General features: G+C 46.3%; 2 long non-coding RNA genes across 2 annotated transcripts; both read left to right on the top strand.

Moving 5' to 3' along the window:
* Positions 1-945: 945 nt before the first annotated feature.
* On the top strand, positions 946-42,778 carry LOC142589067 (uncharacterized). The gene is made up of 5 exons (XR_012829811.1): positions 946-1,163; positions 13,775-13,926; positions 22,583-22,656; positions 36,884-36,961; positions 42,520-42,778. It is a non-coding gene; the product is annotated as an uncharacterized LOC142589067 (long non-coding RNA).
* A 5,512-nt stretch (positions 42,779-48,290) lies between these two features.
* Positions 48,291-70,102, top strand: LOC142589068 (uncharacterized). Its single transcript, XR_012829812.1, has 4 exons — positions 48,291-48,509; positions 60,311-60,462; positions 63,184-63,257; positions 70,015-70,102. It is a non-coding gene; the product is annotated as an uncharacterized LOC142589068 (long non-coding RNA).
* The last annotated feature ends 36,354 nt before the right edge of the window (positions 70,103-106,456 follow it).

Raw genomic sequence — 106,456 nt, forward strand, 5'->3', positions numbered from 1 at the left:
TCCACCCTTGAATTTTACGATGAGTTGTTGGAGTGGCGGAATACTCCGAGTGACAAACAGTTGTGGTGGCCCGCTCAAAGGCTCATGGGAAGTCGCACCAGAAGCCAACTCCTGGTTCTCAACTGTCACCTGGAGCCCCAGACGATACCCACGGAAGCAGTTCGTCAGCGACTACAATAAATACGACATAACAGCGTTCCTACTACAACAGAACGACACCGGCTTTGCCAGACCTTCATAGCGGAAACGGAGCGTCCGTATACGACACACACAGCAGAACGTGGGCCTCGGCCATGGTAATTGGTTCTGCAGGGCCACCGCGATCCTACGTAGTGGCTACACACAGTGCACAGCAGTTAAGGCGTACGAGAGAGCCTCTCGGGGCCACAGATGCTGCTCATCCTGCTAAGTCACAAGCAGAAACCCGAAGACAGGCTGCGTCAAGTACCCCAGCAAACGCAATTCAAGCCCCACTTCAAAGAAGTGAACGGGTACGCCAAAAGCCGCAACGTTATCCACTTTCAGAACGTAAATAGCAAAGCAATCCTTGTTTGCAAATGAAAATGTTGATCAATGTTTCTTCTTTTTCTTTTTTCCCAAAGAAGAGAGGATGTACAGGAGCGCAATATCATGCCTGGAAGTCAACCAGTGCGCATGTGCAACACGCCCACTACTTATCGCAGTGCTGCTTATGCACTCGGCTGCGTTTCGGAATAAAGTGCTTTTTGTTACCTGCTACTCGTCTCGCTTGCAAGCATACCTGAATCTTATAGGAGACCCTGTGCCGTTTATGTTTCAGGTAGTTGCTGTGGGCAAGCCACCTGCTGGCTGTACCCTATTGTCACGAATGTATTTCACAATCCAGTTCTGTTCGTTTCAGTAGGAAAATAATAGCTTCTGCAGAGCAGAGACTTGGATACTTTGCACATGTCTTCATAAAACTGGGGGGACACAAAAGAACCCTGATACGCAGCGCTGATTGTAATATGTGTAAAAAAGAACGTGGAATAACAATGCTTGCTCTGTAAGAATTCAAACGTGGTCAACTTTCACGCTCTAAGTTCTGCAAGCAGCCTGGTCAGATGATGTGGCTTTTAAAGCTTACCCTGTGGATTCGTATGGTTGTTGGAATGAATGAGGTCACTATGGCTGATCTCAAAAGTGTGAGTCCTTCAAAACTTAAATTGCACATTTCAGTGTATTTTGATAAACTCAATATCACAAATTGTTGATAATATTTAAAGGCATGCAAATACTATTTTGTGTATTTAAATGCAATGACTGAAGTGACCCGCCTAAGTAATAACGAAGAATACAAATGCATCGTTCATGACAGAATAATAAAATCTTAATTAAAACAGTATTATGCGGCGATTCTTTTTGAGATCAATCAGATCATTATCGCGACCAACCGACATTTTATAAGACATGCGTGTATATAGATCATGAACTGTTGGCGCCATTTCGATGCCTCGAGTTAAAAGAACCTCGTGTTTTTTGAATCATGCAAATGTTCTTTTTATTCAACATAAGACAACCTATTCCGCAATTTACTCCTCTAAGCACCTCTTTCAACTGCTGCAAGTTCTGCACCAGTTAGGACAAACCGAGGCAACCACACCGGTAGCACATATCGATCTGCTTGCGATACAGCGAACACTCCACCAGCAGGTTTCCGTATCTGATGTAGTTCGGGACCTTGTCCATGTCGAATTCGATGACAACCGTCGTCGTCTTGCCGATGCGGCTGGCTTGCATAGCAGTGGGAATAAACTCTTGAACGATGTAGTCGTTGATTTCTTGAATAGTGTCCGTCATCGGAACACCCCTGATGACGCCCTTAATGGTGTCGTGGGGGCGGTCTCGTAGCCGCTGACTTCGTGTGCCATGCCGTTGATAGTCTTCAGACTGGCGAGTAGCGGTCTGCGTTCTCTCGTTTAGGCGTACTGATAACGACTATGTTTTGCTGTTTGTTCGGGCAGACAAGATCTTGCGTCACCTCCTCGACACTCAGGTTCGCAGCTGTGACGATGGCTCGGCTGATCTCGAATCTAGATACTTCACCAATGTTCAGACCTCCCCTGGGATGCATGATGATCTTGATATCTTGCCTCGGCCACACAGGCATTCTCACTGCCTTGAGTAGCTTGCTCTGAATATTTTTCCGCTGCGGGCGACGATGCCCGGCAGAGACCAGCCCCCCGTTGACCGCCGTTAGACTTAGCTTGCTCTCTTGCTCCAGGGTCGTCTTCTCTCCGGCGACGCGCTCGCCAAACTTCTCGGAAACTTCCTCCGGCATTATTTCTTCACCCTCCACTTGTACACGCATAGCGGACGCCATTTTCTTGAAGCACTTCGCCTCTAGGTCCCCGGCAAGGTCTATGGCAACCACAGAGCACGCCTAAGCACGGTCGCTAGGCCCTGCTTTTCTCAGGCTGAGCTCGCAATGACACTATGCTCGTAAAAAAATCCTCCTAAATCGGAGAAAGATGGCTTCCCACCTCAAATTTTGGTTTCCACACGGCCATTGTAACTTCACGGATGCCTTTGTGTGAGAACTTGCATGAGCTGGGGTGAATTACCGGGCCTTTTGCCGAAAAATTGAGGAGCACATGTGAGACACGTCAGCACCATACAATGGCTCATACCCACTTCCTATACTATGGCGTATGAACCGCTTGTCCCTCTAGCATGAGGCTCTATTTTTTCTAGCGGAGTTGAAAGGCATGCTGGCCCCCATATCGTGCATTATGTGTATTTTGCAGAAATTACATTCTTTTAACCCACAGAATAAATCTGACAGGGCTGCGAGGCTGTGCGCTGCATTCATTCCTTTCCGCACTGCTAGAGTCTTCAAATCAGGTTGTGATTTAAATGTCCGCCGACATGGAGACTTTATCTGAGTGGCATCGAAAATCTACTCTCTTACAGTGACATTATGTTAGTTTTCTGGCTGATACACAGAAACAAAGCAGTATCTGGAGCTCCTTGTTGGTGATGACATCTGGCGGCAGATCTACCCCCCCCCCCTTCCCCGGACTTTGCGTTACTCTCTGGCGCATCGATGTAACTTTATCGAAATTTAAGGCTTCCTAGACGTTACTACAATAATTAGGTTCTGTTGGTAGCGAATTGTATTTGTACTATAACCAAGCAATTCCTTGCGAGTTCCTTTTTGACGGAGTCCCACAGAGCCTACATCACAACAAAGCATGTCCACGTTAACAGGTAGTGACGTGAAGGCCGTTTAGCTTATATTACCAACCCATTGGGGGCTCAGTTTCGGATCGAAACAGTATAGCGGATTTGCTGCCTCTATAGCCTTGCTATCTGCGGAATAAGCTTGTAGGCAAAAAAGCGAAGCGGGTTGTTCTTTCAGCCCCCCTCCCCTCCGCTGTTAGATAGACACTCAATTCTTTTTTTTTTCACAAAAACAGGTATTCACAACGGTAAGCTAAAGCTTGACATCTGCTACGGTTCTTCAATGGCAGGGGGTGCTAATTTCTTTACAGTATTTGATTCAAACGCAAAAGCCATATTTGTTTGCTGCAATTGCAATGGCAATTGCACTGGGATTTCCCACGGACTGATTTCGCACTTTATTCGCAACGCATAGAATTCACGTTTTTCACTTATCTCGCGCATCGCATTATCGAGTTTAGAATGCTTGTGTAACTTATTAGGCTTTCCAGCAGCTGTTTCTCCACATGAAACACGTCACACACCCAGAGACTGATGTTTTGTTGTAGTCAGGGCCAGTAGGAAAGAGCTGGCTGCTGTCTCGCCAAGCAGACCACTTGGGGCGCTGGGCTTGTGCCCAATGACTAACTTGCTACCGGCTGCTGTCTGGCTCAGTGTAGAAAGTTGCGTCACAGGGTATGTGGCCCGACAGAAAGCTCCACCACGGCGCAGTTGAAATTGCTATGTACCCGTGCCTGGTACCCGTGCCCTAGAATGGATTTGCCAGGGTGACAGCGCTATGCAGCACTGAATAAGGTAAAGCGATAGTGTCCCACCCGCGTCGAGTGCGACCGCTTAACGGAGAGCCACTGCAAACAAGCAATGACTAACCTTCGCAGCACCGTAATTAAATGGCAGATGGTCTTGAGAGCAAGGCACGGTGAAGAATCCCGTCTGCAGTGCACAGCGCTCACAATACGCCGTTGGACGTATCTCTTTCCGTGGGCCCTTGTACCATATCCACGCCCCAACGAGATAATCGCCCTACCACTTGTGAGTCTGAAGAACGCAAGCGCCGTCACACCGAAGCCGCTATGCAGTTGAGCCACAACAGATCCGCGCCGCTCGCTCGAAGCAAATACTTGCAACAAACAGGCAACGTCTCTGCCTGTGAAACAACTAAAGAAACATCATAATGATAATCACTGGACGTAAAACACATTCTAAAAAAATCACGTTCGTCGTAAGAATGCCAGCTAATCACAATAGATCGCCAATAATCTGTAAAGTATAGATAATCCGCGAATTTTTCCCGTACTCAAGCTTCTCGTGCCCACCATACGCGCCGACTATGGGGGGGGGGGGGGGGGGGGGCTCAGGTGCTGAAGCCCCCTCCGGAGTTTTCCGTAGGGGGCAGAACCTTTATTCTGGCGGTTCCGAAGCGTACCCCCCACCCCCCTAACACACACACACCTAAAATGTCATTACCAGAGTGTCGTCCCCCCTCCCCCTGTCATTTGATATTTGTTTTGATTTGCGTCTAATCTTCATTTAAAATTTTATTGTGGCTAATTGCTTACACATCATTATAGGAGGGCACATGCACAGCTTTTAATTCCTGATTTCGCTTTATTTCTGCAAATCTTGAGCATAGAGGACAAGCGGATTAAAAGCACCATCGGCGGCTGCCTCAATCGTATTTTTTAACTTCAACATTTTTTTCAATTTACTGTAAACACCATGCACACAGACTATATTGAAGTATACACACAGGAGAACATGTCTTATATTGCCGAAAGGGAAAGAGGTAGCCAAATAAAAAAAAATATTTCTAAACGTACCGATATAGCTCTATAGAATGAACATGTTGCTGTATCTTCCCCCCACTTAAAATTGCTTCGTCTGCTTCTTTGACTCGGAGAAAAATCTGCAGACTTCAGTGATCCCTTCGGCAGCGTCTTTTATCAACAGTGCGTGAAATGCAGGTGAATGATATATGTCTCGGTATTGTTTATCTTTCCAGTGAGCAATGCTAAAGACCCATGAAAATAAATACCCTTCTATTATTCTACATTTATTAAATATGTAAACGCCGTCACATGTACACAGCGGTCATTATTATATACGGGGTGTCCCGTCCCCATAAGCCATCATGTACCCAGATTTAAGAAAACAAAGATTGTGTTACCTCAAGAAAACCAAGTTCACTTTCTTTCCAGTACAGTGGAGTAGCTGCCAGTAATTTCGTTTTTAAACAGTGAAATTTAATTAAGTAATTGTAGTCGATTATCTAACGCGAGACGTATTATCCTAATTATAAAAGTGTCAATGAGGCATGTGTAGGCACAATCAAGGGACATATGATTGCAGTATTCTCAGCCACGTACTAATTAAGGACCAATTTTTCCGACTGAGAAATAAACCTCGCGAAAAATGAAAAATACCCTGTGACTGCGCTCCCCTCCAAATCAAAAAGCAGCATCCTCGAATAAGCTCCCTCTGAGTTAGCCAGTATGAAATTAAGGAAATAAAGAAAAACATCGTGATCGACCTAGTTCCTTATCTGCGGTGCTCCGGCTTAAGTAACATGCCGCGGTTAGTGCTAGTTTGAAACAAGCCGTGATAGCTGTTTCCTTAGCGTAAAGTGAACAGATGGTTTTTGTTTTTTCGCCACGATATATATCACCACACAAGAGAACTGACGTCAGTGCAACGGTTAAATGGTGCGTTTTCTTTCGTCCCAGTCGCCATGTCACTCTCTAATGAGCTCAAGAAAACCGTGATCCTTGCCTTGGGAGCTGCAAATACGAATAGCAGGAAGGCCGCAAATATACAGTGTGTTTCAGCGAACACTTTCCAAAATCTTTAAAAGTTGCCTGTGACAGATATCACAATTCTAGTTCATTGTGAACTAGAATTGTCCGCTACTGGGAGCAGCGGACAATACTTGCACAATAAAGTGAGACGCAAAATCGGCTAAATAACTAAAGTTCAGTAATTATGTTTTTAACCAATTACGTTATGGCCCATATTGCAATTTACAAATATTTGCCGGGGAGTTCACAAGGCGGATCCACTTGGTGGAAATTTTCAAGGTGATGCCAGTTTCGAGATATAAATTCCCTAACATTGCGGAGAAATACATTGGCGTTCCAGTTAATTTGTTAACAAAACGTCGTTTCATGCGCGGAAGCTCACAAGTAACTGGAACGCCAATATATTTCTCCGCAGAGATCGGGAATTTATATCTCGAAAGTGGTATCGTCCTGACAATTCGTTCCAAGTGGATACGCCTTGCGAAGTCCACTGCAAGAATTTGTAAATTGCAATATGGGTTATACCTAGCTAAAGAGTGAATTAGTGGATTCTGGTTAATTAGCCGGTTTTGCATTTCAATTTTTTGTGGCAGTAGTGTGCGCCGCTTCGAGTAGACCGGCAAATAAACTAGATTCGAGCTATCTGCCACAGGCAACCTTTGAAAAAATGTTTGAAAGTTTTCGCTGAAACACCCTGTATATCAGTCAGGGAAGTCTGGCGATAGACTGAACGCATCGACTATAATCACAAATTAAGCAAACTTGGGACAAACCAGCGGCTTCCAGAAAAAGCAGTCAAGGACTCCAGCTTTGACTTCTATAGCTTACGCACGTATGTTCTGGAATTTATTGCTTCAAACGCCCATGCAAGTTTGCGAGACGCGGTCGCCCTGGTACCAATTTCCAAGTGATTAGTTTTGATGAATCTGAATGACTCGGGCTTTCACCCATACCACTTTTAGCTACACCAATGCTTGGAAGTTTCGGGCCTTCAGAATCCGCTTCATTTTTCTAATTGGGTCCTCATGAAAGCCAATGAGTCACCAAACTTTTCGAGCAAGATCATGGGCACAATTGAAGGCAATTTTTGCTGAAACAGCCAGGTAAATTTGCATTGGAATGACTCCAATTCACACTGTGTGAAGCGCAATGGTCACCAGTGCCAGTGGTCGTTCAATGTGTGGTTCGTAATTTGGGCCGGTGGTATCTCTCCCGTCTTCTTCTATCGCGCGCAGACTGAACAGCGTTACGTGTACGAAATCCGTGAACGAGTTGTGGATGAGATTTTTTTAGCCAACTCCCGCTGTCGCGCCTTACACTTCTGTGGCATCAGCAAGACGGGGCGCCATCATGCAGTAGCAGCCAAGCGCGAAACAGGCTAAATGCGGCTTTTCATGCGCAATACATTGGTAGGCAAGAGCCTTCGAATTGATCCGTTAGGTCACTTGACCTCTCTCCACTCGATTCATTTATTTTTTTGGGGGGGGGGTTATATGAAAGATCGTATTTTCTTGATTGACACGGATGACAGATGAGCTCAAGGGAAGGACAACGGATGTGCGCCGTAGAATTCTTGGGCCAGCCATCAGGAAAGCCACAGAAGATGTGATAAAGCGGACTCAGTACTGCATAACTGCGGAAGGATAGCTATCCGAGCACATCATCGAGGCTGCAGCTGGTGTTCAACGGTGCTTGCGAAATCATAAATAATAAGGGCACAGTGAAATATGATGGTTCTAAATGCGTAGTCATTTCTATCCTCAACCAAGGGAAAAACCATTACTCCTTCCATCCCTTACGAGGAAGCTTTAGCTCGGGTGCTCCTATCTAAATACATGTAAAAGCAGAATTCGTTTTTCTCGCCAACCATTGCACCAAATTTGACGAGGTTTGTTGCAATTAAAAGAAAGATTTTAAATCTAGTGACTGCTGGTTTCGAATTTAGGAGTTAGGTCGTAAATTTTTTAGTAAATATTAGCAAAGATTGAAAATTTTCAACAACGAAACTATCAAGCTTACAACTCCGTAACTCCACTACAAAGAATGATAATACAATTCCCTGAATTGCATCTAATAGCACATCTAAAGCGGACAAAATTAATATGTTACACATGAATATAGAAAAATTTACTAATATGGAAATACAGCTTTCGCAGAACCCTTGTAAACAACGTAACAAATTCACGTAACATGTAAAATGACATATCGAATTTGTCCGCTTTGAATGATCTAATGGATGCCGTTTACAGAACCGCGGTATCTGTGCCTGACGATGAGCTATCGATTTGTAAACTTGGTGCTTCCATATTTTTCAAACTCTCGATTATTTGAAAATCTTTTTAAGAAAATTCAAGCCATAAATCGAAATTCCGCTTCAAACAGTCACTAGAATTTAACTTTCTCTCTCAAATACAACAAATTTTATCAAAAGCGGTCCAGGGGTTATCTCAGAAGAACTTTTTTGCCTTTGAAATGTATTTGAATAAGGCCGCGTCAGAGTTGGGCCTGAGCTAAAGCTTCCTCTTAAGAGGAAGCTTTAGTTCGTGCCCAACTCCGACGCGGCCTATTCAAATACATGTAAAACGCAAAAACGTTTTTATGAGATAACCCCTGGACCACTTTTGATGAAATTTGTTGCATTTGAAAGAGAAAGTTAAATTCTAGTGACTGTTGGAAGCGGAATTTCGATTTATGGCTTGAATTTTGTTAAAACGATTTTCAAATATTTGAACGTTTGAAAAAAATAGAAGCACGAAGTTTACAAATTCATATCTCTGCATCAAGAACTGATATCGCGGTTCTGTAAAGGGCATCCATTAGATCATTCAAAGCGGACAAATTCATTATGTCATTTTACATCTTATGTGAATTTGTTACGTTGGTTAGAACGGTTTTGCAAAAGTTATATTTCCCTATGATTAATCTTTTTATATTCATGTGTAACATATCAATTTTGTCCGCTTTAGATGTACTATTATATGGAATTCACAGAATTGTATCATCATTTTTAGTGGTTGAGTTACAGAGTTGTAAACCTAATAGTTCCGTTTTTTGAAAATATTCGATTTTTACCAATTTTTAATAAAAAATTGATGACCTGACTCGGAAATTCGAAACCAACAGTCACTAGATTTTAAGTTTGTCTTTTAAATTCAACAAACCTTGTCAAACTTGGTGCAGTGGTTGCCGAGAAAAACGAATTCTCCTTTTACATGTATTTAGATAGGAGCACTCGAGCTAAAGCTTCCTCTTTAGGCGATCGCGTTAATCTTAGCGCCCGCACCAGCGGGCAAATTCACCTGCATGCTCCCTTTCGCCTTAAAGGGAAGCTGAAACACTTTTCGAAAAAAATGAGTTCTCTGCGGCATTCTACAGTTTTGAGTCCCCTGAACACGAATATCTGGTTCAAAAAGGGCGGAAACAAACGCAAGTGGCTGTTTTTTCAAGAAAACGCGCGCCAGCGCCTCAGGGCATCGCGCGAACGCCGCTGTTGCCCGTGATTGGTCGGGGCCGCTGTGACGTCATTCGCGGCAGTCGCCAGCAGGCGCCGCCGCATGCCGCCGTTTCAGAGCGTAGCACGCTGTGCTGTTCTGGCTTCATAGCTGAGTTGTAAGCATTATGGAACGTTCTCGCTGTCTCGGACAGCATGTATTTTCGCCTTACATGTTCGAACCGACAGCCGATACGGAAAACGATGGCGGCAATGGCGGTAACGGCGGCAACGACGATGTTGAGTGTGCCAACAGCGAGAGCTATTTGTGCACCTTCTCGCGCGTTGGAAATCTTAGCTGGTACGTATGTCTTTTTTTTTTCATGTAGCTGCACGTTCCAATGACGGGAGAAAGAATGCGCTAAAGTGTCACTGGGAACTTGCTGCTGGAAGAATGTCGAAGCACTAACTTCTCATTAGATTGTAAACACGGGTGCAATTCCGCGATGTCAAGCACCTTGCCGCTGCTTGTCTAAAGTCCCGTGGTTTTTTCAGCGTTGATACACGATTGCGAACATAAGTGCCGCGTTTCAAAGCGCGCACATGCAGTGCTGCGAGGTACAGTTACGGAAGTTCTTATCATACACATCCAGAGATGGCCAGAGGTAGTATATGTGCAATATTCATACTATGGTTCGACGACTTTGCGATTGTGGCTCGATCAAGAATCGGTATGCGTGCTCCATGCTAGTGTTGACATAAAGATATTAGGCAGTTTTAGCACGCCGCGTGGTAAACACGATAACTGCAACCGTACCTTGAATGTCACTAGGCAAGCCTATACTCCATTTCATACCTCAGGTGCAACGCTGTGGAAGCTACGCACGAAGTCCGGTCACAAAAATTTATTACTGCGCGCGTTTCCGTCTATGCTTCGCAGCGTGCCAGCGGCGTTTGCTCGCGCGAACATGCACGTGAACCTGCCGGGACGGGCAGCTTCACGAAAGAACATTTTACGAAAATCGCAAAAGAAAGCAAATGTGAGCGGCGGCGGCGGCAGATCTCTCGTAGTGTCGTTCAGTAAAGCACAGGACGGAAAGAGGCATGCCAGTACATGCCAACACGCTGGTCCGGCCGCTCGGTCGCCGCGAATGACGTCACTCTCGCCGGTTCTCTCCTCTGGCAACCACCTCACCCGGCGCTCCTGGAAGCGATGGGGGCGTGTCCGCGCGAGTGATTTAGAAAGCGATTTCCGCCCCTTATATTAGCAAAACGAAGAAAAAAATTCGGAACCGTAAATTATTTGGTCTGTTCTTCCCAATCCCAGCAATTCATAGAAATCGAAAACCGTTTCAGCTTCCCTTTAACGCCAACGAAGCGGCGAGAACACAGCCGTCAAGATACGGGCCACGCAGCCGGCGGCAAACTTAGCAGCCGCCGCAGCACAGTTGATCGCGGTTCGTAATGGTTGAGTGCAGCTAATAAATGTGGCATACTACTTCTTTTGCTACATATCCTTGGTCCTTTCATGCCCCGTCCACATCCGCTGCGGGCTATCTATAGCACCTACGAACCTTGCTTACAGGTCTTACTTGCAGGTCTTACTTGACAGTGCAGTGTGCCAACTGCGCTGCTCAGTTTCACAGCTCTTTCGCGGTTGTTCTCATAATTAGACGAAGCAGACCAGCACACTACAAGAAAACACAACGTCAGTAATACGAAATGCCTACGGCATCATTCAGATAAATGTCAGAGAAGCATCAGCGTGTATTTTTTCTTTCTTATTTTTTTTCTTCAGATGTCCCGATTGCCAATTCGGCTCATTTATAAAGGGTACATTTACTTTCTTGAAAGCATCGGTTTTGCCTTTTCTGTACATGTGAGCGGCTTTCCTGTCTGTGTATTTCACTTTAATTTTGCGCCACGAACCTGGTTTTTTTTTTCAGAACGTACACACTTTAACGAAAAATAAAACCATCATTTTAATTTGGCTTTGTTCCGAAGCAAGTTCCTGCCGTGAAATGTAGCTTCGCGCGCAGTGTTTCGATGCGGTGCGAGCAGAGCCGGGAGTTTGAAACATTGTAGGCCTAGTCCATTGCATTTCACGTTTGGGGCGTGGTCAGAGCGGCGCTTCGGCCACGTTATCAAGGGGCTTTTGTTATCAATGTGATCAGTTAGCCTTGGGATAACGATAATAAGTGTGACGTAGAAATGAGAGGAAGTAATAGCTGCCAAGCCGACAAACCTGCTGTTATTCTTAACTTAATATTAGAAGTTGGGTCACACTACAAGTGTTTAGTGTACAGAAGGCAGTTCTATAGTAAAAGACTGTGCGGGACCTTTTATTGTTTTCTATCAGCTTATTTGAGGGCGCTGTTTTATGATCCGTGTGGGAGCGCAGTCACGTAGTATTTTTCACTTTTCGGGGGTGTCTTTCCAAGAAGTAAAAAAATTTGTACACAGTTAGTATTTCACTCAAAATACCGCAGTTAGATATCACTGGGGAGTGCCTACAAAAGCTTCATTGACAATTTCATAATTAAGCCAGTACTTGTCGAGTTCAATATATCAATATATTTACCTCATTATATCTCAGTAACGAAAAAATTACTGCTGGCTGCTCCACAATATGCACTTGGTTTTCTTGGAATAACTCAAACGCATTTTTTTAACTATTGGTGCATGATAGTTGAAACACCATGTATACACCATGGACACCAAAAGCCAAGCCGGATTCGTTCAAAATCAGTATCAACAGCAATCATGCGCAACAGCACTTATACTTGGACTCACAGAAGAAAGAGAGAGATTCTGCAGTTCATGCGGAAAGGTGAAGCAGTATTACCGATAGCGAATTATAAAAGAAGTTCACGAAGGCTGGTTATATTCCGCACATCAGGTGATAGAGAAATGTGCGGAATATAACCAACCCTTATATATCGCTTTCATTGATTACGAGAAAGCGTTTGATTCTGTCGAAACCTCAGCAGTCATGGAGGCATTACGGAATCACGGTCTAGACAAACCGTATGTAAAAATACTCAAAGATATCTATGGCAGCTCCACAGCCACCGTAGTCCTCCATAAAGAAAGCAACAAAATCGCAATAAAGAAAGGAGTCAGGCAGGTACATACGATCTCTCCAATGCTATTCACAGCGTGTCTACAGGAGGTATTCCGAGACCGGGATTGGGAAGAATCGGGGATAAAATGTAATGGAGAATACCTTAGTAACTTGCGATTCGCTGATGATATTGCCTTGCTTAGTAACTCAGGGGACCAATTGCAATGCATGATCACTGACCTGCAGAGGCAAAGCAGAAGAGTGGGTCTAAAAATTAATCTGCAGAAAACTAAAGTAATGTTTAACAGTCTCGGAAGAGAACAGCAATTTGCAATAGGTAGCGAGGCACTGGAAGAAGTAAGGGAATACATCTACTTAGGGCAGGTAGTGGCGGCGGATCCGGATCATGAGACGGAAATAATCAGAAGAATTAGAATGGGCTGCGGTGCGTTTGGCAGGCATTCTCAGATCATGAACAGCAGGTAGCCATTATCCCTCAAAAGAAAAGTGTATAATAGCTGTCTCTTACCAGTACTCACCTACGGGGCAGAAACCTGGAGGCTTAAAGAAAGGGTTCTACCTAAATTAGGACGAAGCAACGAGCTATGGAAAAAAGAATGATGAGTGTAACGTGAAGGGATAAGAAAAGAGCAGATTGGGTGAGGGAACAAACGCAGCTTAATGATATCTTAGTTGAAATCAAGAAAAAGAAGCGGGCATGGGCAGGACATGTAATGAGGAGGGAAGATAACCGATGGTCACTAAGGGTTACGGACTGGATACCAAGGGAAGGGAAGCGTAGCAGCGGGTGGCAGAAAGTTAGGTGGGCGGATGAGATTAAGAAGTTTGTAGGGACGACATGGCCACAATTAGTACATGACCGGGGTTGTTGGAGAAGTATGGGAGAGGCCTTTGCACTGCAGTGGGCTTAACCAGGCTGATTATGATGATGATGATGATGATGATGATGATGATATCACGAAGAAAGATTGCACCACTGAGAGACGCCAGATTCTTGGCGCTGCTAGAGTACTGAGGCTGTGAATCGAGGCTGTCTCCAACTGCGAGGTCTCGTATACACTCATATAGTGTGGTACCTTCAGAGAAATGTTTTTTGAGGTAAAACGGAGTTTCAAATGCAACGCATATATATGTATATATATATATATATATATATATATATATATATATATATATATATATATATATATATATAATTTGTTCCTGAATGTTTTGAAGTTTTATTTGGTATAACGAGATTATGTCTACATTTATCCGTTACAGCATTTGGCAACGGGACAGAAAATTTGGATCCAGCACAGCAGTCTCAAAAAGGCCACTTACACCCAAAGGCACATGTGCATATATTTTGTAGTAACACCGCAGGTGCAAGGACATTATTTATTTTCCGAACATTTCCAGGTTCAAAGCCGACGGCAAGTATTTTCGTACTGTTCTCTTTGTGCGACGTACAGAAAACAAATTACCTTCAGCTTCATTAACTCGTTGAGTTAGTTTTTTTAGAAGTATATACTATATAATATGTGTACATGATGCAAACTCCAATAATTGATTCTGAGGTTATGAGTAACAACCAAAGTGGGTGCGTTGGAAAGACTTCTTGAACTATGGTTTTGAACAAATATGCAATATCGTGCCTAAACCATTATCTCTTGCGTAGACCACCGCGAGTTACTGATTCATCGTTATCCCTGCTTCTCCTAGGCGTGCGAAGGTAAATTTCAATGGTGACATTGCCATTTCTGAGAATGTGCGGTTAAATTCTTAGACTACCTTCTTTTCCCTCAGTGCCCGATATTTGGGTGTTGTGTTCTCGGTTACATTTTCCTTGTTTCCACATCTGCAGACGTAACGTTTCTCTAGCATGAATGGCTATCAACTAGAACAAATCTGCGTGGTTGTATTAGGTTGATGTGTTTCCGGAAATTTAAGATACAAGCAATTGAACCGGGCGAATTGGTGCAAATCGATGATTCTACGCAATGCAAAGACTTACAGGGACTTGTATTTTGCATACAATGGCTTATATGTATAGATTTTCTGCAATAAATGTCAGTTAAAGCTGGCCCTTGTGGTGTTTGGTTCTTTGTTTAGTGTCCCTGTAAGTGGTTGTACATTCCTGACCACCGCCCGCTCTGCTAATACTGCGGAGAAACGGTCCACGTCTGCCTGCGATGCCCGTACAACGACTTGTGTCTACGAGGGTTCACCATGAAGGAGCCACGACCAAAGCAAGCAGACCGGTCCCGTGACATCGCCCACTAACTCGCCGCGTCGCAATGGAAATTCCTAGAACCTTCCCATTCGCCTTTACTAGCAGCAACCGATGCAGGTGCGGTTACTGTTCGTCGAAATGCCGAAGATCTGCCACCGCTTACGACGACGTTGCAACAAGGAACTCGATGACTCCGCTACAAAACGCCACGACCCAGACGACGCATTGAAACCAAGGAGGCGCTGGCTCAATAAGGCCGAACGACGCGACGTCCCACCAACAAGACAACACGATGCAGCCCTGATCAGCGCCACTCTCTAGCCTCAACGCAAGGCGAAGAACCACCGACCTCGGGAGGTATTCTGTAAGAGTCCACCAATATACATGCCCATTTCGTCTACTGCTGAATTTCTGATTAGCTTGGCTGGGCGGCGCATCCACGGCAACCAGGCGTCACACCCAATCAACACAACAGCAGCAGATGAAATGCACGTGTCTACTTGGTTCACTCTTACCGAATACTTCCCCTGGACGTGCTTCTGGACGGCTTCGAAACCACCGCTTCAGTGGACACAGGATCCAACTATTCCGTCGCAAGGTCATCATTTGCCTCCTGACGGAAGCCAAGAATTAATGGGACGGTCCGCAAATTCGGAGAGCTGGCGCGATACTGGCGGATACCAGAAACAGCACGGAAAGAATTACGTTTCGTGACCGTACTTAGCCGGTGGCGTTCGCGGTGCTCCAACAGTGTAATGCGTAATTCTCTATATGGATTTCTGAATATCACACGACGGAATCATGCACTTGTCCAAGTAGATAACGCTACCCAAAAATCATGTGATACTGCCGGAGAGCTCTCTAAGTCACCATGCTTTGGTGGTGCTTGAAAGCCAAGTCTTTATTCTGCCTCACCCAGTATCATGATTTCCGTTGGCATCAAATTACTGCTACATGGTCGCCTAAAGTCACCAATATCTACTGCAAGACGGCAAAATTAGCGTCACGAGAGGAATCGCTAGACTTCACGGAGGGCAAAGGGAAGTGAAACTGGCAAACTTCCCTCAGCAATACAAACACCAAAGCAACGATACGACAATCGCATACATTGAGGGAATTGTGGAAGCCATCGATGCCTTGGTCATCTCAGGTTCTACCGCATCTACTTCGACCGCCGTGGTTCCCACCAGCCTTCGACATCAATTAAAGTCTCCCCGTGAGTAAGCAGCAACAGTTCAAAAGTATTTTCTCTCGATACAAAGACTGCTTTTCGCTGTCGTTGTCGTTGAGGAGTCGACAAGCATCTGTTGGTAAGCTTCGCAGAATAACAAGAGAATGCACTCGGCTACTCCGTCAGAGTCTTTACAGTGTTTCGACGCGGGAACGAGAAGCCATGAAGCAACATGCCGATGAAATGCCATGCGACTAACTCATCGAGCCTTCAAAGAGGCCGTGTGGTTCTCCTGTTGCCTCGGGGAAGGAAAATGAGGGAAACCTGCGTGTCTATGGAGACTATCGTGAGCGGAACAAGACCAAAAGCAGGATATATTTCCGCTCCTACCCGCCACCGCAAGACGACGAGGATGACAACGCTTCATCGTCCTCATGCGCTGGCCTATGGCCTTGCCGAGGGCCTGAGTAAGACCCTCGCCGACGTCTTATCTATGCACGTCGACGTTGATGACAAGAGCTCGGATACGCTTCTGCCCTACGTAAAGTTCGCTTACAATACGATGGTGGAAGAATCAAGAATAGCCCACACCGTTCAAGCTGGTTTGCGTAGGAAATCTGACGACAACTCTTTACGCCATGCTGCCACGTATTACGCCTATCTGCATTTTTTAGCTTGTAGCGCAGCTCAGAACGAGCAAAAAAAGGAACGTGGAAGGAGTAATGAAAAGAAAGAACAGGGTAGGCGCTCACCCTGTTCTGCGTTCCTTCTCATTATCCTTTCCACCTTCCTTTTTTGCTCGTTCTCAGCTGCCCTGCAAGCCTAAAAAACTAATGACATACCAGCTCGCCCAAACTGACACACTTTCCCCTATCTGCAGCGCGCCGAAGAAGCCCGACAACTCGCCTGCCTACGCATGAAGCACGGGTAGTTGACAATAGAATCTTCGAAAAATTCACGTGGAATACCAGCCCGGCGAACATGCTTGGGGTTGCACCCCGATACGTCGACGAGAACTTAGAAACTTTTGCAACGATATTTCGCACCGTAGAACATCACCCAACGTATTGACGCCAGGTGCGACCTGAAGTCGTCCAGGTTATGCGCCCTTAGCCCATCTATTCCCGTGGACAGACTTTTGAACTTTGTTCCTTTGCTACTCATTTAACGCGGTAGCGGTAATGGCTCCGTGTCACAGAAATCCAGGCATTGGCGTCGTCCACCGACCGTCATTTCGCGAACCACACATACTCAACCACGCGTGCCCTCAGTGTAGCGCAGAGAGGTTACTGAACTAATTAAATTTCTCAAAGTAAAATGCGTCATACACAACCTACAGACATGGTAGCGTTGCATTGTGATTTGACTATACGATACATCATAATTCATTTGCGCTCAAACTGCAACACAAACTCTTCTACAGCGTTTCCAACATTCATAGAATGGCGCGCCCCCTACCTCACAACACCTCCACATGGCGGACTCGACTTCGCGCATTGTGGCCCATGCCAAGAGGCACCGTTTCTACGAGAAAGCTTTCCTCCGTAGATAACGTTTGCCGCCAGAGTTTCCGGATAAACGTTACGGTTAGGTAAGCTGAAGTTGCCGGGAAGCATGAAAAGGAGCCAGCAATTTTTGAATTCTATCGCGTTCCACCCCTTAAGAGAAGCTTACGTGTCCTCCAAATTTTTTCTTTACCACGAGTGTTTTTGTTTCTCGCTTTCTGTTCCTGTTTCTAGCAACGGGCAAGCCTTCAGGGATCGTCTATCTAGCTTTTTACCCATACCTCGGTACTCCGGTCAAGCAGCTGAAGGAAAGCAGAACAACTAAAAATGTCAAGCAGGGAGCAAGAACCCACTCCATAAGAATGCTTATTTTTTACTCAAATAGAGTATCATTTGCAACATTCAGGTATAACTCTTCTGATTACAGAGAAACTGCAACGGCTAACAGTAACTTTATTTAATCAACTGATGACCACTGATTTGTTTATTTGAAAAAAACGGATTCTTATCGTTAATCTACAGTAGCTACATTCTGTATTTCTGTTAATAATGCTTCTTTTATGAAGGATAATGCTTTCATTGTAGTTACAAAACCATTGAATGGTGTTGCAGATGTCTTCGTTTTATATGTTAAGGCGATATCATTTAGGAATATTGTTTGGTTAGTTTATAAATCTACATATGTTCAGCCGCAATTTTTATGTTGAAATAAATGTATTGCATGAGCTATCGCTGCAGAAAATTTCTGTGAATTTTCAGAATAAGTGTAAATGTAGATTATTGGTATCTGTGTAAGCTTTAAACAATAAACAAACGAAATTCCTACCTGGAATCTGAACATGCTCGGTGAATTTCTCTGGCCGCCATCTGCTCCGTGTCTAATAAATCTAACTTGTAAATGCATGTTTAGATGTCGTTCACGCGTATAAAAATATGTGCGTTCAATGGGATTGGCAGGAAGTGGCAGGATGGAGAAGCGATTGACAAGAGGGTGGCAAGATTACCGAAGGATTATTTTATTTTCTAAGAAAAAAATTGACAACCAATATTGTGAAGTCTTATTTGCTTGAGCAACCTCTTTTTACAGTAATCGTGCATTTTTTTTATAAGTGAGACACGTGCACGTGCTCTGTAAACGGCCGTTTTATATCGTTCTTTTTTTTTTCTTTACTTTCTTTTTGTTCAAGTGAACGCTCATGATCCCATAAAACTTGATTAGTCATGTCAACGATTACAAATCTTTCCATCCAAATGCAGGCACTAGCAGGTCGTTTCTCCAGCCTGACTGGGGTGTTCGAGAATAAATCACTGGAAGCAGAGTTCACTATAGTGTGATAAATTAATGTTTAATTCTGTACGCGTTCAAAAGCGGCGAATATACCAGGATGGTTTTGAACGACATCATATCTCTGTGAATAAAGAGGCTTGTGGGGCAGGAAAGGGGGGTACAGAATTACGTATATTTGGAGCTACAGGCCTTTTTCTTCATCGTATTGCTCATACTTAAGTTTCTGTAGTCGCTTGAGGCCTGTGTTCGGAGACTTCCTTGAACAAAGTAGCTTCTACAGCAAGACATAACGTTCACAAGCTTTTCCAAGTACTGCACTACACTGTTTGTGGTGCACATGTGATCTTGTACGTCGCTGTTTTGCCTTTGGCTTGACGTTATGCACACCGGGCCGTGCTTTCTTGTCAAGCCTTCTGCTTCTCTGAGGATGATTTCATTTATGATGTTGAAGGCAGTACAGCGGCTAGAAGTATGATTTTGTGTATCTTGTTGTAGCTTTTCACGCCGCGAATTAGGTTCGATACTCTTCACGCACAACACTTCATAATTCAAAAGATTCCACCTACGACATACTTGCTGAATTCAAGTAAACCGATTCACATATGACTGCTGCATGCTGTCATTTTCAATAAATTAAAGCTTTCAGAGTACAGACGGCAAGATGAGGGCTGTGGGCTTGTTGATCACAGTACTGCATATTTCGAAGGCAAGCGTAACAACATTTCAAGTACACTAGGTTTGTCGCCTGCATGAAGTGCATCCCTGCAAGCTTCCATCGAAGCAGCTGCTAACACTGGAGCTTCTTCTGTTGGGGAACTTCGCCTTTGCATCACATTTATTGGCTTCGAGATGTGTTCGCGAAGACCGGGAATAACTAAGTCGTGAAATCGTGCCATGAACAAGCTTCCATGTTTCCAGCGATGGAGTCAATAGATATTTGTTCTCAAGAATTAAAATATAGATTGTCGCCCTCAACATGACGTTCGCACATGTCGTACTTATCTGTGGGGCATTCTTTCTTTTGGTGCAGCATATACTTCCACATAAAAAACTCTCCGCCGTCGTCACAGTGTGAAAAAAAAAACATAGTGACCACCAGCATCACGTTGCATCCGGCCGCTGGAGCAGCCATGGGCAAAGCAGAACTGCATGGGGAAATTCTTCCTATTATGAGACGCCGAAACGCTTGGTAGCGAAACTTTTTTATCACCGGAAGAAACCGCCGCACATCACACGATGCCAACAACATGACCACAGAAGCGACAGACGAAACAGCAGAACCGAAATCAAAGGAGAAATCACAGCATTAGCGAAACCAGAAGTGGTAGAAGTGACGAAAGACGTGATCTCAGCGCCACTAATTTGCGTGACCGCCATTTCGGCCACCTCCCGATCGGAGCTGTGAAACTGAAGTATGTGTAAGGACGTCCCACGGCAGAGTGCCCATGTTTGACCCCAGCGCTAGCTTTTTTTCATTCCTGGCAACAGCCTCTACGGACATCGGTGGTGGAGGCGGCGGTGGCGGTCATCATCGCCACCCAAAGCGGCTATTGGAATGAGCCCTAACAGCTTATGCTGTAAAACTGAACTACCAGAGCTTCCAAAATATGCACTAGCATCGCCTCCATAAACAAGTAAAATGAGTGCGGCGATCACGGTCGGTAGATGACGACTCTCATTGTTACTTAGAATCTCGAAGCGAATAAATATGGATGTTATTGGTTTTTCAAAGTTGACACCTTGCCATAACATTTAAATAGGTAAATATCTCTTTGCCTGTAGTCTTGTCTGTGGTTATTGTTACTTTCACAGGCTATGAGAGGTAAAAGTATTTCTTTACGCTTTCCCTAAATGTCCATAAAAGAACGTTTTTTTTTCTCCACGAATTTCTTGCCCATTCAATACTTCCGAAATACGTGCATCTTTACAGCATCGGCGATAGAAAACAGAGGAAGTGATGCGGCGCGCAGGGGCTTCCCCACCGTGGGGCGTATATCACAGCCGCTCTCTATCTCACCAGATATCACGCCGATATCACGTCTCTGTTAAAACATATACACGTCGTAGTCTCAAAATTGTGAATGTGGTATCAGGACACTATGTATTTCAACCATTGGCAATGAAAGCTCAGAAATCGATAGCCTGTTTAGTTCTGCATGTTTTTCTATTACCTATATTACTACATTGATTGCATCATGTCTGATATTGTTAGCCAGCACTACAATAATCGTCGGCAAAAATGTTACGAACTCGCATTTCATTACCATACCAAATATAGGGGTACAAGAACCGCGAGCACGCTGTCGGCACAGCTGCTCTCGCCGTTGCCGTGCTTCTCTGCTCGATGACGCATGCGGCCTTCCAGGCATGGAGTGCCTGTAGCTGCAACACAACATAGAAAGAAAAAAAAACAAAGCACGTCCGAAATCAAAGCAGCCATTACCATTACGCGCAGTCGTCTCGGTGGCGCAACCAGAGTAGCGTTTTGTCTTACGCCGCTGGGAAGAGCATCGCACGTACTCACGCCAAGGTAAAGAGTACCCAAACGAATGCATAAACACCAGTAGACTTAAGCACTTCGTCAACTTTGCTGCTCGAGATACACGGGATCTAAATAAGGTGCAAGTAAAAAAAATAATGATGGGGTTTTATGAGCCAAAACCACTTTCTGATTATAAGTCACGCCGTAGTGGAGGACTCCGGAAATTTCGACCACCAGGGGTTCTTTAACGTGCACCTAAATCTAAGTACACGAGTTTTTTTGTATTTCGCCCCCAAAGAAAGGCGGCCGCCGTGGCCGGGATTCGATCCCGCGACCTCGTGCTCAGCAGCCCAACACCACAGCCACTCAGCAACCACGGCGAGTGTGCAGCATTCTGACCATGCTCTTTGCACTGCAATGTGGCGAACTTGATGGCCTCAACGCGCGCCCCGACAGTGATGTCCCTGCTAAGCAGCCGTATTGGCGCGCTGATCTAAGATAGAAAATACGCTGTGTTATATTTCACTAGGTGCGACACAAGGCTGAAGATTGTCCGTTGGTCTCGTATTGTGCAGCACCGAGCGGAAACACATAAAACTCCTCTGGCGGCGCTGCCCGTCACGTCAGCTTCGTGAGAGGATCTGGTAGCGGCCCCATGATGCTGTTTTCTTCTACCACGCTGCCTCTACAATGGCCAGTCCATTGATGCGCATAGCGCTTATACACGGCAGGAATTGCCTTGCCAGCGGCGTCATGCGATCGTATCGAGGGCGCCTAAGATTTGAACTTCCTCCTAGGAATACAAACGCTACGCTAAATGTTGGTATCACTGTTAGCGCTTCATCTTTCGGGCGAAATGGCATTTTTTTATTTCACAGATAATTATTATCCAAGAAACATCCATAAACCTATCTGAAGAACGCCTCAAGTGTCGTTGCATTTTGAGCGTTAAGAGTCTGAGCCAATCATAAATGTTTTTCAGCTTAGCATCCTTGAGGTAGCAAGGCACGAAGCATTATTTAACGATTGTATATAGCATGAAATAAGTATTCGGATGTTCCTACAAAATCAATTCGTTGGCTCGAATTCAAAAATATTCTGCAATTTAGACGTTGCGCATACTTATGATTGGGGCAGGGGCCGTTCTGTCTCCTTTCTGTAAAATGATGTTCTTGCATTGCTACATTTACGAAATCAAGCCATAGAGGCAGTTAATTTTTATTGTCGGTGTCTTGGGAATACCAACGTCTTTTTCTTGTCTTTACGATGTGTTTGTGCATGGTCAACGCTGTGTGTGAATATGAAGTTTGACACTCATCAGCCAGAATCATTTTAGCCAAACCTGGTTTTGCATTGCTGTCCCTTTTGTTTGATCTGTACGTGTATATATGGAACAAATATAAATTTCAGGCAAAAGCAACAATTTTATGGATCAATTTTCCAAGGACAACAAGGACCAACAATGCGTGTAAGCCAGCAACCAGGTACAGTACAATGTGCAAATCATCAGTAATCTTTTGATGTGGAAGAAGCATCCCAACTACGCTGTAACTAAGTAGCATTTGGGATGCACATTCATCTACAAATACGAGGTGACTGAGTTCAATTTAGACATGTCATAGCCGTTAACAGGCAAAGAACCCTTTAAGGCAACCCCAAGCAGGCCTAGACTACGTGCCTTTGTTATATTGTTCATTCTTTTCGCAAGGACTATTCAAAATGGTTCGTTCATCCATATCACTATTCAGCGAGTTGACTGTTGCGGATGTGATACCTCGAGGAAACTGCATCCTCCTAAACAAGCCTTCACGCGTAATGAATCGTATTGTTTTACTGCATCGCAGAAATTTCGTCGCTGCAGAAAAATGCTTCCTGCGTCGGACGAAGAAAGAATGCGCGGTGAGAACACAGTACAATAGGAGGGAGTGAACAGTTATCATGATAAACTACTTAAGCCATATGCACCTCATCTCACATCAAACTCCATCATAGTTTGTGATCAAAGTATATATATATATATATATATATATATATATGTATATATATGTGTGTGTGTGTGTGTGTGTGTGTGTGTGTGTGTGTGTGTTTGACTGTGTGCGCGTGTGTGTGTGTACTCTTCTGATACACGTATGGCAGCAATGAGACACAATCATTGCACAGGCTCATTATTTATTGTAACGTGGTATGTTACGACCGTGGAAGGCATCTTTCAAGAAGATCGGCACAGCCCATCTTAGGATGACTGTCGACGGTAGTGCGCTTAAGCGCGGCCTCAATATAGCGACACAATGTATTCCAACTGTCAAAACTAGTTATGTGTGATGCGGGTGCTACAGCAGGACTCTTCTTTCGCGCTACCCTAGCAAGACTGGGCTCCATCTACTGCCCCTGCCTACGCGTGGCGTCTAAAATGCATGTCGCGTCGATTATTGAGGTCGCTGGAAAACGAGCCTTGTGGCAACCAAGCTCCTCTCCCGCGCTTCGACGATCATGTTGATTTATTGGCATCCCCTTTGAAATGGTGGGCTGACAAATAGTCATCCAGCCTGCTTAAGTTAATGAGGTAAGCTATATATGCTTTCTTTCCTAGAATGTTAGTATAAGTTATCCCAATCTTTCTTTTCTTCAAAACTTCTCAGCGAACTTCTGTCGCTACCTATGCGCTCAGTGGAACCGATCTTATCAATTCCTCCTTTTTTTTGCTCTGATACTCTAAACGTACGTTGCTTCCTTATCGCGGCTGTTGACAGGTTGTGGCTTCAAAACACTTTAAGGCCAAGCTCTTCGTGAAGTAGTGACTGACCAACTAATCTACCAACGAAATCCCATCGCATTCCTTGAGGATGTGTTGAGTGGTCTGCAGATATTTCAGCGTAAGTTGTCATGCGGCTCATTCCAAAAGCCCTGTCGGGCGGCGATGGTGTCCGCCGCCCCCTCAACCGCTTGCGCCACCGGTGCCCCAACAGCTACTGCGGCGAATGAGCAAAAAGAACCAGTTCTCGCCAGGATCGAACCCAGGCTAACTGCGTGGGAGTCGTGTACTCCACCACTCATCCATGACAGCACTTTTATTTTTCCCTTTATTTGCCAGCACGCACCGGAACCATGAAGGAATCCTAGCGCGCAAGGACATGTGACATGCGCGCCGCGTAGCATCGATATGGGCCCTTGGCCATTGCACCTGCATAATATTGCACCAGCTAGAACGCCATGTAGCAGATGCACATGCAGCGGTACAAGGCTGCTAAAGAAGGTTTGACGAAGAAAAAGAAGTTGAAGGAGAGTATGGAAGGATGCTACAAAAATATACGTGGTGTGCCTGATTAAATCAAGCTGGCTAGGCGACTATGTTACCGTCGAGTTTGAAAGGAGATGACAATGAATCATCATCATCATTGGCACCGTATCATGACACTTAGCTTGCAATGTGAGATTCGCGCCGCGTAGCGTCTATATGTGCGCTCTATTCATTGCAGTTGCATATTATTACGTTAGGTGGCACGCCAAGTAGCAGTTGCATAGGAAGCATTGCACGGAGATAAAGACGTCTTGAGGGAGGAGATAAGTTTATGGGTGTGCATAAATATTTATGCAATGAAAATGTGTATGACATACCTGATTATTTTAAGCAGTCTAGGCTACTGGTTTTCACCGTCCCGTTTTGAAGGCGATATCATTAGGTCAGCATCATCATGCTTACCATTGTATTATGCCATTTGATATCGGCGCTGCGTATCCTTCATATGTTCAAGCTGTGCATTGTGGTTATGTTATATTCCACAAGGTATCACGACATTCCACATGTAGCAGCTGCATTTATCATTTCCATGTTGCACATCACTGACCCTGAATGTAAAAGGCTAGGTGACTGTTTGTCACCATCCCCTTTCGAAGGGAATGTCATCGTTATAATCATCATTATCAAGAGCAACGTACCATGCCACGGGCAAAGAGGTGCGACCTGTGCGTAACGTAGCCTGGATACCTGTGTTTACTCTTCGGTGCACATAATGACACCTCTTCGCCGGGGCCGAACCTGAAGAAGTGATTCGTACAGCAACGCACGTAGCTGTAACCAGGCAACATCGGGCTCAGCAGACCATTGTGCAGAGAACAGGACAAGTCGCAGCTTGCAGTCAACCACAGTAGGAGAGCTTTTATTTTTTTTTTATTTATTGAGTACCTGCATCGCGTTGGATGGCATTACAGCAGGGGGGTACATGCATACCTACATCAATTGACACTAATTTCAACACACAAAGCGCGGTAAAACTTTTCATTACATTGTATACTTACAATATTTTACGGGAGAGCATTCCACTCCCTCGTGGTCCTATAAAAAAAATTAATAACGCAAGGTGTCACCTTTCAAAGAAAATTCGCGAAGTTTCAACGCATGGTCTCTTCTACGCGAGATATAAGACGGTAATGCAATATATTTGTTCCTGTCAATGCCTGTTCTATAATAGTAAACACTGCGAAAACATTTGAGTCGTAGCCCCTTTCTTCTATCCTTTAGATACTGCGAATGAAGTCTGCAAGTGCCTTCGGTGATACTGAGGTTCTTGTCGTAATTCCCCAGAATGAATCGAGCCACCCTATTCTGCATTTTTTCAAGTAAATTGACTGACACGTATAAGGATCTCAGCAGATACAAGCGTACTCAAGTACCGAACGTACGTGAGTAAACTATAGCCGTTCTCACAATTTACTAGGTAATTGGCCAAAATTTCGACTGAGGAAGCCGAACTTTCGTGCCGCCTTCCTTCTTACCTCCTGTACACTCCTGTTCCACCTTAAGTCCGAGGTAAACCAAACTCCCAAGTATTTGCAATCCGTAACCCTGCTTATAGTAACGCTATTTAATTTCTACTCGTATGTCCTGTACGAACGTTTCCTTGTAAAGGAGATGCTTAAACATTTTGAAACGTTAAGCGACATTTCTCATTTCGCATACCAAGTTGAAAGTTTATCTTGATCACTCTGAAGTGCATAAAAATCGCAATCACTATGAATAACAGTAATACTACGCAGTCGTCTGCAAACATCGTGAAAGATGACGTAATACCACAAGTTATATCATTTATATATAATAAAAATAAGAGGGGCCCTAAGACAGAGCCTTGGGGTACTCCAGAGGTCACTGCAGCAAGACCAGAGCCAATGCCATTGAGAACCACAGACTGTTGTCTATGTGAAAGATATTCAGATATCCATGCGATTACATTTTTGTGCAACTTGTAGGCGTGTAAGTTGCTAATAAGTAGGTCTTGGAGCCATAACATCAAATGCTGTGCGAAAAACTCGAAGGATGCAATCAATTATCTGCCTTTTGTGAATTCTAGTGAGTGAATTCTACAAGCTGCGTAGTACAAGAAAAACGCTGCCGAAATCCGTGTTGGTTTGCATTTAATAGATTATGTTTGACTATATGAGACATAATACAACTATATTTTACATGTAATACTAGTCAAAGGCACGGGCCTGTAGTTCTCAACGCAGTTTTAAGGCCCACTTTTGTATACAAGCACAACATTTGCCAATTTCCAGTCGGTAGGTACGGCACCCATGTCTAAACATTTTTGGAAAAGACGGCATAAATACAGGCAGAGCGATTCACAACTACTACTAAGCATTGCTGCGGCTGTATCGTCTGCTCTATTTGCCTTTCTGGGAGAAACATTTGTTAATAGCTTTCGTACACCTTCCAAAGCAAACTCAATTACGGGCATTTCTTCATTGCATAGCGAAAAATCGAGGCTTACAACTCTAAACTGGCGATTACTAAATACGGAAGAAAAATAACTACCAAATGCATCAACTTTGCGTTTGTCATCACCGAGTACCGTGCTTGAGTATTCAAGAGGAGGGGCAGAATTGTCGTTCTGTCCATTACGCCAAATGTACTTCCAAAATTCTTTGGGATCTTCAACCAACCGCTCCCCAAGACGAGCAAAATAAGATTCCTTAGCCCATTTGGCTGAATATTTAAAATTAAACTTTAGCCTCTTCAGTTTGGATAAGCTTTCCAGGGACCTGTTTCTTTGATACATTAAGTATACCCTCCGCAACCTGAGCAGCAAGATGCGCTGTTCCTGCCGAAACCACGGTTTATCTTTATCACGTTTAGATGAAAGCATCCGAGTCGAAACGAATTTTTCTCGAAGATAGCAGAGCTTCTCTTTAAAGCTTTGCCACAACTTTTCAACGCTCAAATCATCCGCTAATGTGTCAAACGTTGGCAAGTACAAATCTAATGACTGATTTATAGAACAGTAATCAGCCTTACTATAAAAGAACAGTTTTCTAGGCGGTTTCTTCACCATTGGCACATTTGTAACACTAACGTCAGCAATAAAAATGTTATGGTCGCTCAATCCAGGTAGTGCAAGAACGTCTGATACAATACCAGACCCGTCACACAACAGCAAGTCCAAGACATGGCCAGTACCATCGTCACGCGACGCACTGAGGACATATTGTTCAAATGATTGAGTGTCCGTTAGATCAAAAAACGAGGAGTACAAACAAACACGAACAGAATTCCTGGGTACTGCACATGGCCAGTCAATTTCAGGTGGGTTAAAGTCCACTTCTATCGAGACACGGTCATTTTTCAAACACTCCAGAAAGTCAGAAAGGTTGATGAATTTCTCATACGACACGCTTACTGGACGGTAGTAGGAGCCAAATACCATGCTTTTTCCATTTACCAGCCGAATCCTACAAAAAACTGCCTCCATATCAAGTAGTGGGCTTGCCACATGAACGCAATGTATGCTACTATTTACGAGAGTAACGACACCTCCACCATGAGAATTTCGATCGCGCCGAAAACAGCGGTAGCTTGCCGGAAAATTTGAGAGTCGAAAACCGAAGAATCCTGCCATGACTCGGTGCACAACACACCGTGGGCTGTAGGCTACGTAGCAGACATTGAAATTTGTCGATTTTATTCTTTATGCTCCTGCAATTTATGATTAGAACTCTGAGAGGCAATGCTGTCGTAGGCTTATGCAAAGGTCACTGCTGAACTACATATTCCTTGCCCTATCGAGCCGAAAGCGCTTTCCCCGCAGATAAAGCGTATCATGCTTCAATACAGCCTTATCCCCTTCCCGCTTGTTCAACTTCGCATAGTCCCATAGTTTCTTTCTTTTGTCCCTGACAGATTGTGAAAAATCTTCAGATATGCTATAACTGGTGCATTTCAGTTTGTAAGCGTTCAACAGCACCGACTGACGGGATATATAAGAACAAAATTTTGCTATGACTGGACGTGGCTTCCCTGTCGTATATGCCCCTATACGATGCGCACGCTCAATACTCAGGCCTGTGACGCCAAGCCTGCTTCTGCATAATTCTGCAATAACTTCTTCAAGTTCGGCTGCTGTCTCTTTCGGGGATGAATCATCCAACCCGCGGAAGACCAGATTGTTCCTTCTTTGCCTGTTCACGATATCGTCAATCTTTTGGGTGAGAGCCGTCAGTGTAGCACGGTCGCCCTGTTGTTGGTCTGCATTGTTGCGACAGCATTGCGTACATCATCGACTTTGTTAATCTTAACTTCTGGTGAAGAAACACGAGCCTTCAAGTCTGTGACATCTAGGGTCAATTGGTTTTCTTTTTCTTCGATACAATTTAACTTCGACATCATTTAAGTTTGACCATCTAGGAGCTTTGAAAATTGCGCATCAGTGCACCCAGACAACCTACGTGAGCAATAGGAAAGTGGTAAGTGCTTCCGCCATGCAGCGGGTTCCACGCCCAGATCGTTCTGGTAAAAATCACGCGCACTTACTTCGACACAAAGACCTGCAGTGCATAGTGCCGAACATGGAGCTCCTATGAAGCCGATCGTCTAGATTACGCTGTGGCTGTGCTGCGTATGCCGCGCAGGCCTATGACTTTTTGTTGCGAACTAGACATGCTTCATCTTGGTGCGAACATTGGATCCGGTATGTTTTCCATTCGCATCCAACTTCATCCTCAAATAGCAAGGTACAGTCTTTTGTGTCAGCGTACAGATTTTCCCTTCTACTTTCCTACCTGTCATTCTTGTAAATCTCCACAGTCTTTTTTGTGTCCGTTTCTGCATTCACTGTCTCTGTTTCTCTTCCCTTTTTTATTTCTCTTCGCTGTTGATTCACAATTTAAATGACCTTTTGTTCACAGCTTTGTTGACCTCTTCCGTTATTCTGCTCCCGCCCTTTTCATGTACAGATACTTGAGCCCTTTGGCCACCCTTTTATTTTGATCCATATTTTTTGCTCTCCAGAAAAATCATGTTGCTTGGTGCTTCTCTGACTTCAAGAGGCCCAACACATGCGACCCTGAGCTATCCCATTTGTGATCCGACCATGGCCTCCCGAAGCCAACGGAACTTGCAACCCAGCCAAAAAATCTACTTTAAGAATAGAATGGCATTTGCAAACGTTAGCGATGACGCCATTACTCCTTTGCAGATTCCCTGCAACACCTCAACTGTATTGTCGCCCCAAAGTGCTCTATGTTTCATAATTGCTGCATGCCGCTTCGCCTTTGTTTTCAGATTATCTTGGTGGCTGCTTAGAAGAAGAGGAAGACGAAGTGATTCTTCTGTAGAACGCTGATTTTCAGTCTGTGTTTTTGGTGTTTGCGGAAGACATCGTTCATGTGACTGTAGAAATGGACGAGGAATCACCTGGGCCTCCGCCCATATCTTCCACGTCAACTGCAGCCGCTACAAGAAAGAGCTCCAGCCGCTAAAGAGACGTCGACGGCGAGGACACGTTCATACACTCTGTGGCCAATGAAGATAGCTCGGATGAAGGTGACTTTGTGCCCGTGACAAGGAGTAAAGCAAAGAGAAGGCTACTTATCTCCTCTCCTTAAGCAAGTAAATATACCATGATTACGTGAGAGCCCCTGGTTCCCAATGTCTGTTTTTGCCGGTGAATGCTGCTGATAGCCTCAACCGGCTTAAATGCAAAGGCATGCCTGCGTCTATTGAGGCCTTCGTCCTGGCACAAATCACAGATATGAGGATCAATCGTCGCAAGAACGTTCCCGCCATAGACGGTATGCAACGTAGCGTGCTGGATCTATTGAATAAAGTCAGTGTATTGGGGGCACCAATGTACGTTCACACGTACGAGATGGCAAGGAGACTACGGCTGGTGTTATTTAGAATGTCGGCACTTCATCAGCGAAATTGCCCTCCTGATTCTCATCATGCCGGTGGGGAAAGGTCTTCTCATATTGCAAGCCGGTTGTCTTGCCAATTCGCGATGTTTGTGAAACTTCTCTTTAAAAACATTTGAACATTTTCGACACGTGGTTCCGCCGTTTGTGCCAAGACTACTTCAGTGCTTGAATTATTGTAACATAGGACACGTCAACGCTCTTTGAACATATTGCTGTGATCGTCAACTGCCCTCCCGGCGGTATCCTCGGATTGGACTTTTTATCCCCTCATTCCGCTCTCATCGACTGCGCAACCGGCGCCCTTCAGTTGGAACTGCCTCAAGTCGCCTATTCTCCGAGCACCGCTCCACCGCACTTGTGTTCGCTTCAAGATGTGCGTCTATCACGTGAGGCAGTCACTTACGTCGCTATCACCGCACAACCACGGATTCACGACGGTGAATATGTCCATCGCCCCATCATCGACGTGCTTTTGAACCGGAATGTTGGTCTTCCGCATGCGCTAGTGACGATTACTTATACGAACGTCGTTCTTCGGCTTCTCAATTTCAGCCTGTGCCCTCAAGTGCATCAAGCCGGCATGTTCTTGGGCAGCGTTTCGGGTGATTCCGATTTTGACATTAAGAGTCTGAATGCCGAGCGTGGCTTATTAGTGGCAATTGCAGCTGACAGCTCTGGTTCCTTAATGGATGACTTCGCAAAAATGATTGCACCTGACCTCACCTTTGCGCAGGCCACGGACATACGTCTCTTGCCTGAATCGTACTGGGACATCTTTGATTTCAGCGACATGCCTTTGGGCCAAACATCTGTTGTTCACCATCGTATAAAAAACTGGAGACAGGAGTCCCATTCGTCGGCGTCCCTATCGGGTATTGCATGCTGAACGCCCAGTCATCCAATCAGAACTGACAAAATGCTCCACAAATGGGTCAACGAGCCACCAACCAGCTAATGGCTGGCAGATGACTAATCTAAACTCTGTCACAAAAATGCGTAATTTGTGAAGGTAAGGACGTATATTTAAGCGCTAAAGCAGTGTAAATGTAGATTATTGGTATCTGTATAAGCTATAAACGATAAACAAACGAAATTCCTACCTGGAAACTCAATATGCTCGGTGAATTTCTCCGCCCGCCATCTGTTCCGTGTCTAATAAATCTGACTTGTGCATGCATGTTTACTTGTCCTTCACGCGTATAAAAATATGGGCGTTCAATGCGATCGGCAGGAAGTGGCAAGATTGACAAGCGATTGACATGAGAGTGACAAGATTACCGAAGGATCATTTTATTTTCTACGAAAAAAATTGACATATAACATTGCGAAGTCTTATTTGCTTGAGCAACTTTTTTTTTAAGGTAATCTTGCATTTTTTTGATTGGTGAGTCAGGTGCACGTGCTCTGTTAGCGGCCGTTTTATATCGCTCTTTCTTTTCTTTGTTTTTGTCAAGCGAACGCTCATGATCCCATAAAACTTGATTAGCCATGTCAAGGACTACAAATCTTTTCATCCAAATGCAGGCACTAGAAGGTGGTTTCTCCAGCCTGACTGGGGTGTTCGAGAATAAATCACTGGAAGCAGAGTTCACGATAGTGTGATAAACTAATGTTTAATTCTGTACGCGTTCAAAAACGGCGAATATACCAGGATGGTTTTCAACGACATCATATCACTTTGAATAAAGAGGCTTGTGGGGGCGGAGAGGAGGGCTACAGAATTACGTATATTTGAAGCTACAGACCTTTTCTTCATCGTATTGCTCATACTTAAGTTTCTGTAGTCGCTTGAGGCCTGTGTTCGGAGGCTTCCTTGAACAAAGTAGCTTCTACAGCAAGACATAACGTTCACAAGCTTTTCCAAGTACTGCACTACACTGTTTGTGGTGCACATGTGCTCTTGTATGTCGTTGATTTACCTTTGGCTTGGCGTTATGCACACCGGGCCGTGCTTTCTTGTCAAGCCTTCTGCTTCTCTGAGGATGATTTCATTTAAGATGTTGAAGGCAGTACAGCGGCTAGAAATATGATTTTGTGTATCTTGTTGTAGCTTTTCACGCCGCGAGTTAGGTGCGATTCTCTTCACGTACAACACTTCTCATAATTCAAAAGATTCCACCTACGGGATACTTGCTGAATTCACGTAAAACGGTTCACATATCACTGCTGCATGCCGTCATTTTCAATAAATTAAAGGTTTCAGAGTACAGAGGGCAAGTTCAGGGCTGTGAGCTTGTTGATCACAGTCAGTACTGCATAATTCGAAGGCAAGCGCAACAACATTTCAAGTACAATAGGTTTGTCGTCTGCATGAAGTGCATCCCTGCAAGCTTCCATCGAAGCAGTTGCTAACACTGGAGCTTCTTCTGTTGGTGAACTTCGCTTTTGCATCACATTTATTGTCTTCGAGATGTGTTCGCGAAGACTGGGATTAACTAAGTCGTGAAATCGCGCCGTGAAGAAGCGTCCATGTTTTCAGCGATGGAGTCAATAGATATTTGTTCTCTAGAATTAAAATATAGATTGTCGCCCTCAACACGAAGTTCACACACGTCGGACTTATCTGTGGGGCATTCTTTCTTTCGGTGCAGCATATACTTCCACATAAAAAACTCTCTGCCGTCGTCGCAGCGCGAAAAAAAAACATAGTGACAACCAGCATCACGTAGCATCCGGCCTCTGGAGCAGCCATGGGCAAAGCAGAACTGCATACGGAAATTTTCCCTATTATGAGACACCAAAACGCTTGGTCGCGAAACGCTTTGTTTTTTACCGAAGGAAACCGCCGCACGATGCCAACAACATGACCACAGAAGCGACAGACGTAACAGCAGAATCGTAATGAAAGCAGAAATCAAAGCATTAGCGAAACCAGGAGTGATAGAAGTGACAAAAGACATGATCGCAGCGCCACTAATTCGCGCGACCGTCATTTCGGCCACCTCCCGAGCGGAGCTGTGAAACTGAGTTATGTGTAAGAACGTCCCACGCAGAGTGCCCGGGTTTGATCCCAGTGGTGGTCTGTTCTTTTTTTTTTTTGTGATTCCCGGCGACAGTTACTACAGACACCGGTGGTGGAGGCGGCGGTGCCGGAAACCGTCGCCACCCGAAGCGGCTGTTGGAGTGAGCCCTTAACAACTTACGCCGTAAAACTAAACTACCAGAGTTTGCAAAATATGCACTACATCGCCTCCATAATCGAGTAAAACGAGCGCGGTGGTCGCGGTCGGTAGATGGCGATTCTCAATGTTACTTGGAATCTCGAAGCGAATAAATAGGGATGGTATTTGTTATTTAATGTCGACACCTTGCCATAACATTTAAATACGTAAATACGTCTTTGCGTGTAGTCTTGTCGGTGGTTATTGTTACATTCACAGGCTATGCGAGGTTAAAGTATTTCTTTAAGCTTTCCCTAAATTTCCATAAAAGAACGTTTTTTTTTCTCCACGAATTTTTTGCCCATTCGAAACTTCCGAAATAGGTGCATCTTTACAGCATCAGCGATAGAAAACAGAGAAAGCGATGCGGCGTGCAGGGGCTTCCGCACAGTAGTGGGCATATCACAGCCGCTCTCTGTATCTCACGTCGCATATGAGAGGTGCCAGTGACCACAACAGATGGCGCCAGTCCGAGTCCTCATTTTTGTAATTGCGTCGCTTACGAAATTCCTGGTGTTGTGGCATATGATGAATTCGTTGTTAACGAAGCCTAATATTTCTATAGAGCCCTCCCCAATATATAGTCCTTAATGCATTGTCGTGTTCATTCGGTTCTCTCGCTGGGTCCGTTTCAGATAAACTCTTTGAGGGAGAAACTACCGCGAGAATGTGATATTGGTGTAAGCTCTTACCAATTGTACAACTATGCTGTCACCTTCAAAGCGGAGAAATGGCTTCAAATAATTGTTACTGTATATGTGGGGGTTCTCCATACTCATGTTTTGAATGGCACGTGCTTATGTCCGTGTTTTCATTAACCCAACCACCGAGCTGTAGATAAGTCCATTCGTTTAAAAAACAGGAAGCCTGAAGCCCCATTAACCCATATAACAGGAGCACCCGAGCCAACTATGCTACGAAACCCTAAGGGGGGGGGGGGGGGGAGGGTTAATTAGCAGACATTGGATGATTAGTATTTTTGAAAAATTGGTTTCACAAAATTGATGGTCCTTGATTCGCACTGCTAATTGCGGCAAATTTAAACTGGTTTTACTATTTCACACCTAATGCGGAAGCCTGGGCAAGTTATACGGTACAAAGTGGTAGTTGAGAAATAGGGTTCAATGGCATCGCCTCCCCATTGGAATAACTCTACACTGTGTCAATGTAACTTTTATTACTTTTCATAAATATAATAACACCTACAAATGTCAGCCAATACAGGTTCATTCCATGGCAGATGGTTGAGCGATATTTCTCTTTAAATATACATCCTCCCGAAGTTGCCACGTATGGTGTGATGTTTTATACAACATAAAATCTGTTTAACTTGGCCGAGGTTATTGTGGCGTGCGCCTGCCGATTGACCAAGAATAAAACAAATATGCACCCCCTACTCCACCGTCCTACAATAAAACGCACACAGTAGGCGCAACACACTTTCTATTGTCCTTTGCTAAACCATCGCGAATGGCATCGACGGTGAAGCGAGAAAACGGCCCCACTATTGTGTGAACGCGTGAGTGCATGTGCTTTACTGCGGCCTGAAACGGTCATCTATATGTATAAATTGCTATCCTAAAGTGAACTTCTACAAAATAGGTAAGTCTAGCGCCTTGGTGAACACATTACAGATGTATTTTGAACAAATCAGTCCGTATTGTGACGTCGTATATTGACGTCGGGACATGCTGGAAACGGTGTGACCAGACCCGTATATTGTGCATAACAAACACTGCTGAATGTGAAAGAGCGACCTGATTATTTTGCCATTCTGACGCTAAGCCGTGTAGCAACACTGCTTTCAGCGGAAGTGGGGCAGTGGAAACTGTGGAGTTGGAATAACACCGGAGTCATTCCACAAGGTTAAACCTGGGGAATGAAATGAAAATGGAACAATGTAACTAGTGGGACCGATTGAAGGAGAGTGAAATGTATGTACGAGATTCCGGAGTGGAGCTGAAACGGATTGGGCACACAGCACTACATTGCTGAACATTTTTCGTAAACGAGACCTCTTGGTAAAAAGGCACGCGCTTTCGATGTTTCTAGCAGAAAGTTTTTCAAATTTGGGTGGTCTTTTCAAATGTCATTTTTCAATGTGCTTGCCGTATAGTTACGCCGGCAGATTGCATCGATGTTCGACAGGTAGCCACAGAGACGATGTCTGAGACTCGTGGGGATAATTTTCGGAGAAAAGAAAATATAAGGAAAGTTCTTTGTCACCGCGCATGACTAGTGGGTGGCTTCTGCTGATGCCGTGTTGCGTCAACTTAATCCGTAGCTCCGAAGAGCAGTCATTTAGGCGGAACACAGCTGTTCCACTGGAACACGCGGCTACGCTCTCGGAAAAACCGCTTTCCGTAGCTGCAGCAGGCGGTCATATAACTTTATGCTAGAGCAGCTTTCTCAGCAGCTGATTTCCTGCTGCGGTAGCACAGCACATTTGTACGCCTGGATTGAGTACCGTTAGTTTCATTAATCCTTCCAAATGGATATGCCCTGTGTCGCCCTTTTTGTCGCCCACCTCATGTGTGTCGCCCTGTGTCGACCACACATGAGGTGGGCGCTTTCGCAGTGGCAATACGGTGTATCACATTGCTTCATTGCTAACCGCAATAAGAGCTACATTCACCGTGCTATAACTGCAACATTCACTGAAGTATTTTAGTTAAAACGTATTCGAGTTGGCCCAACTGGTGCACAGATTTGCGCTACCGCAGAGAGACAATGTGCGGAATGCGGAATCCTATGAAACAAGCATTAGCTAGACAACAACCAAAAAAGAAGTTTATTTGCTGTGGCCGTGTCTTACCCACTTGCTGGTACAAATCCTCCGATAAAGCCGCAAGAGTATTGCGCATATATTTTCTTGTCCTATCTTATTGCGAGAACAATGACGGTGCACAAAACGTTTTCAGAAGAGTTGAAAAATATGTAAAATATGGTGCAGCTGTGATTAAAATGGATTTGCATTTTGTCAGACCCCAAAGTACAGGTAAACTATGATATCTTTACGGAACCTCTATGCTGTCTAATATGTCTGCAACATATACAACATACATACATACATACATACATACATACATACATACATACATACATACATACATACATACATACATACATACATACATACATACATACATACATACATACATACATACATACATACATCTATGCGGCATGTATCTCTCGGTAATTGTTTTTAAGTGTTGACAGAAGTAACGCTAACATTAGTAAAGTGCACCAAAAAGTGATGCAACGGAGGAGAAAAACTTGTGTGTCAACGGACTAGCAATTTGTTCAGGCGAATGCGTCCTCAGTTGCTCTAACGTGATCGCATCTGCCATATTTTTTTTAGGAAGCAAGGGCACTGACTATACTCTCCTTTTTTGGGACGCCAGGGATCACTGCGCTGTTTTTTCGCTGAAGTCTAAGGGTAAGAAAATCAGTTGCGTGTTGCAAATACAGCGTTAAAGGGCAGGAGAAAAAAGTGACACTTCAAAAAGCTATGATATTCACAAGAGCGCCTGTTCGACAACCCTATGCATGAGAGTAGAACACTGCAGTAGAAAGAAATGTGAGCCGGATGGTAGACTTGGTTAATGCGTAGAAGATCTTGTGGAAACAGCTTGCACTCGTGAAGTAAGCTGAAGGTCGTTGTCTTCACTTCCCCCGCAGAGAGGGGGAAGTGGCCAGACGGTACGTGCCAAGTACTCCAGGGCGCGATAAGGAATTTAGTGCGTCAAAAACTTGCGTCAAAAAGTGCGTCAAAAATTGCTGTGGAACGTACGGTCGAGGATGACCTGTAGATATGTCACATATCATTGTGGCGTTGCAGCCAGACAGTAAAGTATGTTCAAAGCGCAGATAACAGCTGGCAGTCCGGAGTGCTTGAAGTTCGCGGTCTGTGACTTGAGTGGTAGAGAGGTAGACGAAGTCGACGCCCGAACGACTTAATTGGTTTGCATGCATATGAATACATGACAGAGCTCCAGTGACGGAATTATCGGCGCCACTAATATGCCGAATATCAGTATTGAATTCGGAGAGATATGCAAGCAGGCGAATTTCGCAGGGAGTGTGCGAGGAACTGTTGGAGGTAATAGCATAAATGAGCGGTTTGTGGTTGCTGACAATAGAGAATTGAAGCCATTCGAGATTGTGACGGAATTCGCGGACTACGAGGTAGAGTTCTAGAAATACTACTGAGGACCACGTTTGCGTTGGGCGAGAACCGCCCCGAGGGCGAATCTACTAGCATCTGTATGCACGTCAGTTTGGGCACAGGGGCCATCATGTCGCAGAATAGGAAGATAAGTGAGCAGATGGCGTAGGGCCGTGAACACGTCATCACAATTTTTCGGCCAGACGGGTAGGGTGTTGTCTCCCGCGAGCAGTTAAGTCAAATGAGCGATGATGATTGCGAAGTTTTTCGCCAAACCGCGAAAATAGGAGTAGAGGCCAACTAAACTGCGTAGTCTGTTAGGGCGGTGCGTTTCGGAGTCTCCGTAACAGCACGGAGTTTTTCCGTATTCAGAAGCACGCCTTCTTTAGGTACGACGCGGCCTAAGAACCTAAGATGTTAAGCGTACGAGCAGCAAAGAAGCAGTTCTGACATTAAGCTGGAGGCTAGCCTGAGTAAGACAGCTCATTGCATATCTTAGTCATTGGAGGTGAGTCGGGCAATCCTGTGAGAAGACATCACCTAGGCAGCACAAAGACGTGTACCCCTTGAGACCGCGCAAGATACTGTTCCTCATGCGCTTGAAAGTAGCGGGCGGATTACATAGGCAGAATGACACGGCATAAAATCCGTAGAATCCGTCTCGTATGACGAAGGTGGTTTTCGAGCGCTCAGCCTCTTCTATGGGTACTTTCCAATATGCGGACCTCAAATGCAAAAGGAAAAGAAAACGGAACCTTGCAAACAGTGAAAAGCATCATCAATGCGTGGTAGGAGACATACAGCTTTGCGCGTAATTTTTTTAAGACGTCTGTAATTAGCACTGAATCGCATAGAACAATCTTTATTATTTACTTGGGCGATCGGCGATGCCCACGGGCTATGGGACGCTGAATCACGTCACGCCGAAGCATATGGCTGACTTGTTCGTCGATGACACGGCGATCAGAAGCTGAGACACGCTAAAGATGGTGTCGGAGTGGGGCAGGCGAAATGGTGTCGACGCTGTGCGATACTGTGTTGTTCCAACAGAGAGAAAGTTGATGGCAGTTGATAGAGGCGGTAAATTCACGTAGCAGGCTGACAAGTTGCGCGAATTGTGTGTTTTAAGATGACCGGAGATTGTCGGATTGAAGCATTCCTACGGCTGTCCACTCACACTGCCGAGCGCGGTGATGGACGTCGAATGTGCGTCGTCGGGAGCATTGCAGAGCATTCAGGAATCACTGACCGTAACCGAGGCATTCTTCGCTATTCAAAGTAATTGACAGGAAAAACACTAACACACACACACACACACACACATGACACCATAGCATGCATTAAGGGCGATTTGGGCGATGGGCAACGGAAGCGAACGGCGAGGGGCGAAGCAATCCTATGGCGTGAATAGCGCGATTGCGCCGCGTCTTGAGGCTCGCGATACGGAGACGACGGCGGTTGACTGAAGAGCGATATCAGTAACTTCGGCAACAAGCATTGTTGTAGACGTCACACGATCTTGGTCCTTGGCTACATCGGAAAGAAAAGGCAACTCCACCTCCGCGCGGGCGCACTCAATCACGGCATTGTTGGACTAAAAGGTATTCTAGCCTTGGATGACATCATGGGAGCAGGACGAGAGTACAACCAATTCATTGACATGAAGAGATTCTGCGATGTCAGTACGTACAGCGGAGGCTCCCAAAGGTTCGAGAGGCTGTGCGCTAGCAGTACTCGAATTCATTCTGGAAAGTGACGTCGTTATATTTCCTATTCGTCGGCAAAGTCCCACGCGTTCTACCGACATTGCTGCGCCCGTGTTTACAAGCGCGATTGCTAGTATCCCTTCGACATATACCTCAACGACATTGCGGGGGTTATTTCCAGGCCTTTGGTAAATTGAAGGAGACGCGGGTCTCGCCTGCGAAACTGCCACACCTAGTTTCCCTGTAGTTGAGGGCTTGGCCGAAGCCTCATCAGTGAGATGGGGTGGCGGCGTCGGGATGGAGAACGCCGACTAGTGTTAAGAAGGGGGGTTCATCTAATGGCACAGGAGGTTGTAGCTGTCGAAGATTCTAAGTGCCCATGAGCCCGCGGCAATCATAAATTGGCCGCGCACAGCGTCGACAAAAGTGGGCAACGTATCCCGGAATACTACAATTGTAACATATGGGGCCGTCGTTCCCTGTGCGCCAAGGATTTCGCTGGCGTGTCCGCTGTGGTGCAGGCGGCGAGAAGGGCATCGGGGAAGGTCGCGAAACAGCTTGGAGGGGTGGGCGTGGATCGAAGTGATGATTTGTAGTGACCTCAGTGCGCGTGAAGGGCGCTGTGACGGTAGCTTGTAGCATCTGGCCGTCACTCACGGACTTGCTCCTTGATGACGGTTTCTAACCCCGAACTTCTCGCACGAACTCGTTTATCTGGTGCTATAGAGGCAACTCGTCAACGTCTACCGTGCGACCTGAGACAGAGGCGAATTCTGTTGGCGCAAATTGCTTGACTACTCGCTGCCTTCCGAAGTCCTCCTAACTCTGTCACCGCGCAATGACGACAGACACTGTGTTCGGGTTTTGGGCGACCAACATCTGGAAGGCGTCGATTTAAATTTCCTTAATTATATGCCTCATCTTGTCCACGTTTAACATCGCAGCGTCGACGGTGTTGCAAAGATTCACGACGTCTTTTGATGTAGCTGGTGAAAGTCTCACCTGGATGCTGGGCGCCTCCGCGCAGCCGTTATTCGACAGCATGACGACCAACGAGTTCCGTAAAGTTTGTCTTAAACATCGACCACGTCCGGGCATCTTATTTGTGGTGACGACAACTACACATGTACAATGTTGCCCAAGGAGATAATTATGTTTTTGACCGTTATCGTATCATCCCAGTGGTTGTGCGCACTGATTCTTTCGTACGAGGCGAGCCAGTCCTCTACATTGTGATCTAGGGTGGGCGCGGAAATAGCGGGATTGAGCGGGCGCTCTACGCCAGCACAGCTAACATATCGCACTGTGGCCGGAGGTCCTTGGGCTAGATCTCAGGCATGGCTCGAGAAGGCTGGGCTAGCTCGTCCGGCATAGGCAGAGATGGTTGAATGGCTTGCCTTCGAAATTCCAGCGTTGATGAAGTCGTACCCACCAAGCTCCACTTATTGTCAAGGTATTTATGAGCACGGAACGCAAAGAGCTAGAGGTAGTGAGAAACCTGCGGAAGTGAGAAACCTGCGAGCAATCAAAACCGGCCTCATGCGTAAAACGCGCGTAACGGGCCTGACAGTCTGGCACACCGTTGTATATAATATCCTGGAGATGCACCTGGCTAACGATAATATGAAGTTGATCAGATCCGCAATCTCATCCCAATTAATTCGTTTGCCCACCCTGTCATAGGAGGCGTGCCAGTCCGCAGATAATCGCCTCCTATGTGGCTGGAAATGGCGGTGTACACAGACGGAAATCCGCGCAGGGCGCGGAATGCTTTGAAGTCATTGTACGTGGTGACGGGCCTACCGCCAAGACTCGATTTGGGGGCAGAGTCCTGCTTCGAATTTCTCGCTTCAAGGCGTACCCAGCATTGTCAACTAATGTGACGAAGTGTGTTGGAGTCGTCGAGCGACAGCTAGAAACGCCGCAGCAGCAACGAGAGCTCTCTTGGATGGCCGAACTGACCGCGAGACACGGGATGGTGACGGCACTTTCAGAGTGACCTTCTCATTCCTTGGATCAGAAACTGAGTGCGCTTCCGCTCTGTGAAAAAGGATGACTAGCGAAGCTGCGTATGTGGGTCCTTTAATGGCGAACTGCACCTCCACCGCGGGTAGGCCCCGCATTACACTATCTTGGCGATCGGCTTATGTATGGAGAATGCTTAACGTTTGCTTCACCCCCCCAGCCCACGGACGGCCCGGCATTGCACTTCTTCGAGGTGCCTGCACACAAGGACACAATTATGGGGGATAGAGCCCTTAACAGTTTGGCTGCAAAATTGGCCATCTCTGTGCTTCTTAATTCTTTAATAAACAACGATGACGAACGCGGCAGAACTGGCATGAGCGCGTTCACGCGATAGCGCCAAGGCGCGTCAACGAGCCAGCTGTGGAAGACGATGACGATGCTGGAGCCAGTTGTGATGATTATAGTTTTGTTATCACACGGACACGACTCTGGGGAAGGTCACGCGGTAGCGCCAAGGTGCGCCAACGAGCCAGCTGTGGAAGACGATGACGATGGTGGAGCTAGTTGTGATGATGATAGTTTTGTTATCACATGGGCTCGATCCTGGGGAAGCTAGCACTAAACGCATTCGCTGTTAAACGTAGAGTTAACGAGAAGGGCATTTGCAGCAGGTGGGGATAGAACCTATATCTCATCATCACGTGTGCGCTGCTCTACCTATTCAGATACAATGGCGCCTTAAACAGCTGAGGTTTAAACAGATTAAACAGCTTGAGTTGGGCTCGTATAGGCCGATAATTTTAATAAAAATAATTTCTCACTACACTGGGGCAGACACAAGCTTTCATGAATGCTGCTGGTGGCCGTTCATATTTTGAATTATCATCAGGCGGAAAGCTACTAGTATGCATACAAAAGAAGCTTTGTTCGAAAGCGTACACAACCACACAAAAACCACCAGCTACACTTTGTACAGAATAGTTCGCAACTGTTTAACGGGCACTATATACCTCCTCTCATATCTGCCACAATCTCCCTACGTATATTTCTACTTGTCAGCAAGCTGTATGGACGACGTCTAGGATCCACATAGTAACGTGGAAATTTTTCCCTGACGGATACAGATCTCAAGTAAATTTTCTTTATTTTTTTCAGGTACACAGGGATATGAGGTGCGCACATGGAATGATCACATTCGCCGATATGTACCTCGTTGTAGGGCAATATTTAGACTACATGCTTCACAATTGTTTTCTCCTTTCACCCACAACTGCATACAAGATTGAGAAATCCTATTGTATCAACGTAGCAAAGCAGCTGGAAATAGAACGCAAGTTCAAAGAAATATCGACATGGAACACACAGGCTCTGAATAAACTACATTCTACCTTGCAAAAACTCGTTTTTTATAAGGTGTGTGCATGTAGAAGTTCTTTCAGTCATGTTTCAAAGAATGTAGGGAATATAGTGTAAGAAAAATAATTTAGCTCTTGGAACTCGCCCGGAGATGCGAACAGCTACTCTTGATAGCAGCTGTAGCCTTTGGGATGGATGGATGTATAGATGGGTGTTATGAGCACCCCCACCCCCCCTTTAAGAGGGGGCGGTGGGTTTCCCCACCAAGCTCTTGTCCTTATTTTATATAATGTCTCACCTATATTAAAGGAATTCCCAGTATTAAACCTTCTCAACCACTATTGGGAACATTGTTTTTGTACTCTTCAGTTGTTTGTGGTCTCCCTACATTTCTGCCACCAAACCACCAATTGCATTTTACTAATCTCAAGTGCGGGAATGTTCACTATTCCCCTGCAATCCCTGAACAGAAAGGCTTCAAGGAGGCCAGACGAGTCTAAACCGACCGCTGGTCAGATACCTTCACATTCTTATAAAACCTGCCCATCGTTTGCCTATGCCTGCCGTGTTTGCTTAGTGATCATGGTGTTGGGCTGCTGCACGCGAGGTCGCGGGACCAAATCCCTGCTGCGGCGGCCGCATCGATGGGGCTAAGCGCGAAAACAGCCGAGTACTTAGATTTAGGTGCACGTTAATGAACCTCAGGCGGTCTAAATTACCGTATATGCCACCTCCTCCCCCCCTGCTACTCACTACGGCATCCATCATAATCAAAACATGGTTTTGACACGTAAAACTCCAGAATGTGCTTTTCTAATCGTTTCCCTAGTTTTACAGCAGCAACGACATGCGTCTTGTTGCTGGGTGTACCTCGCCTTATAGCTATGGATTCTAATGCAGCCTGATGTCGTTTTGAAAAGTAAAGAGTTTCCTCGGACTTATCACGAACTCATTCTTTCCTGATTTAGCTTTTACCTCTCAGGTGGGTTTCTCATAGTATGTTTCTCTTCCATGGCCGCGACGCAGCAGATTATCTTAGCCTGTTTGACTTTGCATTTGACGTTCTTTGTTGCGACCTTGCTTAATACACTGGTCGCATACTTACTGGTAAGCTTCCTACTTCTTTTCCCCCACTGTTTGTGAATGTTATTTCTGTACAAATACCTGAAGGCTCTACTTTCTTTCATATTCTGCAGTATTTCTCCGAAATCCATTTTGCTCGGAGCTCCCCGGCCTTCACAACTTGTCCAGCCCAAATCACCCTGTACAGCTTCATTTGTAGTTTTCCCGTGAGCGGCGAATGAGAGGCGTCCCCTGGACCTTCGGTTGCCATCGAGTCCTGATTGTACCCCTGACTTCAAGCAAAGAACCGCATTTCAGCGTGGAAGTGCTGGAACCATTGCACCTTTCGACATGTTACGGAGGACTCCGTACCTATTGTATCCCCATAGGGCACTGCGTTTCGTATGAGCGCGTTTGTCTTCCACTTTGCTATCATTTTTTCCTGAGTTTCCATATAGCTATTGCCTTCGTTTATCAACACACAAAGATAGTTGTATTATTTTACCCGCAGTATTTCCGAGCTCACTATTGACACTGTCTTTTCTACGTTTTGTGTGTGCAATACGAATATAAGGTGAGTATGAGGTACTGTGCAGTAGCGCCTCCCCTGCCGCCGTTGTCGGCGCATGAAAGAGTAGAAAAATGACGGCTTTGGCTTTAAGTAAAACATAAATCATTTTTATTTCAGCTTCGTGTTTTCTTTTTTCATCCGATGTATTTTTTTGATTCGGCGGAGTTGCCGCGAAAGATAGGCACTAAAGCAAATGGCAAGAGGCGTAAAACAAATTGACGCATCCAGCCCTTTTTCATGAAAGTACTGGAGAAATGAATGGGTGCACTTGTCCGTTAGCTAAAGGGTAAAGTCCTCCAGGATTCTTCGCTTTAATTTGTTTCGTACTATCAGTTACTGTTGAAGTTTCATATGGGTAACGCTTTGTTTCTAGTTACCTTCAACGTTGTTGTGGGCAACCTGTACACGCATGGTGCATCTCTTCTACTTTAAAATTTCTTCTTCTTCGGCGTCACGAAGTGGTATCGCAGTGTTCCCTACACAAGCTTCATTGACGGCGCAGGTGGAGGCTTCAGCCGGCTGTCACCACCAATACCTGCTGCTGGCAGCGGTGTGGCTAATGTTCTTACGGCTAATGTGAATATGCCAGCCGGGATCAGGACGAATCTTGACAATTAATGTCATGGAATGTTTCGTTTCGGACTGTGATTTGCAATGGTAGAATTGTACAGGTGCTCTTTATCTCTATCTATGAGAAAACGTGAGCAATCCACTAGGTTGGCTACAAAACCTTAGAATAAATTTGGCATCGATAATTCCTATCTTTGTGAAGACCATGTCATGGTACCTGTTTCCCACGCTAATGCGATCGCAGTAAAAACAACAGCGGAACGATTGGGTGTCGTCTGCAGATTAAATATTTATGCCACAATACACAGTTAAATGGCTCTGAACGATACCGCAGCACATGAAGTAGGACCACCAGGGATCCATGGGTACGCTTTAAAATTGCTACCACCTGCTTCGAAAACTGGTCGGTAAAACGTGCCCGAATCAAATATCGCTCTTGTGTTTTCTCTCCAACAGAAGACGTTTGAAGACGGACACGTGAATATTCGTCGGGAAGGCTATATTTCGTAACACTTGAGGCAAAATGCGTAAAATTGTAAAACGAATGCACCTTCGTCCAACTTACCTGAAATATCATGATTTTGCGATCGCATGGGGCTATCAAACACAATTTGGATGTGATACCCCGGTTTCACTGGGGTCACCGTGAAAGTCATTAGTAATTTCCACTAATTATGGAGGAAGACAAGCGCGATCAAAATAATTCATACCAATGGGGCAAGATCGATATGAAAAGTTCTCCGCGAATAGGAATCACGTCTGCACAGCGAGATTCATAAGACCAGCACCAATATGGGACCGCAGAATTTGCTACAAATTTCGCATTCCAATGAGTAGCTTCAGAAGTGGTGCCTCTGTTAGATCATAGAATCCCTACTTTAAACGGACCTACATTCTTAGCAGATTTTGGGAAATGGTTTTGTTCGAAAGTAGTGGTAGTAGGGTTTTACTTAAGCAGACGTAACTTCAATAGTCTTAGTTTTAATTTTTCAAATAAATATGCGGCCAAACTTAGTAAAAATAACATTTATCATATATTATTTGCTGCCAAATTAAAATTTTTCTTGCTGGTAATCTCCCCTCATCCTCCATGCGAAAACAGCAGGGGCCTCGCAATAGAGTTTGTCAAGTGTTTCGCATAGAATGAAACACCCTTCATAATTGTGCCTGCCCGTGAATTTGTATGCTGTTTGATACATATTTCTCATTTATTATCAAGCAAGCTGATGCCAGACGGAACATTTACTATGATGTATTGTGTGGATTGGGTTCGTTCATGTTACCGCGCCATTGCGCAGCATGTTATCGGCACAGAGGCCTAATCGCGGTGAAATTGCTGGCGAACTATGCGAGCGCATGCCGCCACCTTCCCTCTCTCTTTTATGAAAGTACGCCGTACAGTAGCAGGATCGCAAAACAATTGCTGCTGTCCGCCCGCAAAGCGACTAGCCGCTAAACCTGTTGACCTGTTTTGGTGGAGAACCACGTCCCCTCTCCCCTGGCGGCTCTAACCGACCGCAGAAGCGGGAGCTCGGGGAAAAGCTGTTGGACGGTGAAATGTTATGTACCTAATTCCAATTCTCTCGCCCTTGTTCACCAACCATGCCGAAAATCCTCGGTCCGAGACGGATGCACACCCATTCGCTGCTCCTGTTAAGGTTGTAACAGCGCACCGAAGACAAGGACAACAGAAGAAATAAAACGACGACACAGCACTGACTCTCAACTGATTTTTGAAAAAGGAAATAAAACGACGACACAGCGAATAAAATAGAACGACAACACAGCGCTGACTCTCAACTGATTTTTGAAAAAAAAAAACAGTTGAGAGTCAGCGCTGTGTCGTCGTTTTATTCCTCCTGTTGTCCTTGTCTTGGGTGTGCTGTTACAACCCTTACCATGAATCCCAACCAAGTGGCCCAACTTGCCGTTCTGACGCTGCTCCTGTTGTGGAGGCTACGCCTAAGAGACGCGGCTCACTTCACGTGAGCGGTCGAAGTGATCGGGTAGCCCTCGGAGGCTACACCGGGCTAGTGAATGTTGCCCTGGTGGTGCGCCCGTTGGACGTTATCTTCCCCTGTTACGGCGTGTTACAGCGTTCATTTATATTGTTGTACCATGCTTTATTTGCGGCAGCCCTGGCTAATGTGCACCACACAAGTGTGCAGCAGCTGGTCAACGCCAATGTAGTAGTCGAATAAATGCCTTCCGTGCACTCTTGGCTGCTTCTCCTTACGGCACTCAGTCTGACTTCCAGTGGCTGCGGAACGAGCGTCAGCTTCGGGCCCACGTAGCAGACGCGGCTGACCTGATCGTACTTCGTAGGGTTCGGGTCCTTGGACACGCACGGTTGTCTGAGTCATTACCGGCTGAGGGCCGCGAAACAGAGACCACAGTATGAAAGACTAGTTTCAATATGTCAAGGGTAGACGAAGTTAATTTTAATAACAAGGATGGCTCAGCGGCCTAAGAAGAAGGAACGAAACTGGTCACGCTTGTAAAACTCGGGATTAGCTGGAGTCTTAGACGAAACATAAAAAATAAACAATTACACCGCATTCATAGCCACTCCGCTGTACAATAGTACTGGCAGTAATCCACCGTTGGCTAGGGTGGCGTACAGATGAATGTCATAAATTTAGGACAACAAAACCATAATATCGCTGCTATAAATTTCTTGCAATTAATTCTATTCTTTCTAATGATATACGGACAATATACCTGCCTATCTGCGCTGATAAGCTGCTGAAAACATCACGTTATTATACAAAGTTATAGTTATAGTTATTGGTCGAGTTATATGGGCAAGATTCAAATCAATAATCTTATAAGAATGGTTACTTACCGTCTAGAACAACAAACCTGGTAAGTTTTACCGCGTGGCGTACCTGTGACCGTCGACTCAACTACCCTACGTCACCCACCATAACCAGTCTGAGCTGTGTAATACAAAACTGAAATTTCTGAAAACCTTTTAAAAACATCTACGCTGCATAATGTAGCTCCCTACATTGAGCGTATTGATCAGTAAAATTTCAATAAATAGTTCTGTGATGTTGAATTGTTATCAGGCGGTTCAGAAATCACCGAAACCAACACGCATGCCGGAGTCGCTACGGACTGACAGTATTTTTCTGAGCTAGATGTAATACTGAAACTCAAAGCACAGCAGCATGAGATCTCTTTATGTATTTATGCCCCTGTTTCATATTGTACCAAGCGCGATCACTTTGCCAGAAAGAGTACAATTCTTGAATGTTCAGTTGAAATGTTCTAGATAACTCCGCGCTCCCATTAATTGTAGAGGACAGGACAAAGCTCCATAGTTTAAACGGCGGCTTATGGTCGTTAAGGATATTTAAATTTTTGAGTGTGCCTCACAGAAGGCGAGTGTTCCTTCTACAAGTGTGCTTAGAAAACAGGTACAAAAATGCACCAGATGCGCCAACGTTCACTGTATAGGACGGAGCTTTCGCGTGCTGGGCCCCATAACCTTTGTGAAATGAGAATGCTGCCTTCAAGGTTTGCTTTGTTTATTATCATGGCCGTTGGAACTCGTGCTGTCACTATATATGATCTGAAGAGTGTAAGTCTTCCTGATATGGAATTACATATTTAAGTGCTTTTGATTTAAAGGATAATTAAAAATGCGAATAATAGGCTGATGTGTAGCCGCGTGCGAAACATATGCTCGTCTGACTAAATCGAAGTGATCGGATTAGCAAACTTAAGTGGCGACGGAGACCTCAGGATTAATTACTAAATATGGAAATATAAATAAAGACCGCTAACTGTTCACTTGAGAAATTTAGCTTCGGTATTTGTTGACCACCTAAATGTGCGAAATTGTCAATGCGGTCTGTTATAGTTCTAAAACAAAAATTAGATATTGCCTTCTAAATGGTGGCAATCTCTCTTGCTCAAACTTAACATTAGATCTCCACTTTTATTTGCGGTTAAAGCATTATGCCTGTTGTGCATTTTTACATTAGGTTTCTTTATGTTACTCTACCAGTACCAAAAAGAGTGATCATGCTTAAATCAGTTGTAAACAAACTAAACAATGATTAACACATAATCAAAAACTAAATAAAAATACGGAATTCAGGGAAAATAACTCACGCTGCCATGACGCCCAGGGTGCCATTATGCGGAGGGTTTTACCTACACTATAGTTATTGTATTTTACAAGGGAGAATGTTGTAACGTCACTACAAGGAATATCATCATAGAGTTAAAAAGTAGCGCAACAACAGGAAAATACTCCTTCAGGTTTCGACAAAACCATTCCTATGCACGCCTGTGATGCTGGACACAGCGTGTAAACAAACATAAAAGCCTGCGGCCCCATCGGTAGACTGAACTCTTATTGAGGTCTACATAAGATGAAGTATGTTTGCTTTGGCACAAAATGGTTAGTGTAAATGATGTAAGCATTCTACAGCGAATGGTTGGTGCTTAAAAGTGGCAGCAGTGAGAACAGAATTTGACGTGTAGAAGTTAAATAGGTCTCGACAGCCATCTTATTTCTCCATCTTTATTTCTTGTAACTATTGTATATGTACCTTTATATGTGACTTCTGTAACGTAAAAAACTGATGGACGTGTGGGGTACTCTGCACCTCCACCTCTAACGGAGCTCGGCGGTGGTCGTCACCTCCAACTGGACAACATGACAGATGAAACAGGACGTGAGAGGGCGCGACCCACATCAACGCCTACAGCTGCGACGGTGGTTCTGGCTCAGCCGCGGAATCCAGGAACGTTCTGCGGCACCGACCACCTCGACGTGGAACTCTGGATCACCACGTATGAGCGTGTAAGTGCTCACAACAAATGGGATTCGACGATTATGTTGGCTAACTTGGTCTTTTCCCTACAAGACACGGCAAACGCATCGTGCGACAACCACAAGGAAGGCCTTAACAACTGGGACACACGCAAACAGAAGCTGAGCTTGTTAGGCCGTCCCGCCCAGCGTGCGAGCACCATTAAGAATGAACTAGCAACTCGCGTCCAGACTCCCACAGAATCATACGTCTCTTACATTGAGGACCTCGTGGCTCTGTGCCGTGCAGCCGACAACGATATGGTTGAGTCATCCTAGGCTAAGGATGTACTGAAGGGGATTGCTGACGGTGCTTTCCGCTTGCGGATTCGTAAAAATTGTGAATATTTACAGGACGTCGTAAAAGAATGTCAAGGCTTTGAGAAGGCCAAGGGCCACCACATTGCAACGCCGCTTGCACGTCTACCGAACACAGCTGCGACATCTTCTCATGATGACAGGCTTGGAGTGCAGGGACGATCATTATCCCATGACTTGACGCGGATAATGCGGCGAGAACTTGAAGCCATGGCTCCTGAAGCCCTTTATTCCTGCCCCAGTGACCCTAACAACTTTCCTACAGCACCATTTGTGCAGGCACTATTCAGCGAACTCGCTCATCTTGGAGTTCGTTCTCTATGTGCCGTTGCCGCTTGACAGCTGTCTCGGTTCCAGGTCCATCAACTTGTCTACGGTAGTGTGCACGCTACCGAAATCCAGCCGAGCAATGAACTGCACACAAACGGCCAATCTGTTTTGTCTGCCGGCGTATCTGTCACGTTGTTCGCCCCTGTATGAGCCGTACTGTCTCCTCCTCTCTGTGACCGCTATTCACCAGTTATTATCGCCCCAAACAGAGCGAGCGTCGTTACCAGCCTCCATTGACACCGTAACAGTCAAACAATGAGGCTCTTGCACCTTGGAACAGTCCTTCGTCATTATTTCAACGTCGTGAGTCCCATTCACCACAAGCTCGTTCAAAACCCTCCCTATGACCGCTGACACGTCGCCCACCATCCCCGATGGAGCCCGGACACTTATCTCCAGAAAACTAAGCGACGCAGCTCAAGGAGCTGACGCTGCATTGGCAAGTCGACCGCAAAACTCCCTGACAATTCTGCCGGCCATACAGAACTTGATATACATTTTAGTCGATAGCGTGAGTAACCCAGCACTCATTGACACTAGCGTGCACGTATCCATGACTTGGGCCCAATTGCGCCTACGCCTGAAGAAAGTTCACCCTCCGCGTTGCCGACGGAGGAACTCCTACCGTGACTAGTACGTGCACCGCTCGATTTGGCATCGCGGGGCGTATAACGACTGTTGTGTTTGCTGTTTTGGAACAATGGCCTTACGACGTTATACTCGGATTAGACTTTGTATCGTCCCATTCAGCCCTCTATGACTGCACGCCTAGTGTGATACATCTTGAATTACCCCATGGCTGTATTTTTCCACCAGTCACATAGCCACGGTTATTCTCTCCTGAAGACATCTGCCTGTCGCCCCAAGCCACTACATACGACAGTCTAATGTCGTCCCCATCTCTTCTTGACGGCGTCTATGTACTATGATCCACCGCTCACATAGTGCTTGAATGAAATTTGGTGGTTCCGTATACCATGCGTATTGTTAGAGGTAATCAGATCTCCATCCCGCTCCTTAATTTTGAGTGCTAGAATCAAATTCATTCCAGAGGCATGTCTTTGGGCGACATCTTGCCTATGAAGGATTGCGCGATATCGGCTCTTGATATCAACATTCCATCGCCCTCTACTGGAACCTCCGATTCACCGAATCTCAAGGAAGAAGTACGCAAATGATTGCAACTTAGGTTCGTCCTGTACAAGCTGCTGACCTCTGCCGTCTCTTGAAAACTTACCGCGGCATTTTTTACCTTGACGGCTGTCCTCTATTCCAAACATCAGTGATCATCCATCGTATTTATACCGCAGACGCCAATCGGAAACGCCGCCAGCCGTACCATGCTTCAAATGCTCAACGACAAGTGATGCAACGGGAAGTCGATACGATGTTGACTAAAAGTGTTATTAGCTCTCTCGCAGTCCATGTGCGTCTCCTGTTGTCCTTGTCAAGAAGGACGGCAGTTGGCGCTTTTGTGTCGATTACAGACACCTCAACAAAATTACACAGAAGGATGTCTACCCCTTAGCGCGTGTTGACGACGCCTTGGACTACTTGCGCAGAGCCAACTACTTATCATCGATAGACCTTAGACTAGGCCATTGGAAAATCTCCGTAGGTGACATAGACTGTGAGAAAACTGCATTCGTAACACTTGATGGCCTCTATCAACTCAAGGTTACGCCGTTCGGCCTTTGTGATGCCCCGGTAGCCTTCGAGAGAATGATGGACTCCTTACTTCGCGGTTATAAATGGTCCACATTTGTGTGTTATCAGACGATGTCTTAGTCTCTTCACCCACTTTCAATAGTCATCTAACGCGTCCATCGGCTGTTCTTACTGTCTTCCGATTACCGAACGGGAGTACCTGGCGTTAGTTTGGACAGTTGCCGAATTCCGCCAAAACTTGTAGGGTAGCACATTTTCCATGGTTAGCAATCGCCACGTCTTGTGCTGGCTCTCCTTACTTATACATCCCACTGAACGATTAGGTAGATGGGCGCTACTGCTTCAAAAATATTCATTTTTCTGTTTTATACGTCAGGCCTTTTGCACAAAGACGCCGACTGCCTCGCCCATCATCCTGTTGACCATCCTGAATATCACGCAAAGGACACTGACTCTTGCGTCCTGGCCATTCCTGATATCCACGACACCCGCACTGAACAACAGCGTGATGACTGCTTACGTGTTCTCATCAATCGTCTTAATCCTGAACATTTGGAGCCCACACTGCGCATGTTCCTGCTCCGCGACGACGTCCTCTACCATCTCAGCTTACGCCCTGAAGCAACAAAAATTTCACTTTTTATACCACGCCATCTCCGCACATCAGTTCTTGAGCAGTTGCTTGACGCCCGGACTGCGGGTCACCATGGTATTTCGCGCACTTACGACCGCGTACGGTGCCGCTTCTACTGGCCAGGCCTGTACTGCACTGCGCACCGCTACGTTGCAGCCTGTGTGCTCTATGAGCGCCGCAAAAAAAAAAGCTCCTGTGCTCCCCGCTGGACGCCTTCACCCCATTGATTTGCCCTCAGAACTATTCTTACGCATCGGTCTCGACCTTCTCTGCCCTTATCTGACGTCGAAATCTCTCAATACATGGGTCATTGTCGCGACTGGTTACGAGACCCGGTACGCGATCATGCGAGCTTTGCGCACAAGCTGAGCAACTGAGGTGGCAGATTTCCTTTGACATGACGTCATCCTCCGTAACGGTGAACCCCGGTAGCGCCTCGCTGTTCGCGGCGACGCCTTCTTGACCCAAATAGTTGAAGACGTACTTCGCTCCTGTTCTGCCGAGCAAGCTTTCCAGCGCCTACCGCCCGCAGAGAAATGGACTGACGGAGTGGCTCAATCGCACGCTGACAGATATTATGTCGATGTACGTTTCTTACGACCAATGTGATTGGCACGGCACGTTAACTGTCGCGACCTTCGCCTATAATTTGTCTCGCCATGAGACCGCTGGCTTTTCACCCCTTTACCTCCGGTTTGACCGCCACCCTTCTTCGCCCTTTGACACGCTGCTTCCTTCCTCGACGAACATTCTCACTGATTATGCTCAAGACGTCTTCGCCCGCGCTCACTCTGAACGCCAGATTGCCGCTGCCGGCTTACTGAGTCTCAGGACGTGCAAAAGATCCGTTACGACAGCAGACATCGGGACGTTCGATTGTCTATGGCTCCGTTGCCGTCCTGTGGACACTATGTCGCCGCGTCGGCTTCTCTGAAAAGCTGCAGCCGCGCTACAAGGGGTCTACACGAGGTTGCGTCAGCTTGATGATGTGCACTGCGAGATTGAATCGCAGGACTAGAGTGTCCCCACGAATGTTTTACATGTGTCCGGGCTGAAGCCTTAGTTTGCCGCTACTTCACCTCGCTCATAGCTAGCTCCGAGACGGCAGATTTACAGGCGGGGGTTATGCTACGAAGCAAGCAAAAGTGGCGCCAATCAAAAGACAATTTGACGTGTAGAGACAGCGATCTTGTAGGTGCATCGTTGTCTCTCTTGTAAATATTGTAACTGCATCTTTATATGTGACTTCTGCAACGTAAAAATATACAGGGTGTCCCACATAATTTGAGCAAAGAATTTAAAAATGAGTGGCGCGTCGGAAGCGAATGGGACTGAACGCATATTATTCGCAATAGCCTATAGTAACTCACAGATTTTTTCCCCATAGCTCACTGATTAATTAGGTTTAATTACTTAATTATTGGATCATGCCCCAAGTATGATACTCAGGCTTGCAGAGCGCCTTCAGAAACCACTGATCGAGTTGTTTCGTTTGCGATACGTCTCACGTAGTCCTCTTTTCCAGGGCTGCAAAGGAAGTCCGCGAAATGAGACAAAAACCGCGCGACAGAGCGCTTTTGCAATGCTACCGTGCTGCTCTCAAGGTTGAGTTCGGTGAACAGGGTTGGCTCCCGTCAGATGACGGAGAAAATGCATGCTGCTGGCCGAGCGCTGCCGACGAGATAAGGAACACCCTGCCGCTTTAACATATCCAATCATGATGCAGCCGACCTTGTTCACTATCTTAGCATTACTCTCATTGTTCTGAACTACAGCTACTACAGCTACTCAAAAGCAATAAGGCATTGCACGGTTCCATCTGCAGTTGTAGAGGTTGTTTTCAACTGCTTAGCTGGACGTGTACTTTCGCAGGACTGTGATAGTGAGTTAATTTTTTCAAAGGCAAAACCGAATTGAGAAATTGTGTTCAAATGACATCATTCTTCAGGTCACTAACTCACACATACCTTTCTCGTGCGAACGCAAACTACCTCTTTGAGACGGCTGTGACGTGTTGTGATGATTCTTCCCTAGTATGGCACATGCTCACAACGGGGAATCGGCCAGGAAGCTGCTGCACCGATTCATTGTGAGGATGATTCCAATGCTATTTCAAACACACAAAAAAGATAACCAGTCAAAAAGCGGGTTCTCATGTTGATTACGATGATGATGTTCATACTACGGCACATACTGACAAAGGAAAACTTGCAATAAGCGGGAGATACACATCGTCCCTTGAAGCGACTCTCTGAAATTATTGTCACTTGCTGACGATCATTACACTTTTCATACACTTTCCATACAGATTTCACTTTCCGCACAGGTTTTTCGCTCTCCCCCTCCGTTTAACCTAAAACCACGGCCTCCTGTAAGCGCCGCGAGTGAGGAGCAAGCAGGATTTTCATACAATGGCACATGTTTTTAGACAACATACCTAAAATGGGCGATAGGCCGAGAAGCAGCGGGTACAATTGAAATAAGAAAAAACGAAGGTGCGCAAGCCAAAATAAGCTTTGCCTTCTTGCGTTAGAAGGGTCTTAGTGCGTTACGCTAAAGTTTCATGAATAAAATAGGCAAATTGATATCATTTCTTTAACCACATGACGAAAAGTATATATTTCATATATTTGGTGAATATGCATCATTTTTAAAAGGCGAAAGAGTTGTCTTGGCTCTTCCGACCGCTTTTGGGCTTGGCTGGAGGTCTGTGTTGAGTCCATGGTCGGGGTCCGACTCGGCAATGCAAACTTTTGTTTGTTCATTCGCTCTCTCGGTCGCTCGCTCGTTTCTTCGTTCGTTCGGGCTATTTGAATACATTGACAATCATCAACAATGATTCATGCACATTTTTTTTTTTACTGGGAGCTTCGTTCATATTGCACTATTTGCGGGATAAGCCTACAGACACAACCGAGATCCGTGCAAGAATGTAGGCTGATTTGAACACAAATTCTTTGCATAAAAAATACTTTCCGTTGAAAGATCTAAAATGTTACGTGCTCTTAGCTCATTTTTGAATTTCGTGAAGACGGCGTTGGCGTAGACATCGGTAGCCCTAACTCTGGGAGCGCTGCACAAGGTGGCTCTACTTATAAAAGCGCCCGTGAAGTCACGCGTGATTCCACTGAAGGTAGCGGAGTGTTTCTTCACGACTTCCAACAACAATATGTAAGCATCCTGCGCAGCGTATCAGACCGATTCCGGCAAAATAGATCCGCAATTGATAATGTCATTGCCTTGGTCTCATCAATTGAAGAGGAATTGGTCTCTGGAAACATACCTACTGCATTATTTTTAGACATTAAGGCAGCATATGATTCGGTCTATCATAAAGCAATACTTGACGCTTTGGCAACCCTTGGTCTTGGAGGACGGCTCTACGCATGGATTGAAGACTATCTTCAAGGACGCCAACTTTTCATGTGTACCCAGGATGGCCCCACGGCGCTTTATGCCGTCGAGAAGGGAGTGCCACAAGGAGCTGTGTTAAGCCCGGTATTATTTAATTTAGTCCTCATCCATCTGAAAAGAAACCTGCCCCCTGGCGTCAAAATCACACTGTATGCGGACGACATCTGCATTTGGAGTGCGGCGCGTTCCCGCAGTACCACCCAACAACGCCTCCAGAGAGCGCTAGCAAATATATCGGCCTACCTAAATCCAAGGGGTCTGAAATTGTCCCCCGACAAAAGCGTTGCCATGGCTTTCACGCGGAGGTGTATGGACAAATACCCACTAGTGTTGGGTGGTCGTGCCCTTCCATACGTCAAGACGCAAAGGTTTCTTGGCGTGACGATCGATAGGAACCTCACATGGTCGCCCCAAGTGAAAAAACTGAGTGAGAAGATTTCCTCGGCGTCGCACGTATTCCGATTTTTAGCCGGAACACAGTGGGGCAGCAACTGTAGATCAATGGTGCTCCTCCATAAGGCCTACGTCGACGGAACACTACGATATTACCTCCCGATCCTGCACAAAATATTTCCCACAAGCAAGAGAAAACTCGAGGCAGCACGAAACAACTGCCTTCGCGTATGTCTTGGCCTTCCGAAGGGGTCGTCCCGGTCAGGGACTGTAGCAGAAGCTGGATGCCTGCCTCTGGAAGTGCTATGTTCGCAGGAGACACTTCGGATACACCTCCGCCACGTCATTCATACGAAGACTCACTTTTTAAAGGATATTTCCAGAACCCGTGCTACATCTAGCTTTGGGCAGGCCGTCGGAAGCATATCTATTTCGATTCCTGCTCAGGCGTCACAAATTATGCCGCGCAACATTTCACCATGGACACTGTCCCCACTGGAAATCGTGCCATATATACCTGGAATCAGTGCGAAAAAGAAAATGCCTCAGGCAGCGACTTATCAGATAGCTTTAGAATATATGCACAAAGAATACGCAGCCGCAACGCACATTTTCACAGATGGCTCTACAACTCCACATCGTTCATCATGCGGACTTTTTGTACCCTCTACAGGGCAACGATTCTCCTTTCGTCTTGAGCGAGCGACATCATCTACTTCAGCGGAGCTATATGACATTAAGGAGGCCCTTGTGTATGTACTTCGACAGCAGCCGCCAAGGACATGGGTGATTTTCACAGACTCAAAAGGAGCCCTACAAAGTATCTGGAACAGGCACAAGCGTTACAATAATCAACCAGCAGCATTTGACATTGCTTATCTTCACCACAGGGCTAAGATTGCTGGGCATTGCATAAAGTTCCAGTGGATACCTGGCCATGCCGGCATTTCGGGAAATGAAAGAGCGGACGAAGCCGCCAGAAATGGACTCCATTACCGCAAGTTCAAAAGAACATATTTTACAAAAGCCGATGCTTCAAACATGGCAAAAAAATATGCCTATCAAGAAAAAGACCGCATCTTGAATCTGCCGCTTCACCAAGATAACTTCCTACGTTACATTGACCCAGAAATGAGACCGAAAATTTCACGACCACTTCCTCGACACTTAGAGACATTGTACCATCGTCTTCGACTGAATGTGGCATACACGAACAATTATCTGTACAGCATAGGACTTACCACTAACCCATACTGTGATAACTGTCGCAACTTAGAGACAATTGAGCACATATTACTAGAATGCCCCGCGTACCGCGACGAGAGACAATTTTTTGAGCACCAAATGGACATGATTTGCCACGAATCGTTAACGTTACCGAGCATCTTAGGTTCAATGCCCGGCCCTTCAAACCAGCGACGGGTTTTGGATTTATTGTTCAATTACCTGACAGAAATTGGTCAAATAGGAAAGCTTTAAAAATTGCATCCTTCCTATACAAAAGCTTAAGTTTACCCGCCATGTCACCTGTAAATATTTGTATCAGGTCCACTCGGACATTTCATATTTACTTTTATCCTTTTTTTCTCGAACTCATTTCTGGAATCTTTTAATCCCATTCCCCATCCCTATACAGAGTAGCATGCCAGCAGTTATATACGCGCCGGCAAAATTCTCTGTTTTTCCAATAAAGAGCCCTCTCTCTCTCTCTCTGTGAGCTTTGCCACGGTGCAGGCGCGCGTCACCTATCCTTTCGTGAGTCGGTGGCGGTGCAGCCATCTGCCGCAACGTAGCATTAACCGGATCGCGCTTACGAGAGCAGTAGCAGCTGTGGCTTGTGCGGCGAGCAGCTGCGAGTCCAGGTGCATCACTGTATAATTGGAAAGCTGCCGAGCATTCGAACGTAGGAGAGGAGCGTGGTGGTTCAAAACACTATAAAACAGCCTCTACTCTGAATTTCTTCTGAGGAAGCGGGGCATTAAGAACACTAGTTATCCAGCGATTTTGTGATCGGGAAAAAATGCCTAGCTCGAAGCACCGGTTAAGCTGCAACGTTCACGTTACACACTAAAAACCATTCGACAGCATATTGCTTCTCTCTTTGTCTTTTTTTTTCAGGACGGAACAGTAACATGGTTGCTATATTTAGACATCGTGTTACAATATTAGTTCTTTACATAGCGGTAGTGTAAAGCCGCGAAAATTGAATACAATACAGTATGAACCACACTTGTTTGAATGTCTAATGCACGTCATTACATCGACTAGCCCTGCCGTTTTTTTTGGAACTCTGAAAGCTGTTTTTTAAAGACCTTCTGCTTCCTTAGGTGCAGCTGGCGTGCCAACGCAAATTGTCGTGCAGCTTCTTTTGGTCAAAAGTGGCAGGCATTACATAAGACCCTCTCGCTTATAAAATTTCGTAGAGTTGTAATAAATGTCAACGACTAATCACAACTCTAAAACCCATTACGTCATTCTTGCACAAGCTATTCGTAAAAGTAGTTTCGCTTAGAACCAGCAGCAGGAGCATTCCTTTCACATGACGGCTATTGCAGAGCTCGTTCGGTTCGACGTCTATCGCGAAAATTACCTAGCCACCCTTGCCATTTCCAGGTCAATGTCAAGGATCACTGCTCAGTCTTCACCTATCAAAAAAAAACATGTAGCAAATGATGACGCGATCTGTTCTACGGGAATGCGGCAATGTTATACAAGATCGCGCCCATATCGTCGAGCTAAACAACGCAAAGCCACAGATATCGATTTACTGCTGCGGATGAGAGTTAACTCGTTTGTACAGGAACGAACCGGGGCGTTGAATTGCTAAGCGTTGGTTATAGCTGTAACATTGTCCTCATTTTTGTAATATCTGCTCTCATAGTTTATTATCATAAAGAATGCGGCCACAGTAAGCTAAACTTTGAAGTTTCCTAGAGTTCATGTATGGTAGCAGTACGGATTTTTGAGCAGTGTGTAGTAACGGTCACGATATATTTGTATGTGGCGATCACAGTGATGCTACGGCTGTGCCACCACACTTGCTGTACACTGAAATCTACTGTACTTGTTTCTTGTTTGAATACATAAGCCTTTCTACGCCTACGCGATGGCATATTTCTCCGTCTATCACGTACGACAATGCAATGGCTCACGCGCCCTGAACAATGGCTCCCAACCTCGCAAGCAAGCAAAAAAAGAATGCCACGTAAGACAGGGACTACAATTCGCTCAGCAAGGTGGTTGTGAGTGAACACGTTCATTGGAATTACCTATTCGACACGCAGGACAGCATACGTTTCAATCAAGAACTAGCTCAAAACAAGCATGTGAACCATCAATAAAGCATTGCATACCCTCCTCAGCAATTTTATTGGTTGTTTTGCAACAGCTTCGCCAACATACAGGTTGATAGGACCAATAAGAGTTGAAAGGGGTCAAATCATGTTCGATAAGGTTGATAACGACCGATGAGAGATGATAAAGCTTCAGGCTGGTCGAATCAAATTTAATAGCATTGATAATGATAACGGGCTTCGTGGAGATGAGCAAATAGCAGCATGCTTACGCAGACTAAACTCACAGAGGAGTTTCTGAGAGAATTTCTTTCTTTTGTGCTTACTTATGACCTATATAGCAGTAGAAGTGTCCGGCCATTGGACAAGACATTTGATGCGGTTGTCTCCTTTAACTGTCCACTTCATCGCGAAAACTCTTGAGTATTACTCACATATTTCTTTTTTCCTAGACGTATAGAAAATTTGATGAGTTTAACGCCTTGATATTGGTATCACACCCTATTTAGCACCTGGCCACCCATGGCAGAATTTGGACCCGTTACCGCAGTTATGAAAGCAGCACTAACGGAGAAAAGCACGTGTGCATTTACATCGAAGCAAGGAATCAAGGGCACTCAAATTATATTTTGACTAAGCATTACGAGGTTGGCCGCACGTGGTAAGTATTTTCATACAGCTGCATTGGTGGGACATGTCCCCTGCAGATCAGTCTTGCATCTTTGTTTGAAATCACGCAGTTAAATTGCTCATTTCGTCTCGCAAAAACGTCTGAATTTCACGATCATTGATATCATCTATATGTACGTTTATTCTCGGCGTCACGACTGGAAAAATGCGCTACCTTTTATCACCTTTACGTATACATGGTAACGTCATGACACATCCGGCTACCCTCGATTCTATCGTCTGGATGGGCGCGACCGAATGCTCCCTTTTGACACCTTCTTCCGGACTGCTTACTGAATACGCTCGCGAAACCATTGCTACAGAAAAAGGCACGTCACTTTGTCCGTCTTGGCCCCCCTGCTTCGCATACGCGGCACATGCTATTGTTCGTACCTCACACCAGGACGCCTGCTTCAGTGCGGGTAACCTAACCCTTATGCGGTCCTCTTCTCGGAGCGTAGGCCTTTCTGAATGACTTCTTCCAAGATACTCTGGCACTGATCGTGTCCTGTGTTACGTCTCAATACGGCGATAAGTATTCCTTGAACATTCACCACGAGGCATTCATTAGCGCCTATCCAGATGTCGACGCAGCGCTGACGCCGGCTTTTCACTGGTCAACAAAAGACCCCTCTACCTGAAACCTGATAACTTGAACTCATTGACGAATATGGCCAACGTAAAATGATATCCTAAGTAGACCTTCGACCTCGGATTCCCAGATTGCTACGCGCCTGCGTCATATGCAGGGGCAGAGTGGCAACATAGGAGGCGGAGTTAGCCAGAACGGCGCGATAACAAGGGCGTGCTTCGGCGACCCGTCCAACGATTGTGATTGGCCACAACAAAGTAATCAGATTCCCTATTCTAGTCTCCTAGGGAAGACGGCGGTATTTAAATGGGAGACCTTTGCAGCAGGGAGGCGTGCTCACGTGTCCTGATGTGGACTCAGGCATTTAATAGTATCATACATGGAGGGAGCTTCCCTAAGTGGGGCCAGTATAAATAACATAAAATAAACCAATTTCCATCATTCCTACTACTGGACGTACTCGTCAATCGGCTTGGTGTATTCTTGGCTCAAACGCCAACTCGAGCCCCACACCTGCGATAAATGACAGACGTTACTTATGAAATAGCGTCGCTCGATCCTACCTTCTCTCCAACTTTCTCAGACGTTGTGCTCATGGCACACTTCAAGCCATATATTTTAGCCACCACCGAGCCATGTGACAAAGACAGTGGCAGCTCGGGAGCGGGGGGGGGGGGGTTGAAGAAAAGGACCATTGTAAAGATTGTCCTTTCTGCTGTCATGGCAGTGTTGCAGCTCACTGCCGAAAGCTTGTCAATGTATTTTCATTCATATAATTTCTCATGGCAATACTTATACTTCAAGTACAAGCAGCCGGGTTACCAAGAGAAATGATGGTTTGTTAGCGAAATTTCTCCTAAATGCGAATTTGCCTCGATTGAAATTAGGAGAAATGAAAGAGAAGTATTATTTCACAAAAAGCAGGGGAAGATTTCGCGAACTATAACAAAAAAATGTTCTAACAAACTGAAGAAATGAAAACGCAAAAAGTTAGGAACGTAAAAGAAACCTCAGACGTGCGCGACGAGCCTTGGAATGAGAAATCTAGGCGCAGGGAATGAGGCGGAGATACGCTTCCGCATCGCGGGAGGGTGGACAGCTCTGCCTCCCCCCCCCCCCGACCTGCGAAGAAATCTTTGGAGCTTCTACCCTCCGTAGTCGGCGCATAAGTCCTCAGGGCAAGACGTATTCTACCCTAAGAGACAGGCCATCTGTCTTCAGAAAGCAGCTTCCTTTTCGAACCTCTGCAACACAGCAATCGCGGTGTCTGCAGAAATTTAAATAATTGTGCGATTAGCGACTGAAGTAAGGGAGCTGTATTCCAAAGCCTTCATCAAGAACAATATGGCTCTTGTGATGTCGCCAGGGTTGCCTAACTCGGAAGCCGCCACGCCAGCTCCTGGGTGCTGCCACGGATACATAGTTTGTGGGCGCGAATAACGAAGCAGTCAGCCTTTTGAGAACGCAAGCCTGGACATTCTCGTAGGCTGTGCATGACACAAGTACGCTAAAGAAAATATGCGGTGCCTGCAAGCTGGGTAGGAAGTTTAGTCTGGGAATCACACGTTTTATTGAATGCGAGGGTAACACTGGCTCTCCGATGGCTTCTGTCCAGTTTCTTTAAGATTGCCTTAAGCCAAGTTTAAATTGGAGCACCTTCTGATTCCAGGATTCTTTGCGCAGTTAGTTGCTCTAGTCAATAAATTTTTTCATCGCAACTTCTATGTTGATGTTAAAAACTGATCATTCGTTTTTCTAAACTATTAGGCTCCTTACAAAGCGATGTATTTAGCTAGTTCTTTGATACTGCACGAACATCACAAGAAAATATAAGCGTTTCTCAGGCTCCTAAGTTCTGCTTGAATTTCTTGTCTAAACTTACAGGATGGTTTATTTATTTCAATTAACATGACAGATGACCCTAGTTTCATTCACCCTGTTTACCAGCAGTGCAGGCGTCCGTAGAGTATAAAACATTAGGACTGGTGTATGCACATTTGCGTTTAACGAGGAGTAGTATTGAGCAAATTGATAGTTTCGTAAAATGTATACTTCAGCACTTATGTTCCTCGGAGAGTTGAGTTCTGTGACATTATTTTAATATGAGCGTTTGTATTTCAGGAGGAGCCGGCAGTTGTATGGAACAATAGCTGAAGGCAGAGATGGACCCATATTAGTAGTTACGAACAAACAAGGTAAAGATAAAATAGTGCGCCTGATCATTGCGTCATTTATGTTGAACTGCAGAAGTTGAGTGTTTCGCAGGAGAATGTAACATTAAAGTGAAGTAAAGTGCACTAAGTAGGCACAGATAAAATTAGCAGTGCACAATTTATATCTAAAAAATTCTTAACATATCAAGCTTTATTTGATATTTTCTATCATAAAAGCGTTGTAGCTATTGAATTCTGCATGCACCTGGACGTTCCAAAGCGTTGCGAAGGGTAGCGAAGATATACGCAACGATGCTGCATTGCCAGCACAAAACATATGTCCAAAGCTGGACAATGTGTTTTTTTTTTTTGCTAAATCCTGAATTTAGCTTCCTCGAGCTTGCGTTTAAATGTGTTTATTTAGCTTTCGTAATGTTTGGTGGAGGTGTGGAGTATTGTCAAATCCTAAAGTTCCGCAGCCGGAGGCGACCCGTCATAATGGCCACTCATAACAGTACGAGCCCCATTATCACCTCCATGCCGAACCATAGCGCCATGTGCACGCTCTATGAGTGTAATCCCGCTATTATTACGACAATGATGATCACAGCCTGCAAAACTGGTTGCGATCGTACGAGCGGGCAAAAAATAAATAAATTGTAGCGTTTTACGTGTCAAAACGACGATCTGATTGGAAGGCACGCCTTAGTGGGGGCTCCTGAATAATTTGGACCACCTGAGGTTCTTTATCGGATACGTTAATCTAAGTACACGCGTGCTCGTGCATTTCACCCCCATCGAAATTTTACCGCCGTGGCGGAGAGAGCTAGTCGACGCAGCAAATCGAATGACAACACCAAATTGGACAACGTAATTTTTACGGCGAAGCTATATATGGCAAACTGATTGGTCCGTCCGTCCATCCGCCTGTCGCCTGTACGCCGAAAACTTCTCCAGTGCCGCCTCATGCGTATGCGCGAGATTGGCTACGCCAGTAGTGACGTCGCTACTTTCCATCGCAGCACTTTATCTCCGGCTTCGAAATGGGTAGGCCACGCATCATACCTACTTAGGAGTAGCAGGCAGCTATTCAGCAGCAACTCTGGGAGCACAATCAGGAATGAGCTTGTCTACGTCATGCTGATGCTGCAGCCCGGGCATGAGAACAGGCAAGTGCAGCCATGCGCAAGCAGAAACTGCGTTCCGAGGATCTGACAGCGTACCAAGCCGTCGTTTAATAAATCATCGCGATTAATCCAGTGATCAACAACAGGGTCGCACATTTCAGCTACGCTGGTTAGCCATCTATACGGAGTGCTTGGGTGGTATTCTTTTTGTTTAGCGCAGTCGCCAACGTCAAGGGCTGGACGGCGTTTAAGACCAACTGCAGCAGTCTTTGCCGTGTTGTGGTTTATAAGCAACAAGTGTTGCCGTGCCGGCATTGTCGGGCATGACATCCCGATGAGAAGTTCTCAAGTTATCTCAATGATGGCATAGACATGTGCAAACACGTCGATCCATCAAATCGTGAGGCACGAGCACGAGATCACATATGTGCTAAATAACATTGAAGGAATTACAGTCACTGACCAAGTCTGATGAATAATCTGACGTTTCGAAACCGCGTACGGGTTCCTTGTTCACTGAGTTGGACAAGTAATCGTCCTCACTTATATAGCCAGCACGTCTCGTAATGAACGTTTGTAAACGGCAGGCATAGTCCCTGGTGTCCGTTTCATTGTAGCTGGCGTCGATTGAATGATTAGAGATTCTAGCAGCCGTCGGGATGACACGTTCTTTTCTTTGGCAACAACAGTGGCATTGTCCCAGTCAATCTTGTGATTATGTTCATGCGCATACTCGGCCATGGCGAGCATGGATGGAGGCGCCCTCGCGTTATCGGTATACAGGAAGCCTACACACACAGGTTGTTATCTTAAGTTTAATTCTTGTCACCCTGTCGGCCACAAAACATCCGTAGAGTCGTCCCTGATAACACGTACGCGTCTGTTCAGGCGACGATGCACTAAAAAAGGAATTACGGACGATACACCGTGAACTAACCGGCAACGGCTATCCTAGTCGTTTCATATGCAGGACCGAGAAGCGGATATTAGAGCCAAGCTCGGAGAACAACACGACAATCCGTGCACGTGCTGCCATCCCTTACGCCCAAGGAATCAACGAGGCACTGTAGCGCGTATTTTCGAAATACGATTTGCGCATTGCCCACATCCCGACCAGCAAGCTCCGGAACCAGCTCATGAATGTGAGACAGGTTACCTGTTGAATCATTCCCAGGAGTTGTGTATAAGATACCATGCGCTGATTGCCACAGAGTGTATATTGGTGAAACAGGGAAGTTCTCCAGACGCCTCAAGGAACATAAACGTGATGTAAGAAATAATAGCCACACGACGAACGCCATCGCCGAGCATGCGCATGAACATAATCACAAGATTGACTGGGACAATGCCACTGTTGTTGTCAAAGAAAAGAACGTGTCATCCCGACGGCTGCTAGAATCTCTAATCATTCAATCGACGCCCGCTACAATGAACCGGACACCAGGGACTGTGCCTGCCGTTTACGCACGTTCATTACGTCACGTGCTGGCTATATAAGTGACGACGATTACTTGTCCAACTCAGTGAACAAGGAACCCGTACGCGGTTTCGAAACGTCAGATTGTTCGTCAGGCTTGGTCAGTGACCGCAATTCCTTCATTTCCATGCCTGACCAGACGAACTTTCGTCGAACCCTTAATTATCTAAATAACATTAATGAGAACGCCTTTGCAATGCCAATCACGACTAGTTGTCATCTGCCCTTGAAGCTTGTGATTTGTGTCATACCTATGACGAGCTCCGTCAACAATTCCTAGTCAACCGTCTCTCTCATGTGCCAGAAAAGTTAGTGTGTGGTTCGACTCCCTACGTTGTACGACCCCCGTCTTCTCTCGCGCATCAAAACGCTTGTGCGTTAGGAAGTAGGTGAGGAGTTTTCACTAATTTTCTGCACGTCGGATGCAAGCTAGTTCCTCAATCGGACAATGCGATAGGTGGTACTGAAGCAGGTGCCGGAGGCATTTTTACTCGACCATGCACCTTAAGTAACAACTTCGCCGACGTACAACGGAGTCACTTAAAATCCCTAGAGAGGTAGCAGGCTTTGCTTATGCTGCGCCGTCCTGTTTAGTAAGAAGGCCTTCAATGCTTTCAGCCATTGAACCCCGGCGCACCATCGTCACTCTGTTCATATGATCCTTGTGGGGTATAAGTAGACATGACGCCACATTTGTACTGCCGCCATTGAAATGAAGACCCACCAAAGCATGTCTACAGCCGCCCGCGGCCCATACGCTTCACATGGCGAACCCAGATATTAGACGAACACTTGGCCGCCGCTCGTCTTCTCCCCATCGTCGCTGGCTCTGCCTATGGGTTCATGTCTATCTATGACACATAAAAGTAGCTCAGTTTCCGGCTCAAGAGCTGTCCTATTCTGTAAAAGTTCAAGCTCTTCTTTATCTCTGAAAAATGTAGTCAAAGTACCTCTCGAAGGTGTTCCCTGCACTTGCTCTCATTGCTACAAGAGCAGTTACAGAAGCGTGTCTGTAATTGCCGATTAACTCTGCGGTTCGGTTGGAAACATCATAGTGCACATGTTTGTTCCATTTCCTCACAAGACCAAAATACAGCTCATAGAGCCTCTTGTTGCGCGCACCGCCAGACACGTGATAGAAGAAGTGCTTTGTACAGTAATGTTAATCGTGCTTTCCTAATGTTCACGCAATGATACTTTACGTTGTAATTTTCATTACCTTCATCAAGCAGTGATTCATTGCTCACGTCCAAATATTGTCTTCTCTTCAATTCGCTATGTGAAGTCGCAAAATTAAGTGATGCCGGCATAACTTGTGCGTGATTCCCTCCCTTTACGAAGCCAAATTGGTCTAAACTGAGATTGACGCATCTTCCCTGGCACTCTTTCTTTGTCCCAACGTGTCTAATGCCAATTTAGTCTTCGTGGTTTCTACTTCATTATTTCACTGATACTGGCCACCGTTCCGAACCACCATGCTTGTGCCACTGACCTATTCATTTTACAGCCAGTTTCTGTTCCAGCATACTTTGCTTCGCATGTAATCTGTTGATTAATCGGAGTCTATTGAAGCTTTCACCGCTTTTGTAGTTTTCTTTGCTTATTGGAGATCAAAGTTCTCCCCTACAGCTCCCTAAATTTATATCTATCCAAATACGTCTTTCATCACGCCATCGTCAACTGCTTGGACCTGGCGCAATGCCGAACTTTCTCTAGCTCCTTCACAAGTTTTGTTCTGCTTATAACTGCCACAGAACTTCCCTGGGCAAACTGCCGACGGTATGCAACGATATTTATACTGGCACTTATTCCTCGCGGCGGCAGAGGCGATACCGTGTATCGCTGACAGAACGGCGCGTCATACATGATGACGAAGGCAACATGCTGAAGCATGGCGTCCTTCATCCGCCAAACAGTCGTTCGCCATTGCCATCTGTTTCTGTTGAAAAAAAATATTTCTAAACGAGTCCGCATAAAGGATTACCATGGCCTTCACAATTAAGCCAAAAAAACGTTTACGCTCTGCCGCGGATCCACAACGGATTCAACTGTTTTCAAGGTACAGAGTTATTTTCCTCCCTTAGCATACGTTCTGGTTATTGGCAAGCTTACAGCCCAAACAACTTTATTTCTTTCATTGAAGGGCGTAATAACGTTACTATGATGCATTCCAGTCTGTGAAACCCACACATGACATCTGAATGCCTAAAATAGAATACGATGATCAAAACGAGAACAAGGTGAAAGCTCGTTTTGTTCTCGTTTTGCTCATCGTCTTGAATTTCCATCTCCCGCAATCCCCGTGTTTGCCCTGAAAAAAAATACGTGATTTTGTTAACCAGATGGCGGCATCTTCCTTGAGCTAAATTTTGCTACGCACTGTCATCACCCGGACCACGAGTTGCACGGCATCACTGAAGGCTATCTACAATTGAACTTCGAAAACACAAACTCAAACTGGACCCACGCAAGCATACCATTATTGGACATAGGGTAGTCTTCTTAGGATTATCCAATCACTTCCGCTATCTATCTATCTATCTATCTATCTATCTATCTATCTATCTATCTATCTATCTATCTATCTATCTATCTATCTATCTATCTATCTATCTATCAACTATCTATCTGCCTATCTATCTATCTATCTATCTATCTATCTATCTATCTATCTATCTATCTATCTATCTATCTATCTATCTATCTATCTATCTATCTATCTATCAACTATCTATCTATCTATCTATCTATCTATCTATCTATCTATCTATCTATCTATCTATCTAGCTATCTATCTATCTAGCTATCTATCAGAATTCTATAATAGGTAGACCCATGGATAGCTTGCTGAAGAAACATGGTTCGAAACCAACCACCGGACAAATTTTGATAGTTTCTTCTGATCCACTCTTCAACGAACGTAACCGGCCGTGGTTGCTCAGTGGCTATGGTATTGGGCTGCTGAGCACGAGGTAATCGCGGAATCGAATCCCGGCGCAATTCGATGTGGGCGAAATGCGAAAACACTCGTTTACTTAGATTGCGGTGCACGTTAAGAACCCCAGGTGATCGAAAGTTCCGGAGTCGTCCACTACCGCGCGCCTGATTATCACAAAGTGGTTTGGCACGTAACGCCCCATAATTTAAAAAAAGCGAACGTATCTGAAGCCAATCGATGACCTGGTTTTGACACTGTGTATGGGACGCTGTGTATGGACACACCCCTCTGGCCCGCATTAGTGTAACTTGTTGTGTGTCAGAGGGTATGGACTGCATTTTAGTAAACGTCTTTTCCGCCAACATGAGTGACTGGGCATGCTAAATTCGGTAACGTTGGGTCCTCAAGAAAACCCTTCAGAATTTCTCCGGTGCCGAGAGCAATCAAGCTCACGCCATGTACTTCAGCCAATTTCGTCTTAATATATTCACGCACGCCTCTCCCGGCGGGTGGCCCTTCAAGATTCCACAACGTGTCTAGTTGGAAGCACCGCCGCAAAGCTTCACTGTTTTGACGCCACATGAACCCTTACAGTAGTGGCCATATGGTGTGACGCTACATCGGCTTAATACTAATCACATTACGTCGGTATTCATCGCGAGATGGATACCGTCGGAATATTTTTGTCACGTAGGGTGACCTACTGATTTAGACAACTTAAGCGCCCACCACTTTAATAGCCCACTTGCCGCTGCGAGAAACTTTCTCTTGACGGCCCAATGTACATGATTTCCCACACTACGTGATTCGTCACTGTACGCAGTATCCTAGGTCTTGTGTCCTAGGTCCTAGGACAGACCTAGTATCCTAGGTGTGTCCTGGATGCATTTTTCTCATACCTCTTAGAAATTTCCCTGAAATTTGTTCAGAAAGTTTTAACTATGGTAGATTTGTTTATAACGAAGGCTTAAATTTTCACCATTTTCTGACTTGCAAAATTAGTTACTCGCGCAACTTGTTTTTCTCACTTGTGTTCTATTTGCATATTCTCTCCTACGCAGAGTAGCATGGCCTTGATCATATGCTGGCCGCAAACATTTGTGCCTACCAAAAGAAGAGCTTTGCTCTCTTCTCATGCTCGCAGCTACGTTTGGTTAGTCAGCTTTATTTTTACCGAGAAACTAAACGTAGCTCAAGAAGCAAATCTAGCTTCCGTGTAGCGCTTCACACAATAATATGTTGCAACTTTTTTCTCAGGAACACCGGGCGTGAGGTTTACTTTGGTTTTCTGGCATCCTGTGGAACACTGCGCCGTTTTTACTGTGATGCACAGAGGTAAGAACAAGGCGATGTCACCGCTAGAGGTTGCTCACGAATTTATCTGGAAGACCGGGCGAGATCTGCAACGCTAATGCAACTTTAAGGCAGACACATCATTTTGACATTCTTTTACGCCACTCCGGCAGTGATGGAAATGTTGTTGGTGGAATTAAGATTTATTGTTTCTTTACGTGGTCTCAATTGACAAATTGAAGCCAAATCAGCGGTCCTACGTGCATACTTGTAATATAATTACGACTATATCGTTAACGACCTGGGCAGTGCTGCCGTAGCCATTTGAAACGACTAGTTGAATATGCGATAACGATAGCTGAAACAACTAGTTCGTTTAACATTTATTTATTTATTTACTTATTTATTTATTGAGCTTAAAGTTTTATGAAGCGAGGGTCCCAGCAGGGCACGCCTACTTCAAAGGTAACACCGGAACTATCTAACCTTAAGAAAATAACAATAAAACATAATGTAGCTTCATACTATTCTGCTTGTGTTCTTGCCTATCCATATATATGTGTCTATGTTTCTAACCGTTTTCCCTTAAAATTACATAACTTGGCAGTACATCATCCAATGCGTACAACATTGTGCTGCTTAGCTGAGAACATCCAGTTCCAAACCAAGCATCGAACCAACTCAGGTCACAACACTGGGTATATGCCGCTCTTGATAGAAGATTTTGACGCCCAAGAAGGGTCACTGGGTTTGTGGCACTGGACAGCGCGGCTGTTTAACGAACCTTCTTGTTCCCAACTTGAGTCAGTCATTATATGCCAAGGGGTGGCGGTTCTTAAAAAAAAGGCATATAAATTTTATGCAGTGCTGGACGAAATAACACCCGCAGCACATAGTGTACGCACAATTTCTTTTGCATACATATTCACAAATGTGTCACGTAGACTTCGCGACGGTGCTCCTAGAAGGCGCAGGGGGACCAAGGGGCATCAAACCCTTCAATGTCTATAAGTAGCGCCAACCCCTTCCCTCCTCCTTCACTCATTGCCCCGCTCCGCGCGGCGTCGACATTGACATTGCCTATGCCGACCTTGCCGCTGCAGACGGCGGCTAGGACGCTACTGGAGGCAATCCGCAGAAAACTTTGTTCAAGATTTGCGGAGGAGTTTTTGAGGAGAGGTTTGGCTTCGTCACTCTGTAACTGCCTCAATAACGCCGTATTGTAAGTGGGCCATGGAATAGAGAAAATGACCATTAGTTAATGCGTAAAGCGTCTACAAGTTGAGAGTTCGTGTTGCTGAAGCGCAACGCATAAACGCGGTGTGCTGAAACTCGCGCGAAACACAAGTTTCAATTTTTGACTGCTGAAAGTATGTGGACGTAGTTTTGTAGATTATTTGACGGCCCTGCAGAATACTTTTGTTCGGCTGGCGCGTGAAATATTCTCTTGGGGCCAGCAATGCCCAGATACTGTGCCGCTACCGCTCCGCGTCTTTTACAGATATGTGTAGCTGATTCACTGGTTCTGGCGGCAATGAACAACGTTTTCACACGTAAACGGTAATAATAATGTGAACAAAGTACCGGCAGTTTTCGCAGCACACGTAAACATATTTGATTTACTGTAGCTATTACGGTGCAAGAGGCTAGAATTTGATGACATGAACTAAAGGCATGGTAAAAATGAACAGAGGTTCCAAAAATAATCCCCCCCCCCATTAGCATCAGTAATACCTTAGCTGATGAGCTAGTTTTATATATGTATAGCGCGGGCGTCTGTGCTCTTTTGCGTTGTAAGTTTTCGCTGGGAAACAGTGTCTTTATCTATAGAACACGACAGACAACAGAGAGAAAATTCATTCTTGGGTTCTACGTGCCAACCCCACAATCTGATTGTGAGCCAGCCACGCCGTAGTGGGGGACGCTGGTATTGATTTTGGCTAGCAGGGGTCGTTTAACATGCCCCTAAAGCACAGCACGCGGATGTTTCTGTATTGCGCCACCATAGAACTGCGACAGCCGCGGCCACGATTTGATGCCGCGATCGCGTGTTTAGCAGCACCACGTCATAGCCGTTAAGCCACGCGGCGGGTGCTGGCACAGAGAAAACAATATGGTTGTAGAACTAGACAGCCCCCAAATGTATTTAATAAAGGTTCTTACCGCAGTCTTCCAGATAAGGAAAGTACGCAGCGCCAATAGCTCTCAGGCTCGCACAAGCAATCAAACCCGAAAGAAAAGGAAAGATGAATTAGCAAAGCGAATTTCTACAGATGCACTAATTATTGTCGGGGAAGTGGGATGCCAACTTACATAACTGCTCTACGCGCAGCTTCCACGGCAACTCATTCCACACTTATTAATCATCAACGTCGAAATTATTCGTTGCAAGAAATGGAAGGCAACATCCGGTGCATATGAAGCATACGATAGCCATTGACTTAATCGGACTGATAAAAACGTCAAAGTTCAGCAGTAAAATTGTTCGTAGTTAGCTGGTCCTTTGCGGCCTTCCTCTGCTATGATAACCATGCACACAAAACGTGCGAGTAGCCGCTGCTCATCTCTCCGATACCGAGGACGCGTCCTGCAGCAGCCGGGATCGAGGCAAAATGCAAGAAGCCTGTGGGCGATGCTTCGTTGGCGTTGCGTAATTTCGTTTCGCTCGGCGGGGTGCTTTTGTCACCGCAACAATCGACGTTTTTTTTTTAGAAGTACTGCTCCCGAAGGGCACATGTAACCGGTAACATAGGTTTCAGGAGAGCACCTGAGATTATAAGATAAAGCTGAAATAACGCAGGACTGCACGGAGTGTTCGCGCAAAAAATTGGTTGTCCGCGACGCGACAAAGGACAGCCGATCTTATGCCTCCCTAGAATGCACAGGTGTCGGCAATCCCTAACCCAAGCACTAGACCTGGTTCGAGCTTTGGTGTTCTCGTTGCCGCTTTGGTGTTGTTGAGGCGTCGCCAGTAATACGAGATAATGACATGTTGTTACAACAACTAATCAAAATCTATGAAAGAAATACAATAACCTCCAGGCACCGGCTTCTGACGCAGCGCTACCGCGTCCGTGCGGAGAGAATTAAAAAATGCCAACGAGGAATTTACCGACCGTTGTACTGTAGGGTCAAAGTGTACGTTAAGCATCCCCAGGTGACCTAAATACATTTATCCGGAACCATCCACTACGACTTCCCTTACAGCCACAGTCGCTTCGGAATGTCAAATATGTTAAACGCCGCAAACCAAATTAACACTTTCGGGCGACATTGAAGCTGAACGACTCCATTCGTAAGCGTTAGTCAGCCTTACAAAAACGTGGACATTGTACTAACTTCTGGTGGAGCTGAAGAAAATTGCCTGAATAAACTCGCTTCTGTGTCACACGCCTGCTGCAGGTGTGAGCACTTTCGTGGCAAAACTGTTATGAAACGAAGCGAGCACCTTCGAAAATAGTCAAATTAAACGCGCTAAAAACCACGCAGAGCATGGACACATACGCAAGCACTTTTTTAAAGAGACATGCGGGAACGAGGTTCAACATAATAGGTAGTGAAGAACCGTGGCACTTCACAATGCCATGCGCTTTTTGCAGTCTCCTTGCAGTCAGCCCACCCGATGCTTTGCTTCCACAATTTTCATTGTGCGTTTCGCTCGCCAGATGGTCAATAAAAAAACGCCTCTCGCACTCGCCTTGTCGGTTGTGGCAACCAAGCGAGAAGCAGCGCGATATCACAATGAAGTTCTCGTCCCGAACACACTTGAGTTGGTCCGCTAACGCACTCGATCATTCGGCTTGCGCATACTTTGGTCGCACTGGGTCGACAATGGCGGTCGGAGCGTGCTGGAAAGAAAAAAAACATACAAGTGCGCAACGCGTGCTTCCATATGACACGGATTATTGGCCAATAGGGGAGCCGAGGAGGCTGGGACGACAGGAGGAGGCGACGAGTAAGCGCCGAGGATAGCACGGTGGCGGAAGGATGTAAGAATGGCGCTACTTTGGTAAATTAAGGGGCTTTAAAAAGGAAACGCTCGAGTGAATCCAGGCTGCATACACGCATATCTCATGCTGCGTCTCTGCGTGGCGCTACAGTAAGTTTCTACAGGGCTTAAATTAAATGGAATTCGTGCAACGTTTGTCGTCTGATGGGTTCCGCCGAAACGTTTTCAATTGCACGTGCCAAAGAAACATGTTTACTATCAAATTATAATATTCAGCTAGAAATATGTATAGCACACCCGTAGGGCTTGGCAATTAGAAGACACCAGCAAAAAGATTAACTAAAACAAGATCGCCTCCCCTCGCAGTCCGTGAGGATGGTGGAACAGTAAATTTGTGTGAGTTACAGGGATTGTTACACCATTGCACCATGGAAATCAAATTTCGCAAGCAGTATATATTGTAAATCTTTTGTTTCACCATTTTTTCACCTCATTTTCGCTTTTACTTACTTCGCGTGGTGCGCACGCTTTAGGCGTGCTTTTCTTTTGCGGCTCTCCCCCTCTTCATTTATTTATTTATTTTTGCGCGTTTCTGCCTGTGTTTTGCTGTATTCTTTGCTCGCGTGGCCGTTGCTCCGCCTCTTTTATGCGCGCCAGTAATGAGAACAAGGCTTAGCGCATTAGTTGGACGATTGAAGTGGCTACCGGCACTTCTTCCTGGTGAAAGAAGAGGCGGCAGCTAGCGCGCTCTTAGTGTCACGTTTCAATCGCTGGATACTCTTCGTTTACCGGAAACCGCCAGCATAACGCTTCTTTCTTTCGATGCAGCATGAAACTGATCGTCTATAAACGCGATGCCCATCTAGCTCGATCGTCGAAAATACACCATGTGACAAAGGTATAAGATTCGCGTCAGTGCAGCCCCTTTCCACATGTTGAGCTCTGCTTTTCCTCTCGCCCTAAGTCACGTGGCCCCTTTTTAGCGGAGTCTCACAACGACGGCACAGGGTACGCATAAACAGCTTTGCTGTAAAAAGAAGGAGTATTTATTAAGCCCTCAGGAAAACAAGTATGGCTGAACCACACTTCGAAGGAATCAGTAATCGCTGTATGTTGCACTACTAAGCGGAGTAGCGCGAAGTAGGACAGAGGGACAGGGAAAGGAAGAAGACGAGTAAAACACGTTGTGGGCCTAGTTGGTGCATAGCTTGCAATGTTGCAAGTAGCGCCTTGTCCTGCCTGTATTTCTCCTTGTGTGCCGTCCCTATTGGCGCTTCACCTACTGAAAGGAAGACGAGCGCTTACTGCCAGGTGAAACTTCATTGTTTGATAGGGAAATTAATATCGAAAAGCGATGAGAAGGAGGCTCGATATGGCGCGCGCAAAGTAGAAAGCAGTGAGCAAATGAGTAGTCTTCCGTCGCGTGAAAGGCCGTAGGGGCAAGGAGGTAGCGCGCGAGGGGGAAGAAGCGTTGTACTCCGGAAGCAACTGCGCATTTTCGCGACCGGGCGCGAGGGGAATTGACGATCGCGGTTGAATCGGGAGGAACGCGGGGAGGTCGTGCGGGAGGGAGGGGGGCGGCTCGGCTCCGTCAATAATTGTGTGCTTTGCACGGCCGGGCGCACTCGCGCGGGCCGTATCTTGAAAGGGATCTGCAGACGGCTCATATATGTGTGTGCGGTGTTGTCGCCGCTTTTGCGTTGAAGCGAACGACCGCATGAAGGTCACTGCGCTCGCTTCTGCTGCCGGACTTCCTCACACCAGCGTTCGGAGTTTTGCAGCGCGTGTTCATGCTCAATGAGTATGACGTGCTTATGTTTACTTCTGTGCGTAGACATGATACTTGATAATTGAATTAGTAAGTGAATATTTCAATGTTTTTGCCGCCGATAAAACCACTCTGCTTACTTCGTTATGTTGTGCCCTAATGTGCTATCGCAATTGATGCTTTGCCTTGCGGGTGAGACTGCGACATTTTCAAATGTAATTTAAAATTATATGTATGGGGTACGCCAGCTGCGCTTCTTCCTTCCCTCAGTTTTCAACTTCTATTTCCGTGTGATCCCACTCCTGTGTCTCTCTTTTTCAGGCTTATGACAATGTCTTGTGTTCTTACATACACCTATTTTACTGTGGCAATGCGCACTTTTTAGCGTTGGAATAACACATACTTAACGAAAGAGGTGCTTTGAAAACACATCTAATTTAATTGTGACATTGTTCGAAACGAATCAATAAACCACTCTTGCCTGCTGACGCTGCCGCGCTAGCTGTTTTATTCGTCAAAGAAGGGTTTGTCATCATAATCCAACAACTCCTTCAGTTTCGCATACGTTGACTGCGAAGCCAAATACATTCTACGCGTATCACCTTTACATACACATAGAATGTCTGTAAACACACATAGAGTGTCTTACGCACACATAGAGTGTGCGAATTTGAGAGAGGAGTCTGAAAGTCGTTTATTTTGCACGGTTATATTTCAACGGCTAATGCACCGTAACTGAGCCGGTATTCCAATGCTTTTTGCATCTCGTTACAGGCAGCAAACATTGCGAGACGCGCGTGTGGGGAGATCGCGTTGAATCACCCGTGCCGTATTGCCAACGTTCATACATGCAGCATTGCACCTTACAACAGACGCCTTACGCAAGATATTGCGTGCAGTGAATGAAAAAATAAACACGCACTCATTAAGCGGGTTGCATTGCTCCTTGCGAATAAAGACGTACAGTATCATACGGCGAAATAAATATTCCATCGTACAAAAGCGTTTTCTGCAGTCATCTTTTAACACAAGTCGGCAGTCGTTAGATTTGATAACTTCTTGACCAAATGTGTTTATTTCATAGAGATTCTGAACGTGGCATTCTAAATATTCTCTAATGTATGTGCGACTGCACTTGCTTACAACGCCGATAACACATTAAAAGCCCTTCTCTGGTGTTCAAGTACCTACGTATGCTTCCCATATTTTGAGGTGTTGACGTCTTCCTCGTACACCTCGGTTGCCCTACTCGCCGCCGCTGTTGCCAGCCATCTTATTACAAACTGCTCTTAATCTGGTTCAATGTAAGTTCCAGATAAAAGTGTGATCCACATATTTTCATCGGGATCCGTACTTTTAATAAGTGGAACGAGACATATAAGTGGATCTTATGTGGCACGTTCGTTCTGTTTTCTTTATGTTTATCCTTCTCATCTGGAACCCCTTAAAGGGGAGGAGGTGATGTTTTGTGATCCAGTTATCGTTCCACTTAGGTTCCAGTAAAATTTCTAGACAGTGCGCTTGTATATTTTTTGCTTGTGTCATGTTCCACATAACTCGTCAGCTGCAGTGAAGTGTGCATTGTATCGTGCATTAATTACAACATTGCACCACATATAAATTTGGCGCTCTTTGGGCGAAGATGCCCTTTACACATACACACATGGCATATGAAATTGCAGAAACTTAGGCTGTGTCTGTGAAGCTGATTAACAGCAGTTGACATTTATAAACTGCTAAGGAGGATTTTTAGTGTTGTCAATTTACATAAAACAAAATCCCTGTTCAACAATGCTGCAAAAAGATCAAACGACGCAAGCAATGGATATATCGATATATAAGGATATATAGGGATATGGATATATAGTGAAAAGCAGAACTTGCAGAAACCTCTTGTCACATTGTCTGCCGCGCTGAAACGGCCTTTGTGTACCAGGTCTTGCTGTCACTAATTTCAGACGCGCAGTACACCAAAGCGTTGGTGTCGTTGCCCTCTCTTGTGCGTGTCTGAGTTTGCGCTTAAGCTTTAATGACGAATGTTCAACAACTAGCTCGTTTCTCCATTTTACTTCAGTGCGTCTAAAATTAATAACTTGAATTCTAGAAGGTCTGGCGTCTTTCGGTGCCCACTCTGCTGTTTGGACGAAGGCCATAACTGCCTGGGCTCAAGAATTTCTTGTGGACAGCGCGCTTTTCTGGACACCTCGGTTACGAAATTATTGTTGAGGCTATCACGTGTTGCGCATTTTACTAAGAAGTAGCACCATATAAACAAGGGCTTTGGTTCAACCTTCAGCCATTTGCTCGGTGTGGTCTAGTACGTATAATGTTTTCAACGCTTAAGAAATATGTCAATGACTACAGCCTTCATTTATAATGGGCCCTTGGCTCAAGTTGCGGCATATTACGCATGCTTATACGCATGCAATTGTGGTTGCATATTTCTGCTCCTGGTGGCTCTTTGATTTCCACAAGGAAACAAAAATATCAGTTTGCAGGAAACGGTCGGCTCTATACGATTCAGAAGTGGGGAACCAAATTAAACTTTGAGAAATTAAAATACTTCACAGTATCTGCAGTAAACTCTGTGTATTGATGGTGATGCATTATTTTTCTAAATTATGCACTTCAATAAAGGAAAAATTCGCAGTATAAACATAGATTTCTTCATGGTAACTGTAGCTCACTGAATAACTCTTCCGCCTTCTGCTGCTCCTCTGTTTATTATTTTCCCTGCAGAGCTGGCGTTAAGGAGGAAAAGAACTGTTTTGAAACGGGCCGCTGCTATACTTTCTTATAAGCTGTGCCACACTTTCCCCTGGCTATATGCGAGTAATTTTGGCATGTGTATATCAAAGAGCATCGCATTATATATATTTGGTAATGACCAGGCTTGCCGTGGTCAAAGAAACGCAGCAAATGAAGCAGCGTACCTTTTGTGCTTATTGTAAACAGCAACGCTGAAAAGCTGTCTTCAAAAATTACGTAGAGTTATTCCGCGCGCTCACTGCCAGCAGCGCGAAACAACTTCAGTAGAAATTAACGTGCTAAGCGGTTATATATATTATGTATATATATATATATAATTGTTATATGTATAATTAACATGTTAATATCGAAACACTGCGCCCTGAGTTGTCATTTCGGACAGAAAAAAAAGCGGCGACGGCCGCGGAGTTCTCACGCGCTGTTCCGCAGGCTGGCCATGGGCCACATCGCCCATCCAATCGCTACCTCCAGATGCGCATGCTCAACGTCTGACGAGCTCTTCTCGCGGGCGCGGTTTGCGTTGGTGACACGCAGCACAGTGGGGCTTTAATTGCTACAACGCCAAAGTGCGAAAACAGGAATGCGCAAACACTTGTAACGATCGCAGCGCCTCCATCTCTGAGCATTTCCTCCGTTAGTTGTAAATGTTCTACTTCACCAACGCCACCAGTGGCAGGCGCAGTGGTGCGAAATATGCGAAATACTAGAAATGCAGGTGGTGGAATGCCTGCCAATTTGGCGGAAACCGTTACTTCGTGTGGACGTAGGACTGCGACATTCTTCCGATCCTGTGGCTGTATGACTGTATGACTGTGGACGAAGCGGAGTGGTGAAGTTGCCAGGAGGTACAAAAAAGGTCAGTGCTGCATATTTCTGTGGTCGTTACAGTTCTTGCTCAGTGAAACCAAGAGTTCCACTGTATCGGGTAGTATACCGCTACGCCGCTCTATGTATTCAGTTGAATTCAGGCACGCCTGCTAAAGTTGCTCTACGAAGACATTACTGCTTATATAGTCCGATAGCTTAATTTTAGTACCATCCCGGCGGATTTGTTTCCAGCGTGCGTAACGCGTAATAGAGCAATCTAGATGACGGGAGGATGCGGTTTTCCACCAAACTGCGGATTGTGAGACAAAGGGCGAGTAGGCACATCGAATTAATATGCGTACTTCGTCATTTATGCTGTCTTAAATTCTGCGCGGAAATTTTCATTCGCAGCGTGCAACTTCACTTTATTTAGGCGAACCGCAATCGGTAAACGGAAATTCGCGTCAATTTGCGTGCTCGTGCGTTGGAATCCACTCGACATTTATGACTCCGTCAACGTTGCTGGTTCGCGTGTTAGTTTCCCAGTAATCTGTATGCTGCTTAGCAGGATATTGACGGTCGCTTTAGCTGGCAGCGGGTGTGAATCTTCGCACCATGTGACCGTGTGTTTGCCGCTCGCCATCTCCTCGCTTTCACATGCTTAGCAACTTCCAAGCAAGTTTGTAGGAGCTTGCGTCCTGGGACTTATCGGTATTTTTTAAAACTTGTTGGTCATTCCCGCTGTTGTTTTATTCTGCTAGGTACCATGGATCTACAGTGCTTGCGAAACTGGGATCTTCGTCCCGGGAATCTTCGTCCTTGCGCCTTGCGTGCACGTAATGCACCAAGGAGAGCGCGCGAGTAAAATGCAATTCCGCATATCTGTTAATAATGGTTCAAGGCGTTGGCGGCCGCACTGCCTAGGTTTGGCTGTGTACGTTAGGTAGTTGTTTCATGTTTCTTCCAAGGCCATCGGCCTTTTCAGATGTTATGTTCACGCTACCCTTAGCTTGCTGCCTGACGTAGACAAATGGAAGAAGCAGTGGTTGTCTTAGCCCTAACGTGAGCTCACGCTTCTGTCGCTTTATAATATGACCATTTTGCGGCAGCTAATATCAGTTAACACGAATATTTCATTCGTGGAGGGAAGAAAGGGAGGAACACATGTCTGGCATGGTATTCAGAAATTGTGCCGCCAATTCTATGCCGTGGATGTCAGGTCTGGTAGCACGACAGAACAATTGCCTACAATGCATACGTGCTGATCAAGTTCTTACGTCATGATGTGCCGACAAAGATTATGCAATTTCTTTGCATCTTCAAACTTAACATACTGCAAACATAGCTACGTTCTATGTTGGACAATAACCTGTGCAGAAACCGAGTATGGCTGTGTCCACTTGCATTGTTTGTGACAAATATTCTTGTTTTTGTATGCAAAATAAAAATAAAAACATTATTTCCTGTCTCTACACGCACCCTTCACGTCATGGCTGTGGCATCCGCTGTAACCGCAGAGATCTCGAGCGTACCGATCGGGGTTGTGACGAGTGCGACGGGTTCAGGCTCACTGTGGAGCTTATAAGCAACGAACGAGTGCCGCTTGTGTGGTGCATATTATGCGGACATTCACCAGTCGCGCATGGAGCATTGACAGGTGAGTCTAAAGTATGTCCAAATAGTTTAGGTTTGTAAGTGTAAGGAATAAAACCTTACCAGGGCTGTTGCAGTGGATGTTTTTTTTTTCGTTGAAAGGCTCCTCTCCAATTTTCTAGTTGGTTTGAACCACCTGTCCTGAATGATGAGCAAGCCGTCTAAGCGATTGTGCTCTGTGTGGTCGTAACTGGGTAAGCTGAGTATTGCAAATGAAGAAAGAAACCTTGAAACCGCCACCCATGGAAAGGAGCAACATATATCTAGGACATGTTGGATATCTTTCGTACGCTTTCAGTCTTGTTCTTTTTTTTCTAGTTTTTCTCTGTGCTGAAATACAATAGAACGAGCTCATATATCTAAAAAAAATAGATTACCTAATTGTAACTACAGTGTTCTTTGTGAAAAAGGGCCCAATCTGCAATACAAATGCACAAAATCACAACAAACTGTAGTTGCAAAAGATAGAATAAGTAAGCACGGAGCGATTGCTATCCGACGTCATGTAGAGAGTATTGCTCTTTGTGATGTAATCATAAGGAGCATTGGCTGACGCATGTCCCAGTTTTAAATAGTAGGACTCACTAATTTCGTCGATCAATCGGTTGCCTTAGGTAAAGAAAACATACGAACAATCTAAATCGGGCGTGTATCACAAGTCGTGTCAATGCATCGTAAAATGGGACGAGCATACTTGACCCTTGAGTGAATAACGGTGCTCTCCTGAGCACATGTGGATGCACCAGCCAGTCTGCCCCATCAGCATTTCACAAAGTATGCGCACAATCAAATGAATAGACCACACGACCAATGATGTGTTTGTTTTGTGTCCAATGATGGACACAAAACAAATTTATTGGCACCTTTGAGCAAATTTCCCTTGCCTGGGTGCCTTTCTCAAGTCTGTGGTTGAGTAATTAGACACAGCACGTAACAGCGTCCTCCTTGCTTATGCAATTACTCTCTCGGCTGATCCTTGCCACTGCACCTACGTTGCCGCCCCACCGCCACTGTCTGTGCGCCCCGTCAGTGCATCCTGCGAACTACCGCCGCACAACAAGGCTGAACTCCTCGCTCCCCTGCGCTACTTTCCTACGAGGGCAATCTTGGAGCACGTTGAGGTGCCTTGCTCGGCCGAGTTTACCCTTAGTGAGTTGCGCATTGTTTTGAACACGCGTAAACGACGCTCAGCGCCTGGTGCCGACGGACTAACTCATCAGGTCCTCAGGAACGTCGACGCAGCGCAGCTCCCTTCCCTTCTCGAGGCCTTCAATGCCGTCTGGCGCAGTGGCATTATTCCTGCTGACTGGAAAGAGGCGATCGTCGTCCCTATTCTCAAGCGCGGCAAAGCTGCCACGAGCGTCAGCTCCTATCACCCAGTGTCGCTTACTTCGGTAGCCGGCAAAACTCTGGAGGCCATGGCTTTGCGCCGCCTTGAGTTGATTGCCTCCGCCCTCGACGCTTTCGCCCCTGAACAGAGTGGTTTCCGGCGACTGCGCTCAGCAGCTGACTCGCTCGCGGACGTCGTAGCTACGCTCGAGCACGCAGCAAGTCGCCAAGAAGCCGGATATCTCGTGTTGCTCGATGTGCAACGCGCATTTGATGGTCTCCCTCACACCACCATCATTCAAGCCCTCCGTGAGCTACGTGTCACCGGCCGCCTCTTTGACTACATCGCGGCCTTCCTCAGTGACCGCACGCTCAGAGTGCGAGTTGGTGACACGCTCAGTGCCCCTCGCAGCGTGACCTCCGGGGTTCCCCAGGGCAGCGTGATCAGCCCATTTCTTTTTAACTTGGCTCTGGCAAGACTACCTGACTACATCCCCAAGATGACAGCCCACGAAGTCCGCGTGGCGATCTACGCCGATGACATTGCACTGTTCGCGTGCGGGCCCACGTCCCTCGGCTTCCAAGTGCGAGAATCCCTGCAGTCGGCGATCAATGCCGTCGATGAATATCTCGCCAGCATAGGGCTCCAGCTCTCGGCGTCAAAAACTGAGGCGTTGTTGGTACACCCCCGTGCTCGTGCGCGCTTCGAAATGCCTTGTCTCACGCTGCGCGGAAGCCCCCTCCCGTGGCAGAGAAAAGTGCGCTATCTCGGACTTGACATCGACTGCCGGGTCAACTTTAACGCCGCCGTCTCCCAGCTCTGCAAGAATTCTAAGAAGGTGGCTGGCGCCGCACGCTCCCTGCTCGCCCGTGGTCGTGGCTGTACACCGCAACTTGCGCTTCGAGTTTACAACTCTGTCGCAACAACGCGAGCACTCTATGCGCTTCCCCTCACGAACGCCAGAGCCACCAACTGGAACGCCATCGACATGGAGCACCGCACCGTAATTCGCCAACTTTACGGGCTTCCTCGCAACTCGCAAGTAGGAGCAACTCTCGCCGAAGCGGGAGACTGGCCGCCCTCACTTCGCGCACGGAAGCAAGCGATGAACCACATCCAGCGCCTTCAACGTTCGCCACCGGGACAACGCCTCGTTTGTCGCCTCCACACCCTCGAGGGCTCGGGCATGGGCCAGCGTGCCACCGAGTTCAGCGCACTCGTCGCGTCGACGCCGCAACTCCTACCACTGCCGGTATCGCCGCACGCCTCCGCGCTACTCGATGTAAACACCACGGTGCCAGGCGTCAAGTCCAAGCGTCAAACAGCTGTTTGTGCTATGCAGCAGGAAACGGCCGCACTGCTACACGAGCGCCTAGGGGGCCGGCTGCTCGTTTACACCGACGGCTCCGTGGCGAGTGATGGTTCTGGTGCTGCAGCGTGCACGGCGCCGGATATTTGCGCTACACGGCAGTGCCGCCTTCGTGCTGTGTGGTCGTCGACGGTGGCCGAGCTTGCTGCGATCGACCTAGCAGCTGATCTCCTGCTTCAACAGCGCAGTGTTGTTTCTGCCGCGATCCTTTCGGACTCGCGCGCGGCACTGTGTATGCTGGAGAAGGATTACCTTGGACCTCCATTGGTGCAGCGCGTCGGCTCAAAGCTCCGCCATCTCGTCAGCCAGGGCTGCGATTTGGCGTTGCAATGGGTTCCAGCGCACGTCGGCCTGCAAGGGAACGAAGCCGCGGACGCTCTCGCAAAGCAGGCTCACTCCCTGCGCTTCCCCCTCGCTACCTCGGTCAGCGGCTTCGACGTGGCCAAAGAAACCATTCTGCGAACGCTCCGTGCGCAGCACCCGGACCAGCGCGTCGCCGCGGGTGCGTCACTTCGGCTCCTCCCCCGCGTGGGCTTCTCCCGGGCGGACCGCTCTTTCCTGCTTCGCCTGCGCGTCGGCTGCTACAGGACGGCTGCTAGAACGCACAGGCTGCAGGGAATTGGCGACCCCGCGTGCAGTAACTGCGCCGATACGGAGACGCTCGACCACTTGCTACTTCGCTGCCCTGCCTTCGATGCGGAGCGCACGGACTTGTGTACAGTCTATCGGCGACTGGGACTGACTTACGATACGGCGACCGCGCTGCTATTCCCTGCAGCCCACTCGTCCATCGTGAAGCATGCTCTCTCAGCACTGCTAGACTACTGCAATGCGACGCACTTGAGAGCGCGGCTGTGAGCCCCGCACTCACATTCTTTTTTTCCCCCTTCCCACGTTCGCCCAGTCTTTCTCTCCTTCATCCTTTTCTTCCCATTCCCCCTTCCCCGTGCAGTGCTGTTGAGGTGTCCTCCTGTGAGAGACAGTTACGGCGCTGCACTCATCTCTTCCGTTTCCTTTCCAAAAATCACTTCACACACACCTACGTTGCTAGCGTTCGTATGAATCATAGTAGCAGCGTCCTCGTCAAAGTGAGCAGTACAGAGGGCGTTTGCAGGCGCTGTTGGAGATAAGTAAACGCTTTTTCTATTTCTTCGCCGTATATGAAGGCAACGCCTTCCCTTATAAGGTGCGGTAACGGTGAATCTATACGTAAAAATTGGCTATAAATATTCGATAATACGAGCACAGACCTAGGAAACGCTTCACAGCCTTCTTGTCCGTTGGCATTGGAAACTTTGCGACGGCCGCATCTTGTAGGCGACGGCCGATCTTGCCACAACCAAAGATGCCTATGGGCTTTTTGATAGTTGGATAACGTCGTCGTCAAGCATTTTCTTCACTTGCTCTCGGATCGCTTCGCGTTTTTTTTCGGTGCTACTCGATACCGGTTTTGTCGGATTGGTCTCGCTGTCTCCTCCGTGATAATCCGGTGCTTTGTTATTGGAGTCTGACCAACTCTGGATGTCGACGAGAAGCAATCGTGAAACTGGTGAAACAAGTCCACAAGGCGCTCCTTTTCCGCTGGTGATAAGCTCACGCTCACGTCAAGAACAGGTAACGGTGCCGCAGCGTCTTGTGCCCCTGTTACACGGACACTTTAACGGCCGTTAAAGAAAACGGCAGTTGGCCTTTAGAGCCGTTAAGCGGAGTTACATGACAGCGCGAGCGCCGTTGGAAACTCAACGGCGATCAGCACCAACGGAGCTCGCCGGTCTTCGTTCCGCCGCCGTTTCCGTCTATTTTGTCGGGAAATAGGCAAGATGGCAGCCCCCAGCAGGAACGTGTCCGCGCTGCAGGCGAGTGTGCGGGCGCAAAAACGCTTTTCCCTGACAGCGTCACTGACCCATTTACTTAACTTGTGGCAGGATCACCTTCCCGAACTTCGACCTCAGAAACACAATGCGCCCGTGTACGCAAGGAAGACGGGGCTGTTCAACCAGCTCTGTTTAACCAGTCTGTACAGCGACAGGTCGACGCTAAGGGGGTATGCAAGCTCGCATGTTGGTTTTCCCAGTGCTAGTGAGCGACACGAGCTCACGATGTAGGCAAATGGCGAACGGCTCACGTGAAAGTTGGCCTTGAAATCTTGATCCGACAACGTCGGCACGGTGGTGTCGTACCACGACGGTGGTCTGGAAAGCGTCCACACACTCCTTTGACTGGCAGACATCACCATAGCAAGCGCAGCGAGGCTGCGACATCGCCTCTCGGCTGCCTTCCGCTTCTTCTTGATTGACGCTTTCTTAATGCGCACAGCTTGCAGTTCAGCCCGTTGTGCAGACAACAAGGCCTCGTAGCGCGCAACCAGGAGAAGCAAATCGGGTGGACGATCACGGTCGCATTCATAAAGCGGCCGGCTAAGCACCATTCCACGGCTGTTCTCGGGTGCGCGTCGCGAAGCCGCGCCACGTTCAACACTGCACCTGCTCAATCGCGCAGAAGGTCACTCGCGGTACGAAAGAAAGAAATGTACAGGGTGCTGCGGTTAGTGCAAGCGACGGAACGTGATATGGGACGCTTCACTACTTGAAACCACAACAAACGCAGCCATTTTGCGCACACTGAATCGGCTAAATGAGGTTCTCCGCTACCTTTGCAAATATCTCTTGCAAATAGGTAAAAAAACACACTGTACAGCAGGTAGCGCAGGAAATTATTAGAGAAACAAAATTTTTTCGAGTTAGCGAGGTAACAAGTTCTAGCGTCACGTGATAAATCGTCGGAACAGTAGTGAACCGACTGAACATGTAAAGTGCCGTGCGAGCGCAGCCACCACCGCTCAGTTCCCACGGCCGTTATGGCGTTCAACTGCCGTTTGCTTTAACGGCCGTTGCTAGTGCCCATGTAACAGGGGTATAACAGGGTTGTTCTAATGCAAAGCTTTCGCCGAATTCCCCGATCTCGTCGAGATAAGCAACTGCTCCGCGTCTTGCATTGTGTCTTCGTTGTTTGCTGAAGTTTGTCAGCAGTAGATCTGTTTACCCATGCCTGACTTTTAGGCTTCTGGGCTTGGCAACACCTTTTGTGAGCAAAAGCGTAATTATCTGCTCGGAAGTACCTTCCCCATCGTACTCTGTGTCGTAACTGACGGAAAGAAGACGGCAAAATAACGGTGGTACGGTCACGTCGCCTAAGATGCGCAAAGACTTGCGTTGTAGTTCTGCACTTTCGTCCCCAGAAAAGGTCAGTATACCTTCTGGTATGTTCATGATGGCACCGTACTCGGATAAGAAGGCAACACCTATAATGACATCTTTGCAGCAGTCGGGGAGAATAACAAAATTTGCGATGCATGACGAGTGTTCTATGTTGACCCTTGCAGTACGCTTACCAGTCAGTGTTAGTAGCTGGCCTCCAGCACCTCTAATGTGCGGCCCTGACCATTCCATTTTTACTTTGCACAGTCTGTCCCCCAATTTTTCAGTTACGATCGAAAAGGCCGCGCCAGTGTCCACTAGCGCCATCACGTCGTGGCCGTCAAGTGATACAGTAACATGGGGACCAACAATCTCGTCTGTCGTCAAGTCATCCGGCTGTATTGGCTTCTCGTTCGACGGCAAACGGAGATTTTCGGTACTCCGACATGTGGAAACCTTCCCCGCTGAGGTTGAGCCTCCATGTTCCCCGGCGTGGGCTGTGTGTTCGCCCTCGGGCCACGTCGGTTGAACTGCGTCTTGCACCTGGAAAACGATGCCCCAGAGAAGGGGAGCGCGACCAGTTATTGGGAGAATCGGCTTGCCAGCTCGTCGAATTCACGTCAATGTTCGCTCGGCTGCCGTCAAAAGCACGGCCAGGAGCAGTTGATGGAAATGCTTGGTACCCTGCAACGCAATAAAGGCAATGACGGCAGATGTGGCCCGCTTCCCCACAGTGGAAGCACAAGAGCCTGCAGTCAGCTGTGCGCAACATGTTGGTTCTGCAAAGCTGTGGTCGTGTTGGTTGTTCTCTATGGTACCAAGGTGATGCCAATGCTTACTGCTGGTGATACTGCGGCGTCGGCATCGGAGTGGTCGACGGACAGCATCTGCGTAGCTGGGATGCCACGTCAGGGAATTTGGCTTGAGAGGCGAAAACGTTTCCTTTATTTTTTGGCGCACGACTTCAGCCACCGACGCAGCTGTGCATTCATTTGGCGTGGCACTGAGCTTGTTAATTACTTCCTGCACAATTTTGCGTATCAGCTGGCAGAAGGAACTCTCGTTTGTGACCATCACTTCTGCGGGGCTTCCCGGTCCTGTGCTGGTCAGATTACCATACTGGTGGCTGCGTAGGTGTTATGCGCGCTCTATGGCTGTCGATTCTTTAATAAATTCATCGACGCTCGTCAGTGGGTTCCGCACAAAACCGGCAAACGTATGCTCCTTTACGCCACGAATGAGGTGGGTGAGTTTTTTTGCCGGAGACATATGGGAGTCTGCACGACGACAAAGACGAGCCATGCCCTCAGCGAACATGGCAACAGCTTCATTCGACTTTTGAATCTGTAATTCGAGAAGACTCTGCCCGTGGTCTCGCCTTTCGGTGTTCCAGACTGTATGGAGGAACTGGCGGTGGAACTCATTCCAGCTTGGCGAGAATCCCTCGCGATTTTAGAACCATGTGCGGGCTTCGTCTTCAAGAGAGAAATACACATGGGACAGTTTCTCTCCAGCATGCTACTCATTGGCACTCATTGTTCAGCATGTCCAGGATGCCACATTGGACAGGCCGCCATTGTATTCTGAACCTGGCAACGTGTAACGCTACAACGTTATCTAGTGAAGCGAGTCTAGCAGTGCTATTGGAGGAATTAGAGGGCAGTAGATGGGATTTAATAGGGATCAGTGAGGTTAGGAGGACAAAAGAAGCATATACAACTAAAAAGTGGGCATGTCCTGTGCTTCCAGGGCTTAGCGGAGAGACAAGAATTAGTAGTCGGATTCCTGATTAATGAGAATATAGCTGGTGACATACAGGAATACTATAGCATTAAGGAGAGGGTGGCAAGTCGTGTTGAGAAATTTAATAAGCGGTACAAATTCAAGGTCGAACAGGTCTACACCCCTACATCCAGTCATGATAACCAGGAAGTCGAAAGCTTCTATGAGGATGTGGAAGCAGCGATGGGTCAAGTCAAAACAAAATACACTACACTGATTTACGACTTCAATGCCAAGGTAGGCAAGAAGCAGGCTGGAGACAAGTCAGTGGGGGAATATGGCATAGACACTAGGAATAGCAGGCGAGAGCTATTAGTAGACTTTGCAGAACAGAATGATTGATAAAGGGAAAATCAGTCATCCACCCGTTCGTAGCAATTGCTACAAAGAAAACCCATACTGGTTCCTCGAAAGAAAATCCTCAGAGTTGAAGAAAAATTCTTCCTGGTCCGGGACACGAACTCGGAACCTCCGCATTTCTGGGGCAGCCGCTCTACCATCTGAGCTAACGAAGCGGCTAGCAGATGGCAGAGCGAGTGGAATTTGTCGACAACACTCGAAGAAAAGGCAAGTGTTTGACGTAGCCGTTCTGCGGAGACCCGCAACGTGGAGAAAAGTAATCGATAAAGAGAAAATCAGACATTCATCCGATCGTAGCAATTGCTAGAAAGGAAACCCATACAGATTCCTCGAAAGAAAAGCCTAAGAATTTTTCTTCAACTATGAGGCTTTTCTTTCGAGGAACCCATATGGGTTTTCTTTGTAGCAATAGCTACAATCGGGTGGATGTCTGATTTTCCCTGTATCAATTACTTCTCTCCACCTTGTGGGTTTCGGCAGAACTACTACGTCAAGAACAGAACAATATGCGAATAATGCATATCTTCTTCCGCAAGCGGGATAGCCGAAAGTGGACGTGAACGAGCGCGAATGGCGAGACCAGAAATGATATAGACTTTATACTCTGCGCTAAAACTAGCACCATAGAAGTTTTGGACGTGCTCGGCAAGGTGCGCTGTAGTGAGCATAGGATGGTAAGAACTCGAATTAGCCTAGACCTGAGGAGTGAACGGAAGAAACTCGTACATAAGAAGCCGATCACTGAGTTAGCAGTAAGAGGGAAAATAGAGGAATTCCTGATCAAGCTACAGAACAGGTATTCGGCTTTAACTCAGGAAGAGGACCTTAGTGTTGAAGCAATTAACGACAATCTTATGGGAATCATTAAGGAGTGTGCAATAGAAGTCAGTGGTAACTCCGTTAGACAGACTACAAGCAAGCTATCGCAAAAGACGAAAGATCTGATCGAGAAACGCCAATGTATGAAGCGTCTAACCCTACAGCTACAGTAGAACTGGCAGAACTTTCTGAGTTAATCAACAAGCGTAAAACAGCTGACATAAGGAAGTATACTGTGGATAAAATTGAACATGCTCTCAGGAACGGAGGAAGCTAAAAGCAGTGAATAAACTAGGAATTGGCAAAGATCAGATGTATGCGTTAAGAGATATAACCCGCAATATCATTATTAATATGGATGAGATTGTTCAAGTGGCTGAGGAGTTCTATAGACCTTTATACAGTACCAGTGGCACCCACGACGATAATAGAAGAGAAAATAGCCTAGAACAATTTGAAATCCCACAAGTAAGGCCGGAAGAAGTAAAGAAACCTTTGGGAGCTATGCAAAGGGGAAGGCAGCTGGGGAGGATCAGGTAACTGCAGATTTGTTGAAGGATGATGGGCATATTATTCTAAAAAAACTGGCCACACTGTACACAATGCCTCATGACCTCGAGCGTACCAGAATCTTGAAAGGACGCTAAAATAAACCTAATCCATAAGAAAGGGGACGCCAAAGACTTGAAAGATTACAGACCGATCAGCTTACTGTCCGTTGCCTACAAACTATTTACTAAGGTAATCAGAAATAGAATAAGGAACACGTTAAACTTCGGTCAACCAAAGGACGAGGCAGGATTCCGTAAAGGCTACTGAACAATAAACCATATTCACATTATCAATTACGCGATAGAGAAATGTGCGAAATATAACCAACCCTTATATATAGCTTTCATTGATTACGAGAAAGCGTTTGATTTAGTCGAAACCTCAGCAGTCATGGAGGCATTACGGATTCAGGGTGTAGACGAGCCTTATGTAAAAATACTGAAATATATCTATAGCGGCTCCACAGCTACCGTAGTCTTCGATAAGGAAAGCAACAAAATCGTAATAAAGAAAGGCGTCAGGCAGGGAGATACGATCTCTCCCATGCTATTCACAGCGTGTCTACAGGAGGTATTCAGAGACCTGGATTGGGAAGGATTGGGGATAAGAGTTAATGGAGAATACCTCAGTAACTTGCGATTCGCTCATTATATTGCCTTGCTGAGTAACTCAGGGGACCAAGTGCAATGCCTGCTCACTGACCTGGAGAGGCAAAGCAGAAGGGGGGGGGGGGGGTCTAAAAACTAATCTGCAGAAAACTAAAGTAATGTTTAACAGTCTGGGCAGAGAAGAGCAGTTTACGATAGGTAGCAAGGCACTAGAAGTGGTAAGGGAATACATCTACTTAGGGCAGGTAGTGACCGCTGATCCGGATCATGAGACTGAAATAATCAGAAGAATAAGAATGGGCTGGGGTGCTATTGGCAGGCATTCTAAGATCATGAACAGCAGGTTGCCATTATCTCTCAAGAGAACAGTGTATAACACCTCGGTCTTTCCCGTACACACGTACGGGGCAGAAACCTGGTGGCTTACGAAAAAGTGTACTACTTAAATTGAGGACGACGCAACGAGCTATGGAAAGAAGAATGATGGGTGTAACGTTAAGGGATAAGAGCAGATTGGGTGAGGGAACAAAGGCGAGTTAATGACATCTTAGTTGAAATGAAGAAAAAGAAATGGGGGGGCATGGGCTGGACATAAATAGCCGGAAAAATAGGAATAGGAAAAATAGCCGACGGTGATTAAAGGTTACGGACTGGATCCAAGAGAAGAGAAGCGTAGCAGGGGGCGGCAGGCAGTTAGGTGGGCGGATGAGATTAAGACGGCTGCAGGGACAACATGGCCACGATCAGTACATGACGGGGGAAGTTGGAGAAGTATGGGAGAAGCCTTTGCCCTGCAGTGGGCGTAACCAGTTTGACGATGATGATGATGATGATGATGATGATGATGATGAAAGTATTATAAAAATTCGAGCACAAGGGCTGAGCGCTACGGTGGTCGGAACACTAGACAGTTGCAGTTGAGCTGCACTTATGCTCCACTCCGGCCATACAGATTACAAGCGCGGAGACACTGTATGGAACTACGTAGATTTCGCACTTGATAAGGGCCTGCTTGCAAGGTGTGAGCCTCGGCTCTAAAACTATCGAGAAGTCATGTAGATGGGCTATCACACTCCACTAGACCAGCTTTACAAATGGAGCGAGAGAAGGGATCTGCGTTTCACAGGAGACGTGAGCGTTGTGCGCAGGCGAAATAGCTTTTCCGCTGAACAGTTCTACGGAAATTCATTGCATATGCCAGCCTGGGCGGGGCGCATCCTAAACGATCAACTAACGTATTCTACTAATGCGCATGCACAGTACGCTCGTAGCAACAGCGGAACATAAAGCGCGGTCCACGTTCAGCTACAAAACCAATTGAACGGAGCGTTAGGGTGCGTCAATTTGGTTTCTTTGCCGTTTGACGGGTAATCGAGAGCGCGCAGCGGGCGCCTCTGAGTCACTTTTACAGCGAAGCTATTTATGGCTATTTGTGGTGCATTTTAAGTGTGCGTGTATAAAAAAACCATGGCCTATCCCGAAGATTGTGCAGGAAGGGTCATGCCCTTGTGGGCTCGTGGTGGTGCGCTGCGGGACCTGTAAAGCGCCCACGAACTACCCTTGTCACACCTGTGATCCATACAGTTCCGAGACATAAGGGATACTACGATCCAATCACAGCACAAAAGGCCGATGCGAGTCAGCCATATCTACGTTCGTACCACCCTCCCCTTGTAGGCGTTGCTAGCGCCTCCGTATCTAGTTTACTTTCCTTCCGCTCTCCCGTGGTGGCAATCCTGTCGAATGAACGAATGAATAAAACTTCATTTGACTATGCACAGCGTGCTCTCACTTCCCGGCGTCAGCACTGTGATCAAAAAATGCACCTGTAAACAAAGGTGCATTTCTTAAGTGGGTAAGATAGCGGGTAAACCATTGCGCCATATGTTAAGCCTCACTTTGATTAGCATATCTTTCAGTGTACGATGGGCCGTTTCCTGCATATTTTGCTGTAGGTTTGGTAGCCTAGTTTGGGCTGTTGCATTAAAAGTGACTCGGCTTGAGTTATGAATTAGGCATAGCCAGAGGATATGCTCCGTGTTTGTTGGGGCTTGGCAGTAGGCAGGATTTTGGTCGGGGTATTTAGCAGGGTACATCTGATGAAGTACGCGCATTGCAGCGAAGCTTCCAGGTTGTATTTTTCTAGTATGATTTAGCAGAGGCGGATGGTTCTTAGTGATGGGACTGCATGTTTTATTGCCTCTTCTAACTTAGCTGTTAATTCTTGTCGGCGGTACACTTTCGTTCTGTAGCTGGTTTCATAACATCACCTTGGATGAACAAATCATGCTACTTCGAACTATCATGGCAGAGTTGGTCCTTGCATTGCTGCTGCAAGGCTCGCGGATGAATTAGCTCGTTCCCCAGAATATTGGTGTGTCCAGCGAACCAATGCATTCTTACACGGATAGATCCATGTTGAAGTAGAGAGGCTTGGCTAACGATGTAGCTGGCGTTTCCCGGTAACTTCATTCGTATTTGCAGCGTTTCTACTACTTTCTGAGGGTCTGTGAAGACGTGGAGAGCTTTTGGTGATGAGTTTATTTGATTGTAGTAAGCTGGCGCTTCCGCAGTAGTGTACCTTTCGGCTGCCTCAGGTAGCAAGCATGGTTGAGCGATAGAGAAGGGGGATGTTTGACCTCTTCTGAAGTTGAAGAACGCCCCAGTGTAGGACCCTTCCAGAGGGCATGAGGTATCCGTGCAAATAATTTCTTCTTCGGATAAGCTGTAGAGGTATTGCGTGTGCCTTTCAGCATAGTATTCCATTTTCTCTCCATGTCCGCGGCTTGATTCATATGCTTCGGAAACGTATGTTTCTCTGTCACTGTGATATCTTCTCAGGGAGGAGTGGTGAGCAGAATTTGAGGTATGTCTTCATTACAAAGACTTATCTTGTTCCTGATGACTCTTTCTGCACTGGTCAGTTTGAGGCGCTCATTCTGGGCTTGCACTGCCGGTTCTATGTAGTCACCTATTCGGAGAAGTAGACCTGTTCCGTAGAGATCTTCGACCATCACGTACTTCGGGAGCTCTGTAGCAATCCGAATGCCTGCTTTGTTGATGCTTTCCGTTGGGCTGAGCTGGGTCAGAGTGAATGGAAGAAAAGGTAGGCTATAGAGGAACCTTGAGTTGACCAGCGCTAGGGCTAGCCGGTTGATTTGACCTTCGTATAAACCCTATGCACTGCTTCTTATCTTTCGTAGCACCGCTGTTGTCTGTCTTGTCGTGTACAACGTTTTTTTCGACCCATTGCGTGGACTTTGCGTTTTGTTGGTATATGATACCAAGTATCTTGATGTGTTTTTGTGCTGAATGCTTGTGATTTCAACGCGAAGCTGGATTTTAGCTGGAATGAATTGTTGCTTTCTGTGCTTTATAGGGTTAAGGGAAACCACAAACTCAGTTTTTTTTTCTGGCGAAACGTCGAGTCCTCGTCTGTCAAGGAAATAGGTGATAACGTGTAACCCTCTCTGGAGTTGCTGTTGTTGCAGATGAATATTTCGTGCGTTAAACCATAATGTAATATCCTCAGCGTAGGTTCCCGCCGAGATGGACTGTACTTCTTTTACTAGATACACAAGTGGACGCATTGCTATGTTGAACAACGTTGGGGAGATGACAGCTCCCTGTGGAACTCCAATTTTATTAGAATATGGTTCACCTGTAAAATACCCTATTTTATAGAAAACCTTCTGCACTGAAGAAAGCTTCGAACATCATTGTACAGCCTTCTGCCCAGCGGTAGTCCAACCAGTTCTCCGAGTGTAGTGTGATGGGGCCCCGATTCACAGGCTTCATTTAGGTCTGTGCCTATAATAGTGCACGGCCAATATGGTGAGGGGTCCTTTAGTACATCGGAGTGCAAGCGCCGAAGTGTGTCCTGCGTAGAAAGTTGGGGCCTCAAGCCAATTTTAGTCCAATGATAATAAACCACATTTTCTATGTGAAGCGTTTGTTTGCCATTCGTTCCATCACCTTACCTGTAGCTGAGGTTAATGATATGGGACGCAGGTCACTGTCATTTGTTGGAGGTTTCTTCGGTTTTGGGAGTGGTATGAGAGAGGAATGTTAACACTGTGCAGGGAGTGCCTCATCTTCTCAGGCATGGGTAATGATGGCAAGAACTGGTGTTAGTTGGGCTTCTGTGAGCTGTTCCAATTGTTTGCACGTAATCATATCTGGGGCCGCATAACTTAAAATTATTCCAATATGCTTTTATTCCAATCTCCTGGCGTCAAATTTGCATAACTGCCGACGCAAGCATCGGGCGGTCACCCGCATGGTTTTCTGAACAAACCAATCAAATGCTCCCCGCGTTGATAGGAGGTCACTTTGTTTGCTTGAAAATCGAATAACATTGCCTGCACTGAGCGGCTTGTCTTATCTAATTGGCTCACAAGAGGTGAGGAGCATGCTCAAGTGGAAAGCGATTCGACGGGACCGAGCCACTGCACTGAATATCGATAACCTGATGAACAAGGTGGTGCCGGCCTCTGCGATTGGTCCGCTTTCTCTTACTTAGCTTGCGGTGGCTCCTCGACAATGGCGGCGGCATGCAACGGAAGCTTAAGAATGACGCTAAAAGGGACCCTCAGCACTCAGAGTTGGCAGAACGATGTCGGAAACGTGCCGAAATTTCACGAAAACGTTACACGGCCAAGCAAAAAGTTTTATTACACGCAAATAAACGAATGCTCTCCGGCAGGTGCGAGTAGCCAATGCAGGAGTAATCGGCGGCAGCCATCTTTTATTCCTTTTGGAACGGGGCAGCCTGCGGCTATTCAGGAGAAAATTCAGTTTTGTTCGGCATATTAATGAATATTTACCGCGTGTACGTCACTTTCACGCGGTAAGTTTTTGTGATTTTGTGACGTTACGTGAGAGGCAGGTGAAGTGGGTGCAGCCCGAAAGCTTTCGACCAATAGCCGAGGGCTAATGACAAAAAGGCGTCGAATCAGAAATAAATATTTTTGTTTTGTTCGGTCAAATTATGCATGATCAGCGTGTGTACGTCATATCAAATGGGTAGCTATCGCGATATTCCTGACGTCGCGTGACAAAGGGGTGAAGGAGGGGTGGTCCAAAAAAGCTTTTGACCAATGGCGGTGGGCTGATTGCAGAATTGGAATTTAAAAAAAATGGAATAGTTATACGTTATAGCTCCCCTGGACCCGGTGCTGTTTTACTGTTTGACAAATTCACTGTTGTCATAAGTTCTTCGATCGTGAAGGAAGCATCGATTGCTTCATTGCTGTGTTTTTCCTCGGGAAATTTTGGATACTCCGGATTGTTGGCAGGTCGCGGGTAAAATGAGCTGGCGCACGTATCGGCAGTGGCACATCCTGTAGATTTGGACTCTAAAGAAAGATTTTCAGGGGCTATTCGATGTTTGCTCCGACCGTCCAATGATTTCACTATTCTTCATAACCTTTGATTATTTATCCGACCCTGTAACTGGTTGCAGTAGTTCTGCCACTGCTGACTGCGTAACTTGCACGCGTACTTCGATGCTTGTCTCGTGAGGATCTTAAACTTCAGACGATTAGCAATTAATTTTATCTCTTCTATACATGTACTGCATCTGTGCGTGCCCCCTATAAGTTAAGGAGGTGACTGCCGCATGCAGGTTTATGCTGAACTTCTTCTAGGTAAACCCGCCGTGGTTGCTCAGTGGCTATGGTGTTGGGCTGCTGAGCACGAGGTCGCGGGATCGAATCCCGGCCACGGCGGCCGCATTTCGATGGGGGCGAAATGCGAAAACACCCGTGTGCTTAGATTTAGGTGCACGTTAAAGAACCCCAGGTGGTCAAAATTTCCGGAGTCCTCCACTACGGCGTGCCTCACAATCAGAAAGTGGTTTTGGCACGTAAATCCCCAAATATTATTATTATTCTTCTAGGTTGTGCTGGCCTTGCGCGTTGCTTCTCGTATGAATTCTGAAAGTTCCTGCAAGGTGGGAGTTTGTGGGCATCCGTCTATATATGATCAATACTTGTCCCAGTCGATAAGAAACCTTCCTTTGCTTCTGCAAAATACCCCAGATAATCACAATAGACAGGTGGTCGCTGTCTGTGTTATTGGCGCATGTGTCCCAGTGTGGGCCTTTTAGTAGGTGCCTAACCCACGTGAGTTCCGGCAATGTATTATTCTGCCTGGTGCATCCGATTCTTTTGGCATGATCTGGTGCGTTAAGGAGAGTAAAGCCAGCGTCTTCCTTGGAGTCGTTGAGGCGCCTTCCATTGGTTGATCTTTATTTGTATCACCATAAGACGCTAGGGGCGTTGAATTTCCCAGCAATAAATCTGGCCCTTTTCTATCCATTTCAGGATGTAGTGCTTCTTCTCCGGTGAGGGCCTGATGCCTGTTGGTTTCAGCTCCTGATCAATTGTTGTGTTCAGCATTGTTACTTGTTCAGCTGAACTGAGCCAATAGGTCGTCCACATGGTTATATCATCAGCGTATATTGCAAAACAAAGGTTTTCACCTGCGTTTAACTTCCACGTGATCTTGGCCATGACGACATTAAAGAGTGAAGGGGAGATGACTGACCCCTGTCGGACTCCTACAGAATTGGTGAAGTGCTGACTAAATGACCGGGAGATAGCTGAAATTCAAATGTCCTGTCTTTTAAGAATGCTTTCACGAAGTTTACAATTCTGGTGCCTGCTCGAGTGCTTTCGACTGCTAAGATAATAGCAGGGTGGCCAATGATATCAAAAGCTTTCTTCAAGTCAACTGCTACTAGAATGTCTGGTCGTCCTCTGCAAAATTTCCTCTAGCGGTGAATGGTGGTATGCTGAAGCTAGAGGCTATCCTGTGTGCCGAACTGCGGCCGGAATCCGGTCTGGAAGGGGTGAAAGTACACAAACTCTTCGAGGTGGTGGGAGAAGCGTGTAGTAACCATCTTTTGCATTAAGTTACTAATAGTCGGAGTAAGTGAGACTTGTCGCATATTGTCGAGTTGCGTCGGTTGCTTGCCATGTTTCGGTATAGGTATGACAACGGAATGCTTCCAGTGCTTAGGAAGGGAGCCGTCTTGCGAATGCTTGTTTATCAACTCTAGGAGCTTTTGCTTAGTATTTGTGTCTGCGTTGCGGAGCATGCTCCAGGAGATCCCGTCATTTCCTGGGGCACTGTACCGCTTCACTGAAGGCTGAATGGAGCATTGATGCCGTCGGAGTTCTTAGACGGCAGACGGGTGTAGATATCGCATGGTGGCAAATGAACGGGCTGCGGGAAAAAGGTGTATGCTGCCTCATGCTCTTGTTCATCGACAGTCTGATCGGTGCGGATCAGGATATTCTCTATGTTATTCCTAGTCTCCTTTTGACCATTCATAGCTCGGAAGGTGCGCCACAAGCTGGCTAGGAGCGCATGTTCGCGCCGTTGCTAGGCTCGAGCAGTGCAGGTGGCTCCACGGTCAAGGAGGGAGCGTAAAAGAGAGGGAATTGGGGTTTTACGTGCTAAAACCACTTTCTGATTATGAGGCATGCCGTAGTGGAGGACTCCGAAAATTTTGACCACCTGGGGTTCTTTAACGTGCGCCTAAATCTAAGCACACGGGTGTTTTCGCATTTCGCCCCCATCGAAATGCGGCCGCCGTGGCCGGGATTCGATCCCGCGACCTCGTGCTCAGCAGCCCAACACCATAGCCACTGATCAACCACGGCGGGTAAAGAGAGGGAAAACGAGGAGGAGTGAAGGCGGAGGAGGAGAGCGTCGCTACATTAAGAAGTTTAAGGGACTTTACGACGGTGTGTGTAGCGACTTGAAAAGGAAAAGACAAGTGCACCAGAGCAACCTAGGCCACTGCACGTTGGCGTCGCGACGAACGCTCGTCGCACGGCGCGTCCACCGGTTTTTCCGGCAGCGCCGGGAGCTTTGGTCAGGGGAAACATAGGACGTCCGCAGTCGTCACGTGGTTTCGCATCTGCCATTTCCTCCTCCGAGAGCGAGTCACACGTTCGGCTTGCGCGCTTGTCCTCTACTTCTCAGTTCGGGGAACGCCGGATGTGCCCGACTCTGTTTCACTGGATGGAGGCGACCAGTCGAAAGTACCATAAGAGTAGTCGGCGGGAAGTGCATGGTAAATAGAAAGCATGTGCCAAAGCGTGACGAGGAGCGGAGGAAGAGAGCAAAGGAATGAGCTAAATCCCCAGCGTCGGCCTAGCATGATTTGTCCCAAACGAATGCGCCTGCGCGGCTTCGGAGTCGGCGCTCCTGTTTATCTTACTCTGCGGTAAACATTACACAGTTTGAGTACTGCATACGTTGCATTCGCAAGATCACTACTTTCTGCAAAGTGCGCATGTGCCGATCGCAACACGAACGGTGCGTGATGCGTACGCAGCCGCTGCGTACGCACGCATCCGATTCTTGCGTGCGTACGTGGAGAGCCTCTTGTGGTTCTCGTTTCTTCGGAAGAGCGCTAGACAAAACAGTTTCGCAAAGTGGTGGCGTGAAAGGTGACCAGCGGAAGGCTGTACTTTTCAATGGCCTACAATTTGGCTTTACTGCGTGAAGTCAACCCGCAGAAGCCACTCCCCGATCCTGGACGGTGGCAATTCCTTACAAAAATGGGAACTTTGTTTTGCAGAAAACGCTCAGTGTGCGCTGTTTGCGCGAAAAGCTCGACCTCCTGTTTGCGCAGTTTGTCGCAAATGACCGTGCCATCCTCAGAAAGCGAGTACTCGGTTTTTGTTTTTCTCGATACGATTCGCCTAGTGCATGCGTATTAACTGTAGCGTCTTTTGAATGCCTAAATATATTTCGACGTAGCGTGAACGCGCGCACACGTTACATCACGTTGGCGAGATCAACAGCGTCTATAGTTTGACCGATGGCTTGACGCACTAGCGGAAAGGGCCAACGCGCTCCAACGCGCCTGGCGCCTAACAACCCTCGCCCGCTATACGTGCGTAGGCATTTCCTAGTTCTAAAAGCCCTGACGTGAAACGCGGGCCTACGTTCCTCAAAGCGCTTGCGTGCTGCATACGTAGCGTGCGCAACGGCGTTGCGTACGTAAGGTCGCTACATTCTGCAAAGTGCGCATGTGCAGAACGCAACACGAACGGTACGTGATGCGTACGCGGCCGCTGCGTACGCACGCATCCGATTCGGAGCCTTGCGTGCTGCTCTCGTGGTTCTCCTTTGCTGGGGTGAGCGCGAGACAAAAGAGTTTCCCAAAATGGCAGCGTCAAAGGCGACCAGCGGAATGCTGTACTCTTCTATGGCCTACGATTTTGCTTTGCTGCGTGAAGTAACTGCGCAGAAGACATCCTGGGATCATGGACGGTAGAAATGAATGGCAAAAATAGGAACTTTGTTTTTGAGAAACTGTTCCGTGTGTGCTGCTTGCGCCAAAGCCTCGACCTGCTTTTGGCGCAGTTCGTCGCAAATCACCATGCCAGCCTCAGAAAGCAAATACTCGGTTTTTATTTTACTTGATATGATTCGTGCATTTAATCCGTATTAAAAGTAGAGTCTCTTAAAGGCCTAAATATAGTTCGACGAAGCGGGAATGCGGCCACAGTTCACATCACGTTAGCGAAATCGACAGCGTCTAGTTCGACCGACGGTTCGCCGTACTGGCGGACGCGGCCAATGCGCTCCGACGCGCCCGGCGTCTAACGCTCGCCCGCTTACGTACGTAGGCATTTCGCTGTTCCAAAAGCCCTAACGCGACACGAGCTCATGTGTTCCGCAAAGTGTCGTCATGGTGCACTACTAAAACTGTCTACTGTCTATTAAATGTGTGTGCTCTCGCCTCGCTTCGCAGCGTACGATCTGTCCTGCACCATCTACGCATGCGTAAGATGCGTGGGAGTGAGGTTTCGCGCTCCTGCACGCTTACGCGTAGTTGCTGTCTATAGCATTGCTTACATGAATGCGAAAGAAGCGTATCGAATTGCCTTAGCGTATCGTATTTTGCGGATGCGTCGCCGCTTACATGTCCAACATCCAACAGTCTGCGACATTAGCAGCATGTCGTGTCAACACGCCAACTTCCGGCACTCAACTTCCGTTGGCAAGTGAAAAGCGCGCGTAAAGTGCATGGCGCCTGTCAACGATGACTGCTCGTTATCGCCTCGGGGTCCTTTTGCTGTTGTCAGCGTGGACAAATATCCACATTCTTTTTTACGTGACGACACTTGTGCGCTACCGGGAACGTTGCCGCGTTATCCAGTCCTTTTACCGTGAAACTGCGCTACGAGCAGCCTGTGCAGCTACTCAACTCCGGCAGAATTGATGCTGATGGCAGGTAAGAACATGATTTTTTGGTCCTGCAATCGTCGCAATTGTAGAGAAATCGCTTGTGAGCCCGCAGCCTTTAATAGCGGCTAGGTACATGCACTGCTATTGAAACTCGAATGCAGCAGCGGTGCTCCAGTATATGAGGGGCAAATTGTTCGTTCGCGAGCAATAGCATTAAAAGTAGTGGTGCCGCGAATTTTTTGTGATCTTCCTAGCCTAGTCATACCTTCAGAAGTTAGGTGATACAGCCTACGTGCGCGTGTTTATCCAATGCATCGTACTTAATTCTAGGTTGCGAAGCTACGCTAGAAGGAACTGGAATATTTTGTTGATGCCATGGTCTTCAAACTTTTTGCTCGTGACTGTACCTTACAAGAACGAATTCTAGGTTGATGTGCTAGGCCCGCCGTTGTTATTTATCAAGACACCCAGGCGATTTATAACTTGCTGGTTCTGACTCTACGGTTTATCTTTCTCTCGTACAGTTTCTTTCCCCTTTCTTATACAGTGGTATGCTGATGTTTGTAACTGAAACATATTTGTTTTACAGGTTTTTTACCTGTGAAGAAACGCACCATCTGGTCGAAATCACGATCTTCTGATTGGTGGAATCGCATAGTGCTTACGAAATTCACTGATGAAGGTTGGGGAGAGAATTTTAGAATGACAAGGGCCTCATTCTACGAGCTAGTAGCTCTTATGGCGCCTTACATTTCACCCAAACCAGGCTGTGTTAGGCCACCTGCGCCTATAGACAAGAGAGTTGCAATAGCCCTATACAAGTTGGCCAGCTGTTCCGAGTACCGGGTTGTAGGCAATAAATTCGGGGTGCACAAAAGCACCGTCAAAAATTGCGTCTACATTTTTTGTGGCAACTTGGTGAAGTACCACATGAAGACATTCATACGGTTGCCGTCTACACAGGAAGCTGCAGCCATTGCTGAGAGATTTGAAGCAAAGTGCCACATTCCTCAGATTTTTGGGGCAATAGACGGGACACACATCCCAATTACAGCCCCTAAGAAGGGGTATCGTGATTTCGTAAACAGGAAGATGTGGACTTCTTACAACATGCTGGCTGTGGTGGATGATCGGGCCCTGTAAGTCTGTTATTTTGGGTCATTTTTTTGTAATTCGAGCTTAGTAATTGGTACATTCTCTTATCACTATTTCCTTTAACTGAGAACAGCTGAATACAAGTGTGCATACAATCCATGCAGCAGAAGTTTGTCTCGAGAGAGATTGTCTGTGAACGCAATAAATGGCATATATACGTATGTTCAAGGGGGTTTATTTGCATTTTTCCAGATTTCGCTGCATCACGTGCAACGTCCCTGGGTCTGCATATGACTCATCAGTCCTAAAAGTGTCCTGCCTGTGCCGCAGAAGTGAAGACGTCTTGCATGTGGGGAGAAGACATTTCGGGGCCTGCCCTTACCATTTATGTTGCTTGGTTACCCTGCTTATCCACGCTTGCCATGGATTTTGAAAGGATACACTGGAACGCTCACTGCTGAACAAGAGTGGTTCAATGTGTACCACAGTTCAGGCCGTAACATTCTGCAGCATGCCTTTGGAAGACTTAAGGGAAGATGGCGGATAACCTTGAAAAGAGCGCATATAAACTACAAGTTCATGCCTACCGTTATTGCAGCAGTATGCATACCGCACAACTTCTGTGAAGAGAGGCACGAAATCGTTGCGGATCAGTGGATTTCTTACGTGAGAGACATTGAACACAACATCCATGTGCAGCCAGCAAGTACCCCAGCTGACACAAACGCAGTGAACACTGTCAGAGACTTCCTGAAGGACTACCTCGCACAAGAGTTCCCTTTGTGTTCAGCATCGTGGCGACAGTGAGGGGAGAGGTGAGGCAGTGTTACTCGCATACCTTTTCAAACCAGTAAAACATGGCCAAAGCTTACTTTTGCCTGAATAGACCACAGGTTTAACAAAAATGTGTGACCGCAGATATTACCTGGCACACACTGTCCCTGGCGTGTGCTTCAACAGGAATTGTGAGGCTTACACTCAAAAGTACGAGCATTATATTCAAGGCATAAGAATCAAATTATGATTGGAAAATAAAAATTTTTATTGAACATTAGGAGCACAACTTATTGCTACCCAATTCTACGAACAATAAACTGCGGGGCAGCTGAATGCTCTTGAAAAAATATTTGTGACATATACCGCCATAGGGCAGCATGTGCACACATTTGCTAGCTGCAAACGTAAACCTGAAAACAAATGTGATGTGCAGGTACTTGTGCACAACTTGAGGTACCACATTTGTAAATGGAATCTTGAGTAAAGTACTAAAGGTGTCCATGTCTTCCCAGCGTAACACAAGGCAAGGTAACAACCCTTGAACGCAACTTTGTAGAGAGTTGGAGAGAGTTCTTTTGGGGCAAAGCTGAAGTCTGGGTATGACTCGTACGGTGTTCTAGATTAGCAAGGAATACAAAACTTTCTGCACTTTCTTTGCACAGCATTTAGGGGAAACAGGCATCTGAACTGTTTCAGGACACCTGTTAGACTATAAAATGCGATGGAGAGATCACCAGGCCCTCTGCTTCAAGCTGCACAATAAAAGTCGTAAGGCACATTAACAGTGGGTAGAAAAATCAAATATGATATTTTCTGCCGTAACACTCACTGAATACAACATGAACGAAAAGCTGTCTATGCTTTTTCAATATAAAGGTTTTCTGGTCACAGTAATGTGCATCATGTAAATGACAAGAAACCACTTTGAAAGCTCCATGGGCATTTTTTCTTAGTGTGCTCAGGTTGGTGGGTGAGACCTGCGGACACTACTAAAGTTTACTTGCCCAGGCGCTACATGGATAGCTCCTTGAGCGAGGATAGTAAACGCAGTCTGTGTTTGGTTACTCAACAACTGTGACAGAATTGTTTGTGTGCCTTGGAGGAATGAGTTACTTATCCCGGTCATCATTTCGAGCATGTTGTCTCGTTTTTCTTGTAGTAACTGCCGCTGCTGGTTGAACATCATCGTTGAGTGTTCTTAGAGCAGCTCTGCATTTTTTTATGGTCTGCCAGGACTTCTGCCAGTTCAGCATACTTGCTCTTGCTCCGCCACCTTTGCGGCTGCACCAGGCATGGGTTAGGTGCTGCAGATGTAAGCAAAAAAGTAGGAAATAAAAACTGGTACGATCTTGAATGGTACTAAGGAATTTCAAACTCTGAAGTAATGTTGCGACTTATGGAATAAGACTTGTAGTCTTACGGTGGTACTTCTACAATAAATTATTCTCATAAAGAAATCGTAATGGTTGTCATATCAATGGGATTTATCTTGCGCGTGTAAAATGAACAATTACACAGTCCATAAGACTCTAAAGAATACATAGCATACCAATAACACACACAGTAATACGCTTTGTATGTGAAAGTTTGAAGTGCAATGTAGTTTAATAAGGGAGAAAGAACAGAGAGCTACAATGTAGACTCCTCAGTGAAATTATTTTTTGAAGATGGGATATGTTTGTCAGTACACCCTGAAGAACACATGGCAGCGCACTAAGGTTTCCACTCCCTTGTATTCTCCATCTTCCAAGCTCTCTTTGCAGCACCGCCCGTGCAGTGTGATTCACACACAGCAGTTCTCTGCGTGTCGGCTAAGCTAACTTGTGTGCACACCTTTCACAATTTTGTGAGAAATCAACGTATTCGGTATTTTTCTTTTCATATTGGCATGCCCAATCTAGTAGGCTGAAATGTTAACCGGCTGCTGAAAAGGAACAACTAGCATCATCACCACTGAAGGCTATACACTCTGGCAAAGTACTAAGCCCTCTTAACACTCAACCTCAAGCTGACTGTAAATGCTTCTTTAAGGATTAAGAAGACTGAGCACATGTGTGTTTAGTGGTTTTCGGCCGAGTGTTGCCCAAATGATAATCTGGCGCACTATGCGTACGGCATTTCTTTTTCTAGCATGTAGTGTGACCAGCCTTTCGTGTCAAAATGCATTCTACTACTTCTTTTGTGGCCTAGACTAGCAGTACAAGACCGTTCTTCAGTGCACATTTCATGCAACACGTTCATGGAGTGATGACGAGACCATTGCTTACAAACATCGAGGGACTCGCTCATGTTATCAGCAGGCTCGCTTCTTTTGCGAGAGAGCAAAGAGAAACCATTAATTACACTTGAACATAATATGCCCAGTCACGTTTGGTTATTTCATGTCAACGAATTTCTGAAAACATCCGGAAAGTTCTGCAAGTAGCTAAGGAGCCTGCTACCCTGCGCGTTCTTGAGGGCAGTGGAAACCCGGCTCGGCTAAAATGCAGCGACTACCCGGCCCTGTTGTATGGCACGAAGTACCACTCATTTCAAGGCACACATTCTTAGTGTGTCCCCACATGTGTTCTCACCTTTTATGCTCTCTTCGCGCTCCTCGATGTTCACGCGGTCAACTCCTTTGGAAAGTGCCTCGCTCATTGGCCGGTGAGACAGCAGTGCGTGCATTTCCGTGAGCCACGGCCAAGCGGATCGCGACGCCCCGCTTTTGTTTTGCTCGTGCAGCTTGTGATGAGATCACACATGCGGAGACAAGCTAATTTTAGAACCTGAGGAAGTGCGAAAATGAAATATCCGGAACATACCTTGTTGTACCGTGCTTTCAAATTCTTCCAATGCGTCCTGAGTTGCTGCCACGACCAGCGGTACCCAAGCTCGGCCATCTCCGCTTCGACACTTTGGAAATGCGCTTGGTTACGCTGACGCCTGGAGCTCACTGCTCAGCTGATGTTCATGCTCACTGTTCATGCTCATGTTCACAGCTCACTGATGTTCATTTCACTAATTAAGGCAAGAAAGGCGGTCGTTTCCTCGCGGGTGAAAGAAACGCGTGAAGTTTCTTCGCGGGAAACTCCCGCGCAACCGGCAGCTGCAGACGCCATTTTTGTTTTGGTTACTTTCCGTTCATGCAGTACCGCAGCCGTACAGCGGCAGTCCCGCAGCAAATTCGATGCCATTCTGTTTACATGTTATTTTTAAATGCGCATCTTTAATCTCAATCCACCTCGTTTGTCGCATTGCATACGATACGCCTTCCTAGCGAATTACTGCGTTTACATGAAGTGCGATACGCTAGAAAATTAATACGATACGTTACCGTCGCATTCATGTGAACAAGGCTTATGATATCTAGAAGA

The sequence above is a fragment of the Dermacentor variabilis genome, chromosome 7 (assembly GCF_050947875.1).
Source record: "Dermacentor variabilis isolate Ectoservices chromosome 7, ASM5094787v1, whole genome shotgun sequence".
NCBI classification, from domain to species: Eukaryota; Metazoa; Arthropoda; class Arachnida; order Ixodida; family Ixodidae; genus Dermacentor; species Dermacentor variabilis.